At 42.2% G+C, this 144,179-nt stretch overlaps 1 protein-coding gene across 4 annotated transcripts; it reads right to left on the bottom strand.

The window, feature by feature from the left end:
- Window positions 1-34,374: 34,374 nt before the first annotated feature.
- LOC140476621 (RNA-binding protein 25-like) lies at window positions 34,375-127,797 on the bottom strand. Of its 4 annotated transcripts, none has more exons than XM_072569507.1 (19): window positions 127,659-127,797; window positions 96,741-96,861; window positions 96,080-96,129; window positions 92,093-92,140; window positions 85,556-85,738; window positions 84,979-85,036; window positions 71,615-71,775; window positions 66,835-67,011; window positions 61,669-61,752; window positions 58,760-59,106; window positions 58,076-58,190; window positions 55,302-55,391; window positions 49,854-49,927; window positions 49,616-49,766; window positions 47,605-47,923; window positions 46,761-47,035; window positions 43,839-43,937; window positions 41,485-41,532; window positions 34,375-35,247 (listed from the first exon to the last, which is right to left on the bottom strand). In XM_072569507.1, the coding sequence occupies exons 2-19, from the start codon at window positions 96,844-96,846 to the stop codon at window positions 35,155-35,157; spliced, it is 2,478 nt and encodes an 825-aa protein (XP_072425608.1). In that variant the 5' UTR covers window positions 96,847-96,861; window positions 127,659-127,797; the 3' UTR covers window positions 34,375-35,154. The 4 variants fall into 4 exon arrangements, with proteins under 4 accessions (XP_072425608.1, XP_072425606.1, XP_072425607.1 ...); XM_072569505.1 differs by lacking the exon at window positions 127,659-127,797 and adding an exon at window positions 127,402-127,590; XM_072569506.1 differs by lacking the exon at window positions 127,659-127,797 and adding an exon at window positions 127,402-127,590 and having other exon boundaries at window positions 85,556-85,726.
- Window positions 127,798-144,179: the final 16,382 nt, after the last annotated feature.

Raw genomic sequence — 144,179 nt, 5'->3', positions numbered from 1 at the left:
TTCCAAAGTGAATCACCTCACACTTTTCTGCATTAAACTCTATTTGCCATCTGTCAGCCCAGCTCTGCAGTTTATCTATGTCCCTCTGTAACATGCAACATCCTTCAGCACTATCCGCTACTCCACTGACCTCAGTGTCATCTACCAATTTACTAACCCATCCTTCTACACCCTCATCCAAGTAATTTATAAAAATGACAAACAGCAGTGGCCCCAAAACAGATCCTTACGGTACACCACTAGTAACTGAACTCCAGGATGAACATTTCCCCCCAACCAGCAAGCCAATTTCTGATCCAAACCACAAAATCACCCTCAATCCCATGCCTCCGTATTTTGTGCAATAGCCTACCATTGGAATCTTATCAAGTGCCTCACTGAAATCAGTATACACCACATCAACCGCTTTACCCCATCCACCTGTTTTGGTCACCATCGCACAGAACTCAATAAGGTTTGGGAGGCACAACGTACCCTTAGGTAGGTGGGAGGATGTGAAACTGGAAAAGCACAGCAGATCAAACAGCATCAGAGGAGCAGAAAAGCCTATGTTTCGGGCTGAAACGTATTGTCAGGACTAGGGATTGGGGGTAGGGAGCCCAGCGTGGGTGGTGGTGGGATGGGGCTGGGGAATGTGAAGGTGGGTTGGTGATGCAGGTGGCAGTTAGGGGAGAGTTATTGCGATTGGTTAGTGGGAAGAGTGGAGTGGATAGAAGAGATGGAAGATGGACATGTTCAGCACCTTTCTCATTGACCAATCATAATAAACACCCACCTGCATCACCTATGACCATCTCACCGACCTTTCCCCCTGCCCTAACTCCCTCCCTCTGCATACCTCTGGGCTCACTCCCCGTCCCCAGGGCTGACAAAGGGTTTCAGTCTGAAACATTGACTTTCCTGCTCCTCAAATGCTGTCTGACCTGCTGTGCTTTTCCAGCCGTACGTCTATCGATATGGTATCCAGGTTTGTTAATGAGCACCAAGAGATGGGAAAGGGAGTTGTCAAGATGAACTAGTGAAGGGATATAGTCAGATTAAATGAGTGGGCAGATGGAAGAGTGTGCGGTAGGAAAAATAGGAAAGTGGCTTAAATGAACAGCTTCATAAATCACACAAAGTCAGAATGCAGCTATGGACAGTAATTAGGAAGGATAATGCAATGTTGCTGACTGCAGGCAGGGTGGAATATAAACGTAGGGAAGCTTTACTCCAGCTGCACATGCTCTTGGTTTGGCCACATCTGGAGGACTGCCTACACAGGATTTGGGCAGGATATAATTGAGTCCAAAGCAATTCAGAGAAAGTCCATTTAACTCTTCCTGGGGTGATTGGCTAATGAAGAAAAAGTTGAAAAGGTGAGACTAGGTTTAGGAAAATGAAATTTGATCTTATTGCAAAGTATATGATCGCCATGAAACTTAACAGGGTAGACCCTGGAGGATGTTTACTCTTAGAGGGAAACTAAAACTAAGTGACACTGTTTAAGAATAATTGTCCCTTTTAAGTCAGAGATGAGGGTGGTTAGAGAGTTCTATTTCTCAGAGTTTAGTGAAGGATGGTGTGTGTATAATAGGTTTATGAGAGAAAAGGATGTTGGGCATCATGGGGTTGTGTGGGTGGGAGGATGATTTAACAAAGTGAAGATGAGACCACAATTAGATCAAACATGATCCTATTAAATGGAGGATCAGGCTGGAAAGACTACAGGCCTACTCCTGCTCCTGGCCTGTGTATTGCTGTGTGTTTGACTCTGAGTTGGTGTACTTGGCAAGCCACTCGATTCAAAGGCAATTAAAGATGGGCAATCAGTAATGTCAGGCTTATCCCCAAAACGACGACAGTACAGCACAGGAATGGGCCATTCAGCCCACGATGTTGTGCTGAACAAGTCACCAAATGAAACCACTCCCTTCTGCCTTGGTCCATATTCCTTGCATATTCATTTGCTTATCTAAAAAGCTCTTAAATACCCTTATTGTATCTGTCTCCACCACCAGCCCTGTACCACTCTGTGTTAAAAGACTTGTCCCTCATGTCTCCTTTGAGTTTTCTCCTCTCACCTTAAATGTGTGCCCCCTAGTATTAGACATTTAAACTCTCAAAAAGGTGTTGACTGTCAACCTAATCAATGCATCTCGTAATTTTGTTGACTTCTATCAAGCCTCCTCTTAGCCTCACTGCTCAAGAACAAACAATACAAGTTTTTCTGGCTTTGCTTTATATGTTCATACCCTCTAATCTAGGCAGCATTCTGGAAAATCTCTGCACCCTCTCCAAAGCCTCCACATCCTTCCTGTAACATGGTGACCAGAATTGAACATAATACTCGACTTGTGACCTAACCAAAGACTTATAAAACTGTAACATGGCATCCTGATTGTTGTACCCTGACCAATAAAAACAAGCTTGCCATTTGCCTTGTTTACCACCCTATCTACTTGTTTGGCCACTTTCAGGGAGCTATGGACTTGAATCCAAGATCCTTCTGTATATCAGTGCTGTTCAGAATCCTGCCATTAACTGTATGCTCTTCCTTAAAATTTGATCTCCCACAGTGCAGCATCTCACACTTACCCTGATTAAGCTCCATCTGCCATTTCTCCACCCTTATCTGCAACTGGTCTATATCCCCCTGCATCCTTTGACAACACTATCCACAACTCCAAAGATCTTTGTACCGTCTGCAAACTTACTAACCTACTCATCTACATAATCAACTAAGTAATTTATATATCTAAAACTTCAGAGATTCCAATACGAATCCCTGTGGTACATCACTATTAACAGACCTCCTGCCCAAAAAACACCCTTCCACCACTACTCTCTGTCTTCTATGGTCAAGCCAAATCTGAATCCATGCGGCCAGGTTACCATGGATCCCATGCTTCTTAATCTTCTGAATGAGCCTACCATGATGGTCCTTGCGGAAAGCCTTACTAAAATCCATGTAGACTGCATCCCTGCTCTACCCTCATTAATCATCTTCATCACCTTCTGGAAAAATTCAATCAAAATGGTAGGACATGACCTGCCCTATACAAAGCCATGCCGACTGTCTCTAACTAGGCCATGTTTTTTCCAAATATGTGTAAATCCTATCCCTAAAATTCTCTCCAATCACTTCCCAGCCACCACCTTGAGACTCACTGGTCTACAGTTTCCTTGATTATCCCTAGTCCCTTCTTGAACAGAGGAACAACGTTAGCTACTTGCTCTGGGATCTCTCCAGTGATGGGTGAGGATACAAAGATCTTGTTCAAGGCCCCAGCAATTTCCTCTCTTGCCTATCTCTTTTAGGATCTCCCCAAATCCCCTGCCTTCAAACACAAGTTCCCTCTTTTATCCTTGAGTGATCCTATCTTGTCCCTAGTATGCTCTTGTTTTTAATGTATTTATAGAGTATTTTGGGATTGTCTTTAACCCTTCTTGCCAAGGTCATTTCATGGTCCCTTCTTACTCTCCTCATTCTCTGCTTGAGTACTTTCCTGCTTTCCTTATATTCCTGATGGGGCCCTGTTCGATTTTAACCTCCTAAACATTTCATATGCTTCTTTTTTCCTTTTGACTAAATTCGCAACCTTACTCGTTATCCAAAGGTCCCTTACCTTGCCACCTTGTCCTTCCTCCTTACTGGAACATATCAGTCTTGAACTCTCATTAGCATGTCAAATCTAACAACTCCTCCCAATTAACACTTCCTAGCTCCTACCTAATACTGACATACTTTGCCCTCCCCCAATTTAATACCTTCACCCATGGTCCTAACATATCCTTCTTCATAGCCATCTTAAAGCTCCGAGTTGTGATCACTGTTCCCAAAATGCTCTCCCAGTTGCCTGGCCCAGCTCATTAGCTGATACAAACCAGTATGGATCCTTAACTAGTTGGATTATAAGGTAAATGAGACTTGGGACAGATGTTATTGGCACGGTGTAAGTAACTCAACTGTTCCAATATATTTGGACAACTAAATAGTTTAACTAGTCCTGTGGAGGCCTGTGACCAGCAGTGTACCACAAGAATCGGTGCTGGGTCCACTGCCTTTTGTCATGTATGTAAATGATTTGGATGTGAACATAGTAAATTTGCAGGTGACACAAAAATTGGAGACTGGTGGACAGCAAAGAAGGTAACCTCAGATTACAATAGGATCTTGATCAGATGGGCTAATGGGCTGAGAAGTGGCAAATGGTGTTTAATTCAGCTAACTGTAAGATGCTGCATTTTGGAAAGGCAACTCAGGGCAGAACTTTTACACTTAATGATAAGGTCCTGCGGATTGTTGCTGAACAGAGAGATCTTTGAGGTTCGGAGTTCCTTGAATGTGGAGTCACAGGTAGATAGGATAGTGAAAAAGGTGTTTGGTATGCATTTCCTTTATTGGTCAGAGTATTGAGTACAGGAGTTGGGAGGTCATGTTGCGGCTGTACAGACATTGGTTAGACCACTATTGGAAAATTGTGTGCTATTCTGGTCTCCCTCCTATAGGAAAGATGCTGTGAAACTTGAAAGGGTTCAAAAAAGATTGACAAGGTTGTTGCCAGGGTTGGAGGGTTTAAACTACTGGGCGAGGCTGAATAGGCTGGGACTATTTTCCCTGGAGTGTTAAAGACTGAGGTGTGACCATGGGAGATTAACATGGACAGGGTAGACAAAGACTTTTCCCCAAGTGGAGGGAGTCCAAAACTAGAGGGCATGCATTTACGTTGAGAGGGGAAAGTTGTAAATGGGACCTAATTTTCACTCAGAGGGTGGTGCATGTATGGAATGAGCTGCAAGAGGAAGTGGTGGAGGCTGGTACAATTACAGCATTTAAAAGGCATCTGGATAGATATATGAATAGGAAGAGTTGAGAGGGATATGGGCTAAATATCTGGTTGGTATGGACGGGTTGGGCCGAAGGGTCTGTTTCTCTGCTATATGTTTCTATGATTTTGTAACCCAGTGCCAATCATCTGCCTTTCCCCGCTGTCTCTGCACACCATTTCTATCACAATAACAATCCAATACCCTCTTCAATGAACCCAATTGAACAATCCAACATACTTCCAGGCATTTCACTCATTTATATGGCAAGATGGGCAGGCTGGACCAGTATCCACTGGAGTTTAATGAGAGATGATCTGCTTGAAACACAATGGACTTTAGTAAAGCCTCTGACAAAGTTCTACATGACAGACTAATTAGTAAAGTTAGATCACATGGGATTCAAGGAGAGCTTGTCATTAGGATCCACATTTGGCTTGCTGGTTGGAGACAGAGGGTGATGATAGAGAGTTGTTTCTTTCCGACTAGAGGCTTATGACCAGTGGTATCCCACAGGGATCAGTGCTGGATCCGCAGTTGTCATTTCTTTAAATAATTTGGATGAGAATGTAGGAGACCTTGTTCGTCAGTTTGCAGATGACGCCAAAGTTCGTGATGTAGTAGGCAGTAATGAAGGCTATCTAAGATAACAAAGGGATCTTGATCAATTGGGCCACCAGACTGAGAAGTGGCAGATGAAGGTTAATTTGGATAAATGAAGTATTGCATTTTGGTAAAACAAACAAGGACAGGACTTACACAGTTAATGGTCGAGCCCTGGATTGTACCGAGGAGTTCCGCTACATAATTCTTTAAAAGTTGCATCACAGGTAGGCAAGGTATTTAAGAAGGCATTTAGCATGTTTGCCTTCATTGGTCAGAACATTGAGTATAGGAGTTGGTCATTGTATTGAGGTTGTACAGGAGGTTGGTGGAGCCACTTTTGGAGTCTGTGTACAGTTCTGGGCACCCTACTTTGTAAGGATATTATTAAATTGGAGAGGGTTCATAAACGATTTACAGGATGTTGACGGGATTGGAAGGTTTGAGTTAGAAGAATAAATAGGCTGGATAGGCAGGTACATTTTTCACTGGAGCATAGGAGATTGAGAGGTGACCTAGAGTTTTATAGAATCATGAGAGGTATAGATAAGGTGAATAGTTAAGGTCTTTTCCCTCAGAAAAGTGAGTTCAAAATGAGGGGCCTTATTTTTAAGGTGAGAGGAGAAAGGTTATACAAGGGACCTCAGGGGCAACTTTTTCACACTGAGGGTGGTTCCTCTGTGCAGTAAACTGCCAGAGGAGGTTATAGATCCAACTACATTTAAAAGACATTTGGATAAGTTTAGAGGGATATGGTCCAAACACAGGCAAGTAGGACTAGTTTAATTTGGGAAACTTGGTTGGCATGGACAAATAAGACCAAAGGTCTGTTTTGGTGCTGTATGACCGTGACATAAGATCCAGTTTGACAGGGTGAATTCTGAGAGGATGTTTTCCCTCATGGAAGTGAGAGTAGAATAAAGGAACATCATTTTAAGATCTTCCATTCAAAAGGCTTCTAAAATTCTCTTAAAGGGTCATGAGTGTGTGGAATTCTCTTTGACAGAGTGTTTTAGAGTCTGGGTCATGAGTACTTGCAGGACTGAGATTGACCAGGTAGTCAAGGGCTACAGTCGATTTGAGTGGGGGGAAGGTGTGGAAGGAGGGTGAGGTGGGGAAAATGCAGGAAAGTGGGTGTTGAGGTTGAGATCAGCCAGGATCTTCAAGGAGAAAGTGAGGACTGCAGATGCTGGAGATCAGAGCTGAAAATGTGTTGCTCCCCCAAGTCCCTCCTCTCTACCTTTTATCTTAGCCTGCTGGACACACTTTCCTCATTCCTGAAGAAGGGCTGATGTCCAAAACGTCGATTCTCCTGTTCCTTGGATGCTACCTGACCTGCTGCGCTTTTCCAGCAACACATTTTCAGCATCAGCCAGGATCTTGTCAAATGGGAAGAGGTCTTGTGTAACAAGTGTGGTTATCCTTGGAGAGATTGTAGGACTTCAGGCACTCATAGTTTCAAATGAAGGCTCTACTTTTTTCAAAGGAATTAGGAATTTGAAGTAGAATCCCTACAGTATGGAAACAAGCCCTTTGGCCTAACAAGTCCACCCTGACCCTCCAAAGAATAATCCATTCCCCTACATTTACCCCTGACTAATGTAACTAACCTGCACACTATGGGAAATTTAGCATGGCCAATTCACCTGACCTGCACATCTTTGGCCTGTGGGAGGAAACCGGAGCACCCAGAGAAAACCCATGCAGACACAGGGAGAATGTGCAAACTTCACACAGATAGTTGCCTGAGGCTGGAATCGAATCCAGGTCCCTGGCACTATGAGGCAGCAGTGCTAACCACTGGCACTACAGAAACATCAGGCTGTTTTACTTATATAAAGAGAGGGCAATAATTGATGTTTCACAGGAACAATCATAAGAAATCTGTGATCTGTGACCCAACACTGTTACAGCTTTATGGGGTGGTTGTCTTTTAGGTTGGTTTCATTTGGTTCTTTCCAAAAAGGGCAAACCTCATTCTGTGACATTCTGTCCTACTTCTGACCAGTCCTTGGGGAGGGGGGGGGCTCTCCATTGGGGGTGTCACCTACAGCAGTCCCATGCTTCATGGCTTTTGTGGGAGATGGGGAAACCATTTTGTTTACACACCATTTTGCTTACAGAAGCCAGTATGTCTCTAGCTAAAAGAGGGCCTTCCCAGAATGCCATTGATAGCTCACATTAACTATACCCAAGAACTGACTGCGAACGAGACATTACCTAATTGGAGGAAACACATTATCTAAACGTCCCACTAATGGGATTCTTTCCCTCACATTGACACAGCACCTCCAGAAGCCCCAAAGGCTCTCTCTGCCTCTCTGGGAGACCAGCCAACACAATACCCCCACAGACAAAATGTCATCAAAGTAATCAATATGGATGGTCTCAGCCTTATGTGCCACTATAGACAGGAAGGCACCAATTAGTCAATGAATGTTCTCGATTAGTTAACCTCCAGCTGCCATTGTTTAATTGATTAATACTGTTTAAACATTGTTAGCCCTCTTTCAATACTATTAATCTATCAGCTGTAATTAAAACTGTATTGTCTTATAATCAGCTATCAAGTGTCCTGGTGCATGAATCACAGGTTAGTATGCAGGTGCAGCAAGTTATTGGGAAAACTCATAGAATGCTGTGGGCAGTGTTGTAGACCTGAGAGCCAGGGTTTGAGTATATTCTTTTTTGATGTTTGCATCACATATATGTAGTTAGGAAGATGTTTAGCATGCTTGCCTTCATTGCTGAGACATTTGAGAATAGGAGTTGAGACGATACTTTGAGGTTGTATAGGACGTTGGTGAGGTTTCCTCTAGAGTGCTGTGTCCAATTCTGGTTGTCCAGTTATTAGAAGGATATTATTAAGGTGGAGAGGGTTCAGAAGAGATTTACCAGGATGTTGCTGAAAATGGAAGGTTTGAGTTGTATGGAGAACTGAGATATTTTTCATTGCAGTGTAGGAGGTTGAGAGGTGGCCTATAGACAAAATCAAGGGGTATAAACAAAGTGAATTGCTCTCTTTAGGGCCCTAGAGTGGAGGATCTCAGGACTAGATGGCATATTTTTAACATGAGAGGAGGAAAATTTTAAAAAGACATGAGGAGCATTTTGTTTACAGCGGTTCGTGTGTGTGTAATAAACTTCCAGCAAAAGTGATGGATGTATACATGAATAAGAAATGTTTGGAGGAAATTGGGCTAAGCACAGGCAGTTGGGATTAGTTTAGTTTGGTTGGCATGGGCTGGTTGGCCAGAAGAGTTTGTTTCCACGCTGTATAACGCTTTGACTCTAGTGTCTTAATGTGAGAGGAATTAAATACAAGAGTAGGGAGGTTATTCTTCAGTTATACAGGGCATTGGTAAGATGACATCTGGTGCACTTTGTACAGTTCTGAACATTGTATGTAGAAAAGGATGTTAATACATTGGAAATAGTTTAGAGAGTGTTTACTAGACTAATACCTGGAATGGATGGGTTGTGTTATAAGGAAAGGCCAGACAGGCTCGGCTGTATCCTCTGGAGTTTTGGAGAGTCAGAGTAGATTTGATTGAAACCTAGACTGGGTAGATGAGGGAAGAATGTTTCCCTTCGTGGGAGAATCTAGAACGAGGTTACCCATTTAAGACAGAGTTGAGAAGACATTTTTGTTTCTCGCACAGGGTTGACAGAAAGGCAGTGGCTGCATAATCTTTAATATTTTGAAAACAGAGGTCAATATATTATTGGTTACCAAAAGGGATGAAAGATTATGGGGGATACGTAGGAATGTAGAGTTAATATTAAAATTAAATCAGCCGCAATCATATTAAAAGGCAGGGCAGTCTCAATAGGCCTTGTTTCTCTGTTTGTAATCCATGGAAATATGAGGCTGTGCAAGGTTGCAGTTTCCCTAAATGGGGAAAGATTTAACAAAGGACCTGGGGGTAACTTTCACAACATTTAAAGGCATCTGAATAGGTGTATGAATAGGAAGGATTTAGAGGGATATGGGCCAAATGCTGACAAATGGGCCTAGATTAATTTAGGAGACAAAAAAACTGGGTTCTGAGAAAGAGTCATTCGCCATGGAATGTTAACTCTGATTTCTCTGCACAGGCCAGAGCGGCTGAGCTTTTCCAGAAGTTTCTATTTTTTGTCTCTGATTTACAGCATGCAAAATTATTTCGGTTTTTTGATTAACTTAGGATATCTGTTCAGCATGGGTGAGTTGGACTGAAAGTTCTGTTTTCTTGTTATGTATCTCTGTGACTCTATTACTCTATGATGCCTTTATAAGAGGCTGTCAATTTGTTGGGTTAATTTTTTTTAGTTTACTCAAAAAACGTGTAAGAAGATGCTGACTAAAGCTGTAGTGTGGTTGGGTTAGGAGTTCTGTGCTTGTAATATTTCACACTGTAAATAAATGTAAGACTGAGTAAATATTAACACCAGTATTCGCCTTCACCAGCTGTCTCTCTGAAACATGTCGTAGGCTGGGGCTTTTCTGTTTAGGTGGTGTCCAATACAAACCTCGCTCCTCTCAAATATTTGCATATAACTCAGCACATTGGCAGGTATCCTGGCCGATCAGGATGTGAAGTAGCCAGGAGCTGCTGATGTCAGTTGAGGCCTACCCCAGTGAAATCCAATGCTGAGAAGATGATTTGCTTGTATCTATCACATCAGGGCTGTGGGTACAGGGGAGTCATTAGCAAGCAGGGTTTACAACTGCAGTGCTGGGTAGAAAGACGTCAAAATTCTCCAGGGAATCTCACCTAATGATTAGCCCTTCTTGCCACCTATCTAGCCAATAGTAAAGACCACTATTGGTGGGCAAGAACAGCCAACTAAAGTTGAAAGTTGCAAAACAAAAATGTTGCTGGGAGCTTACTGAGAGGCAGAAAGTGCATGTTTTCAGCACAGTCTGAGTGAGCACTGAAAGAACCAACTGGAACACATGCTGGCTCCTAACAGGAAACAAGGTTTGGACTCAGTTTGGTCACTTTCTGTCAAAAGAGTGAGAATTTGGAGAGAAATCCTTGGAAAGAAAATAAGAGCTAGGAACAGGCTTGAGCTAGGCCATCCAGCCCTGATTATGATCAGGGCTGATCTCATCTTGGCCTCAACACCAATTTCCTGCCTGCTCCCCAAAACTCTTCAACACATTACTGATTAAATATCTGCCTGTCTCCTCCTAAAAATTACTCGAATTCCCAGTATCCATCATATTCAATTCTAGTGAATTCCACAGATTCCTGACCTTCCGATAGAAATAATTTCTCCCCATCTCTGTTTAAAACCCCTTATTCTAAAATGATGACCTCTTGTTCCAGATTGCCCACATGAGGAAGCATCCTCTCTACATCTACTTTGTCAATCCTCTTTAGCATCTTATCACCTCAATTATATCTTCCCTCATCCTTCTAAATTCCAAAAAGTTTTAGGCCTAAACCTCTTTTCATAAAACAAACCCCTCATCTCTGGAATCAATCTCGTCAACTTCCTCTGAACTGCCTCCAATACAACTATATCCCTCCTCAAGTAAGGGGACCAAAACTGTACACAGTACTCCAGGTGTGGTCACACTGATACTTGTACAGTTGCAGCCAGACTGTCCTACGTTTATACTCTACTCCTGTAGCAATAAATGCTAAAATTCCATTTGCCTTCCTGAGGGTCTTACAAACCTGTCCAACGGGCTTCTCTCTCTGGGTGACAGGACAAAACAGGTGCTTTTGAGCTGCTTACATCCTCGCCTAGACAGCGATGCAGTTCTGGAGGACGTTGGCCACTTCCCCAGGCTTCCTCACCCTCAAATCACCCAGGTGGGTTGGGAAAGTATGCCATTGACAGTGCCAGCCTCTTATCTAGGCCATGCCTGCAGCACCTCTTATGGAGTGGGTGTTGTCCCTGAGCTGGACCAGGCTGTTTGAAGGACAGTGTGTTTAGTGGGAGAGGATCCTGGGGGGAGCAGTATGTTTAGTGTGTGTAGTCTCAGGTGGTGGGGTATGTGGCAGTGTATTCAGTGTAAGGGACTCTTGAGGGGCAGTGTTTTCATTGTGGGGAGCTCACTGGAAGGGGCAGTGTGTTCAGTGTGGGGGGGGGGGGGGCTCACGGGAGGGTCAGTGTGTTCAGTGTGGTGTGATTCTCAGGAGGGGTCAGTTATCACTCCTTCACTAAAAGATTGCTGGCCGAGAGCTCTCTGTTTTTACCTTAACTCTTTTTTCAAAACTGGGGTCTCATTTGCTGGCAACAGCCCCACTGAGACAGTTGTAGAATCCTGGAGTTCAAGGAATCAATGCTCATCTGCTGAACTTTAACACATTTTAACTCAAAAGTCTTAGTCCACCTTCTCCACACCACTTGATTTAATCTCGCTCATTACTTCCCAACTACACTCTCCATTCACGTGCACACGTACTCATGCGCACACGTCATTCTAAGGGGGTGGGGGAGTTTGTGATGATTTGACTCTGACGATTGTGTGCTCTGATATTCACTGTTAATTCTAGGTCCAGAATGGAGACCTGAAGCAGTACATGGATGACTGCAGGTAATGGACATGAACAACATTAAGGTTCGGCAACGGTTGCTCATACTCCAAACTGCTCAGTTTGTGCAAGTGGAAATTTTATTTTGAAAGGTAACTTTGTTTGATTACTTCATGGGATGGGGGAATGTTTTCTGCCTGTCCCAAGTTCCCACTGCAGTCCATGTGCTGTAGTTTTTTTTATTCATTCATGGGATGAGGATGTCACTGGTTAGACCAGCATTTATTGCTCATCCCTAATTACCCAGAGGGCAGTTAAGAGTCAACCACATTGCTGTGGGTCTGGAGTCACATATATGTTGTCTGTCTCTATTGTTGTCTCACTGTCCATCTCTATTTCCAGTTCAGTGTGTTGTCTCTCTGTCTCTTTCTAATCCTAGGCGAAAGTGAAATTAGTGATTGCTGGAAATTAGAGTCGAGAGTGTGGTGCTGGAAAACTTTAGCAGGTCAGGCAGCATCCAAGGAACAGGAGAATCGACCTGAAGGGCTTTTGCCCGAAATGTCAATTCTTCTGCTCCTCGATGCTGCCTGACCTGCTGTGCCTTTCCTGCACCACTCCTTCTAATCCTAGTTCATTGTGTTGTCCCTCTGTCTCACTCTATTCTCAGTTCAATGTGTTGTCACACCCTCTGCTTGCCTCTTCCCAGTTCAGTGTGTTGTCATTCTGACTCTGTCTGGTTTCCAGTTCAGTGTGTTGTCACTCTATCTCTCTATTGCCAATTCAGTGTTGTCTCATGTTCTATCTCTATTCCTACTTCACTGTCTCTCTCTCTCTATTCCCAGTTAACTATGTTATCTGTCTATTGGTGTCTCACTGTGTCTCTGTTCCCAGTTCAGTGTGTTGTCACTGTCTCTCGTTATTCCCAGTTTAGTGTGCTGCCACTCTGTTTCCCTTTCCATTCCCAGTTCAGTGTGTTGTCTGTATGTCTCTCTATTCCTTGTTCAGTGTTGGATTGCTCTGTTTCTCCCTATTCCCATTCAGTGTGTTGTCTTTTTGTCTCTCTTCCCTGTTCTATGAGTTGTCACTCTCTCTCTTTCATCCAAGTTCAGTGCATTGTCTGACTGTGTCAATTCCCAATTAACTATGTTGTCTGTCTCTATTCCCAGTTTAGTGTGTTGTTGCGTGTACTGTCTCTATTCCCATTTGTGTCCTGTCTCACTGTTTCCAGTTCAGTGCATTGTCACCCAATTTCTTTCTTTACTCAGTTGCGTGTGTTAACACAATCTTTCTCTGCTCCCGGTACAATGTGTTTCTCTATTCCCAGTTCAGATTGTTTTCTCACTGTCTCACCCTTTTCCCAGCTGTGTGTTGTCACTCCATCTGTTTATTCCCAGTTCAGTGCATTGTCTCACTGTCTCTATACCCAATTCAATATCTTGTCCCTTTGTCTCTGTTACCAGTTCAATGTGTCATTACCGTGTCTCTTTCTGAACCAGTTCAATGCTGAATGCATTTCCTTTTGATTGTGCTGCCACGCTATTTGCAGTTGAATGTGTTGTTACTCTACCTATTTGTCTTCCAAACTGTGTTGTCATCACTTTGAATCTCTATTCCTAGTTCATTGTGTTGTTACTCTGACTCTTTCCCTGTTCCCCAGAGTCTTTGTCTCCCTGTCTCTCTCTCTTTCTGTTCCAAGCTCAGTGTGTTGTCTCTCTCTGTCCTCAATTCAATGTGTAGTCTCTCTATTTCAGTTTGTCTGTTATCTCACTGTTTGTCTCTATTTCCAGTTCACAGTGTGGTCAGTCTGTCTCTTTCTATTCCCAGTTGACTGTATTGTCTCTGTCTCTCTCCATTCTCAGTTCAGCGTATTGTCACTCTGTCTCTCCCAATTCCCAGTTCAGTGTTTTGTCACACTCGGTCCCAATTCCCAGCTCAGTATGTTCTCATACATCCTCTGCCTATTCCCATTTCAGTGACCTGTTACTCTATCTCTCTCTGTGTCCGGGTCAGTGTGTTGTCACTCTGTATTCCCAGTTGAGGGTGTTATTAGTCTATGGCTCTCTCTCCCTTTTATTCCCATTTCAGTGTGTTGTTTTACTGTCAGCTTATGGTGTTGTCTATCTGACTTCCTCAGCCCTGAATTCAATGCATTACCACTCTGTCTCTCCCAATTCCACATTCACTCTGTTGTCTCACTGTCTGTCTTTATTTCCATTTCGGAGTGTTGTCACACCATCTCTTTCTGCTCCCAGTTGAATGTGTTGTCTCTCTTTAGCTCTCCATTTCCAGTTCAGTATGTTGTCACTCTCACCCTTCCTCTTCCCAGCTGTGTTGTTACTCCATCTCCCCCTGTCCTTACTTCAGTGTATCTTCTCAGTGTCTGTCTCTGTTTATCTCTATTCCCAGTTCCAAGTCTCACTCTTCCCCTTCCCACTTCATTGTCTTGTCCATCTGTCGCAATTCTTAGTTGCGTGTGTTGTCACTCTGTCCCAATTCCCAGCTAAGTGGCAACCGTCTCTTTCTCTCTCTCTCTCTCTGTTCCCAGGACAGTGTGATATCAAACTCACTCACTCTCTCTCTATTAGACTAAGTTTTCAATCTGTCGCCGTCCATCCCCAGTAGAGTGGGTTGTTAAAACAGTCTATTTGTATTCCATTTTGTCTGAGTTTTCAGGCTATTGCCCTTCAGTCCCAGTACACTCACTTTCTCTTTGTTGTGTTGGACAAGGGTGGACAAAGTCAAAAATCACATGACACCTAGTTATAGTCCAACAGGTTTATTTGAAATAGTAAGTTTTCGGAGCCCCAGCTCCTTCCTCAGGCAGAGCATGGGCTCCAAAAGCTTGAACCTGTTGGACTATTACTTTTCTCTTTTGTTCCCAGCTCAGTATGTTGTTATCACTCTGTCTCTCCAGGTTTCCCTTTTAGTCTGTTGTCAAACTGTCTGTCTCAATTGCCAATTCAGTGTGCTTTCACTCCCTATTTCCAGTTAAATGTGTTGCCCCTCTCTTTCACTCCCAATTCAGCATGCTATTTTATGGTCTCTCTCTCTCTCTCTGCCCCTGTTCCTGAAGTGTGTTGTCGCTCTCTCTTTATTCCCAGACCAGTGTGTTTTCTCTCTGCCTCTCCATTTTGTTGGGAGTTGTCACTCTATCTCTCTGCAATTCAATCTGTTGTCTCTGTCTCTATTTCCATTTCAGAGTGTTGTCTCACTGTTACTCTCCATTCCCTGTTCAGAATGTTGTCACTCTCTTCCAGTTCCCAGTTTAATGTGTTGTCTGTTTCGCTTCTCAATTTAGGGTGCTGCATCACTATCTATCAGTATTCCCAGTTCAGTGTTGTCATTTCCACACTTCCTCTCCAAATGTCATTGTGTATCAAATAGATTCTTCCACCTATCTCTCCCAATTACCACTTTATTGTGTTGTCTCTCTACTTATCACAGTTGAGTGTGTTGTAACTTTTTCTCTCTGCTCCCCGTAGTGTTGTCAATCTGTTTTTTCTCTCTCTCTATTCCCTGTGAAGAGAGTTGCCTACCTGCCTTTTCGCAGTTCAGTGTGTTGTCTATTTCTCTCTATTCCCAGTTCAGTAAACTAGGAATAGGGAGAGACAATGTGTTGTCGCTCTATCTCTCCCTATTCCCAGTTGATTTGTCTTCTCATGCTGTCTCTCCAGTTCCCAGCTCAGTGCGTTCTCACACTTCCTCTGCCTCTTCCTAGCTATCACTAGTTATCACTGTCTTTCCTTGGTCCCTGTCTTCCTTTTCTCAGTTCAATGCATTCATAGAATCCCTACAGTATGAAAACAGGCCATTTGGCCCAACAAGTCTACACTGACTTTCCAAAGAGTAACCCATGCAGACCCATTTCTCTACACTATTACTCTACATTTACCCCTTACTAATGCATCTAAACTACACATCCCTGAACGCTATGGACAATTTAGCATGGTAAATTCACCTAACCTGCACATCTTTGGATTGTGGGAGGAAACCGGAGCACCCAGAGGAAACCCACATAGGCAATCACCTGAGGCTGGCACTGTGAGGTAGCAGTAATAAGCACAGTAGTAAGTAGTGCCACCCCCTTTAAATAGCAGAGGATGTTGTCACCCTTTCTCTCTCACTTTCCAGGTTTTGTTTCGCTGTCTGTGCTTGAAACGTCGACTCTCCTGTTCCTCGGATGCTGCCTGCCCAGCTGTGCTTTTCCAGCACCACACTTTTTGACTCAATATGTTGTCACTCTTATTCTTTCTATTCCAACTTTATTGTGTTATCCATCTGTTTCTCTTGATTCCCAGTTCAGGGTGTTGTCACTATGCCTATCTCTATACCCAGTTCATTTTATTGTTACTCTCTCTCTCTCTGTCCTCACTTCAGTGTGTGGTCTCACTGTCTTTGTTCCCTGCTCAAGTGTTGTTTCACAGCCTGTCTCAATTCCAAGTTCAGGGTGTTGCCACTCTCACTCATGCTATTCCCAATATAGTTAGCTGCCACATTCCCTTTCTCTTTATTTCCCAGCTCAGGGTGTTGCCATTCTGTGTCTCACTATTTCCAATTCAGTTCATTGTCATAGTCTCTCTCTGTTCTCAGTTGTCTGTTGTTACTGAATCCTTCTCTATTCCCAGTCACTCTGTCCTCACCAGTGTATTCCGTGTCACTCTTTCCAGTTGTGTATTGTCTTGCTACCTGCTTCCATTCTCAGTTCAGTCTGTTATCACAGTCTCTCTCCAATCCCAAGTCAATGTGTTCTCGCTTTGACTCTGTTCCCAGCACAGTGTGGTGTCGCTCCATCGCTGGCTCTTCCCTGCAGACTATGTTGTCAGTCAGTATCTCTCTATTCCCAGTACAGTTGATTGTCACATTCAGTTTCACTTTGTTCTCAGCTCAGTGTGTCAATAGTCTCTCTGTATTCTGAAATCAGTATTTTGTCTCTTTCGATTCTACTTTCATTGTGTTGCTCCATAGTTACAGCCCACTGTGTTATCAACATCTCCCCCTTATCCCTAGCTTAGTGTGTTGTCACTCTACTTCTACTTATTCCCAGGAGGCTTGAAGAACACAGCAAGTGCAGGCAACATCAGGAGGTGGAGAAGTCGACATTTTGGGTGTAACCCCTCTTCAGGCAGATGCAGTTTGTTGTGGTGATAGTGGGGCTGGCTGCAATGCTCGGTGAACTGTTCCCATTCGGTCTCCCTCCTGTAAAGAAGACCATAGTACAGTTCATTGTGATGTCACGCTATCAGTCTCTAGTCCAGGTTTAGTTGTCTCCCTCTCTCTCGCTCTCTCCCCCTCCCTCCCTCCCTCAACTCCAGGTTTAGTTGTCTCTCTCTCTTTCTTCACAGTTCAGGGTATTGTCCCTCTTTTTTTCTTTTTATCCAGTTCAGTAAATGCTAGGCTTGCTGCTCCTACATTTCACAATGAAGGGAGTATAGAGTCATACAGCACAGAACAGACCCTTCACTCCAACCAGTTCATGCCGATCATAAGCCCAAGCTAAACTAGCCCCATAAACCTTCATGTACTTATCCAAATGTCTTTATTCACATCCACTTCCTCTGGAAGTTCATTTCCCCCACAAATGACTGTGCAAAAAAAAAATTTGCCCTTCATGTATTTTCAAAAGCTTTCTCTTCACACCTCTGAGGCTGAGGGGCAACTGTATAGAACATCAAGTGAAGCATTTCTCATCAGTGTGAACATGTTGATACGACATAAGATCCTTGACACATTTCAAGCACTTCTCACAGCCTGGACATTTTAAAGGTCTCTCCGTGGTGTGAACCCACTCAGTTCCTAGCAGGCTGAATCTCTGACTGAATCCCTTTCCAAATAGCAGGTATTTGATTATATGAACCCAGCTCCACAGTAAGAGTACGTAAATGGTTTTTGTCAGGGCGAGTGCGTTGATGAAAGATGAAGAGGAGATGGACAAGCGATGTTGTTGGGCCTTTGTAACCAGTGTGTCCACATGAAGAATCCAAGGTATTGTTGATGACCACTCCTAGGAGCTTGACACTCTCCATTCGTTCCACCTTTGTACTGTTAATGTGTGATGAGACCATTATTGACTTTTGGCAACATATTACTCATGAGTTACTTGGTTTTGCTGGCATTGAGAGCTAGGTTGTTCTCAGTACACCATTTTTCTAAGTCTTCCACCTCCCCTCTGTAGTCTATTTTGTCGCCATCTTAGATTAGACCGACTATGGTGGTGTCATCAGCCTGTATTTGGCAATGCAGTCATGGGTATACAATAAGTACAGTTGGGAGCTGAGGACACATGCCTGGGGGGGGCTCCAGTGTTGAATGTTAGTAACAAAGAAATGTTGTCCCCAATCTTCATTGTGGCCTGTGGGTCAGGAAACTGAGGATCCAGTTGCAGAGAGCGGGGCTTAGGCAGAGATCACCAAGTTTAGTAATCAGTCTCGAGGGGATAATAGCGTGGAAGGCTGAACTGTAGTGAGTGGCGTCAAGATATTCTAGAGAGGAGTGAATGGCAAGTTTTAGGGCATCTGATGTGGATCTGTTGGTCCGATAGGCAAATTGGAGTGAGTCAAGAGTTGTGGGGAGGCTGGAGTAGATTAATGTTGAGTGTGTGTTACTGGTAAAGCACAGCGGGTCAGGCAGCATCTGAGAAGCAGGAAAAATGATGTTTTGGGCCGGAGCCCTTTGCCATGACCACTGAATTTAGGGCCACTGGGTAGTCTTTGAGGCATGCTGCATGAGCTTTCTTAGGCACAGGGATGATGTTGGCCCTCTTGAAAGAGGCAGGACAGCAGCGAGAGGTTGAAGATGTCCGAGAAGACCTCTGTCAGTTGATCTATGCATGCTCCAAGTGCACTGCCTGGTACTCCGTCCGGTCCCATCGCTTTCCTTGGATTCACATGAAGGAAAACTGATCTGATGCAGCGACTGTTGGGATAGGTTCGTCAAAACCGGTGTTACCTCTCCACCAAAATTCTGCTCAAATTGAGCATTGAAGATGTTGAGATGATCTGGGAGGGATATGTCATCGTTTGCTACCTTGTACTGTCTCATTTTAGAACCTGTGATGTCATTCAGTCCTTGTCATAGTAGCTGGGTCTCTAGTTTGAATCGGTATTGGTCCTTGGCTATGTATGGTTCTCTGAAGGTCATACTTGGATTCCTTATATTTGAGGCCTCATGCCTGGTTTTTAGCAGGTTCTGTATGGCCTGATTCATCCTTGGTTTCCTATTGGGGAACACCTGGATTGACTTTCTCTGATGCAGTCCTCCACACACGTGCTGATAAAGCCTGCGATGGTGGTGGCGTGCTTGGCCAAGGTACCTGCAGACTGTTTGAACCTGGCCCCAGCAGCCAATTCCAGACAGCACCAGAGTTGATCCTCTGCCTCTCCGACCAGCACTGGACCTGTATCCGTGAGGAGGTCGCCTGCTTGAGCTTTTGCTTGTGAGCCAGGAGATGAAACACGGCATTGGGGTCGGAGTTCCTGAAATGAGGGCGAGGGATGGAGTGGTACGCATTCTTCACAGTGGTTGAGGGGTTTATAAAATAATGAAGCCTCAAGTACAAAGAAAATTATAGCACAGAATAGGCCCTTTGGCACTCTACACCTGTGCCAATCCAGATCCTCTATCTAAACCTGTTGCCTATTTTCTCTTTGCTCCCTACCCATTCATGTATCTGTCCAGATAAATCTTAAATGACGCTATCGTGCCCACCTCTATCACCTCTACTGGCAATGCATTCCAGACCCCCCACCACCCTCTACGGAAAGAACTTCTCACCTTATCGCCTCTAAACTTTTCCCCTCTTACTTTGAACTTGTAATTGAGACCCCCACTTTGGGAAAGTTCCTTGCGATCTACCCTGTCTATATCACTCATGATTTTATAGACCTCAATCAGGTTGCCCCTCAACCTCAGTCTTTCTAATGAAAGAAATCTGAATCTACTCAACCTCTCTTCATAGCTAGTGCTCTCCATACCAGGCAACATCCTGGTGAACCTCCTCTGCACCCTCTCCAAAGCATTCACATCCATTTGGTAATGTGGTGACCAGAATTGTACACAGTATTCCAAATGTGGCTGAACTGAAAGTCTTATACAACTGTAACATGACCTGCCAACTCTTGTACTCATTACCCTGTCCGAAGGAAAGCATGCCACATGCCTTCTTGACCACTCTATTAACCTGCATTGCCACCTTCAGGGAACAATGGACTTGAACACCCAGATCTCTGTACAATTTTCCCCACAACTTTTCCATTTATTATATAGTTCGCTCTTGAATGGGATCTTCCAGAATGCATCACCTTGCATCTGCCTGGATTGAACTCCATCTGCCATTTCTCTGCCCGACTCTCCAATCTATCTAGATTCTGCTGTATTCTCTGACAGTCCCATTCACTAACTGCTACTCCACCAATGTTAGTGTCATCTGCAAACTTACTAAGCAGACCACCTATACCTTCCTCCAAATCATTTTGTATATCACAAACAACAGTAGCCCCAACAGGGACCCCGGTCACAGTTCTCCATTTTGAGAAACTCCCTTCCACTAATACATTATATCTCCTGCTGCCCAGCCAGTTCTCTATCCATCTAGGTAGTACACCCTGGACACCATGCGAATTCATCTTCTCCATCAGCCTACCATGGGGAATCTTATCAAGCAGCTCACTGAAGTCCAGAGGCTAGAAGAACACAGCAAATCTGGCAGCATCAGAAAGCACAGAATTCAACTTTTAGGTTATAACCCTTCTTCAGGACCTGTCTATCTGACCATCTACCTGTTTCTTCACTGCCTAGACAATGGCCATCCATTCCCTTCTTTCTCCCAGTCCCTTGAGCACTGGTGTAGTCACCTCTCTAATCATGCTATCCACATACATTGCAATCTCATGGATGCACCAGAGAGCCTCCAGCCACAGCTTGAGCCTCAAAATCCAGAACAAAAGTTCATGCAGTTGGAAGCACTTCCCACACAGTCATGTGGGATGCTGGTAGTGTCCATGACTTCCCACAAATGACAGGTCGCATTCCACTTGGCATACTTGTGTTGCCATGACTTAATTTTGCTAACTTGTCTAACTAATCTTAAAAATACACTTCTTTAAAACTAAATTTAAGCTAAGGAAACAAAGAAGCACAGCACAGGAACAGGCCCTCAAAGCCTGCACAGATCATCATGCCCTAACTAAACCTAAAAAACAAACTTTCTGCCCTTATTTCAGACTGCATCCCTCTAATCTCTCCCTGTGTAACCATGAGATGACTTCTCTCTGCAAGAAAATCTTCCTTAAACTTGCCCCTCCTCACCTTGACCTTGTGCTCCCCTGTAATTGAAACTTCAACCCTGGGAAAAAACCTTCTATCCACCTCAATCAGGTCTCCTCTCAGCTGCTGTTTTTCCAATGAAATGAGTCTTTTTAATCTTTCCTCATAGACAATGCCCTTGAGACCATGCAACATCTTTGTGAATCTTCTCTGCACTCTGTCCAAAGCTTCCACATCTTTCTGGTAGTTTGGCAATTAAAACTGCACACAACAGTCCAAATGCAGCCCAATAAGGGCTTTATATAGCTGCAACATGGTTTGCTGACTCTTGTACTCCACACCTTGGCTGATGAAGGCAAGCATACCATATGCTTTCTTAATCAACTTGGCCACCTGAGTTGCCACTTTTAGGAGACTGTGGATCTGCACACTCAGATCAATCTGTTTGTTAATGTCCTGAAGGGTTCCGCCATTTACAGTATAATTCATAACCAAATTTGATCCTCCAAAATACATCGCCTCTCATTTGTCTGGATTAAATTCCATCTGCCATTTCTGTGCCCAATCTATATCCTGTTGTATCCCTTCACAACCGTCATCACTATCTGCAACCCCATCAACCTCCAGATCATCTGCAAACTTGCTAGTCAGACCACCCACATTTTCCTCCAAACGCAAAGGACTGAAGAGGAAGCATATGTCAGGTATAGACGGGATAGATCGAGTGAATCCTTAGAAGAGTATAAAGGAAGTAAGAGTATACTTGAGAGAAATCAGGAGGGCAAAAAGGGGACATGAGATAGCTTTGGCAAATAGAGTTAAGGAGAATCCAAAGGGTTTTTACAAAATATTAAAGACAAAAGGGTAACTAGGGAGAGAATAGGGCCCTTCAAAGTTCAGCAAGGTGGTCTTTGTGCGGAGCCACAGAAAATGGGGAAGATACTAAATGAATATTTTGCATCAGTATTTACTGTAGAAAAAGATATGGAAGATATAGACTGTAGGGAAATAGATGGTGACATCTTGCAAAATGTCCAGATTACAGAGGAGGAAGTGCTGGATCTCTTGAAACGGTTAAAAGTGGATAAATCCCCAGGACCTGATCAGGTGTATCCGAGAATTCTGTGGGAAGCTAGAGAAGTGATTGCTGGGCCTCTTGCTGAGATATTGGTATCATCGATAGTCACAGGTGAGGTGCCGGAAGACTGGAGGTTGGCAAATGTGGTGCCACTGTTTAAGAAGGGCGGTAAAGACAAGCCAGGAGACTATAGACCGGTGAGCCTGACCTCGGTGGTGGGCAAGTTGTTGGAGGGAACAACTGAGGTTGTTCCTGAGGGACAGGATGTACATGTATTTGGAAAGGCAAGGACTGAGTCGGGATAGACAACATGACATTGTGCGTGGGAAATCATGTCTCACAAACTTCATCTGAGTTTTTTGAAGTAGTAATAAAGAAGACTGATGAGGGCAGAGCAGTAAATGTGATCCATATGGACTTCAGTAAGGCATTCGACAAGGTTCCCAATGGGAGATTGATTAGCAAGGTTAGATCTCATGGAATACAGGGAGAACTAGCCATTTGGATACAGAACTGGCTCAAAGGTAGAAGACAGAGGGTAGTGATGGAGGGTTTTTCTCAGAATGGAGACATGTGACCAATGGAGTGCCACAAGGATCGGTGCTGGGTCCTCTACTTTTTGTCATTTACATAAATAATTTGGATGCGAGCATAAGAGGTACACAGTTAGTAAGTTTGCAGATGACACCAAAATTGGAGGTGTAGTGGACAGCAAAGAGGGTTACCTCAGATTACAACAGGATTTGGACCAGATGGGTCCAGAGAAGTGGCAAATTGAGTTTAATTCAGATAAATGCGAGGTGCTGCATTTTGGGAAAGCAAATCTTAGCAAGACTTATACCCTTAATGGTAAGGTCCTAGGGAATGTTGCTGAACAAAGAGACCTTGGTGTGCAGGTTCATAGCTCCTTGAAAACAAAGTCGCAGGTAGATAGGATAGTGAAGAAGGCGTTTGGTATGCTTTATTGGTTGAGTATTGAGTACAGGAGTTGGGAGGTCATGTTGTAGCTGTACAGGACATTGGTTCAGCCACTGTTGAAATATTGCATGCAATTCTGGTCTCCTTCCTATCGGAATGATAGTGAAACTTGAAGGGGCCCAGAAAAGATTTACAAGGATATTGCCAGGGTTGGAGGATTTGAGCTACAGGGAGAGGCTGAACAGGCTGGGGCTGTTTTCCCTGGAGCGTCGGAGGCTGAGGGGGGACCTTATAGAGGTTTACAAAATTATGAGGAGCATGGATACGATAAATAGACAAAGGCTTTTCCCTGAGTTCAGGGAGTCCAGAAGTAGAGGGCATAGGTTTAGGGTGAGAGGGGAAAGATATAAAAGAGACCTAAGGGGCAACTTTCTCACGCTACATGTTTGGGATGAGCTGCCAGAGGATGTGGTGGAGGCTGGTACAATTGCAACATTTAAGAGGCACTTGGATGGGTATATGAATAGGAAGGGTTTGGAGGGATATGGGCCGGGTGCTGGCAGGTAGGACTAGATTGGGTTGGGATATCTGGTCGGCATGGACAGGTTGGACCGAAGTTTCTGTTTCCATGCAGTACACTTCTATGACTCTATGACTGATCCCTGTGGAATACCACTACTTACCAGTCTCCATTCTGAAAAACACTCTTCCACCGCTACCCTCTGTCTTCTATGACCAAGCCAGTTCTGCATCCATCTAGCCAGCCAACCCGGAATCCTATGATTTTATTTTTTGTACTAATCTGCCATGTGAGACTTTATCAAATGCTTACTAAAATAAAAAAAACTACATCCACAACCCTTTTCTAATCAATAATCTTCTAACAAAAGATTCAAAAAATTCAATCAGGTTGGTGAGGCATGACCTTCACGACAGAAAACCAGTCTGCCTCTCCCTAGCTAGTCCATTTTCTTCCAAATGTGCATACATCTTGTCCCTCAGTATCTTCTCCAAGAGGTTCCCTACAGCAGACATCAGGGTCACTGACCTATAATTTTCCTGGATTAACCTTGCTCCCTTTCCTCATTCTCTGAATTTTACTTACCTCTTCTTAGTCAATCCCTTAAAGATCTCCCAGTCTTTGGGGGGTATGAGCTCCTGACCTCTCTGAATTTTGAAGCAGCCGCTCCACAAAAAGTTTATTAAATACTCTGCCTCAGCTGTTTCAGAAACTGGCTTAAACCAGATTAAGCATTAAGCACAATTATTGAATCCTTGACGACAAGATTTCTTTTTTTTTTGCTCCCAGAATTCAGCTTTTTGTTGATGAAACGATTACGAATGGCCAAATTTTTGATAGTCAGTGAAATGTTTTGAATTTTATACTGAGTTCAGGAGGTTCGGTGATCAATTACTTTTTTGCATATTGAAGGTTTGACAATTTTTAGGGCTTAAATGAGTTTTGATTGATGACGTAAGCATTTCTTCAATTGAATTTGTTCTTCCATTCGTGCTACTTATGAACAAGGGCTTTACTGGCTGGCAAGGATTTATTGCCTATCCCTAGCTGCCCTTGAGAAGGTGGTGACAACAGAAAATTGCAAACAAAGTGACACCCAAGAGTGAGGAACATGGGTTAAGAATGAACATAAAGACACGATGGTGCCAAAAAGAAACCAAAGCCCAGAGTGAGAATTGAAGTCAACAGACAAATCTCAATGACCAAAATATCTCTCATACTTTGGACAGCTTGTCACAAACTGAAAAATGGTGAAATCTAAAGCAAATTAAAAGCAGCTTTGGCAGTCAACATATGTTGACATCATATGTTTTCATATGTCAACATCAAATGAAACTGTATTAGATTTGCTTGAATATGGGCAATGTGTTATTTGTAGCACATATGCAAATCGGGAATCAATCTCTTGTTCTTTGAACAGGTCAGAGCTGATCAGGTTATGGCCTCAACTTTACTTTCCTGCCGACAATGAATGCCCTTTCCACCCCATTTTCAATTGAGAATCTACTTAACTCAGTCTTAAAAATACTTCATCACCCAGTCTCCTTTGCTGTCTGGGTAAGACAGCTCCACAACCACCCTCAGAGGAATGTTCACTTCACCTCCATCTTAAAGACATGAACAACAAAGACACCATTGACAACCTTATTACATTCAAGATGCAGACAGAGTCATACAAGCATGGAAACAGACCCTTCAGTCCAACTTGGCAAAAGTGAGGACTGCAGATGCTGGAAGCCAGACTTTAGATTAGAGTGGTGCTGGAAAAGCACAGCAGGTCAGGCAGTATCCGAGGAGAAGGAAAATAGACATTTCAGACAAAAGCCCTTGCCAAAAGTCGATTTTCCTGCTCCTTCAGTCCAACTTGTCCATGCCCACCAGGCCTCCCAAATTAAGTAGCCCCCACTTGCCTGCATTTGGGGCATATTCATTTCAACCATTACTATTCACGTACCTGCCCAAGTGTCTTTTAAATGTTGTAACTGTACCTGCATCTACCACTTTCTCTGGCAGTCACTACCATATATGCACCATGTGAGAAAACTTTACCCCTCGGGTCCCTTTTAAATCTTTCTCCTATCTTAAAATCTATGCCTTCTAGTTTTGGACTCCTCTACCGAAGGGGAAAAGACCTTTACTATTCACCTTATCTATCCCCCTCATGATTTTGTAAACCTCAACCTTATACACTCCAAGGAACAGTAGTCCCAGCCTATGCAGTCTCTCCATGTAACTCAAACCTGCTAGCCTTGGTAACTTCTTTTGTAAATCTTTTCTGCACCTGTTCAAATTTAATACTATCCTTCCTATAGAAGGGCCACCAAACTGGATGCACTTCAAAACTGGTCGCACCATTGTCCTGTACAACCATAACATCACATCCAAACTCCTATGCTCAATGTTTCAGCCAATTGCAATGGCTGGCTCTATAGGTCCCACTCAGAATGTTATAGCACAAAGTAGGCCCTTTGGCCCTCAATGTTGCATCAACCTATGAAGCCAATCTGAAGACCATCTATTCGACACTATTCCATTCAATGACCGTTTAAAATCTCTTAAAAAGTTAGCGAGTCTACTACTGTTGCAGGCAGGGCAGTCCACATCCCTATTACTCTGAGTAAAGAAAGTGCATCTTAACTTCTGTCCTGTATCTACCACCCCTCAACTTAAAGCTATGTCCCCTCATGCTAGCCATCACCATCAAGAGGAAAACACTGTCCACCCGATCTAACCCTCTGATTATCTTACATGTCTCAATTAAATCACCTCTCAATCATCTTCTCTCTAACGAAAACAGCCTCAAGTCATAGACTAAGAGATGTACAGCACAGAAACAGACGCTTCGGTCCAACTCGTTCATGCCAACCAGATATCCCAACCCAATCTAGTCCTACCTGCCAGCACCCAGCCCATACTCTGCCAAACCCTTCCTATTCATATACCCATCCTGATGCCTCTTAAATGTTGCAATCGTACCAGCCTCCACCACATCCTCTGGCAGCTCATTCCATTTACATACCTCTGCGTGATAAAGTTGCCCCTTAGGTCTCTTTTATATCTTTCCCCTCTCACCCTAAGCCTATGCCCTTTAGATCTGGACTCCCCGACCCCAGGGAAAAGACTTTGTCTATTTATCCTATCCATGCCCCTCATAATTTTGTAAACCTCTATAAGGTCACCCCCTCAACCTCTCCCTATAGCACAAATCCTCCAACCCTGGCAACATCCTTGTAAGTCTTTTCTGAACCCTTTCAAGCTTCACAACATCCTTCCAATAGGAAGACCAGAATTGCATACAGTATTCCAAAAGTAGCCGAACCAATTTCCTGTACAGCTGCAACATGACCTCCCAACTCCTGTACTCAATACTCTGACCTATAAAGGAAAGCATACCAAATACCGCCTTCACTATTCTATCTACCTGATTCCACTTTCGAGAAGCTATAAACCTGCACTCCAAGGTCTCCTTGTTCAGCAGCACTAAGACTTTACCATTAAGTGTACAAGTCCTGCTAAGATTTCGTTTCCCAAAATGCAGCACCTCACATTTATCCAAATTAAACTCCATCTGCCACTCCTCAGCCCACTGGTCCATCAAGATCCCATTGTAATCTCAGGTAACCTTCTTCACTGTCCACTACACCTTCAATTTTGGTGTCATCTGCAAACTTATAACTATACCTCTTATGCTCACAACCAAATTATCTTCCATGTCCTTTTCCACAGTAAACACTGATACAAAATACTTGTTTAGTATTTTCCCCAACTCTTGTGGCTCCACAGAGGCTGCCTTGCTGATCTTTGAGGGGCCCTATTCTCTACCTAGTCACCCTTATGTCCTGAATATATTTGTAAAAACCCTTTGGATTCTCCTTAATTCTATTTGCCAAAGCTATGTCCCCTTTTTGCCCTCCTGATTTCCCTCTTAAGTATACTCTATGGATTCATTCGATCTATCCTGTCTGTACCTGACATATGCTTCCTTCTTTTTCTGAACCAAACCGCAATTTCTTCAATGATCTATGTTGCTTACACCTACCGGCTTTTCCTTCCACCCTAACAGGAATATACCTTCTCTGGACTCTTCATTATCTGATTTCTGAAGGCTTTCCATTTTCCAGCCGTCCCTTTACCTGCAAACATCTGCCCACAATCAGCTTTTGAGAGTTCTTGCCTAATACCATCAAAATTAGCCTTCCTCCAATTTAGAACTTCAACTGTTAGATCTGGTCTATCCTTTTTCATCACTATTTTAAAACTAATAAAATTGTGGTCGCGGGAGTCGGTCAAGTTTTGCACCTTCTCTTGAAGGTACATCACATACTGAATCAGAAACATTTCTTGTACATCCTTAAAATTCCTTTCCATCTAAATCCTTAATGCTATGGCAGCCCCAGTCTATGTTTGGAAAGTTAAAATCCCCCACCATAACCACCCTATTAATCTTACAGATAACAGACCTTCTGATAAATTTGTTTCTCAAACTCCTGCTGACTATTAGGGAGTCTATAATACAAACCCAGTAAGGTGATTATCCCTTTCTTATTTCGCAGTTCCACCCAAATAACTTCACTGGATGTATTTCTGGGAATATCTTCCCTCAGTACAGGTATAATGCTATCCCTTATCAAAAATGCCTCCTCTCTTGCCTCCCTTTCTGTCCTTCCTGCAGCATTTGTATCCTGGAACAATAAGCTGCCAGTCCTGAGCCACGTTCTGTAATTGCTATGATATCCTGGATCCATGTTCCTAACCATGCCCTGAGTTCATCTGCCTTCCCTGTTAGGCCCCTTCCATTGAAATAAATGCAGTTTAATTTATCAGACTTAGCTTGTTCTCTGCTTTGTCCCTGCCTCAACTGTACCAGTCTTAGATTGGTTTCTTTCCTCACTATCTCCCTGGGTCCCATCCCCTTTCCTTCCCCCCCACCCCCCACCCTACTATGTTAAAATCTTCCTGAGCAGCTCGAGAAAATCTCCCTGCCAGTATATTAGTCCCCTTCCAATTCAGGTGCAATTAGTCCTTCTTGTACAGGTCATTTCTACCCCAGAAGGAATTCCAACGATCTAAATAAAAATCCTTCTCCCATATACCAGCTCCTCAGCCATGCATTCACCTGCGGTATCCTCCTATTTCTACCCTCACTAGCTCGTAGCACTAGGAGTAATCCAGATATTACTATTCACAAGAACTTCCTTTTTAAATGCCTACCTCTCCAATCTCCTTTCAGAATTTCAACCTTTTCCCTTCCTATCTTGTCGGTTCCAATGTGTACAATGATCCCCTGCTGGCCCCTCTCTCCCGTGAGAGCATTCTGCACCCTCTTTGAGGCATCATTGATCCTGGCACCAGGGAAGCAATACACCATTCTGATTTTTCGCTGCTGGCCACAGAAACGTGTCTGTACCTCGGACTAGAAAGTCCTCTCACACAATTGATTGCTTGGAACCTGACATATCTCTCATTACATTAGAGCCAATCTTAACAACCAGAAACTTGGCTGTTCATACTACATTCCTCTGAGAATCCATCACCCCCTACATTTTCCAAAACAGCTGTTTGAAATAGGGACATCCTCAGAAGACTCCTGCAGTACCTGCCTACTTCTCTTACCTCTGCTGGAGTTAACCCATCTACGTGACTGTATATGCGACCTTTCTCCCTTCCTATATATAACTGCCTCCATCACATCCCCTTGCTCTTGTAAATTCCTCATTGCCTCTGACTGTCACTCCAATCGATCCATCCAATCTGATAGGATTCACACCCAATGGCATTTATTGCAGATATAATCCTCAGTAACACGTGAGCACTCCCTAAACTCCCACATCCGAGAAGAGGAGCATATCACTCTACTAAGGGCCATTTTTGCTTCTTCTAATCTCCAGACCGAGAAAACAGCACCGTCTTATTCTTCTACAAAACACTGCTCCAGGCTAACTTAATACTGATGGCTTATATTTTTAAGAGACATATCTCAATAAAACATATAATCAAGAAAGAACCCACTCTACTCACTACTGCTACAGCAAGGCCACACTTAAAAACTATTCACTTACCTGTTTCTGTGCTGTGATCTCTCTCAAACAGGTTCCTCCAAGATCAGTTGGAAATTTCACTGTTTGTTAATTTTCCTAGATGCACTCCAACGTCCAGTGATTCATAAATTCAACAGCAAAGACAGTAACTGTGCAGGTTCACTGCTGTGTCAGCAGTGTGGATTCCCTCAGCCTTTCCTCATATGACCTTCCCTCCATACTAGGCAACATCTTACTAAATCTCTTCACCCTTTCAAAAGCTTCCACATCCTTTCTATAATGCGGTGACCAGAACTGTATGCAATACCCCAAGTGCAGCCGCACCAGAGCTTTGTACAGCTGCAGCATGATCTTGTAGCTCCGAAACTCAACTCTCTTCCAGTAAAAACTAACACACCATGTGCCTCCTTAACAACCCTACCAACCTGGGTGGCAACTTTCAGGGATCTATACACATTGACACAGAGAGCTCTCTGCTCATCTACACTGCCAAGAATCTTAACATTTGCCCTGCACTCTTCATTCCTGTTGCTCCATCGAAAGTGAATCACCTCATACTTTTCTGCACTAAACTCCACTGGCACCTCTCAGCCCAGCTCTGAAGCTTATCTATGTCCTTCTGTAAGCTGCAACATATTTCCACACTATCCACAACTCCACCGACCTTAGTGTCATCCACAAATATACTAACCCATCCTTCTACGCCCTCATCCAGGTCATTTATAAAAATGCCAAACAGCAGTAACTCCAAAGCAGATCCTTGCAGTACACCACTAGCAACTGAATTTTAGGATGAACATTTCCCATCAACCACCACCCTCAGTCTTCTCCGGTACCTCTGATTATTTTTGCACAGTTTAACAATGAACCTTGTCATTTTAGTTTATGTAAGGCCTCAGAGCTGGATCCTGTTGTCATCTGAGATCCCACAATTACACAATGAGCAGGGGTCTCTGTCCATTTGAGCAGTAATAGGAGCCTTGACTAACTTTCCTCTCCTAGGTCTCCCAAGAACTAAAATAGAAAAGTGCAATTCTGAAGGACTGTCATACTGGACATGAAACTTCAACACATGCTATATAGATGCAATAGTCTTCTCCAGCACTTGTTATTTTTTTAAATTTCAGAAATCCAGTGTTACACCCAGACCTTGAGTAAGGGTTCCAATTTTGTTACTGTTCCAGGTGAGATACTCCACAGTTCCTGAGAAGAGGAGAACTGCATCCCTTTCTTTATTCACCCAGCCCCTTGGCTGATAGCAACAAAGATTAATCTACCTTTGCTTTCTCTCAGACCCAAATGAACTTATGCTTTAAAAGGAATCAATCTAAACAGGCTTTCTTGAGTTAACAAAGAGTGAATTTACCAATGACTACATGTGAAAAGTATGTGCAATGCAGAGCGTGCGCAGACCAAAGACAAGAGGTGATATAGAAAAGCCATCCTACATTTGCAAAAAAAATGAAGAGAGTCTTTGCAGAGAACCATAAAACAGTTATAGTAATTTGGTAAAACTGAATTTGAACATTGCGGATTAAAAGACATTTTGTCAAAGCGCTTCATCTTGCGCAGATTGGACAATTTGTAAGAAATATCAAAGTAAAGGAAAAATGTGTACCTGATGAGAGGTGAATGCTGATTGGTAAAAGTAATACCATAGAGAATATGCCAGTTAATGATGACTGACAGTTAACAAACAGGTTTAGTTTCAATTTTAATCTGTGCATTATCTATATGGTATAAATGCCTTCTCTTTATTTTGGTTTTTCTTGCAAACTATACTGATGACAGTAAGATGTTAAAAGTTCAACAAAATTCATATTTTTCAGTTACACAATATTTTGGTCACAACATCAGAGTGAAAGGTAGCTCAAGACAGTTACTAAAAGGGAAAGTCAATGCAAATGTGCAGGAGAGGGAATCAGCAGCAAGAATTCATGATGATAGTTGGACTAAATACAGTTAAGTTAACCGAAACCTTCAAGGGCATCAGTATTGGAAATCCATGACAGCACACCTTCCAGAACAAAGAAATCAACAAACAAATGTATCAAGTGGATATCTAAATTGCAGCATGCCACAAGCTGCTTTATAAATGGACAGGTGTCCATGGAGAGTACACGTGTAACAGGTACTTCTTTATAGGGCTGCTGTTTAAATGCTGGGTGTGCAACCAGGATATTTGAAGAGGTGGTGTGCTTCTATTTAAAAGGATGGACACGTGAAGGATAAGTGTATAAATAGAGGGTGTGCAGATGTTAAATGAGCAGTTGTGAAACAGGTTGATGGGGAGGCTATGGTGAAGTGGTCATGTCACTGGACTAGTAATCTAGACCTCGGGCAAGGTCTGGGGAATAAGCTCAAAACCTTATTATTACAAAAAGGTGAAATTTGAATTCAGAAAACTCTGGAATATAAAAAAAACAGCCTAGTGCTGTTGTGGTTCTAGTGGTTATAGCCGGAGGAAACATCACAGAAGCGCTTCACAGGAGGCTCCCAAGCACTGAGGATGTCACCTAGACAGGGGACGAAATGTCTGCAACACAAATTCCCAGCTCGGCGAACAGAACCACAACAACGAGCACCCAAGCTACAAATCTTTTCACAAACTTTGAATCGCCTAGTGCTGACTAGGATGTTGGTTATCAGAAATAAAAAAAAATCTTTACTCGTCTGACCTGCAGGTGACTTGAGGCCCACAGCAATGTGGTTGACTCTTAACTCTCCGCTGGGCAATTAGGGATGCCTACATCCCATAAATGAATTGGTACGTAACAAACCTAGTATTGTAAGAAAGATGAGTAACAGACAATTGTATACCAAACGGTCCAAAAATGCATGTAACTATGACTTAAATGACTGAAGCACTGTCTTAAAAGACAGGCTTCAACTGTGACAAAACAACTACTGGTCAGAGAAACCACTCATGCTACACAACTGACTGGTCTTAGCCCATTCTCATCCTGTTCTGGTGAAATCAGATGCAGCCACTGAAATAGTTATTTTTAAAACATCTTTAAAATTTAACTTCCTCTTTGAATTTGTGGTTAACTAAACTTAGCTGCATTCAAATATATGAAACTCTATTGACTGTGCTTTTATCACTCATTAACATTACTGTGAAACCTATTCAGAAATTCTTGTTGCTCCAAGTGGACATTGGTCCTAAGAATAAAAGGACTTAATTCAGGATAATTCCTCCTAATATAGGAGCTTCCTATTCAGGAAAAAGAAAATCACAAAACAGTTTTTTATTCTGATCCTGAAAGGCATGAGAATAGGACTGACTCAATTTGAGATTACTTATTCAGCTTTCATTGCTAAAAGCAGGAGCAATGGCATAAATAATAACCTGGAGTGATTTAATGGTACCAACTGGAGTCTCGGAAAGGATCATTTTTAATACACTATGAGACTTGGAGATTTGTGAAGTGAAATTGTTTGTTGTCGTTTTCTGGCTTGGTACCATAATTCTGGCAACAGATAGTAAACACTGGGCATCATCACCAACAGTAACAGTACAGTGCAGTATTTCCATTGCACTTCGACCTGCTTCCTTCTCAGTCTTCCAAGAGTCAGGACTCATTACTTTCACCCTGAAACACACTGCTTTGTTTACATATATCCATATTACATGGATTTCACATGAATGTAACCCAGGAAATTTCTCTCTGCATAGTATTAGTAGGTAGAATACTGTAAAAGTCAGAGAAATTTCTACAAACATTGATAAAAATAATCCCAAAAATGCTACTTTGAGAAAAAGAAACATTATTTTTATGTAACCTTTGTAAAGAGTGAAAATGCAGATTGCCAAGCCAGTTGAACACAGATAAAAGCTGACTTAAACCAATCTGTTATTAATATTTCAATTCTGTGGCTTGTTGTGAAAGCAATTAACAATAAATCTCTCAAAAGTCAACCAAAGCTGTCCTTCCCTTCCACGTCCTTAACCTGCACCTGACAATTTCCAACTGTGTTAACTCTGCTCCTGACACAGCACTGTAGTTCAACAATGCAGTTCATCCTTCAATGCAATTAGGAATGGGCAGAAAATGCGGGCCATTGACATTTACATCCCTTGAAATAACGAAAAACAGCTAATAGTCCGGAAGAAATATAGATTTTAACAGCAAAATTCTATTGTTAACATTCTTTACAGTACTAATTCCTGTTTGTAATGCTCAACTGGGATTAGAAAAATTAACTTCACACTCTCTATTGAAAAGGTTAGTATTCATCTATATATGCAAATAGTAGTTATATTTCTTGCAATCTGAATTGTTCTCTTTTCTGTGACTTAGTGTCTGCAACACTGTCAAGCCAAGAATTTCAAACTTATTTTTTTAAAAAAAATACTGGAGGGGAAAACCAAATTTCATCACAGCATGTCAGGACTCCATAGAACACTTTTGATTTTGTGATAAATAATTGCAGCAGACAGATTTTGGAGTCCTCCACACTGCCCAAGTAGGCTGCTCAACATCTTGTTTTGAAGACTTTCTAAAATAAAAGCCTCCAAACCATTCCACAGCAAAATAAACTGCCTTGGGATAAAACTCAAGATAAAAAAAGACCATTAAAGAGGTAGCATTCCTTTTAATGGACCAAATAGATTGTATTTCTAAGCTAACCATGAAGCCATCATATTATAGCTCAAAACACATTACACCCTTTACAAACAAAGGTCATTTAGTTTATTAAAACTTCACCCCAAAGTAATTGTACGAGGCTGACAAAACAATAGCTTGCTCCTTGTATTCTCATCACAGACGATTTTGGCTACATAAAAAAAGGTAAATGTAAAACTTTATGAAGGTTTGATTTCAAAACACATTTTAAATTAAACCTATGTTGGCAACTAAAGGGGATACAGATCTCTTTAAAAAGTCAACTAAGACATTGGCAAACCTGTTTATTTATTTCAAAGCCATTTAAACCCTATTCTGTCGCCTGTTGGAAAATGCAAACATTTTAAATGCAACATTTAAAATATTTTCAAGAGTGTTGATGAGAAAACCATTTCTGCATCTTTCAAAGTATTTTTCTCTCATGAATTACTAGTTTCCAAACAATAAATGTATAAACATCTTAATTCTAACCTGCTCCTCCAATATCACAGGAACAACCTGGATATCAAGTGCAAATTTCTTGCATCAATACAGCACAACCTTCTATAAATGTAACACCGAGAGAACAGAAATCAGTGTGTTGGTGATGAAAATACGCAGAAGCATTCAATTTATAAAAAATAACCAGTCATTTATCTCAGTGAAACAAAGAGGGATGATTTAGGGATATGACAAACCAAAGGAAAGAGACAGGACTTCACATTATCTCTAAAGTAAAAAATACAAGCTTCACAAGTGCCTCTGAAAACAGATGAAAGTTACAATTTTGAAGAATGGAAGAAATGTTTCCAAAAGACATATTCCTATGCATAAGAATTACAATCTATTTAACAAGTCCTATCTTTTTAGCCTCCGTTTCATATATTAATAACCTCCACATCTTCACTATGAAGACTTCTGCTTCTTCATCCAGTACCTGTAGGAAGAAATAATATTTAGCACAAGATAATGTAAAGTAGATTGACACTGAACATCAAGTTTGCTCTCTGAGCTGATGCTGACTCATCCTGTGTTCCATGACCAATCCCAACTCTCTGGCACTTTCTTGTAATTAGCTCATTGAAAGATTTAGATATTGAGTATTATGACATAGAACATAGCAGCACAGGAGAGGACAGGCTCTCGATGTTGTGCTGACCTCTGGAACCAATCTGAAGCCTATTTATCCTACACTATTCCATTTTCATGCATATGTTTATCCAATGATCATTTAAATGCTCTTAAAGTTGGCATGTCTACTACAGTTGCAGGCAGGGGGTTCCACACTCCTACTACTCGGAGTAAAGAAACTACCTCTGATATCTGTCCTATATCTATCGCCCCTCAATTTAAAGCTATGTCCACTCGTGCTAATCATCACCTTCCGAGGAAAAAGGCTTTCACTGTCCACCCTATCTAACCTCTGATTATCTTCTTTGCCTCAATTAAATCACCTCTCAACCTTCCCTCTACGTTCAGAGATATTTCAAATTACAGCTGTATCTAGTCCAGATTTACACATGGCCAGATCATAACAATGAGCAAGAATCCTGGCTGAAGTTAACAAGGGGTTCACTGCCACTGAAAAGACCACTCTTGCGATACTCGAATATCAACACATCAGAATTGTTTCTCAAACCATGTCTGGATGAGTTGCAACTCAAGTTGCTAATTGAAGTGGATAGGATATAGGAAAAGAGGGGGAATTTGTTTTAAAGTTTCCCTCTGCATATGACATGTTGATATACGTTTCATTAGCCAGGGATTGAGTTCAAAGCCTTATGATTGAGGTTAAGCTGCAGCTCTATAAAACCCTAGGTAGACCAAACTTGGAATACTGTGTTCAGTTCTGATCGTCTCGCTATAGGAAAGATGAGGAAGTTTTTGAGAGGGTGCAGAGTAGATTTACCAGGATGTTGCTTGAACTGGAGGGCATATCTTATGAAGAAAGGTTGAGGGAGCTAGGGCTTTTCTCACTGGAGAAAATGAGGATGAGGGGTGTACAAGATGTTGAGAGGCATAGATAGAGTGGGCAGCCAAGAGACGACTTCTCACGGCAGAAATGGCGACCATGAGGGGGTGCAATTTTAAGATAATTGGAGGAGGATTTAGGGTAGATTTCAGTGGTGGGTGCGTGAAATGCACCGTCAGCAGTGGTAGCAGAGCCATACACATTAGAGACATTTAAGCGACTCTTGGATAGGCACATGGAAGTTAGTACAATGAAGGATATTAGGTTAGACTGATCTTAGAGTAGGATAAAAGGCTGGCACAACATCAAGGGCTATACTGTTGTATGTTCTGGATTGTAACGGAAACGTCAAACGACTGCATTAGCTAAAGTAACATGCTTATTCAAGAAAGGGTTTAACGACTGTCCTTGTAACTACAGGCCCATTAGCCTAACATTATTGCAAGCAAAGTCTTTGAATCCATACCAAGGGAAAGAAAAATAAACATGAATAGCTTTTTGGAGCTGTTTGATTAATGAAGAACCGCCACAGATTTAATTGAAAAATGTAGTTACGTTTGTCAAGTATCAGGTTAAAAAAATCACACAACACCATGTTATAGTCTAACAGGTTTATTTGGAAGGAGCAGTGCTCCGAAAGCTAGTGCTTCCAAATAAACCTGTTGGGCTATAACCTGGTGTTCTGTGATTTTTAACTTTGTACACGCCAGTCCAACACTGGCACCTCCAAGTTAAGTATCAGAGTAGACTGAATAAGGGAATGCAATGGAACACATACACGACTGATTTACAAAATGAAGGCATTTGAAATTGGAGGGTATGTCACAATCAGATAAAGAAAATGATTTAAGAAAGTAGGTAGCAAGTTGTGGTGGTTGGTTGTATCACCAACTGGTGGATTGGAGTCAGTTGCGTTCCCCTAGCGTTACCACTCCATCAATGATTTTTTTTTTGCAACTTGGACCTTAAAGTAAATTTGATGCAATCAAATGTATATAGGTTAGCAGAATGGGCAGACAAGTGACAGTTCTCAACACTGAGAAGGGTGGCAGGATATATTCAGAAAGCAATCACTCAAGTATTTGGGATCTTGGGCTTAAATAGAGCCATAGAGTGCAAAAACAGTGATGTTAAGCTGTGGTTAGGCCACAACTAAAGTATTCCATTTAAATTTGTCTCGCCACAGTTCAGACAAGATGTGAAGGTCCTAAAGAGCGTACAGAGGAGATATACCAGAATCATTCCAGGTGTGCATTCAGTCAGGTTAGCTTGGAAAGGGTGCAGCTGTTTCACTTGACACAAAGATTTAATAGAACCAAAGTGCGTAATACCAGCTTCAGTAAGGCAGACAAGAAAAAATTAATTAGCAGCTAGCTGTACTAGAATTAAGGATATACTTTTCAGATTTCGGGCAAGACTTGACCTAGTCAATGAAGGTGGAGAATGCAAAAGACAAGACTTTGAAAGGATATGGGATAGTCACTTGAAGGAAATAACCTTGCATGTAGGTGTGGGGGTCAGGATGGAGCGAGACTGATTGGATTGCCTTGTGGAGAACTGTTATGGACACAATGAACCAAATGGCCTCTTTCAGTGTCTGAAGTAACTCTGACTCTCAGGGGCGGCACGGTGGCTCAGTGGTTAACATTGTTGCCCTCACAGCACCAGGGACCCACGTTCGATTCCTGCCTCGGCAACTGTCTGCGCGGAGTTTGGCACATTGCCCCCGTGCTCGGGTTTCCTCCAACAGTCCAAACATGTGCAGGTCAAGTGAATTGCAATGCTAAATTGCCCATAGTGTTATCTGCATTAGTCAGAGGGAAATGGATCTGCATGGGTTACTCTTTGGAGGGTCGGTGTGGACTTATTGGGTCAAAGGGCCTGTTTCCACACCGTAGGGAATCTAATCTAATCTAACAACTCCATGACCTTACATTCCAATCATGCCTGGTAACAAACTTTCTTATTTCCATACTGCATTTATTACTAATGAAGAAAACATTTGACATGCAAATAGAAGTTGGGAATAAAATTCTTAGCGTGCCCAAGTTCTAATAGGCCTAAGCAAAAATGCAGGGATCTTGAGTGATCATCACAGGTGCCCTGCCAAACTTTGTCTCTGCCAAAGTTCAGCCAAGTCAAATGGCTGAATCGCCTTCTTACTCAATGATCAGAAACCAGGGTGCAACTGAGAAAAACAATAAACATGGAATAGAAAACAACCTAGCAATGCAGAATAACTCTACCAGTGATCAAAATGCTAGCATCAAATATCATTTCAGGAAGAAAGGAAAAAAGCCAAAGGTGAGGTTGCACTCTGAATAAGGGACAAGATCAGTACATTAATAACATGAGATCTTACATTGAAGGATCAAGACATAGCTGGAGCTAAGCTGCAGCAACAGACTGCAAGCATTAATGGAGCTTTTGTATATTACCAAAAAGTAGCAAAATGGGGAAACCTAATCAACACTAATACTGTGGAGTACAATATGCATTTCTCAAGCTATGTTGAAGAAACAACTAGGGATGAGGTTATTTTAGATTTAGTACTAAACAACGAGAAAGGGCTAAAACCTTGCTGCAAAGGAAGCCTTTGAAAATGGAGACTACAATACCTAGAGTACTACGTGCAGTTTTGGTCTCCTAGTCGGAGGAAAGACATTCCTGCTATTGAGGGAGTCCAGTGAAGTTTCACCAGATTGATTCTTAGGATGGCAGGACTGATGTATGAAGAAAGACTGGATTCGACTGGGCTTGCACCCACTGGAATTTAGACCAATGAGGGAGGAATCACTTGGAACATAGAAAATTCTGATGGACAGGCTAGATGTAAAAAGAATGCTCCCGATGTCGAGGAAGTCCAGAACTAGGAGTTAGAGTCGAAGAATAGGAAGTAAATCATTCAGGACTCAGAGGAGGAAGAATTTCTTTACTCCGTTGTAAACCTGTGGCACCCTCTACCACAGAAAGCTGTCAGGGCCAGTTTAGATTAGATTAGATTACTTACAGTGTGGAAACAGGCCCTTCGGCCCAACAAGCCCACATCGCCCCGCTGAAGCGCAACCCACCCATACCCCTACATTTACCCCTTACCTAACACTAGAGGCCATTTAGGATGGCCAATTCACCTAACCTGCACATTTTTGGACTGTGGGAGGAAACCCACATAGACACAGGGAGAACGTGCAAACTCCACACAGACAGTCACCTGAGGCGGGAATTGAACCCAGGTCTCTGGCGCTGTGAGGCAGCAATGCTAACTGCTGTGCCACCGTGCCGCCCATGATATATTTAAGATATATGTTAGATATATTTAAGAGGAAGTTGGATGTCACCCTTAAAGAGGTCAAGAGGTTCAGAGAGAAAATGAGAATAGGATACTGAGATTGCATGATCAGCCATGATGGTGCAGACTTGAAGGGCCAAATGGCCTACTCCTGCATATATTTTCTATGTTTCTATGAATTTTACATGAAATTTGACGATGACATACTTCATTCTGAAACTAGCATCTTAAATCTGAGCAAAGGACACTATGCAAATTAGGAACCAGTTGACTATGGTGGCTTGAGAAAATACATAAAGGTTTGACAATAGACAGGCAATGACAAATATTTAAAACTCTAACAATTATACACTCCTTGAGGGCACAAAAAGCCAAGGGAAAGGTGAATCAACTATGACTAAAAAACAAGGGCTAGACTGCATTGCTTAGAAGGATGTGAGAAAACTGAGCCTGAGCAATTAAGGACCCAGAAAAGGATGACAAAGAAACTGCTAGAAAGAGATCATAAGAATGCTAGCTAGTGAGAATCAAAGGTTGCTTGTAAAAGTTTTTTCACGTGTTAATAAGGGCAAATGTGAACCTGTTACTGCCAGACACAGTGCAGAACAGGGAAACAGCACATAAACTAAGCAAATACATTCAATCTATTTTCACTGAAGATGATACAGAAAATTGCCAAGAAATATGAGCTAACCAAGGAATTTGTAAAGTGGACAGCATGGTGCTGGAAAAGCATAGCCGGTCAGACAGCATTCAAGGAACAGGAGAATCGAAGTTTCGGGCAAATGTGCCCTTCCTGAAGGGCTTTTGCCCGAAACGTTGATTCTCCTGCTCCTCGGATGCTGCCTGACCTGCTGTGCTTTATCAGCACCATTCTCTTGACTGTAATCTCCAGCATCTACATTCCTGACTTTCACCTAAGGAACTTGTGAAGGTGAGTAAAAAAGTGCTTGTAAAGCCAATTGGATTGAAGGGCTCACAGAATTCTGAAGCAGGTGGCTAGAGATAGTTGATTGGTGTTTATTTCTCTCACACACCAGCAACCTTGCTCGCTCTCAAACCTGCACCAGTGCCCCTGCTTGCAACACACACACACACACAGTCTTCTCATCCTCATCCTGACTCAAGACTTCCTTTTCTCATTCTGCCCTGAAAACAATCCACGAGTGTCTTTGCCACCAGCGTCACCACTCACTGTGCAAGCCTTCTTGTTACCACAATGCTGAACAAGCCTAGAGTTGATGGCGTGATAAATCATTTCAACAGGTGCAGACAGATCGAGACAACAACAATCACCATCTGGTCGTGATCTGAAACAATGCCTTAAATGGGAGAAGTAGCAATAACTTGCCATGGCAATAGCACTCTTAAAAATGGCCCAATCCTGCAGGGCAAATAGAATGTCACTGGGTTGCTTCGTTCAACTGACAAAGCCACAATGGGCAATATGATCACCACTTGTTTCCATGAAAGGCGCATACGGATTTGGGAAGTAACCCATTCAAGGGTTTGACAGGACAAACAGGATTGGAATGCGACTGAGAGATTAGGGTGGAATACTTGAGCAAATTAAGTTTTTAAAAAACAGGGTAGACAGTAACTTTGGATAGAATATCAGCTAGCACCTGGTCAGAGGAGGAATTCTGCAAGCCAGTCAGTCAGTCATTCAAGTGACAATGCAGTGAAGGAAGAGCAAGCAGGAAAGCATAACTTGGAAGGGGAAAAGGAAGACCCGAAATAGTTAAGAGCCACATTAAGGGGGAAGGCTATTCCATCTTCAGAAAACTCAAATCAGAGACCATTAAAACGATGGTAAGTTGGAATTTTGCTTCTGGGAATATTTGTCGAAGAAATAGTACAAATGAGTGGAATATAGATTCTCAGAAAAAAAACAATAGAGAAAAATAGCTTACCATGGCTACATCATCTAAAATGCTCTGTGGTGAACTGTGTGCCATGACCTGTGAAAATACATCAGTTCAGTCATAAGAGATCAAGCTAAATTCAATTCAAATTTTTAACAATATATTTCTGGAAAACACATTCACTGTTTAGTTAATATTCCAAGGACTCATACTGCCAACAGTTTTCACTGCAGCCTGGATGCAGAATTCATAAAATCAGGCAAAATGTGCATGCTGATAAGGTTTCAGAATTCCTTTTCACTGTAGCTATCAGACTTTTCCTATACAAATTCTTTGCTTCTGTTTTTTTTAAAAACTTACTTGCCCTCCAATTTCCATACTCAGTCATAGAACATAGAAAAATACAGAGCAGTACAGACCCTTTGGCCCTCGATGTTGCGCCGATCAAAGCCCACCTAACCTACACTAGCCCACTATCCTCCATATACCTATCCAATGCCCGTTTAAATGCCCATAAAGAGGGAGAGTCCACCACTGCTACTGGCAGGGCATTCCATGAACTCACGACTCGCTGAGTAAAGAATCTACCCCTAACATCTGTCCTATACCTACCACCCCTTAATTTAAAGCTATGCCCCCTCGTAATAGCTGACTCCATACGCGGAAAAAGGTTCTCATGGCCAACCCTATCTAAACCCCTACTCATCTTGTACACCTCTATCAAGTCACCCATAAACCTTTTCTCCAATGAAAACAGCCCCAAGTGCCTCAGCCTTTCCTCATACAATCTTCCTACCATACCAGGCAACATCCTGGTAAACCTCCTCTGCACCCTCTCCAGTGCCTCCACATCCTTCCTATAGTATGGCGACCAAAACTGCACACAATACTCCAGATGCTGCCGCACCAGAGTCTTATACAACTGCAACAGTCTAGTTCTTAATTCTAATATCAAGCTGATATCTGAGATTCATACCATTTGGTTGCTTTAATGTTCTCTCTTACCATCCAGAGAACTTTGTTTACCACGCCATCCCCCCAATAAAATCTTTGAGACTACAGCTTACTGTCATTAAACTCTTTCCTCATTGAAGATATCCGATTGTTCAGTTTCAGATTTGCTGACCAAACTTTGAATCCAAATCCTGGGATAGACTCCATTGAAGTTGGCCCTCCGCAATTAAGTATTTCATACTTATAAAGCTAACAAACACTGATACAATGATCATTTTTGCCTAAGTGTCTGTCCACTGACACATTGATCTGCCTCATTCTGTAGAAGCAAATGTATCCTCCTCTTTGGGATAGGATAATACAGATCAGTCATTTTTCCTGTGAAATTCCTCATTATAACTATTCCATAATTTTTGTACTGCTCCACAATTTCCTTGTAATCTGCACCTCTGCATCCTCCCACTAGTGGAGATCTGCAGGATACACTATTCTGGTATATTTCTTAATTCTGATTCAATATCTTCTGTCTGCAGCCCCTCAAGGGCATCTCTCTCTCTAGAGCTGTAACGTTATCCATAGTACTGTGCCTCCTCCACTCCATCTTTCCTAAACACCTTCCATATATTTAATCACAGGCCCCTGCCTGTATTGAGACAGGTCTGCATCATCACTGCAAACATCCTATGCCCATGTGGTAATCTGTACCTGCAGTCTTACTTACCAAGCATTGTGTCTTTATATACATATATTGCAAATCCAACTTCGATCTCATTGAATTTGTTCCTACTCTAACCTCAGTAAATACCTATTTTCTCTTCTATGCTGTTAGTTTCTTTCAATCCTTTGCTACCCTGGTTCTGTCCTCCAATTGCTACATTCCGGTCCTCTCTATTTCCACCAATCTTCCCCCGGTTACTTAAAATAATTCCCCAACACTAACAAAGTTCTACTAAAGCTGAAATGCTGTGAGACCCACTTTCCCCAGAACAAGTCCCAATGTTAGTGAGTTTTGAGAAGTTTTGTACCTCAGGTTGAGGTTCGGGATGTACCAGCGAGCAAACTTACACACAAGTCCCAACGTTCCAGGAATCTAAGGCTCTCCCTCCTAAACTAATTACATCCATCATGCATTTATAAGTTGCCTTCCTATAACTTCACATACTAATACATGAAATCAGAGATAAGCTTGAAAGCTCCTTCCATTCAGTTGATTTCCTAACCAGATCAATAACTTGTCTGCAAATCAGAGCTTCAATGTGAGCTAACAGTTTCATAAGAATATCAAATGCCCTCTAGAGGCCCATTCAACTAATCTACTTAGACATTCACCCGTCCACTATTCTTGGCACCCATTCAGAACTTTCAGCCAATTTAATCAGGTACATAACTAATAAGGACTGGCTTTAATTTACACAAACATATTTGTTAAAAATCTTGAAATCACCAACCTTTGAACAAACAAAGTCAACTAGTGTTGCTTCTTCTTCACCAATGTATTCTATTATTTTTTTATTGATCCATGGTCTAATGCGTCGGTCCATTAAGTTCTGTGGTAAAAAAAACAACCCAAATAGTACTATTCAATGGCAATCCAGAATCAGTACAATTGCAATCAACATTAAACAGTACATCCAGATACAATCGAGTGCTGAAGTGTACCCACAACTCTATTAAGCAGTGAGTTTATTTTGAGAACGAGTGAGTGTTAAGGAGTTACCAGTAACATTAACTGCTGCAGTTTAATTTCCTGCAGTTACTTAATATAACTGCAGGGTTTATGAAGCCAACACAACCACTAACAAAACTGATTTTACTTCAGAATAAATAATCAACAGGACAGGCCTCCTGAACAATATGATTTTCAATAAAAAGTTAGTTGTCTTTGACTGATGTGGACACAGTTGGTCAAAAGAACCTTCTCCCGTGTTGCAGATCTCTATGACTCTAAGAATCAGCTGGGCAGAACTATATAAAACGCACAGCAACAGGCCAAAAAAGCAGAGCACCCAGATGTGTTCAGCATTAACTCCTCTCACCTAACTCATCTTAACCTCCTATTCCCTTTTCCACCAAAGAAATGGTTGCCCTAAAATGAAACTGATGAATCAAAACAAGAAAGTGGAGAAATTCAGGACTAGCATAACCTGTGACGAAAGAAACAGGATTAACGTTTTGAGTCCAATGAATCTTCTTCAGAACTGGACTTGAAATATTAGCTCCTTCAGCAATTTTTGTTTCAGATTCCCAACATTGCAGTTTTGTTTCATTTTACTGATTCAATTATGTTTGCCACAGTTCAGTTTCTCCTGGATTCTTCATTGAATTTATGAGATAACATACCTTCAGCTCCACTTCTCTTCCCCCTCTGATACAAGTGTTATCAGACCAACTTGCACCACAGATTGAGGTGTAGTTTTCTCAAGTGAAACGCTGGGAAAATCAGAGCCATCTGTACTTCAGGCCCTACCATATACTCCAGATGCTCACCAGTGTTTCCACCGTTTCTCACCAGCCATTGTTTCAGGTTGGAATAGATTTAAGGATCGGCGACTTTGGTGTCCTAATGAACACCAGATTGCAAGGATCACCCACTCACCCCTCCATCACAACCTCCGCTGAAATCCATTTTCCAGTGTGACAGCTGTTTCTCTGCCATCTCACATTATGAGAAACCGCTATAGAAATCGCACTGTAGAAGACTGCGCTATGGAAAATCCGCTATACCCGTTCAGCAGAAAGTTTGCATTATGCAAACACTGCCTAAGCCAATTTGTACATTGTAGAAGAACTACCTGCACGTCACTGTCTTCGGGTTGGACTATCCCAATGCTCAACTTGTTGAGTTTTCGTCTTTCACAAACTGCATGCCAGCAAAAATGTTGTGCCTGTACGCAAGTCCCAGCGATCACTTCTGTGATAACTGGCATACACAGCTTCCACTTGCCCAATTCCTAAAGTATCTAGTTCTTTTTTTTGTGTATGTTTAATACTCTTCAAGCCCTTATGCTCTCATTCCTGCTTACTTCTCTTGCCCCTCAACTGCCCAAGAGCTCTGTACCACTAATACGAACAGACCACAATCAGGAGTCATGCCCCATGATATCAAAGTCCCAGGTTCTGCTCCTGATAAATTGTTGCCTCTTCAACTTCCTCACCTGCTTAAAAAACTTTTAATCATCACTCCAATATTAACTTTTATTTTTGCCCAATTTGACTTCAAAGAGCCACCTCAAAATGTCCAGTTGAATATTCTAGAAGATATTTGACTGAAAATGTAGTTTAGCTTATTTAATACTCATTCAGTTTCAAGCCGGGAAGCTTCATTTTAACTCAGTGCAATCAGTGCACAAATCTTTTTAAAAAGTTCCAGGACGCAGATCCACATTTTCACTCAGCAGTTAAATTAGCCAAGACCTGCATGCCAGGTTTTGTTGATACGCCTCCATTAGTTTCTGAAATATATTGTTATCAGACAGTTGCGGAAGTAATAAAAGCCACACTAACAGCCAGAGGTGGAAACCTTAAATCAATATACTTCTACCCAAACAAGAGATACAATGCTAGTCGGAATCCCACTACTGCCACCTCAGCAGGGATAAGCTACTCAGACAGGCCAAGGCTGCATTTTGGAATTTTCTGTCAGTATGGATAAATTCATCAAGCTAAGCATTCCCAGGTAATACGGTAAACTGGCTGAGCAGAAATTCAGTTTTGGAGCCATGGTTTCCAATTCAACAACCTTCCAATAAGATACCTGACTCATTTGTTCACGTTCAAGATCTCAACCTGATTCATTGACTTATTATTTACATAACAGTGGGTTTGTTCCTTTCATAGATCATAGAATCCCTACACAGTGGAAACAAGCCCTTCTGTCCAACATGTCCACACCGACCCTCCAAAAGAGTAACCCACCCAGATCTATTCCCCTGTCCTGTTACTCTAATTTACCCCTGACTAATGCACTTAACCTACATATCCCTGAACACAATGGGCAATTTAGCGTGGCCAGTGCACCTAAGCTGTACATTTTTGGATTGTGGGAGGAAACCGGAGTGCACGGAGGAAACCCACGCAGACACAGAGATTGTGCAAACTCCACACAGTCACCCAAGGCTGGAATCGAACCTGGGTCACTGGCACGGAGGCAGCAGTGCTAATCACTGAGCTACCCTGTCACCCAAGAATTCCTTTAATCGGTCTGGCAGAAAGAGCAGGCATTAAATGAACAAGGACTCTACTTATACATCAATGACAAAACAGTGCAATGTACATTTCTCCTGACAAGCAACCCCAGTATGCTGGAAAATAGACAGGTTACTAAAATGCATATCAGCTACAAGCCTTCACAAAAAAAAACAGAAGTTTACCGTGTCCACAATCGACCAGTCAAGAGGATACGCAAAGAGCTCTGGTTTAGCTGTTGGGATTTTCTCAATCAGATTTTTTATATGTTTCCGTTTTTCTTCTGTATTTACATTTCCTTTAGAAGCACCTTTCTCATCCTCTGAATAATCCAATGGGACAAGTTTCCGCTTACGAGGAACTTCATCACTGTCTTCATCATCAAACTTATTGAAAACACTATCTACTGGAAGTTTCTTTCTTTTGACTGAAATTGTCTGACTTGGACTACTGGAGCCACCTGAGCAGAAAATTGGAAAGAAGTTTCAGTTTCACACATCAATTTACTGCTGACCGGGATCATATGAAGGATCATATTTACCATTAATCAAAGACTGAGTGTCAAATTGTGTGTTGAACATTAATTAGTCTGCCAACTGCTTGGTGACCTGTAACTTGTGTGCACACCTTCCTGCTCATCAAGCTTTCGGATACCTGAAAATTAAACAGTTTTTACTCTAAAGGTTTGGAGTCAGCCATCACGTCCTCATTCCTCAGCATAAGCATAATGCAATGCTAAGTCTCCTCCACACTTGGACTGTATCTGAGCAGGATCTTCGGTGCACACATTCTTATGTATCATAACAAACATTGTTGTAGCCTTTTTAGCTAACAAAGTGAGCTCATGGCCAACAGTAACCATCCAAAAGATTGCCATCTCGTTTGCTTGTGCTCAAGTCAAATTTGGGTTGCGACAGTGAAAAAAAGTGCATGTTGCTAAACATGTTTTGAATGAGAATGTCAATTTCATGACAAAGTAACCCATTACCAACAGCATTAGTTCTATAGTGTTAATTTATAACGCCTAACCTAATTTGAGACTCAGGCCTATTTTAGGCCGCTGCTCCTCTTGCTGTTGGTCTGGAGAGTTCTCATGTGGAATGATAATGCCACAGGGAGACTCGTCTGCTGGTGTATTGGGTGTAGCATTACCACTTGCTGATGAAACAGAAGGGACAGAACAAATTGGACGCAACGTGGGCTTAAGGCAGGGTTTCTGTTCTGGCTCTTCCTCCTCCTCTTCTCGTCGTTCCTCTTTCTCCGGCTTCTCCTCCTCCTCCTCCTCCTCTTCTGATTCTGGCTCCTGCTTGATTGGTTGCTGCCGCCGCCGTTCTGCTTCCTGCTCCATCTATTCACAACAAGATAATAACATGAAACAAGACTGAGTTATTGGCCAGTAAGCCAATCGCCCTCTTCCCTACCAACTAAAAAAAAAGTCAGGAAATGAGAAACTAAGAAAAATCACATTCACCAGCAATGTGGCACTGAATAAACTGCTGGAGATGCGAAGGGAATGGATCCTGACAAACTTCATTCTAGCATGTTACTAGATGTGGCTAGTGATATACATTGATTTTAACACTCCCAAATTCCCTTGATTTTGGGAAGGTAACACTAGATTGGAAGATAGCATATGCTGACTTCTCCAAGGCAACATATTTAAAAAAAAAGTCACAATATTGCTCACAATATTCTAAATGCGCTCTGACGACATCCCAATATACAGCCTCAGCAGTATGCTTGCCCACATACTCAAGCCCTCTTGAAATAATGCTAACATTGCATTTGCCTTCCTAACTACCAACTGTACCTGTATGTCCACATTAAAAAAAATCTTCAACTTCAGATTTCCAAGTCCCTTTGTGTTTCAGATTTCTAAAGCCTTCCACCATTAAGAAAATAGTCTACGCTTCTATTCTTTCTACTGAAGTGCATAGCCTCTCACTTTCCCATGTGGCAACCCTTCTACCACTTAAAAATCTGCCTTTCAGGGAGGAGAGCGCGGCGTGCTGTAGAGATCAGTGCTTGTACCTCAACTTTTAATGTAACTTATGGTAACCAAATTTGATGTCATTACGAAAGTACTGGAATGGAAAGTTCAGGAAAAAAGACAAGTTATGAGTGGGTAAAGGTGGCAAATAAGAGTATAATAACGATAAAATGTAAAATTGCCCATATTGGCAGGAAGAATAGTATCTAAATGGTGAGAGATTGCAAGCTAAAATTTTTAGAGGAACCTGCGTATTCTCTTGCATAAAGCCAAAAAGATTAGCATGCACATACAGCAAGCAATTAGCAAAACTAATGAAATGAAACAATTTGACAGTGAAATAGAGTACAGAAGTGAAGAGATTATGCTTCAGTTATACTACACAGAGACCACAACAAGAGCATTGGTCTCCTTATTTAAAGGACCTGCAAGTGAGTTGAAGATAGTTCAGAGAAGATTTATGGGACAAATACTTGGAAACAGCAGGTTGGATTAGAAAGGCTATGCTTGTAACTGTTAGAGTTGACTAAATGCTGACTTGATTGAAGCATACAACATCCTGAGGGACCTTCACAGAACACATGTGATGATGTTCTGGGAGAATCTAGAACTAGAGGCTGTTGTTTTAAAATCAGTGGCTACCCAGTTAAAACAAATTAAAAGAATTCTCCATCTCAGAAGGTCATAAGTCTTGGAATTTTTCCTGAGAAGTGGTGGAAGTAAAGTTCGCAATAAAAAAAGAAAGAGGCAAACAGATTCGTTAACCAAAAGGGCGAAAGATTATCCAGGAGAGGCAGGAACGTGGATTTCAAGGTTATAATCAGATTAGCCATGACCTCGTTCAATGGTGGAGCAAGCGTGAGGGAGTGAATGGCATATACTTTCTTTGTGTGCTTTCAAATCAATATTCCAAACAATGCAAGACTACTAGAGATTTACTGTTTTACACCTTCATTAAAATGACATGTCCGCAGTCATGTGCAATTATTACTGACAATTACACTTCAAGAATATACGAGATCAAGCAGTGACTGATATGCAATGACCTACCCTCTGAAGCTCTGCATCTGGGTCAGGATGCCCTTCTGCCAGCAAACGCTGCCGAATCTCCTCGTGCTCCTCCTTCTCTCGTTTGCGGTCCCTTTCGTCAGCTTCTATTTCTTTTTCTCGATCTCTCAGACGCTTCTGCAAAGCGCTCCCTCTAAAGTTAAACAAGAAGATCATTTCATAGAACACAGGCATATGACAATAAACTGTAAACAGGTATTGCAGAAAGACCTCAAATTACCTGTAATACTTTGGATCATCTCTGTCATCATCATAATCTTCCAAAAACTCTTTCAGTCTTTTTGCTTCTTTTGCCTATGCAGTGAAAGTCAATTATTAGCAAGACTTTTATGGTTCTTAATGTTTAACAAGTAAAATCGAACCTCTAACTTTAAAAACAGTGTTATTTCCTTCCTCCATTCCAGCACTGCACTTCAGTATTATGAACAACAGCACTCTGACAGTCTGGTCCCTCGTCTGCAGTACTTGCATCGGAGTCAAAAAGTGTGGTGCTGGAAAAGCACACTAGTCAGGCAACATCCAAGCAGCAGGAGAGTTCATCGGGTAGAGCTTTTGCTCGAAATGTTGACTCTCCTGCTCCTTGGATACTGCCTGACCAGCTGCTTTTTGAGCACCACATTTTTTGACTCTCATCTCCAGCATCTGCAGTCCTCAATTTCTCCTAGTGCTAGCATCGGAAGCCAGTAGAAGACAGAAGCCATAGAAGAATGCCTGAGATTGATCTCTCCTAGCCTTTCAGTCTCACTATCTCCAACTCAGCATGATGGCTGAGCAAAGGGACCGCCTTGAGGAATGCATTAATCACTATCACTGCTGGGTGAGTAAGCTCAACACAAAAGTGAAATCAAAAACTTCCTTTCTACAGTTAAAAATCAACACAAGGTAATAGTCCAACAGGTTTATTTTGAAGCGCTGCTTCTTCATCAGGTGGTTGTGGAGCAGAATCATACGACCCAATTTATAGCAACAGGATTGCAGTGCCATTGAAATGAAATGTGAAACAAATTTAGGTGGTCTTTCATCTTTTACAGTGATCATGTTAGTTTTGGTTTCTTTGTACGTAAATCTCAGAACTTTTTAAAAGTTACATTCTCAAGGTAGCTTTTAACAATAGGCGCCATCTCAGCTCAGATAACCGATTGAAGGTGAGAAGTTAATGTTAGGTCAGACTGATTCAGTGTGACTTACAGAATTTTACATGGATTTATACAGTTTTGGAGCAAAATAAAATGTAATTCTGCAAGTACAAATTCACCTCACAAACATACACGCATGCATGCATGCAGGGGAGACCAAGTGTGTGCATGTGCAGGGGTGAGTGTCTGTGAGAGGGTGAGTGTGTGTGAGGGGGCGTACGTGTGAGCGTATGAGAGAAAGGTTGTGTATGAGGGAGGGTAATGTGGATGTGTAGGAGTGTGTGCACGCACGTGGCCACACACAGGCTTGTGTGAGAGAGCGTATAGTGCAGTGGGGTCACCTGTAGTGAACCTGACATGAACCCAAGGCCCCAGTTGAGGCCATCCCCACAGGTATCAAACTTGGCTATCAGCCTCTGCTCGACCACTGTGTTGTTGCCTATCCCAAAGTCCACCTTGGAGGATGGTCAATCAGAGGTCAGAGGCTGAATGTTCCGGATTGCTGATGTGTTCCCCAACTGGGAGGCGTGGGGAAGGTGCACCTCACTCCACCGCAAACCCACGGATAACCTCACAATGCTATGCTTCTCTAGTTTCCACCCTAAACATATTAAAACAGCCATTCCCTACAAACAAGTGCTACGTATACACAGGATCTGGTCAGATGAGGAAAAATGCGATGGACACTTGGAAGTAGTCAAGGATGCCCTCATTGAAATGGGGTAGGATGCTCACTTCATTGACCGTCAGTTCCGACGTGCTACCTTAACCGGTATCTTAGATTCTCGTTGCACAACAGGTGACCCCGCTGCACTATACACACTCACACAACAGCTCTCTCGCATAAGCTCACACATGCATCCCACACACTCACACCCACCCTTTTACAGGCTTATATCACATTACACACCCACATATTCACTCGGTCTCCCCTGCACGCACACGTACAAGTTTTTGGGGTGAATTTGTATTTGCAGAAGTACATTTTATTTTGCTCCAAAACTGTATAAATCCATGTAAAATTCTCTAAGTTACACTTTAGAAATAGAATCAGTCGGACCTAACAGTGGAATACGGACAGACTTTAACTTCACACTTTCAATGCATTATCTGAGCTGAGATGGCATCTATTGTCAAAAGCTACCTTGAGAATCTAACTTTAAAAAAGTTTGGGATTTACACATGAAGGAACCAAAACTAACATGATCATTCAAAGATGGAAGACTCAAGCTAAATTTGTTTAACATTACATTCCATGACACTACAATCCTGTTGCTATAAATTCTGTATCATATGATTCCACTCTACAACCACCTGAAGCAGCAGCAGTGCTCGGAAAGCTAGTACCTCCAAATAAATCTGTCGGACTATAACCTCCAACATCAGTACCTCTAAATACTTTCTTTCTAAATGGCTCAATGTCATATAAGTAAGCAAACTATAAATCATCTCATCAATGGTTTTTGTTAGAACCTTGGTTGATTGTTCATTATTTTTGATTCATATTTTTCTCAAGTTTATTTTGAAGCTGAGAATTGAGAGCTGAAAATGACCTTTGGACTGTGAGTAGCAAAAAACAAACAAGCTGTTGCAGATTCTTTGACACCAGGGAAAAGCAGTATGATTAACCGGACAGATCTTTGACCATTGACAATGTCTGTATCTGGGAGTTGGTAATAAAAGCCTGGAAAGGAAGATGATGGTCAAACAGACAGGGTCGGAGGAGCTGGCTTTTTGAACTGGGGCTTTGGACTGTGCTTCAGGGAAGAGGGGTTTGGTTGTTGATGCTACAGAATGAAAATTTGGACAAACTCCCTGCCTAACCACGTACTAGCAGCTACTGTAAGTTCAATGAAAAAAAAACTAAATCTTAGGTGTCTAGAATTACAGATTCTGGGATTGATTATTCAACAAGTCTGGTTAGGAAGCATGGGGGTCAATTTTGAGGGTCCTTGAAGTTTTATTGATACTGTATTACAAATACAAGATATTTTTATTCAACCTGTTCAAGTGGGACTTGAAAATGGGTCTCCTGGCTTAGAGGCAGGGATACTCCCATCACACCACAAGAGCTCTCTGTGCTGCAAATATGAAGGTAGAAAAGCTGATTCAGCTGTCTGCATCCATGTCATAATACTTGTACAGCTCAAAAATAGCTGCAAATAGTTGAATTTGTCTATTCTTTTTGCACAAAGGCTCCAACTAACAGCATTGGAAGTGTAACACTATAAGCAGTTCTAAGATTGCAAACACTTAATATTAGTAGTCACTTGATAGACAGGAAGTGAGTTACGGATGAAAAAAGTTACATCAAACCTTTCACTTTGCACTCAGCAGAACAAAATCACAAGAATAGCAAATCTCAAAGGGAATACCAACATATACTGCATGAGAAGAGGTGCCTTATTGGTTGGCAAGTGAGCTCTGATCAGCAGCAGCATTGCTGGAGATAATGCGCCAGGAAATGACCCCCCCACTTCGAACATTCTGTCCCAAACCCTCCTTTCACCCTCCATCCACAAATGCATCGCCGTTCAAAATCACACTTCAAGTCATCGAGATGTACAGCACGGAAACAGATCCTTCGGTCCAAATTGTCCATGCCGCTCAGATATCCTAACCTAATCTGGTCTCATTTGCCTGTACTTGACCCATATCCTCAAAACACTTCCTATTCATGTACCCATCCAGATGACTTTTAAATGTTGCAATAGTACCAACCCCCACCACTTCCTCTGGCTCCTCATTCCATACAAATACCATCCTCTGTGTGAAAAAGCTGCCCCTTAGGTCCCTTTGATATCTTTCCCTTCCGACCCTAAATAGCAAATCTCAAAGTACTGGACACTCTCTCTCCCCCCACCACCAGGGAAAAGACTTTGCCTATTTATCCTATCCACGCCCTTCATGATTCTGTAAACCTCTATGAAGTCACCCCTCAGCCTCCAACGCTCCAGGGAAAACAGCCCCAGCCTATTCAGCCTCTCCCTTTTGCTCAAATCCTCCAAACCTGGCAACATCCTTGAAAATCTTTTCTGAACCCTTTCAAGTTTCACAACATCCTTCCAACAGGAAGGAGACCAGGATTTCACTCAACATCCCAACAGTGGCCTAACCAACACCCTGTACAGCCGCAACATGACCTCCCAACTCCTGTACTCAATACTCTGACCAATAAAGGAAAGCATACCAAACGCCTTCTTCACCATCCTGCGACTCTACTTTCAAGGAACTATGTACCTGCACTCCAAGGTCTCTTCGCTCAGCAACACTCCCTAGGACCTTACTATTCAGTGTATAAGTCCTCCCAAGATTGCCTTTTCCAATCACATGTATCTAAAGTAAACTCCATCTGACACTCCTCAGTCCCTCTGATCAAGATCCCGTTGTAATGAGGTAATAGTCTTTGCTGTCCACTATACTCCAATTTTGGTGTCACCTGCAAGCTTACTAACTTCTCAATAAAATTGCAGTGTAGTCTTCACATATGATGTCTCAAATCAAGTGCATGCTTGTTTCTGGCTTAGCATGCACTGTCTAACCAAAAATTGCTCACTATTGTTATGCTCCACACAACAAGGATTGAATGCTGGGGGGTGGGGTGATAACAACCATTCACTGGTCTTTCTCGCAATCTCTCAGATTTGCTGCTGATTTTTGCTTCACTCAACTTGTGACCTGCACTTCACTTAATTTTTGTCTGCATCCTGCAGCACGGTCGCACAGTGGTTAGCACTGCTGCCTCGCACTGCCAGGGACCCTGGTTTGATTCTGGTCTCAGGCAACTGCATGTGTGAAGTATGCACATTTTCCCCACATCCTCTGGGTGCTCCGGTTTCCCCTCTCAGTCCAAAGATGTGCAGTCTACGTGAACTGGTTATGCTAAATTGCCCACAGTGTTCAGGGATGTGGAGGTTAGGTGCATTAGTCAGGGGTTAATGTACAGTAAGACAGTAGAGGAATGGGTCAGTGTGGACTTGTTGGGTCCACATGGCCTGTTTGCACATGGCAGAAATTCTATGATTTCCCTTTCATTTTGGGAAGGACAACTTGCAGCATGATCTGTCAGGAAGATATTCAGTATTAAAACCTGGATTTCTTTTATGTGAAGGCCTAACAATCACTCTACCTTTGCTCATTATTACTGTACTACATGCACTCCCAATCCTAACAACCACGTTTCCAGATATTTCCCTCATCGCCCTGTAATCCTTTAAAACACATTACAATTGCTTTGTCATCTGCTGCCCAATTCCAGCACATTTTTTTGACTCCTTGCTTGTTGTACTCACCAAAAGGTAGTCAGTGTCCACCTATCACCTGCTCACATCACTTTTTTATTCTCCATTAACTTGAAGACTGCTGCCCCATCTGGTCCAGTTTGGCATCATTTGCACAATATTTCTAAACTAGTGGTGGGGCTCTTTCACAGGGACTGAGCGCCAAATCAAGGACAGAAATAGAATCATTTTTGGGCAGCGAAGTGAGGTCATATGATGTCAATAACCTGATCCCTTTCACATCACACTTACCATTTCTCGCCTTCTTTCTTCCTCCCGTTCAGCTTCTTTCTCATAGTCTCTTGCTTTCTTCCGTTCCCTTATTTCCCAATTTTTAAGACGCTGAATCAAAAAGCCAAAAAGTAATCAAAATAGTTTGAAATAGTGAAGTTCAGAATTCATACTGTAAAACAATCAAGTCAGAGGAGGGAGTGCAGCTGAATTAATTTTCAAGGGAGCAATGCAAGACTGGATAGTCTTGACTTTAATGCCAGGAATATCACAGGTAAAATGGCTGAGTTAAGGGTGATGACTGGTGCATGGAAGTGAGATATAGTAGCAACAGAGATGTGGTTGAAGGAGGGGCTAGATTGGCAACTGAACATTCCAGGGTATAGAATCTACAACCAAGACAAAAGAGGTGGGGAAAAAAGGGGAGGGGACATTGTATTATTGTATTATTAGTTAAGGAGATAGTTAGTGTAGTAAAGAAGGACAACACCTTGGAGGGAGCATCAAAAAGTGCCCAACGTGTTTCAGCTAGGGTGACAGAAAGGAGTAACAAGCCAGCGCACCATGGATAACCAGAGATATTCAGATGTAATGAGAAAAATAAATCAGGCTTTTTGCAGGTATAAGGGGAACACATGAGTACAGGCAGTACAGAAAACTGCCTGTGGAGCTTAAGAAAGCAATTAGACAAGCAAAGAAGGGATAAGAGAAAGTTCAGACTGGTAAAAACAGGGAACACCCAAGATATTCTACAAGTATATCAATAGGAAAAGAACTAGGGAAAGAGTAGGACCTATTAGCGACCAATTATGGGTAATGCCTAGGAACACTGGTAGAGTATTGAACTAATACTTCACTAGAGAATAGGTGTTTAGGTATGGAACCCAAGGAGATGCTGGAGAAAACTCATTCAGGGTATGGCAAAGTATTGAAGGTGTTAGCAGGCTTAAAACTGAGCATATCTCCTTGTCTGGATGAAATGTGTCCCAGACTGTTGTGGGAGGGAAGTTGGGAAATAGCAGGGGTACGGAACCCAAATTTATAATGCCTGTCTAGCCATGGGAGAGGTGCCAGAGGACTGGGGTTTATTTGGTTCCAATATTTGAGAAGGGTTTAGAGATAGACTAACAACAATGGTAGGGGAAATTTTAGGAAAAAATTCTCAAGGTGAGCATTTATTTTCACTTGGAGGGGTTCGGCTTGATCACAGCTTTGTCAGAGCTAACAAATTTGATTGGATTTTTTGAGGTGAACAGGCATGTAGATGAGGATAGTGCAGTTGATGTAGTTTATATAGAGTTCAGCTAGGTCTCACACAGGAAACTTTTCAAAAAGGCAAATTCACATGAAATACAGGGTGACTTGATCAAGTGGATTCAAAATTGGCTCAGTGGTAGGAAACAGAGAGGATGATGACAGAAGGCTGTTTTTGTGACTGAAAGCCAGTAGCATACCACAGGGTTCTGTGCTGGGTTACCTGTTACTAATTAACATAATATCTGGTCAGCATGTATGAGTTAGACCGAAGGGTCTATTTCCGTGCTGTACATCTCTATGAGTGGGGTTGGTTGGGGGAAGGGGTTGGTGTTGCCAGAGTATGCTTGCAGACAGAGATAGTTCAGATACTTAAGTGAGGTTGAGTGTCTTCAATTAACAGCCATGACAACAGGAAATACTGTAGAACAAAGGGACCTTGACTTGTTTGTCCATAGATCTGAAGGTGGAAGGGCATGTTAGTAGGGTGGTGAAAAAGGCATATGGGATACTTGCCTCCTTCAATCGAGGCACAGATCACAAAATCCAGGAAGTCATGTTGGAGTCGCATCAAACTTTGGCGAGACCACAACAGGAGTACTATATGCAATCCTGGTCACCAATTACAGGAAAAATGTGATTGCACAGGAGACGAAAAATGGAATAGACTTGGGTTGTTTTCATTTGAGCAGAGCAGATTAAGGGGCAATCTGATGTGTACAAGATTATGAGGGGCATGGACAGAGTGGATAAGGAGCAGCTGTTTCCCTTAGTTGAAGGGTCAGTCAAGAGGGTTCAAGGTGAGGGGTGAAACTTTAGTGGGCAGATAGAAGGGATAATCTTTTTACCCAGAAGGTAGCGACAGTCTGAAATGCGCTGCCTGGAAGGATGATAGAGGCAAGTTGCCTCATATCTCTTAAAAAGGTATTTGGATGAGCAATTGGTACATCGTAACACTCAGTTATGAGCCAGTATGGTAAATGGGATGAGATTGAAGGTTAAGTGCTAATATGTCGATGCAGACTCCATAGGCCAAAGGGTTTCTTTTACGCTATGTGACTATGAAATTAATTTGTATAAGGCAAGTGCGCTCGAGCATGCTGTACATATCCTTAACTGACTCAGCCATGCTTTGGCAGAAACAAACCATGAATGCAAAATTGAAGAAAAGGGTGGGCATTGTGTGTCAACTTTTGTTCTGTTCTGGAACGAAGGATGACTCCAAGAAAACGAACTATTTCCAAGATCCAATACAGCACAACCAAACAACGCGAACCCAACACTCAAACGAAGGAAAAATACTATGTATACTGAAAATCTGAAACAAACATAATGCTGGAGAAGCCCAGCAGGTCAGCAGCCTATGTGGTGGGAGAAACAGATTTGAAGATTGAGGAGTCATTACAGATTTGGAACTCGCTCAGTTTCTCCCTCCAGCTTTCTGATTATTCCTACAATTTCGCCTAAAATCTAAATTTTTACTACACTAAGGCCAATTTGTAATTTTCACAAAAGACTTCCTTTGGCCTTTCAAAAGTTACCTCTTGGTAAGCGTTCTCCTTCTCACGAAGCTTCCGCTCAAGTTTCCGACGTTCATACATTTCTTCCTCATCTTCTTCTCGGTCCCTTTTCTTCTCCTTTTCTCGACTTTTCTCTCTGCAAACATCAATGAAACAGTTTTGGCTGTACAGACTCGACAGGTGAAATTGCTCTACTGTATTCTACGAAACAATGATTCTAATATAAGCAACTGATTTTAACAGGTTCTCCTTTAAAATACTATGATAATAAAACAGAGTTCTTTTGACAGCCCTCATGGTCAAAAAACCTGAAACATTCATTACAGGAGATGACAAACAGCATCAAATTATAAACAGCAGGAAGGAAAACTCAACTAAGTCCAGACAAGCTTCTTGTTTCCCCTTCATTCCCCCTGAGGTTTTATTGGTATATCTAATGATACAGCTTGTCTGCACAACATGAACTTGCTCCCAAATTACTTACACGAAAATCTGGTAAACTTTACAGCTATTATACAGAGAAAGTAGTGGATGATGACGGGTGCCCATGGCATCATATCTTAATCAGAAACATAAAAATAAAACAAGCAGGGCAGGAGTCGGCCAACAATTACATCAGAGATAAGGGTAAGCAAAATAATTACAAGAACTGGAAAAGAAAATTTCTATATAGTTAACTAATTTCCCAAAATCATCAGTACAAACCTAGATCTACTACGATCCTTGCTTCTTTCCCGATCCCGGCTTCTTTCTCTTTCTTTATCCCGTTCTCGCTCTCTTTCGCGGTCTCGCTCCCGTTCCTTGTCCTTAGTTCTTTCACGATCACGGTCACGGTCACGGTCTCTATCTCGTTCCCGCTCTCTTTCCCGTTCACGCTCTCTCTCTCTTTCACGTTCACGCTCACGTTCTCGCTCCCTCTCCTTTTCTTTCTCACGTTCTTTCTCTCTCTCGCGCCTTTCTCTTTCGCGTTCACGTTCTTTTTCTCGGTCTCTTCTTTCTTTTTCAACTTCTTGTCTTTCTTTTTCCCTTCTTCCCTTTTCTTCTTCTAGCTTCTAAAAATTAACAAAACAATTCTTACCCATTAGAGGGAATATTTAAAATATGAATTACAATGCTTTAAAGAAGAGTACATAAATCACAAAATCATACTTATTGTACACACAAAATGCAAGTTGATAGAACCTGCTAACTTTAGGAAGGCATGGTACAGTTTAGATGATCAATTACAATACTGATAAAACATTTATATTTTAACTAAAACTTTACAGTCCAGAATTCCTACAAGTAAATGGAAACATCAACAGACTACAATCCATCCTTGGAAGTGAATTGACTTACAGTGGTCTGCTAGGACTTGAACCGTCAAGACTGGATTAACATTGCCTATAAGCTATGTGTCTGGGAAGAGCAAGTAAATTGTTCACAAGTAATAGAACGACCAAGCTGTCAGCACCAGCAGATGCCAATGCTTTAAAAGAATCAACTTTAACAAATTTTGTTACATACAATATATCATTTCTCTCGCATTATTAAACATGACAAACTTTTAAAAATGTCAATATCCAACAATTCAAAAGTATTAAATAATTGTAAACACAAATTCTTACCTCAAGGCTCTTGCTGTTGATCGGTCACCAATGACTCGCAAATCAGCAGACAATCGTGAAAAGAAAGCTTTTACGATACATCAATTTATCCAACCACCACTGGGCAGTGCCAAAGCACTTCAATAAAATCACCACTACCCATTGCTGAATATACTGATGTAACCGCCATAATTAATGTTGAAAGCGATGCAAAAATATGTTTAACAAAGACTAAAAATTAATTAAGTGTAGAAGGACAATCTAGCCTATGCTAAATTATGAAGATGCAAAGGATTAGGGCAAATATTGATGCTGTTAACTTTCAACTCGAATTATTCTAAATTGTTAATGCAACTAATGTGTTAAATTAAACAATATCACCCATATAGAAAGCACAAACATGCAGGAATATTGTGATAAAAGCAACACAAAATTACAAGGGGCTATTCCTAGATGTGATGGGCAATTAATTCAAGTGTAACAAAATATTCCGATTTATATGAACTTACCTCTGCATTTTACTAAATGCTAATATTTTGGTATCAAGTAACAATATATTCTGCTACATACTTACAAAACTCTGATATCCCTCTTAGCTGAGTAGGTTATACTAGGATAAAGAAATATAAAAAGGCGGGCTTCAAGCTCTAGCTCTCCATACCTTTGAATATTTTGTTAAATTCCTCGGGTTTTCAATGCATGTAATAATCCTTCAATTTTCATTTAAACTAGTAAAAGAAATTACGATTAACTTAACTAATTGAGCATTTTTGTTTTATACTACAAAAGATCAAAGTTGCTTCAACATTAATGTGGCCTCTTATGAGAAATTATTGTAGTTGTAAAGGAAGCAGTTTAAATGTAAACATTTAAAACATCTATGATTTTGACACAGCAAATGCAAAATAATGGCAAAGGAAAGGGTAAAGGGCAAAGATAAGCTGGTTGGGTCTTACCTCATATTCTTCAGACTCATCAGTGCTCTAAATGGACACCCCCTGTTAAACTGAACATCTGACAGCAACAGTCTAAAAGACTGCAGCAAATACATTACAATATAAAAGAATCAAAACATGCAAAGGTTGACTGTGCAAGTATTAAAACATCCCAATATTCAAAATGATTGCATTAAACTGCAAGCACTGAAATAAAGAGTTTTTTCAAGATGATTGTAATTAGCTAGACTTTAAGGAATGACCAGTTACACCTTTGCATATTTCTAAGGGGGCATCCATGAATTTTATAAAAAAGAAACTGAAGCTCATACTTACATCCTATCCATGCATTTTCACAAGTTCTGAGTTCATCTTGCTTTAGTCACCATATGATCTCTATCATAATGGTGGGGGTCAATGAATAGATTAGCTTTAAGGGCATGTACATTATTCCATGCATGTTATATGGTACCTGTTTTGGATTTCCCCTTGCCCTAGCTGCTGCTTCAATATTCAAATATATGCCTACAATTCAAAAGTACTACATAACACCACTAACTTTTCCACTAGCCAACTTTTGGGCAGGACTCTATACTTTACTCTCCCTTCCCAAATTTTCTTTAACTTAACAATTTCTAGATTTGACTCTTGTAGTATGAAGTTTGGTTACTAAATGCACTAGAAGCAATAGTAAACTCAATGTATTAAAAGACACAATTAACCACTAGTCTATCAAGTGATACTCAAACTAACACTGACTAAATAAAACATAAGAAATTTAGCACCCACCCACTTCCCCACCCCCCAAAGAACTGATTTCTAGTATTTCTGAAAGAAAAAAAATCAGATTATACGTGCAAGTATTGATCATGGTTTAATTTATTGTCTACTGCCTTGTAATTCAAACTTAAAGTGGGCCAAATGTAACATCCATCCAAAAAAAATAAGGTTGCAAAGGTAAAATTCTGATTGCTTCAATTAAACTAAGAAAAGCTACTTTCAGCAACTAATGAACTATCAGCTTTCTAAAAAAAGTGCAAGTATGTGTAGTTTTTGTGCTCACATTTGTAGAAATAGTGAATTATGGTACTACCTTGTGAGTATCTCTGAATTTGCTAATTTCTCGAGAAATTAGGTCTCTTTTGTCCTCTTCCATCTCCATTGCACTTATGTCATCCTGAAGAATAAAACATGGCTGTCACCAAAATATATTGTTCTCTTTATTATGCCAGTGATACATTTGAAATTAAAAAAAATGCAGGACACTAACAACATGACATCCATAAGGATAAAGATTCAGTGCAAGTTTGGGGGAGGGATCCTTCACCGGATATGGAAAGAACAGTCAATCAAGCAAATTTTCTGGATCAAGAAAATGAAGATACACTTCAAATTATATAGTATCTTTCAAGACCTTCAGATGTGATCAAATGCTTGACAATTAATGATGTCCGTCTGAAGTTTGCTTAGAAAGTAGGGACAACGGAGGTATCAAAGCAAGGTCACACAAAAAGCAGGAGAAAATGAGGACTGCAGATGCTGAAAAATGTGTTGCTGGAAAAGCGCAGCAGGTCAGGCAGCATCCAAGGAGCAGGAGAATCGACGTTTCGGGCATAAGTCCTTCTTCAGGAATGAGGAGGGTGTGCCAAGCAGGCGAAGATAAAAGGTAGGGAGGAGGGACTTGGGGGAGGGGCGTTGGGAATGCGATAGGTGGAAGAAGGTTAAGGTGAGGGTGATAACATGGAGAAGGGGTGGAGGCGGAGAGGTCGGGAAGAAGATTGCAGGTCAAGAAGGCGGTGCTGAGTCCGAGGGTTGGGACTGAGATAAGGTGGGGGGGGGGGGGGGGGAAAGAGGGGAAATGAGGAAGCTGGACAAAACTGCATTGCATTAGTCAGGGGTAAATATAGGGTAGGGGAACGGGTCTGGGTGGATTACTCTTCAGAAGTTCAGTGAAGACTTGTTGGGCTGAAGGGCCTCGACTCGACTCGACTCGACTCGACTCATCCCTGAACACTCATGGGAAATTTTGCAGGTGTTTGAAGAATAAACAGGGGAGCATTTTGCTTGCAAGACCTCATGAAGGAGGTAGCTTGAGAAATTGTGGATGCGTTGATGATTATTTTCCAGAGTGCAATAGATTCGGGATCAGTTCCTGCGGATTGGAGGGTGGCTAATGTTGTACCACTTTTTAAGAAAGGCGGGAGAGAGAAAGCAGGAAATTATAGACCAGTTAGTCTGACCTCAGTGATGGGAAAGATGCTGCAGTCTATCATAAAGGATGAAATTACAACACATCTGGATAGTAGTAACAGGATAGGTCAGAGTCAGCATGGATTTATGAAGGGGAAATCATGCTTGACTAATCTTCTGGAATTTTTTGAGGATGTAACTCTGAAGATGGACGAGGGAGATCCAGTAGATGTAATGTACCTGGACTTTCAGAAAGCTTTTGATAAAGTCTAACATAGGAGGTTAGTGAGCAAAATTAGGGTGCATGGTATTGGGGGAAAAGGTACAAACTTGGACTGAAAGTTGGTTGGTTGATAGGAAACAAAGTAGTGATAAACGGCTCCATTTCGGAATGGCAGGCATTGACCAGTGGGGTACCGCAGGGATCAGTGCTGGGACCACAGCTTTTTACAATATATGTTAATGATATACAAGATGGTATTAGTAATAACATTAGCAAATTTGCTGATGATACTAAGCTGGGTGGCAGGGCGAAATGTGAGGAGAATGTTAGGAGATTACAGAGTGACCTGGACAGGTTAGGTGAGTGGTCAGATGCATGGCAGATGCAGTTTAATGTGGATAAATGTATGGTTATCCACTTTGGTGGCAAGAACAGGAAGGCAGATTACTACCTAAATGGAATCAATTTAGGTTAAGGGGCAGTACAAAGAGATCTGGGTGTTCTTGTACACCAGTCAATGAAGGTAAGCATGCAGGTACAGCAGGTAGTGAAGGCGGCTAATAGCATGCTGGCCTTCATAACAAGAGGGATTGAGTATAGAAGCAAAGAGGTTCTTCTGCAGCTGTACAGGTCCCTGGTGAGACCACACCTGGAGTACTGTGCGCAGTTCTGGTCTCCAAATTTGAAAAAGACATTCTGGCTATTGAGGAAATGCAGCGTAGGTTCACGAGGTCAATTCCTGGAATGGCAGGACTACCTTAACGCTGAAAGACTGGAGCGACTGGGCTTGTATACCCTTGAGTTTAGAAGACTGAGAGGGGATCTGATTGAGACATAAGATTATGAAAGGATTGGACACTCTGCAGGCAGGAAACATGTTTCCGCTGATGGGCGAGTGCCAAACCAGAGGACACAGCTTAAAAATACGGGGTAGACCATTTAGGACAGAGATGAGGAGAAACTTCTTCAACCAGAGAGTGGTGGCTGTGTGGAATGCTCTGCCCCAGAGGGCAGTGGAGGCCCAGTCTCTGGATTCATTTAAGAAAGAGAGTTAGATAGAGCTCTCAAGGATAGTGGAATCAAGGGTTATGGAGATAAGGCAGGAACAGGATACTGATTAAGGATGATCAGCCATGGTGGTGCAGGCTCGAAGGGCAGAATGGCCTACTCCTGAACCTATTGTCTATCCTTTTTTCTACCTAAGCTGTCAGTACCAATATGTATGGCAATGTCTTATATGTTTGCTCTCCCCCTTCAGAATACCTTCCAGAGACATCCCTGACCTTGGGGCAGCAGGCAGGCAACATACCATCCCAGAATCTCTTCTGCAGGCAGAGATAACTGTTTTCCTTACACATGAATCCCCTACCACTACAACCTTGCCATTCATCATCCTCCCCTCCTGTGCAGCAGATCCATGCATAGTGCCATGAGGTTGGCTACCACAGCTTTCACTTGCACACAGTCATCTCTCCTAATAATATCCAAAACAGTAAGTCTGTCAGAAAGGAGGTTGACCACAGGTGAGTCCTCCACTACCTACTTTCCTCTATTCTGCCTGGTAGCCAACAATGCCCTTTCTGCCTGCTCAATTTGCACCTGTGGGATGATTATGTCACTGACTGTAGTATCCACAACACGGATGTTCCACAGTGAACTCACCAGAAGTTCCAGCTCTGAAATGTGATTTGCCAGTAGCAGCAACTAGACACACCTCCTGCACGTGTGCTCATCAGGAACAACTGGAGCTGGCTTTGCAGGATATCACAGGTGTGAACTCTGCTGCCGTGGCCTTCCTTTAAGCCCTTTACTCAGCTTTTTAAGAACAGTTATGCTTATGTAAGAATACTATTAACATACTTTCATTTCCCTGCTTGGCTTATGTTTATTATATTAGCACTGCAATTACTTATTTCTGTTGTTTCTTAGTTAATACCTTCTACCAAATAAACACTTACGAAAATCATGCACCAATCAACACACCAATTTTCTGTGATGTCACTGTTTCCACTTGTTTTCTCCAATCAGTAGACACCTGAAGCTGCAGATTTTAAACCATGACTCCCCTCCCTCTGCTTAGTTAAAGCTGAAGAATACAGCCTTACAAAGCATGAACCACACAAAGTGAAAAGCATCTCTTCCCCTCTGCATTCCCACAGAGCTCCAAATTCCCAAACACACAGATGCACTTGGGTTATGTCTCACTTATGATGTGTTCCCTCTCAACTGTTTGTACGAAGCTACCTTTTTTCTTCACATGATGAGACCGTGACAGGGAAGGTTAGCATTTGCATTCCATTCAAAACTGTTCTGTTAAACTTAACCCAAGTAGCTTGGTCAGTCCGCTCAGAGGCCAATTAAGAATCAAAAGACATCACTGTCTGTCTGGAGTCACATTCAAAGCCAATCCAGAAATCAACGCCAGATTCACTTCCACAAAGGACAATGGATAGTTAAGGTGGTAAAGATGAAAAGTTGATGCTTCCCTTCACTGAGCATGGCACTGAACACAAAAGCAGGTACATTTGGTCTCAGACATTCGATATACACAGTTCTGATAACCGCATCAGAGGAAGTGCAGAATTGCTTGAGAGAATGCAGAGGAGATTTACAAGAATGCTGCCTACCAGCATGAAGAAAAGTCACATAGGCTCAGATTGTTCTGTGAAAGACAAAGGAGGTGGAGTGATGACTTACTGAGGTGTACAAAATAATTCAGGGCTTGGATACAAAAGACACGGAAGTTTATTTCCTCTTACAGAGAGGTTTAATACTTGGGGCACAAATTTAAGGTTATTAGTAGAGTTAGATGGAACGTGAGGAAAGACTTTTTCACCAAGAGGATCGAGGGTATCTAGAATTCATTGTCTAGTTTAGTAGTCGAGGTAGAGAGCCTCAAATCATTTCAGAGGACTGTCCCTGAAACATTATAACCTACAAGGCAACAGACCAATTATTATAAGGAGGTACTAGAATTTTCTGCTGTTCCAAGAACGTGATCAGACTAGTTTGGGTACAAAGACTATGAGGAAAAAAAATTGAACAGGATATCATTGATTACTTAGGAACAGGAGAACTTTAATGGTGGGGGTGGAAAGAAGAGAGAGAGAGAGAGGGAGGAGGTGGAAGGGGAGTGTGGCGGGACACAGTAAACGAGCGAGGGCATAGTGCAGAGACAGAAGAGTAGCAAAGCATAGCGTGGAATAGAATCCGTACAGTGTGGAAACAGGCTGTCCACTCCACAATAACACATTCCCCTACCCTCTCCTCCTATATTTACCCCTGACTAATGCACCTAACCTACACGTCCCTGATCACTATGGGCAATTTAGCATGGCCAATTCACCTAATGTGCATATTTTTGGATTGTGGGAGGAAAGCAGAGCACTCAAAGGAAACCTACGCAGACATAGGGAGAATGTGCAAACTCCACACAGTCATCTGAGGTTGGAACTGAACCCAGGTCTGAGAGACAGCATTGCTCACCACTGAGCCACCATGCCCTGGCAATTATGTGGAGTCTGAGATAGTGGTGCCAGAAGGATCTAATTACTATCGTAGAGAGGTTAATTGCATCAAGAGTTCAACCATAGAAGGAAAATTGGGAAGCAATGTTTGCACCCAGAAGGCATTGGGTCCTGGAACTCAGCCTGAAAGGGTCAGAGACACAGAAGCCTCATCACATTTCAAAAGCACTTAGACATAAACTTGAAATGGAATTACCTACAAAGCTGTGAACCTCCTGTTAGCAAGTGAGAATTCCAGAAAAATCATCTTTCTGCCCAAAAGAGTTAAGATGGAATGAATTAATTAAACATTCATCATTTATGTAACACAAATAAATACCTCCTCTTTCTTTTCCTTTTTCTTCTTTTTGGGATGTGCATCTTGATCTTGAGAAGGTGCATTTAATTCACTGGAGTACTCTCTTATTAGTCCTTCAATTGCTCCTTTCACAATCTGATCTCTTCTCTTGGTATCCTCATCTACAACATCATCTGTTGAATCTTCCGTTTTTGTATCCTTCAGGGTGTAATCAGATTAAAATGAGACATCAAGGGCTGTTCAAAAACACCAAACAGCTTGTAGCTGAGTAACTCCCAGCTGAAACAAACGTCACTTCACCGACGTTTCAGCGATATTAAGACTTGCCAGCACACAATTACAATTCAACAGGCAAAATTTTGTCCTTCTGTTATGATCAACAATGTGATCCAGAAGATTTTTAATTGAGGTTGACCCATTTTGCTCTCAAGATCCATCAAACTAATTGGAAAGCTCATATATATGCAACGTATTTATTCTTTCAGTAAATTTGTTGATCTCTAAAACAACCCGATTTTGAATTTCTTTCACAGGATGTAGTCTGATGGCCGTTGGGATGAAGCAGCGTGGTCTGAAACCTTGTCAAAGAGGCCACTGATCCAGTGAAAAAGTCATTTAAAATACAGGAAAAGTAACCTATTCAACAATAAAAACCACGACAGCACAAATCGGATGTTGGAAACCAAAACACATTGAATGCTGCAGAATAATAAATTCAAATTTGTCCCTGCTCTGTCCCACTGGGATATCAAAGTAGAGTCACAGATATACACCATGGAAACAGACCCTTCGCTCCAATTCATTCATGCTGACCAGATATCCTAAATTAATCAAGTCCCATTTGCCAGCACCTAGCCTACATCCCTTCCTATTACACATCAAAATGCCTTTTAAATGCTGTAATTGTCCCAACTTCCACCACTTCCTCATTCCATACACACACCCACCCTCTGCATGAAAAAGTTCTCCCTTAGGTCTCTTATATCTTTCCCCTCTCACTCTAAACCTACACCCTCTAGTTTTGCATTCCTTTACCCTGGGGAAAATACCTAGTCTATTTACTCTACCCATACCCCTGACGATTTTATAAACCTCCATAAGGTGACAACTCAGCCTGCAACGCTCCAGGGAAAAGTCAGCTCCAGCCTATTCAGCCTTCCACTATAGCTCAAACCCCGCAGCCCTGGCAACATTCTTTTCTGAACCCTTTAAAGTTTCATAACAGAATTCCTATAGTAGATAGGCCAAAATTGCATTGAGCATTCCAAAGGTTGCCTACCCAATGTCCTGTATAGCCGCAGCACGACTGCCCAACTCCTATATTCAATGCACTGAACAAACATTTTCTTCACTATCCTACTGCAAACCCACTTTCAAGGAACTTTCAACCCGCACTCCAAGGTTTCTTTATTTAGCAACACTCCCCAGGACCTTACTAATAAGAGCACAAGTCCTGCCCTGATTTTCCTTGCCAAAATGCAGCACCTCATATTTAATTTGATTAGATCGATTTATTGACATATATACAAAAGTACAGTGAAAAGCTTTGTGTACGAGACGTACACACGATCATAGTTAAAAATCACACAACACCAGGTTATAGTCCAACACGTTTAATTGAAAGCACTAGCTTTTGTAGCACTGCTCCTTCATCAGGTGGTTGCGGCTCCGAAAGCTAGTGCTTCCTATTAAACCTGTTGGACTATAACCTGGTGTTGTGTGATTTTTAACTTTGTACACCCAGTCCAACACCAGCATCTCCAAATCATGACACAGGTTATAGTAAGCAGGGATGCACAGATCGCGAAAGACTTAGACAAACATTACATTGCACAGGGCATGTGCTAGGTGAGATCAACACGAGCAAGATCAGCATGATGGGAGGCTGGCTCGACCATGCATCAATCTAATAATGGCAGGGAAAAAGCAGTTCCTGACCCTACTAGTGTCCTCAGGCTTCTGCATTTTCTGCCTAATGGAAGAGGTTGTAGATCATTATCAGCATGTGATGGGTCTTTGATGTTGGCAACCTTCCCAGGACAGCCAGCCATGCAAATGGAGTCCCTGAATGGAGGGCTGACTTCCATGATGTTCTGGGGCTATGCACCCCACGTTCTGCAGTTTTGTATAGGCCTGGCCAGAGCAGTTGCCATACCAGACAATTAAGCATCCAGACAGCAAACTTTCAATAGTTCATCTGTCAAAGTCAGGGAGGGTTCTTGTTGACATGCCAAATTTGCTGAACCACCTGAGGAACAGACTGTGTTGTCGTGCCTTCTTGACTGCCACATCTATATCAGAAGTTCTGGATAGGTTGTCAATTATCTTCACTGCAAGGTACCAGACGCTCTCCATCCTCTCAACCATTGTTCTGTTGATGTGGATAGGGGCATGTTCTCCTCCTTTCTTATTGAAGTCAATGATCAGTTCTTTAGTTTAGCCAATATTGAGAGAGGTTGTTCTCATTGCACCGCATTACCAAGCCCTCTATTTCTCTTCTCTATTTTGATGTGTCGATAGATATCTGTCCTACTATGGTGATGTCATCAAACTTGTAGATAGCATTCGTTTGGAACTTGGCAACACAGTCGTAGTACAGGGAGTGCAGATTGAGGACACGCCCTTGCGTGGCTCCAGTGTGGAGTGTTATTGTAGAGGAGGTGTAGTTACCTATCCTCTCTGATTGCGGTCGATGGGTAAAAGGCTGATGTTTTAGTTGCAGAGGGCGGAGCCAAGACCAAGGTCAGAGAGTTTTGAGCTCAGTCTGGAAGGAATAATGGTGTTCAAGATGCAGCTGTAGCTGTAGTCAATGAGCAGGAGTCTGATGCCCTTGTTGCCCAGGATGTTCCAGGGAAAAGTGTACGGCTAGGATATGACAACCAGTGAGAACCTGTTGTTATGTAGGTAGGAAAACTGTAGGGGATTGAGGCAGGCAGGGAGACTAGGGTTGATCTGGGCCACGTGGAACCTCTTGAAGCAGTACACAATTTTGAGGTCAGAGCTGTTGGACAGTAGTCATTAAAGCACACGGCATGTACTTTCTTCAGTATGAGGAGGATGGTGGTCTTCTTGAAGCAGCTGGGGACTTGGGCTTGTAAGAGGGAAAAAGTTTGAAGATGTCGGTGAATACCTCCACCAGTTGGTCGACACAGGATCTGAGTGCTCAGCTGGGGACACTATCTGGGCCTGTCTGTTTCCTTGGGTTGACTCAGAGGAAGACCGATCTGACATTTGCAGTGACCAAGGGGAATGGTGTATCTGGGGTTGTCGGACAGGCATTACTGCATCACTGGCATTCTGGTCAAACCAAGCACAGACAGCATTGAGTGCGTCAGGCAGTGATGTGTCTTTGTCCGTCATCTTGCTCTGCTTCATCTATCTAAAATAAAAACATTTGCCACTCCTTGGCCCATCTCAAATTCCCATTTTACTCTGACATTAAATTCTTTGCTCTTTATGACATCAATTTTGGTTTCATCTGCAAACTTACTAACCATACCTCTCATGTTCACATCAAAATCATTTATATAAACAACACAAAGCAGTGGACCTGCACTAATCCTTGTGACACACCGCTGGTCACAGACCTCCAGTTTAAAAAGCAATCCTCCACCATCACTGTCTCCTATCTTTGAGCTAATTCTGTAAGCAAATGGCTAGTTCTCCCTGTACTCCATGTGATCTAACCTTACTAAGCAGTTGACCAGTAGGAACCTTGTTGAACACCTTACTGAAGTCCACGTGGATTACATCCACCGCTTTCATCAACCTTCTTCATATTTCTTCAAAAACCTCAAGTTCGAGAGAGCATAGTCAGCCTCTCCCTAATTTTCCATACACAAAACCATGCAGACAATCAATCCTTGCATTTACAAATACATGCAACTCCTTTCCCTCATGGTGCCCTCCAAAGGCTTGCCCACCACTGATGCCTGGTGCATTGGTCTATAGTTCCCTGGCTTTTCTTTATCACCTTTGTTAAGCAATGGCACCACGTTAGCCAACCTCTAACCTTCCGGCACCTCACCTGTAGCTATCAAAAACACAAATATCTTAGTAAGGGTCCCAGAAATCTCTTCCCTCGTTTCCAACAAATTTCTGGGGTATACTTGATCAGGTGCCAGGAATTTATCCACATTTATGCATTTAAGAAATCCAAGACCAACACCTCTAATATGGACACTTCAAGATATCGCTGTTTATTTCCCTAAGTTGTCGAACTTCGTAGCACCAGGAGTAATCCTAATATCACTACAAAGGACCTACATTTTAATTTCCTGCCTAACTTCCTATATTTTTGCCTCAGAACCTCCTCCTTTTCTCTGCCTATGTCACAAAACTAATTTTTTTAAAACAAACGACCTCTTGGAAGTCATAAGTCTACACAGCTGGGTAATATTCTTCCTCCCTTGCGAACTCCACCCCAAGTAAAATGTTCTTCAGTATTAATTCGTGGAGTAAAGGATTTGAGTTCCAACCTCAAAACAGGTCCATTTTGTAATGACCCATTTCTTTCATTTGGTAAGTAATGTTCAATTTACCTTCTCTCAAGCTTCCAAATTTCTTTCCTTCGTAAGAGCTTATTTGCTTTTACTGGCTAAAAGACACTGATTTATTATGGCTAACCAATAGCAGCAAAAAGTCGGACTCAATTCATTGAAAACAAGTTCTTATTCTTTCAATGCCAATTAAACATTAACTGACAACTGCAAGTCAGTGGTTATATTTTACTTGAAATGTAGATAGTATTTCGAATTTGCAACAATAAAACTGTTCAGATATTTATCTGAATGTAACATACCCCATTGACTCCCTTTTTTTTGGCCTTCCACTCATCCAGTTGGGCTTTGGTCTTCGCATCCACCTTTACAAGTAGTTTCTTGTCTCCCACTTGAAGCTCATGCAATAACCTTAAAGCACGTAGTGTGGATTCGGGTTCTTTGTATTCGCAAAAACCAAATGCTACCAAAGTAATGACATGTTTACAAAAATGACATATGACAACATTGGATTTTAAAACGGTTAAAATTAATAAATTTTTGTGCTTGATTATTTGCCTGCTTTACGAGTCTATGAAGAACAGCCAGTAGTTAGCACTGCTGTCTTACAGCATCAGTGCTAGCTGGAATCTCCAAGTCAATTTCAGCATTGGGGACTGTATGGAGCTTGCATGTTCTCCCTGTCTGAATGGGTTCTCACTGGATGCTCCAGTTTCCTCCCACAGTACAAAGATGTGCAGGTTAAGTGGAGTGGCCACGTTAAAAATTGCCTAGTAGGCTCCAGGGACATGTAGGTTAATCATGGTTAAAAACCCAGTTATGAGGATAGGATAGGGAAGTGCGTGCACGCTCATGTTCTTCAGAGGGTCGCTGCAGACCTGGTGGGCCTATTGGCCTCTTTCTGCACTGTAGGGATTCTATGATTCTGAGGATAAAAAAGTAAACTTGACATTTTTGCAAAGAACAATATTCCTAAAAGGCAAACGAAAAAATACACTTCATGTTAACTATCCAACATTGCTGTATTTGGATGCTAAACAGATAAACTTCATCTCTTAAGAAATATAAAGTACGGTATGAACCTTCAAAATACATCATTTTAATCCCTTCTTTTTCAGCACCATTTAAGTGGTTCTGGTTTGACCTGATCTTTTTCCAATTACCCCATAATCATTCTTTTAAAATCCCCTGGACTCGTTTTCATCTCTTCTAATATTGCCAGGGTCTGAAGAAAGAGGAAGGGGAATAAATCTTGCTGAGCCGAACACGAGAAACTCTTCTTTACTCATCTCTTCCTATATCCTCAAGATGCTCAAGCCACTTTATAACAAACCTTTACTAATCCCTGCCGTCCCCAAACATCATCTACATAAATACCGCAGATGCAAGAATTACAGAAAAGAGCTAATGAGTCACTTCTATCATCCAAATGTAGAGAGAGTTAGTTAGGAAAAACAGGGGAGATCTTAAGGGAATAACAGGTCCACAGTTAATATTAAGCATATCCAAAATGGATTTCATAAACAGAGTAAAATCAAGACTAGGCGGACAAATTAAGATGACGTGGCTTGGGTATCCAATGAGTACTAGGACAAGTTTTTATGACAGAACACTGCCAATGTCACAGAAAGGACAAGGTACTTTGAGAACATGCTAAGTCATAGAAACCAAAAGCAGGTGCTAGTTAAACAGTAAGTTGCAGTCAAAAGTAGCAAGTCACCTGTGGTTACTGAGGCAAAAATGGATTGTGATTGCATAAACTCTGCCAGTAATCTTTCACTCCTGCTTTGACATGAATGCAGTACGAGAACATCAGAGCATTGCAAATGCTAAAATAAAACAAAAAATGAAGGTACTGGAGATCTGAAACAAATACAGAAACTGCTGCAAAACCTCAGTCGGTCCAACAGCATTTGTGGAGAGAAAACAGAATTAGTGTTTTGAATCCAGTGAGCCTTTGTCAGAACTGGATATAGCTAAAAAATAAAATGGAAATAAGAGGGTGGTTTCAGCAAGCAGATAGGTGAAGACCAGAACACAAGTGAGAGAAGACAGGAGCAAAGCCAAGAGTGAGAGAAGACAGAAGCAAACAAAGGGACAGCAAGCCAGTGAAGAGATGCTAGCTATGTTAAAACAGGGACTATGAGCAAGTGAAAATGACTTGCTGAAAACAATCCATTTCAGGACAGGACCTGTGGTTGCCAGGATAGGTAACAAACATGGAGGACAGTGTCAACGTTCTGAAACTATCAACTTGATGTAAAAAGCCGATGGTTGAATGGAAAGATGAGGTGACATTCAACATGCAGCTTACTTTCAACCTCACTGGGTCTAGGCCCGACTCAGAAATCTCAGCACATCGTGGTGTATTGAAATGGCAAGCAATACAAATCTCAGTGTCATTTTTTTTACAGGAAGAACGTGAATGTTTTGCTAAGTGGTAAAACAGTCTGTTTGTCTCCTCAAAATAAGAGTATAGGAGAGGATTAGGAAATGGCATTCCGGTAGCAAAACAGTAGATAAGGTTGAACAAAGTGCAGGTGAATCACTGCCACACCTGGAAGGTGTAACAGTGGCCTTGGATAGTAATGATGGTGCTGAAACCAGCAAGTATTGTACCTGCTGTAGTTGTGGGGGGGTACGTGCGTGGAGGAGTGAAGCAGGATGTCCTGGAAGGAACTGTCCCTGCAGAATGCTGACAAGGGAGGGGAAAGTGTGCATCATGGTAGCACTGCTGGAGTGGAGTGACAGAGAACAAGAGGGATTGTATGTGTGCATGCAAGAAAGAGAGGTGGGGGGAGGTGTGGAACGAGGGAACAAGTGTAGGAAATAAGTCAGACACAGTATTGGGCTTTTCATCCATAATGGTAAGGAATCCTTGGTTCAGAGAAAAGATGGACCCTGAAGACCCCCATGAGAATGTGAAACGATCAGAACAGATGTGACGGAGACAGAAAAACTGGTGAATGGAATGGAGGAAGGGCGGTGTGAAAAATATTTAAATCAAGGTAATTATGGGTATTGTGGAATGTTGTACAGGACCTGCTTTAAAAATGGAGAGAGCAATAAAGTTGGTAACAAACAAAGTCAGCCTAAAGTCAATGCTGGGCAAAGTCACAGATATTAAATCTGGGCCAAAATTATTTACGTTTGGACAAGTATTGTGTTTGAGTGACTCAATCAAGTTCTTTGATCAAGCAAGAAAGGCTTGTTGAGGGTAGAGAAGTTGAGTTTCTGTCTTACAAAAGGTATTTGACAAAGTAGTTAACAGGAAGTTTGTTAGAACCAAACAAGTTTTTTTTAGTTAAAACCAATGAGATTTAAGGAATAGTATCAGGAAAACTACCAATATCAAAGCAAAATTCTGCATTTCTTCAAGATATGAAATAAAACCAAGGTGCTGGAAAAACACATCAGGTTTAGAAGCACCTGTGGAGAAAAACACAGAGTTAACATTTCAATTCTGATATAGCTTTTCCTATGACTGTAGAAGGGTGGAAAAGTAATGGGTTTCTGTTGTTAGAAAAAGGAGAAGGTTAGTGAAACAGAAGGGAAGGTTTAGGAAAAATGAGTAGAGGGAGATAAAGATCAAAGGTACCATCCAACAAAATGCAAAGGAACTAGTAATGGTTGTAATGAAAAAGCAAAGCCTTGGCCAAACTAAAACGTTAGCAGTAGAATAAAGGTTAGCTATTACTGAAAGCAAAAATACTGAAAGGGATATTGGTGTAAAACATATAAAAATGAAGATAAGAGCACATGGTTTGAAGTAATTGATCTCAAAGTTGAGTCTGAGAGACTAAGTATTTAATCAGAAAAAAAAATGGTATTATTCCAGCTTGTGTGAACTTAGTTAGAACATCACAGCAGGCCTGGGACCAAAACGTAAGCATGTGAGCACAATGGTGCATTGAAAAAGGCAAGAAAGCAAAAGAACAGGAGATTTGTTCCACAAAGCAGTCACCAAGACTACTTTTGGTCTCCATAATGTACTTGAACACTTGAAATATCGTAACATTCAAGGCTGTGGGCCTTGTGCTGGGAAGTACAGATTTGGCGGTGCAGACTTTAACATAGAATAGCACAGTACAAGAGCAGGCCCTTTGGCTCACAATGTTGTTCTGAACACGATGCCAACTTAAACTAATCCCTTCCACCTGCCCTTGGTCCATATCCCTTCATACCTTGCATATTCACATGCTTACCTAAAAGACCCTTAAATGCCACTATTGTATCAGCATCACCATCCCTGGCAATGCATTGCAGTCTCCTATGACTAAAAAAAACTTATCCCTCCCCTCCTTTGAACTTATCCCCTCACATTCAATGCATGGCCCCTAGCATTATTTCAACTCAAATTTTACAGACTTCTATCAAGACCCCAGACCATCCATCCTCCCACCCCCACCCCACCCCAGGGGAAACAACCTGAGTCTTTCTACCTTCTCCTTACAGCTCATACCCTCTCATATAGCAGCAGCCTGGTAAACCTCTGCACCCTCTCCAAATCCTCCACATTCTTCCAAAAATGTGATGACCAGAATTGAATGCAATGCTCTTCAGTACAAACTAGCTAAAGTCTTATAAAGCTGCAACATTACAACCTGACTCTTGTACCTAAGTGCTCAGACTAATAAAGGCCATATGCCTTCTTTACCACCCCATCTACTTGTGGGGTCACTTTCAGGAAGCTATGGACTTGAACCCCACGGTGGCACAGTGGTTAGCACTGCTGCCTCACAGCGCCTAGCACTGCTGCCTCACAGCGCCAGAGACCCGGGTTCAATTCCCGCCTCAGGTGACTGACTGTGTGGAGTTTGCACGTTCTCCCCGTGTCTGCGTGGGTTTCCTCCGGGTGCTCCGGTTTCCTCCCACAGTCCAAAGATGTGCAGGTCAGGTGAATTGGTCATGCTAAATTGCCCATAGTGTTAGGTAAGGGGTAGATGTAGATGTAGGGGCATGGGTGGGTTGCGCTTCGGCGGGGTGGTGTGGACTTGTTGGGCCGAAGGGCCTGTTTCCACACTGTAAGTAATCTAATCTAAAGTAATCTAATCAAATCTAATCAAGATCCCTCTAAATCAATGCTGTTCAGGGTCCTGCCATAACTGTATTCATTTCCTTAAAATTTAAAATCTCCTGAAGTGCAGCAATTCACATTTACCTGGATGAAACTCCATCTGCCAATTCTCTGCCCATGTCTGCAACTGTGTCCTTTGACAACCTTCGGCACTATCCATAACCCCACCAGTCTTTGTATCACCTCCAAACTTACTAACCCACCAATCTATGTTTTCATCCAAGTCATTTTTATATATATATCACAAATATCAGAGGTCCCAGTAAGGATCCCTGCAGAACACTACTTGTCATGGACCTTCCGCCTGAAAAACACTACCCTCTATCTTTTACAAGCAAGCTAATTCTGAATCTAAGCAGCCAAGTCACTGCAGATCCCATGAATCTTAATCTTCTGAAATGAGCCTACCATGAAGGACACTTGTTGAAAGCCTTATTCAAAATCCATGGTGACAACATCCACTGCTCTATCCTCATCGATCACCTGTGTCACCTGCCCAGTACAAAGCCAAGCTGACTGTCCTTAATTAGGCCATGCTTTTCCAAATGTGTGCAAATCCTATTCCTAAGAATTCTCTCCAATAGCTTCCTAACCACTGATGTGAGAGTCAGTGGTCCAAGGTTTTCTGGATTATTCCTATTTCTCTTCTTGAACAGGGGAGCAACATTAGCTACTCGGCAGTCCTTTAGGACTTCTCTAGTGGCTAGCAAGGATACAAAGATCTTGGTCAGCAATCTGCTCTTGTCTCTCTCAATAACCTGAGGCAAATACCACCTGGCCCTGGGGACATATCCATCTGTTGTTCAAGATATCCAACACCACTCCTTTCTTGATTGCAAAATGCCCAGGCATTTTCGCATGCACCACATTAATCTCCACAGCCTCTCCATCTTTCTCCTGGGTGAATACTGATGCAAATTACTCATTTAGGATATTGTCCACATCTTCTGCAGCCATGCATAAGATCCCTGCTTTGTCCCAGAGTGGTCCTAGCTTCTTCCTATTTATCCTCTTGTTTTTAATTTGGATTGCCTTTAACCAAACTAGCAAGAGTCCTATCATGGCCTCCTCTTTGCTGTCTTAATTAGCTACAAAAGTTCTTTCCCACTTTCTTTACACTACCCACAGGTTGAGTCCAATTTTAGCTTCCTAAACCTTACACATGCTTCTTTCTTTTCGTCTAACAAAATTCTCAACCCGCCTCATTTTCCATGGATCCCTTAACTTGTCACTCCATCCTTACCTAGGCATGCCGGTCCTGATAAGTAGGTCCTTAAACCTTTTTTTCGGGGGGGGGGGGGGGGGGAAGATAGAAGGGGGGCAGTGCCTCAGTGGTTAGCACAGCTTCCTCACAGCGCTAGAGACCTGGGTTCAATTCCAGCCTCCGGCGACTGTCTGTATGGGGTTTGCACGTTCCCCCAGGGTCTGCGTGGGTTTCCTCAGAGTGCTCTGGTCTCCTCCCATAATTCAAAGATGTGGGGGTTAAGTGAATTGGCCATGCTAAATTGCCCAGGTGCATTAGTAAATATAGGTGGAGGAATGGGTCTGGGTGGGTTACTCTTCGTAGAGTCGGTGTGGACTTGTTGGGCCAAAGGGCCTGTTTCCATACTGTAGGGAATCTAATCTACTCTACTCTAATCTAAACAACTGTGTCAAATGTGGAGTTGCCAATAACAGTTGTTCCCAATTAACACTCCCTCGATCCTGCCTAATAGTTGTAATTAGCTCTCCCTAATTTATTACCTTCCTGCAAGGTCCTGACTTATCTTAAAACCTAAGGAGTTGTGATCACTGTTTCCAAAACACTCGCCCACTGAAAGGTCGGTCACCCAGCCAGGCTCATTAGCCAATACAAGGCCCATTACGATCCTTACTCTACTTCGACTATCCACATATTGTCACATAGAAAGCCCTCTTGGATGCACTTGACAAATTCTACACCATCTAAGCCTGTGGCTCGAAGGAAATCCCAGTCAATGTTGGTATGACAACCCTGCTATTATTGCATCTTTCCATAATCTGTCTACGTATTTGTTCTTCAATGACTCAGGGTTATACTGTGGGCCCTCCAACAGCCACCAGAGTGACTGCACCCATCTTATTTTTGTACTCTATCCACATAGGACATAGTGGAGGAGCCCTCCACGATGTCCTAAGTGCAAATGGAACATTCTCCCTGATTAGTAACAAATCCTCTACTTCTTTCACCTCCACATTTCATCCAAGACAACACTGAGCAGTCTCCCTCTCAACCAAGTTTCTGTCATGGTCACATTATAGGCCCACGTACTGATCCAGGTGCTAAGCTCATCTGCCTCACCCATAATACTCCTTGAAACAAATCACTTCAGTCCATCAGTCCCAGCATGATCATTTATCTGTTTCTGCCTGTCCTTCCTTTCAGGATTTTTGGCCCTAACATCCACTTCCCCCTCAATTCCTTCAAGTGCTGACCTGCTGCTCTAGTTCCCAGCCCCCTGCTACTCTAGTTTAAACCTTTCCAAGTAACACTAGTCAAGACAGGAAGAAATGAATTCAGTGGAACATGAAAAATCTGAAACAATGGGTCTACCAAGGCAGTCCTGCTTTTCAATTTAAATGAGGAGGCAGAAGTGAGTTGTTTGGGATTAGGGAACAGTAAGGTGGAGATCAGTGAATGAAAGATCTCCAGAGGAGATACAGTCAGTGACAGTCACAAAAACAATGCTTAACATGGAGGCTGCTGTCTAGGGATGATAGGAATTATGTCTCAGAATAATACCAACACGTTAAGTGACATCAGCATATCTAGTCAATAAGTTTGACGAGAAAGTCAGATTAGACTAGAGAGAAAAGTGCACTCAAGTTAGAGTGAGGGAGGGGAACACAGAAAGCCAATGTCACATTGACAGTTCCCACTGGACAGGTCAAGATTAGGTCAAGGACCACAGAGAGAGGTCTAGATGGAGGGTGAAAGGGCCTGGTGAACAGGGTCAGGATTTCTTCCCAAGGAAACTGGCATGAAGGCAAATGTGACAGTAAGTTTAGATCACATGGGTTCCGGGGGAGCTAGCCAGTTGGATACAAAATTGGCTCGAGGGTAGCAAGTTGCAAGAGAATGGTTGCTTTTCTGTCTGGAGGCTTGGGACCAGCAGTGTGCCACAAGGATTGGTGCTGGGTCCACTGCTTTTCACCATTTACAAAAATGATTTGGATGTGAATATGAGGGGCATGGTTATTAAAGTTTGGAGGTGACACCAAAATTGGTGGTGTAGTGGACAGGTAAGGTGGTTACCTCAGTCCAAAAGGATCAGCTGAGCCGGCGAGCTGAGGAGTGGCAGAGAGTTTCATTGGGATAAATGGGAGGTGTTGCATTTTGGGAATGCTACCTGACGCAGGACCAACAGTTAACAGTCGGGCACTGCAGTGCGCTGCAGAACAGAGACCTAGGGGTTAAGATACATAGTGCCTTGAAATTGGAGTTGCACGTCGACAGGGTAGCGAAGGCGGCGTGTGGCATGCTTGCCTTTATTAGTGAGAACTAGGTAAAAACAATGACTGCCGATGCTGGAAACCAGATTCTGGATTAATGGTGCTGGAAGAGCACAGCAGTTCAGGCAGCATCCAAGGACCAGTAAAATCGACGTTTCGGGCAAAAGCCCTTCATCAGGAAGAACATTGAGCACAGGAGTCATAATGTCATGTTGTGGATAAACAGAACACTGATGAGGCAAATTTTGGAATACCATGTACAACACTAGGTCTCCTTGCTAGAGGAAAGATGTTGTGAAACCTGAGAGAGTTCGGAAAAGATTTACAAGGATGCTGCCAGGATTGGAAGGTTTGAGTTGTAGGGAGAGGCTGAATAGGCTAGGGCTATATTCCCTCAGAGGCTGAAGCGTAACCTTATCATAGAATTATAGAAACCCTACAGTGTGGAAACAGTCCATTTGGCCCAACAAGTTCACACCAACCCTCTGAAGATCAACCCACCCAGACCCATTCCCCTGGGCTACTGTTCCAGTTTTACTCCCTGCTAACGCACCTACCCTACACATCCCTGAACACTATGGGCAATTTAGTATGGCCAATTCACCTAACCTGTAACCTACACGATTAGATTAGATTCCCAAAAGTGTGGAAACAGGCCCTTTGGCCCAACAACTCCACAGTGACCCTCTGAACAGTAACCTACCCAGAGCTATTTGCCTCTGGACTAATTAATGCACCTCACACTATGGGCAATTTACCTGACTTGCACATCTCTGGACTGTGGGAGGAAACCAGAGCACCCGGAGGAAACCCACGCAGACATGGGGAGAATGTGCAAATTCCACACAGACAGAGTCACCTGAGGGCGGAATCGAACCTGATTTCCTGGTGCAGAGGGGCAACAGTGCTAACCACTGAGCCACTGTGCTGCCCAAATAGATTTATGGTCATCGTTCCAGATGTTTCTCGAATTCAAATTATACCATCTCCCATGGCTGGATTCAAACCCAGGTTCCCAGAACATTACCTAGGTCCTTGTATTAATAGTCCAGCGATAATACCGCTCAGCCATAGCCTCCCTAGCCTTTGGATTGTGAGAAGATTCTGAAACACCCAGGGGAAACCCTGGGGAGAATGTGGAAACTCCACACAGATGGTTGCCAGAGGCTGGAATCGAACCCAGGTCCCTGGCACTGAGGCAGCAGTGGTAACCACTGAGCCAAGCTGCCGGCCCTTACAAGGGTCTATAAAATAATGAGGGGCATGGATAGGGTAAATAAGGTATTTTGCCCAGGGTGGGGTGGTCCAAAACTAGAGGGCATATGTTTAAGGTAATGTGGAAAAGATTTAAAAAGAACCTAAAGGGTACCTTTTTCATAGAAGGTGTATAATGAGTTGCCAAAAGGTAGTGGTGTACGGTAGGCATCTGGAAGAGTTTAAAAGGCATCTGGAAGAGTATATGAATAGGAAGGGCTTGGGGAAATGGACTAAATGCTAGTCAAAGGGATTGCAATTTTGGTCAGCACAGAAGAGTGGACCAAATGGTCTGTTTCAGTGAGATATGACTCAATGCCATTTTCCACCCACAATTTACTGAAGTGGAGGCATATGGGATAAAACTGAGTCCTTTGATAAGTACCATTTGTTTGGAAAGTCAGAGGGGATAGTGAATACTCTAGTGGCCCACGTACTATATGCATTTCTGGAGTTAGGCTGTCTACTAATATCCATCTTAGGGCTATTGCTCCCACCATGACTTGGGCCGCCATACTTACTCACCATACTTCCTGCATCAACTTTCACTGGAAAGATGGCAGCTGAGAGAGGTCTACAAAATTATGAGATGCACAGATAAGGTGGATTTTCAGAGGGTTTTTCCAGGGTTGAAATTACAATTACAAGGGGGCACAGGTTCAAGGTGATAGGGGAAACTTTTAGAGAGATGTACAAGGGAAGATTTTCATGCAGAGTGTGGTAGGAGTCTGGTATGCACTGATGAGAGAGGTGGTGACATTTAAGATGCATCTGGATAGTTACATGAATAGGGAATGAATAGAGAGATATGGACCAAATAAGGCCAGGTTTGGTTTTTAGTTTAGGTAGGGCATGATGATCAGCATAGTCACCATGTTGGTTTTTTTTAAGAAAGGTTACTATGTCCTTGAGTTTATTTCCCCCGGAGTAATTGGCCTGGCTCCAACAAGGCTCAGTTTGAAAGTTTTATTGGGGGCCCATTTTGTTTACCCATAATAGATAATGTTTCCAGACTAAGACTTTCATGTCTTAAAAAACTGGTATAATTAAAGGGCAGTGGCCAGCTAGCTGTGTAGCTAGCCTTCATTTAGATCAGAGTTAGTTGCAACAGGGAATGTGTGAAAAAAAAACTGCTGAACTCTCTGCTCTGTCTTGAAACCTGTAAGCCTTTGTTTAATTTTACCTTTTGTGCTAAGGGGTCTGTTTATGGGGATTAGATTAGATTAGATTACCGACAGTATGGAAACACGTCCTTCGGCCCAACAAGTCCACACTGACCCTCCGCAGAGTAGCCCACCCAGACCCATTCCCCTACCCTTTATTTACTCCTGTTGCAAGTATCTTTGGAAGAGCATCATTAAGTCAGCATAGTCTGTCAGGTTTGGATAGGAAGTTATCTGGTATTCTATTTTCTGTTCTTAATGTTTCATTCTGTAATTTTGTAACTAAATTCTGTTTGTTTAAAAAACTCAGCAGTTGGTCCAGCTAATTGAATCCAGGAATATCTACTATATACTTACCTAAAACAAATAGCAAAATTACAACCTGAGCTACCTGCTTAAAAATGTTTTGAGGGGTCGGGCCTGTTCCTGTGTTGTCCTTTCACTTTTGGTTTTCGTTGACTCCTTTCCTTTCTCCCAGTTTCTGAAGTATATTTTCTGATGTTAGTTTCCTCATCATTCTTCCAACATTGCTTCCTTTTTCTGCGCATCCCCCCCCCCCACCCCACACCCCCCACCACCACCCAAACTCAGGATCCCTATCCTTTTGTGGCAAACAAGACCTTCAATCATGTTCAACCCATTTCCTGTATTTCTGCTTTCTGCCCTGTCTGACTTTCCCTTTTGTTTCACTTATCCACTCCTCCCCATACTTAACAAGAAGTTGGTTAACAGCTTAAAGGTAAACAGTTGTTTATTTTCAGATTGAAGGGACATTACAATGTTGTAACTCAAGGCTATTGCAATCACTGTTCTTTTTGATGTGTTCTTGTCACTTGGACTTGAGTATTTGGTATAAAATCAAAGTTTGCAAACAACATTATGTCTTTCAAGGATCCTAACAGTTTTGGAATTCATCAAAGAAGCAAACAGATGACAGAGAAGATTTAACAAAGGCAAGTGTGTAGTGAAATAAAAACAGGTAGTGTTGGAGAAACTCAGCAGAACTTGCAGCATCTGTGGAGACAAAGAGTCCACTATGACTCATTTAGAATTGATGGGGGCTGGAAACGTGGCTTTTGTTTTAAACTGCAGAAAGCAGAGGCCAAACGGTAGCAGAATAATGATACAGAAAAAAGAAATGTTAACTGTAAGTATCAGTAGCAGAAAATAGATCGGCTCTACTAGGAACAAACGCATGCAAGCAAAGCTTTTGGAAAAGTACTTCTGTTTAGGGAGGGGAGAAGTTTCACATTGGTGGTAATGCATTTTGATAGGAAGGGGTAAAGAAAAAGATTTAGATAAAGGAATAAAGTATATAAGCAAATAAGATATGCCACATTCTGGACAGCATTCTTTAGGAAGGATATGAAATGGTTCAAGGGATTTACTACAATAATACCTGGGATAAAGGAGTTAACTGGACACTCAGCATATTCAAATAATGAAAAATTGAAACAGTTCATACGAAACTGTTTCCAGCGTCAGTAAGGTCAATAAGCAGAGAATGCAGATTTTTGCTTGACAAAAATGGACACTTGGTTTATCCCGAATGCTCTTCCTGAAAGGACAATGGAATCAGTTTCAAAGTAACATGGAAGAGGAAATAAATAAGGCAAAATGTGAAAGGGAATGGGATTCATTAGTTCAGCAAACAGCCAGCATAGACACAATGGCTCTAATGCTGTCTTTTGCCCTATCATCCTCAAATGAAAACCAAATGATCTGTGGATGCTGGAAATCAGAAACAAAAAACAGAAAATGCTGGAAAAGTTCAGCAGATCTGACAGCATCTATGGAGAGAAATCAGGGTTGGCGTTTCAGGTCAAGTGACCATTCCTCAGAACTCAATTCTCTCCACAGATGCTGCCTGACCTGCTGAGATTTTTCAGCAGCTTCAATTTTTGATCCTATGATTCTAATAGGTCCCACAAAACTAGTGAACAAAGTAGTGCAATGAGATAACAACATTTGGGTTTTATAATTAACTTTGCATCAATTCCCTGCTGACAGTGGCAAACAGAGGAGCCTCAATTATCTGAAGGACACTGGCAGGGAATATTTTGTTCAGATAATCGAATGCCGGATAACACAGTTTAGCCAAGTGTCGCGATCTTGTACGGATATTCTGAAATTTCGATAATCGACGCCAGATTAACAGGTTCCTCTGTACTCTCTGTCCAAAGAATAGCGCATTCCATTTACCTCACGAATTTGAGGGGAAAATTTCTGCCTACCTTCTCTGGGTAAAGGTAGTACCTCATGAGAAAATCCCTCCATTTATCTGAAAAGTGCCAGGTCAACATTTATATGTCAGTTTGATGTCAGTAATAAATCACAATCCCAGCAATATGATGAACTACCAGTCACTTAGGGTCTTAGTTTAACTTTTGGGTGAAAGGTTAATCAACCTAATCATTTGGGAGTCACCACAATAATCTGAAAGGAGTTGCTCTTGACAGGCACCCTATATATGCTCAATAGCTTCCAACACCATGGCCCACCACTCAATGTGGTATTTTGGAATAAGTTTTTGTTAAACATCAAACCAGCCCAACCAGTTACCCACATACCACAAACAAATGAAACAAAAGATTCAAATGGATAATGTACAAGTAATATACTTACAAACAGTCTAAAGTAGGCTAAAGACTCACTTGGTGAATTCCAACTCATTATATAACTCAGTACAAACTATACATACCTTGCAACTTTCCTGAAGCCCCTTGCACTCTCTTCCAGCTTAAAACCAAGCCGCATTTCTGAAAATTGGAGATCATTATTACCATGTTGTTTACCAATTGAATGTCAGCTTTTATAACAACACTGTAAAACACATTACGAGGAACCATTTTGTGAAGTCCACACATGAGCTGTAATCCACAACAAAGAGCAATTCACCACAGTTTATTTTCTAACAATGCGAAACAGGCATTTCAATTTGTGCTTTAGCAATCTGGGATGGGAGGCACAAACATGAATACAGCATCATCTCTACTTGAAAATGAAAATGAAACTGAGGCATTGGAGCCAGGACTTGGTGCAGGAAGACAGGATAGATATTTGTTTGAAGAAAGGGTAGAATTCATTTCTACTGACTTATCTCAATGGTTAGGTAGCCCGAGAGCAAAGATCTGTGTTCTTAAATGTGCCATTACCATCTAGGCACAGCGGCCACACACAGCACCATAACTCAGCCTAAGTCAATTACGCATTAGGGAGACAACTGCATCACTAACTTTAATGATGTTCGCCATATGACATTGCAAAAGGAAACTTACTGCAAGCAACTGCCTGATTAGCATATCTGAAGCTTTCTCAGAGATATTGCCAACGAACACCGTTGTAGTTGGACCACTGTTTTCATCACTATCACGGCTCCTCTGACTAGAATGGTCTTTCCTTGGTCCAATATGCTTTCCAACCATGGGTACAGAGGTTGGTACCAGAACCTGTGTAAAACACTGCAATGTTTGAATCTATTATTCAAGAAATAGAAACATCGAAGACAATCCTTTGTTCAATGTGGTAATACTGGTTCAAGATCATATCAAGGAATTAAGGACGCCAACTTTCTGAACTTATTGATACCACAGTCCAATGTTCCTGTACAAATTTCATCACTTTAAATAGAAACAATTTGCTCAGACATAAGTTTAGAGATCATAGTAAACTATGCAAAATACTGCAAATCGTGAACATTAGAGGAAGTGGATCTAAAGTTGCAGGAGAATGGCAATTTGACATCCTTGTGTAGTTCAGTTTTTGTTACAAGAATCATAGTGGATAGATTTCATACTCTTAATTGGTCAAAACAGAGTTATGAAGTGGTTACTCTGATAGATTCTCAGGCAATCAATTTTTCCTGATAGAATGAGATATAATACTCCTTTCTGAACCAACCTGTGTGTGGAGGCTGCAAAGAATGAAGGAAAGGAAAGACTACAGAGGAACAAAGAAAAGCACTAATGTTAAAAACCGTAAAAGAGGAGAGAGAAAATGGACAGTGACAAAAGTGGGAGAGGATTCTGGGTAATCCAAGATGGAGGACAGGAAAACCTTCTGGCTATAAGAGCTGCTCTTTTTTTGAGGTATTTTAGATGTTGGAGGTGATGTTCTCTAATTCCAGCAGCAGCAATTACTGTTTTATATGCTGTTGCATTATTTTGGAACTTCGGGAAAAAAGTCAAAACAACAGCAGTTTAAAAGGGAGAAGAGCAGACAAAGGAAGTACATGGTGAGGACAGTGCGGGAGGGAGGGAGACAGAGACAGCAACAACGACAGCACCTAAGTTGGAAGGGGACTAATATACTGCCAGGGAAATGTGCTAGAATTGCTTGGGAGGATTTAAACTAGTAAAGGGCGGGGGAGGGGGGGGACTCAGGGAGATAGTGAGGAAAGAGATAGATCTGAGACAGGTACAGCTGAGAACAGAAGTGAGTCAAACGGTCAGGGCGGCCAGGACTAATAAATTGAACTGCATTTATTTCAATGCAAGAGGCCCAATAGGGAAGGTAGATGAACTCAGGGCATGGTTAGGAACATGGGACCGGGATATCATAGCAATTATGGAAACACGGCTCAGGGATGGGCAGGACTGGCAGCTTAATGTTCCAGGATATAAATGCTACAGGAAGGATAGAAAGGGAGGCAAGAGAGGAGGGGAGTGGCATTTTTGATAAGGGATAGCATTACAGCTGTGCTGAGGGAGGATATTCCCGGAAATACATCCAGGGAAGTTATTTGGGTAGAACTGAGAAATAAGAAAGGGATGATCACCTAATTGGGATTGTATTATAGACCCCCTAATAGTCAGAGGGAAATTGAGAAACAAACTTGCAAGGAGAGCTCAGCTATCTGTAAGAATAATGGGGTAGTTATGGGAGGGGATTTTAAATTGCCAAACATCGACTGGGACTGCCATAGTGTTAAAGGCTTAGATGGAGAGGAATTTCTTAAGTGTGTACAAGATAATTTTCTGATTCAGTTTGTGGATGTACCTACTGGAGAAGGTGCAAAACTTGACCTACTCTTGGGAAATAAGGCAGGGCAGGTGATTGGGGTATCAGTGGGGGAGCACTTTGGGGCCAGCGAAAATAATTCTATTAGATTGAAAATAGGGATGGAAAAAGATAAACCAGATGTAAAAATTGAAGTTCTAAAATTGGAGAAAGACCAATTTTGACGACATTAGGCAAGAACTTTCGAAAGCTGATTGGAGGCAGATGTTCGCAGTTAAAGGGACGTCTGGAAAATGGGAAGCCTTCGGAAATTAGATAAGAATCCAGAGAAAGTATATTCCTGTCAGGGTGAAAGGGAAGGCTGGTAAGTAAAAGGAAGGCTGGCAGGTATAGGGAATGCTGGATGACTAAAGAAATTGAGGAGTTGGTTAAGAAAAAGGAGGAAGCATATGTCAGGTATAGACAGATAGATCGAGTGAATCCTTAGAAAAGTATAAAGGAAGTAGGAGTATACTTAAGAGGGAAATCAGGAGGGCAAAAAGGGGACATGAGATAGCTTTGGCAAATAGAATTAAGGAGAATCCAAAGGGTTTTTCCAAATATATTAAGGACAAAAGGGTAACTAGGGAGAGAATAGGGCCCCTCAAAGATCAGCAAGGCGGCCTTTGTGTGGAGGCACAGAAAATGGGGAAGATACTAAATGAATATTTTGCATCAGTATTTACTGTGGAAAGGATATGGAAGATATAGACTGTAGGGAAATAGATGGTGACATCTTGCAAAATGTCCAGATTACAGAGGAGGAAGTGCTGGATGTCTTGAAACAGTCAAAGGTGGATAAATCCCCAGGACCTGATCAGGTGTACCCGAGAACTGTGGGCAGCTAGAGAAGTGATTGCTGGGCCTCTTGCTGAGATATTGGTATCATCGATAGTCACAGATGAGGTGCCGGAAGACTGGAGGTTGGCAAACGTGGTGCCACTGTTTAAGAAGGGCAGTAAAGACAAGCCAGGGAACTATAGACCAGTGAGCCTGACCTCTGTGGTGGGAATCCTGAGGGACAGGATGTACATGTATTTGGAAAGGCAAGGACCGATTTGGGATCGTCAACATGGCTTTGTGCATGGGAAATCATGTCTCTCAAATTTCATTGAGTTTTTTGAAGTAACAAAGAAGATTGATGAGGGCAGAGCAGTAGATGTGATCCATATGGACTTCAGTCAGGCGTTTGACAAGGTTCCCCATGGGAGACTGATTAGCAAGGTTAGATCTCATGGAATACAGGGAGAACTAGCCATTTGGATACAGAACTGGCTCAAAGATAAAAGACAGAGGGTGGTAGTGGAGGGTTGTTTTTCAGACTGGAGTCCTGTGACCAGTGGAGTGCCACAAGGAACGGTGCTTGGCCCAAGGCTTTTTGTCATTTACATAAACGAGCATAAGAGGTACAGTTAGTATGTTTGCAGATGACACTCAAATTGGAGATGCAGTGGACAGCGAAGAGGGTTACCTCAGATTACAACAGGATCTGGACCAGATGGGCCAATGGGCTGAGAGGTGACAGATGGAATTTAATTCAGATAAATGTGAGGTGCTGCATTTTGGGAAAGTAAATCTTAGCAGACTTATACACTTAATGGTAAGGTCCTAGGGAGTGTTGCTGAACAAAGACCTTGGAGTGCAGGTTCATAGCTCCTTCAAAGTGAAGTCGTAGGCAGATAGGATAGTGAAGGTGGCATTTGGTATGCTTTCCTTTATTGGTCAGAGTATTGAGTACAGGAGTTGGGAGGTCATATTGTGGCTGTACAGGACATTGGTTAGGCCGCTGTTGGAATATTGCGTGCAATTCTGGTCTACTTCCTATCGGAAAGATGTTGTGATACTTGAAAGGGTTCAGAAAAGATTTACAAGGATGTTGCCAGGGTTGGAGGATCTGAGCTACAGGGAGAGGCTGAACAGGCTGAGGCTGTTTTCCCTGGAGTGTTGAAGGCTGAGGGGTGACCTTATAGAGGTCTACAAAATTATGAGGGGCATGGATAGGATAAATAGGCAAAGTCCTTTCCCTGGCGTCGAGGAGTCCAGAACTAAAGGGCATAGGTTTAGGGTGAGAGGGGAAAGATATAAAAGAGACATAAGGGGCAACTTTCTCACACAAAGGGTGGTATGTGTATGGAATGAGCTGCCAGACGAAGTGGTGGAGGTTGTTACAACTGCAACATTTAAGAGGCATTTGGATGGGTATATGAATAGGAAGGGTTTGGAGGGATATGGGCCAGCTTCTGGCAGGTGGGACTAGATTGGGTTGGGCTATCTGGTCGGCTTGGACAGGTAGGACCGAAGGGTCCGTTTCCATGCTCTATGACTCTAAGAGTGTGAAGTGTATACAGTCGAAAATAAAAGTGAAAGACTGAAATAAATACAGGGAGACAAAAAGCAAAAGCAATGGTGAGCACAAACAGATGTAAAGGAATAGAGATTGACTGAGGCACTGCTCATTGTCAAGGAGAAGAATAGATGGAACGAACAACGCTTACAAGGAACTGACAAAGGAGACAGTCAGAACACAGACAAAAAGCAGAGATACGTAGCACAAAAAAAGATGAAAAGAAGTTTTCCATTTGTATGGTTGAGAACACCACAAATCTAAAATGCATCCCAGAATGCAAAATGCAATTTGTTTATTTAAGTTTCAGAAGGCTAATCAAAGGTTCTGCTTCTAAAATTGCCAATAAAACTTTAAAATTTAACAAGTTCAGGATAGAATACAGTGCTGCATATGAAGGTAAAGTATGGAGAAGCATCAATTGTAGGTATTTTGCTGGATTTGTGGAATAGTGTTCAATAAAAAAAGTGGGACAGCACAGTGGCTCAGTGGTTAGCACTGCTGTAGAATGGGATGTTCTTCAAAGGGTCGCTGCAACCTCAATGGACCCAATGGCCTGCTTCCACACACTATGAATTCTATGAAAAAAGCATACAGTCTCAAAGCCAGAGATAGAACTAAATGGATTCCACCCTGTCAATGTTATAACATGGTGAGGCTTTTGAACATGTTTACATCTTTCAGCGTTTTGTAAGCCTAAAAATTAAACAATTCTGGTGAGGTTATGCTAAGACTATAAAATGGATGGATCAACTGGATCAAATGGAACAGAGTACATAGTTTGTCATTCCAAAAATTGGGAGCTAGAAATGTTGAAAATGCCACAATGAAAAACAAGAAAATTAAAATGAGAAGCAGCTGAGCTGCAAAGTTAGTTTAATTCCTATAAAATATCTTATCCATAATTTCTACATTTAGCGGTCTCACCATGGCTAATCCACAATTATCTCCACAGTTCGTCTGAATAATATCATAGCCCAAATTATGTCTCAACGTTTCCATCATTTAAGATTAGAATATTTATCAATGCACCATTGTCCTTTAACAAAAACTGAACGACTTGTCAAAGAACAAGCATCTGCAATATATATTAAGAACATCGACTCTTGATTGCCACAAAGTAACTTACACAATTACCATAAATTAGCCATTTGCACACAGTAACAGAATCCACTTAGCCAAGTTTTACAATGCAGTTTCAACGTAATTACGGAACACTAAATTCTAACTTAGAGAAAATACATCATGTTGGGTCTATGTAGAAATTAACAAGATACTGTTTTGTGGCATTGATCATAGTCAACAGGGAAGTTTTCCTGATGTTTCAGCAGGGAGGAGGCTGGAAGGTTGCAACTGAGATCTAACAGGACTGGAAGCTTTGTCCATTTCTTCAATCAACCAAAATCTGTTGGCAACACTTGTTCCTGGAAGAATTCTATTCTCCCAGTTTCTCTATTTCTGCCACTTGTTCTAACTTTCCATAATAGTGCTTCCAATTAATCTTCATGTTTCAACAAGTGAAGGATCTCCCCTAATGCTGGTTGACGGCACTCAGCCATGTCCATTAGTGTTCTCAGACTTCTGCTTTCAACTTGAGAAAAACAGCTCTCTTGCTCTTCTTCTCACAAAACAATGGCCTCTGCACTCTTCAAATCAGCCCTGTCATTTCTGCCACCTTCAAGATGCCATGATCAAACCATCGTCTCCTCCCCTCTCAGTACTCCAAAGGGCCATGCCCACCTCAGCAACTGTTGCACTCCTCAATCTCACTCGAACAGCCCTTCCCCACAGCACGTATTTGAGCAAACTACACCTGCTCTTTTGCCTCCTCCCTAGGTCCGAACATTTCTTCCAGATGAAAGTAACATATGAATACTTTCCAATTTAGGAGATCATATTCGCTGCTCACAATGTGCTCATCTCTGCACTGGGCAGACCAAACACATGTCATACCAGCTGCCCAGACCTCCATACAGTCACAACAAGTGTGACCTCAAGTTTCTGATTGTGTTATTTTAATTCACCTTAAAAATATGGCACTTTGAGCATCATACTTGAAACACAGAATTACACTGAAATTATAGCACAGAAACAGGACATTTGGCCTAATTCTGTTTTGGTATTACCTCTTGCCCTGTTGCCATATTTGTTAATTTCCATTTTTCTACCAGTAGTTCTCTTAAATTATGTCATGTTCTCAACTGTATATGACTAATTCCAAGAATTAATTCTGATTACATACAAGATGCCCTTCTCTTTTTGCTGTTTAAATAAAATGTTTGGTGTGAGGAATTAGTGTCCATAATTCTACACATGGAATCTCCAAGTTCAGCAAGGGTGCCTGGAGATTTCACTGAGGAATTAAAAAAAGGTGTTCAGGGAAGTAGGAGAAAAGGGCAAAAGGAACTGATTTCATACAATGATTAATGTTCAGTTATAAACTGCCAATGGCAGCGGTCCCAGAACAGGTTACCTGTTTGCCCTCTGTTGGGCAACGGTTCATGGTGTACAGCATGGAGACCTGAAAAGGGGGAGGGAGACAACAACAGTATAAATACAACATATCTTACAGAACATGGGAATAAGTTTTTGTCACACATGGAAGACAGTTTTACAAATGGCACTTCCTATTCTAAACTGATCCCAGTCTGTTGTTAATCTATTTGCATGCACTAATAAATGAAGGTACCAAAACTTCCACATAAACCACTCTGAATATGGAATGACTTTTCAATGGATGTAACTGAAAATTAAGAAGTTTTAAAAAGGTGGTTTTTCCAAGGATGTTCACTTCAAACAGAGCTCAAATTACAACTCAATCATCAAATATGGTCGTGCTCAACTTAACTTTTTTTTTCTCTCCGAACTGCAAAAATGCCTACTTTGAGTTTACATTTTCACCCATTTCAATTTATACTGCCAGATTCTACTGAAAACTGTTAAGAACATTTATAAACAAAAGCTCTCATCTACACTGTGATTCACAAGACCATTGCTAATTGTCACCTCTGCACTTTTTCGACCTACCCCATATCTTTTGATTCTCTGTGTTAAAGACACAGTCATTAATTTTGAAATAAAAAAAACAACTGAGCACCCACAACTCTTGGTGTAGAGCATTCAAAGGATCTCTACTCTTAATGTTGAAACTATTCATCTGAATCCTTAATTAGTTGACTGCTAATTCTGAAACTATGAACAATAGTTTCCAGACTCTTCAGGCAAGGAAAATAGGCTGCCAGCTCATTGAGGAATTTTACATTAATAAGATCAAATCAATTTTCCTAACTTTCAGATAAAACAGGCCCATTTTGCTCATCTCTGACCTCATCATTACACCCCTATTTCCTATGTTCCTATTAGGCAGCCCTCTCATTTCAGAAAGATGTATTTACCTCAAGATTAAGCAGAGTGTGTAATTTCCCAAGAAAAGTCTTAGATTGGTTCAGAAACCATAAGATAATTCATGAAAGAGATGCAAGAATTTTCATTTTTACTTATTAATGGATCACTTCAATTTAGTTACTTATATTCACACAGTGGCATTAATATTTCATTTAGTGTGAGGCATAGAATATTAAATCAGTCTAATTTCCTTTTCTTTCTTAATGGGATTATTCAAATCATTTATCTTCAGGGATTGCACAAGCTTTCAGCTTTTAATAAACTAAAGTAGTTTGTTTCGAATCAGGAGATAGGTTTTTCCCTCACTCTACGCGAATGGGTCACACTCAGAACAGTAATAGGATTATTACTTCAGCACTCTGGGTTCAAAGACCAAAGTTTCCAGGTCCCTGTTGTAATTGGACGCGAGCACTTCTTAATGGCATAAATTGAGTTGTAGCCAGAGGGTCCCTGACACATTAATACTGGTCTGGGCAGCATTGAATAATACTGCAGAAAAGATTGAATGCTTACAGAAGCAAGAAAGTGATTACAAAAAATAAACCAATTGTTATGAGCATTCAAAAATGGGAAATAACATTTCTTTTACATTTGGACTGTTCATTTCATTTCTACATTTCAAATAAACCAGTCCTCAACACAAATTTGGTTCTAATCCTCAAAATCAAAACATTTTGAAATAGAAAAATAAACGACTGGAAACATTCAAGAGGTCTGACAGCATCTGAGGAGAAAGAGTGGATGTAATGTTCAGAACTGTGACCTCTCGTCAGTACTCAAGGTCATACGTCTGGCACAAAACTGGCTCTTCTTCCAAGGTTACTATATCCTTGAGAACTTTTTCCCAATTAATTTTTATCCCCCCCAGAGAGGGGACTCCAACTAGGCTGGGTTTGAAAGTTTTATTGGGGCCCTTTTGTTTACCTGAACAGTTTATATCTCCAACCTAAGACTTTGATGTCTGAATAAAAAATGGTCTAACCAAAAGGATAGTGGCCAGCTAGCTATGTAGCTCGCCTTCATTTACATTGGAGTTTTTTTTAAATTCAGTTCAGAACTTTAGTGGGTTCAGTGGCAGCTGAGTGGGGAAAAGGTTGCAGGATCTTTTCTCTCTCTTTCTGCCCTTCTGACTTCACAAACTGCAAGCTGGCTGTGTCATTTTTAGTCATTGTGCTAAGGGACGTGTGTAATGGGACTGTTGGAAGTATTTTCAGAACAGCATCATGACATTGGGTTTGGAGAAGTTATCTGGTATTCTATTTTCTGTTTGCTACAGTTCATTCTGTAATTTTTTAAATAAATTGTTTGCTTAAAACTTGGCAGCCAAACCAGCTACTCTAGAAATATCCACTATACGCTTAGCTCAAACAACCAGCAAAGTTACACTCTGGGCTACTTGCTTAAAAGTGTTTTGAGGGGTCTGGCCGAGTCCATAACACCTCTGAAATTTTAACTGTTTCTCCCTCCAACACTGCCACACCTATTGGGTATTTCCAGCATTTTGTGATATCAGTTCAGATTTCCAGCATTGCTTTTGAGGTAAGGTAGAACTTGCTACCAGAGGTCAGTGGTAAATAGCATACATGTGCTCAAGGGGAATACTGGACAAGCAAAACAGAATCAAAGTTTGCAATGATAAATTGAAATGAAGAAACATTGGAGAAGGGTCAAGAGAAACATGACAATGGCACGGACTGGTTCGTGTGAATGGCCTGTTTCTGTGTTATATATCCTTTGCAATCCTATGTAATAGTAAAGCATTTTGCCCTGTTGTTCAATAGCATTAACATTTAAATTGAGCATCCAGACAGCCGTACACTAAAATACTTTCCCCGATGTCTTTTTTCTGTAACAGCACACTGTCATTTGAACTATCACTTTTCAATCTGAACCTTTATGCTTTATGAACCAACCATTAACTAATTCACAGCAACTGCTTAGTCTATTAACAGAAGGCCTTCTGCACTTTCAAATATGATAAATTCTATTTTTTCACGTTTGAAACTATTAAGTTTCTGTCCGACACCAAACATATTTTGTGCTGGAAATCATAACAACGGGGCTGGGAAAATTTAAAGGTTAATGGATGTGATGGAATGTTGGCCTTTACCTCAAGAGAGCTGAAAAGCAAAGGATTACTTCACCAATACTCTGGTTAGACCTCATCTGAAGTGCTGCATTAGTTCTGAGCTTTCCACCTTTACTGCCTTGTCGAGAACACTTTGCTGATTGATCAAAACAATACCAGGAAGAAGACAGTTAATTTTTAAAGGCATGGTTGCATGGACAAAGCTTGCACTCCTCCTTTGAATACAGGTTATTGAGACTGTCCTAATTGAGGTATTTAAAATGACATGGGGAGTCAACAGGGTAAGTATAGTGAAATCAGAACAATTTGGCTGAACTTTAAGATTACACTTCCATCCCCCATGATGTCAAGAAGCACTTCATAAAGTAGTGGAAACAAGGAAGCATTACCCATAACTCCAACAAAAAAAACTGTTTAAAGTGGGGGGGGGGGGGGGGAAATCAACCATTTCAAGACCAAGATTGAAAGCTTTTGGTTAGATAAGGGCATGAAGAAGGGTGACTGGACCAAAGCATGTAGACAGTGTTAAAATATTGATCAAATAAACGAATTGAATTGTGAAACCAGGGCCAAGGAGCTAAATGGAGCATTCTTATTTCAGGCAACATCAGGCAAAGTATCGAATTTCAAAGGATCACTAATTGTAGGGGAAAAATCTCTTCTTTACTACCTGTCAGAACTAGGAAGACAAAATAATTAAAGAATTAAACTTGTGCAAAGAACTAGATACTCTAGTGTTAAATGTTAAAAAAGATTAGCAGGTCCAAGAGTTTTGCTTTAACCATTTATTCCACCTGCATTATATAAAACATCAAGTTAGTCATGGATAAGGGAGCAGATTTTAATTAAAATATCATTCAAACATAATCACAGGCTAACTTCACTTGTATCTCCAATTTGGTTCCAGGCACCATTACAAGCTATCAACATTTTTGGACAATAACACCCAAGCTTGGTAATACTTACAGTTGTGGCAGGTGTCATTATTCCCATTGGTACAGGAATTACAGGTGCCCCTAAAAATAGTAAACATAATGTTGAAAATGTCAAACAGATCTTGGTTCCAATTTAGCAGCTCATGCTACTCTATCCAGGTAGAGATCCACCAGAGCACACATTAAGGCTAGAACTTTTTATATGCCTATATCTCTATACTTTGGGAGAGATAGTGGACTATTACTCCAGAAACCCTGTTCAACTCCCATCACAGTAGGTGGAACTTAAATCAACCTAAAAATTTGGAAAATAAAGCTAATTTTAGCAAGTGACAACAATAATTATCATGAATTTCCCTAAAAGCACATGTGATACACTGATATGTTTTAGGGAAAGAAATCTGTTATTCTTACCCAGTCTGGCCTACACGTGACGCCTTATGCATTGCAATGCGGCTGACACTTAACTGTCCTGAAATGGCCTAAAGATGTCTCTTAGTTCAAGGACAATAATAGATGTGCAACTTATGCTAGCAGTATCCACATTTCATGTAAGAATAAACAAACTACATGTACTCACCAAACTATAAGAATACCTGCACATAAATGATAGCAAAAGACAGACTGCTGAGAAGACACATTTCAGTTTAATTTTTACTGCTTAATGAAAATAACTTATTCAATTTACATACCAGGTGGCACAGAAGGAGGAAATCCTGCAAATTGTGGAGGAGGAATACCCGGTGGTAGTGGAGGTATTCCCAAAGGAGGGCGATTCATGTGTGGTGGAAACGACATTTCTTCAGCACCAACCTACAAGAAACAATAGTTACAAGATTCAAAATTTTCTAACTTTGCTGCAATAAGGCAGATTTGTCAGAAAGTTTACACAAGAAATTAAGACACTTAATTATAATGATTATAACAAAGGCTTTCAGACATCTGCCGTGCCAACAAACATCACAGGCCCACTCAAACTCACCACTTGCCCAAGTTAAACAACATTCAGGGCTCTCTGGGCCATGATGTTTGACTGAATTGATTGAATGCATCCAGTGCTGTTTTGTCATTATCGCCTCTTGACAGTCACCAGCTTGAAGGAGAGAACCTTGTGATCCCACAATCCAGTTTCTCAGTCCAGAAAACAAACAGTACCCTAGCCCGGAAGAACCCAAGAGGAAATAGCTTCCAATTCCATGAACACTCAAATATTATCTTTGTATTTTGGATCTAATTTGCTAGCTCCCATCTAAATTCTGACCAGCATGCCATATTGGGTATTTTCAGACGTCAGGCCACAGCCACTACATCATCCTCACCAACCCTACTGTCACTTGCTTGCAGCAAAAATGATGAGAAAATACAGTGAAGCATAAAAATAGTGAATGCTCTTAATAATTTAAGTTGGCAAAGTGATGTCAGCAAACAGAGGACTTTGGTTCAAAATAACTTAACAAAAGAAATCAAAGACATTAACAACACCCGGGGGGTGGGGAGAAAGCAGTTGGCCTGATCACAAATTCACTAACGATGAAAGGTGACGGAAACAGATTCAAAAAAGCATTGAAAAATAACGATGAGGAAAGAGTGAGTAAATGAGCCCAGACAGCTTTTTCAAAAGGTTAGGCACAGCGCAATGGATTGAGTTAAGGGATAGCTCTTTCAAGGGTTCATCATAGTACAATGGATTGTTCAGCCTCTTCATCCAAGGCAATGCTGCACAAGCTTGGAAAAGCATTTTTAGAACAACATGATTCAATCTTTACTGAAGCGTGATTACGTCAATTTATAAAGTATTTTGACAGACAATTTAGAACAAGTGACATAGAACCTCCTCCTTTCCTCGTCCTGAGGACAGAACACAGCAAATTAGGCAGGAAATTAAAAAGTAGGTCCTCTAGGGTAGTAAAATCTGGATTACTTAGGGTGCCAAAAGCTAGTGAGAGTAGGAATAGGAGGATAGAGCAGATGTGCAATGCGGTTTAGAAACTGGTCCAAGGGAGAAGGATGCACATTTTTGCATCTGAGGAATCTCTTCTGGGGTAGAAGTGACCTGAATAAGAAGAACAGATTGCACCGGAGTTGGAAGGAGTCTAATTTACTGGTGGGGAGATTTGCCAGAGGAGCTCAGGAGAATTTAAACTATTAAGGAGAAGACCCAAGGAAAAAGGGAAAAGAGAGATCAGTTTTAGATTGGTGCAGTTTGACACAATCAAGCAGTCACGGCAGGTAGGAACAAAGCAGAGAACAAGGTAGGGCTGATACAATAAACTAGAAGAAAGTGAGGACTGCATTAAAAGTGGGGATACATTAAACTACATTTATACCAATGCAAGAGGAATGCGACATGCTGACAGATAAGGCAGATGAGCTCAGGATATGGTTGGGAACATGGGACTGGGATATCACAGATATTACAGAAATGTGTCTCAGGGATGGGTAGGATTGGCAGGGTATAGATGCTAAAAGTATAGAAAATGGGACAAGATGTTATGGCTATACTTGGAGGATATTCATGGGAGTAGGTCAAGGGAAATTATTTGGGTGGACCTGAGAAGAGATGATCACCTTTTTGGGATTGTACTGCAGACAACCGCTCCCCTCAAAACAAAGGTCAGCTAGAAATTGAGCAGCAAATTTTAAGGTGATCTCCATTATCTGAGAGAATAATATAGGGGCTAATGGTAGGGGATTTTAACTTTCCAAACAAGGACTGTGACGACCATAGTGTTAAGGGCTTGGATGGAATGGAATTTGTTAAGTGTGCACAAGAAAACTTTGAGATTCAGTATGTAGGTGTACCTACTGGAGAAGGAGCAAAACTTGATCTTCTCTTGGAAAAATAAGACAGGGCAGGTGACAGAGGTGTCCATGGGGAAGTACTCTGGGACCAGTGACCATAATTCTCTTAGCTTCAAAATTGTGATAGAAAAGTATATACCAGATCTAAAAGTTAAAGATTAAATTGGAGGGAGGTCAATTTTGACGGTACAAGGCAACGCGATGGCGCAGTGGTTAGCATTGCTGCCTCACAGCACCAGGGTCCCAGGTTTGATTCCAGCCTCAGGCGACTGTGTGGAGTCGGCACATTCTCCCAGTGTCTGCGTGGGTTTCCTCTGGGTGCTCCAGTTTCCTTCCACAGTCCAAAGATGTGCAGGTTAGGTGATTTGGCCATGCTAAATTGCCCACAGTGCTAGGTGCATTAGTCAGAGGGAAATGGGTCTGGGTGGGTTACTCTTCGGAGGGTGGGTGTGGACTGGTTGGGCCGAAGGGCCTGTTTCCACACTGTAGGGAATCTAATCAAGAACTTTCAAAAGTAGATTGGGGGTGGATAGTCACAGGTAAAGGGGCAGCTGGAAAATGGGAAGCCTTCAAAAAAGTGACAATGAAAGACCGTATATGTCTCTGTTAAGGTGAACGGCAAGGCTGGTAGGCGTCGGTAATGCTTGATGACTACTGAAATTGAGGTTCTGGTGAAGAAAAAGATGGAAGCACATGTCAGGTATAGACAGAAGGCATGGAGTGAATCCCTAGAATAAGAGCAGTTGAGAGGGAGATCAGGAGAGCAAAAAGGGGACACGAGACAGCTTTGGCAAACAGCATTATGTAGAATCCCTTGGGATTCTCCTAATATATGCAGAACAAAAGGGTAACTAGGGAGAGAATAGGGCCCATAAAAATCCGCAAGGCTGCACAATTGTGGAACCGCAGGAAATAGGAATGATACCAAATGGGTAGATGTACCCTAGAACTTTGTGGAAAGCTAGGGAAGAGGGCCCCTTGCTTAGTTATTTGTATTGATAGCCACAGAGGAGGTGCTGGAAGACTACAGGTTGCCTAACACGATACCACTATTTAAGAAAGGTGGTAAAGAGCTATAGACTGGTGAGCCTGATATCAGTGGTGGGCAAGTTGTTGGAGGTGATCCTAAGGGAAAGGATTTACATGTATGTGGAAAGGTAAGCACTGCTTAGAGAGAGTCAACATCCCTTTGCGCATGGGAAATCGTGTCTCACTAACTTGAGTTTTTTTTAAAAGAAACAATGAAGAGAATTGAAGGCGGCAGAACAGTGGACGTGATCGACATGGACTTCAGTAAGGTATTTGACAAGGTGCCACAAGGTAGACTGGTTAGTGAGGTTAGATCACGTGGAATGCAGGTAGAACTAGCCATATGGATACAGATTTGGCTCGAAGGTAGAAGACAGAGGGCGGTGGTGGAGGCTCTCTTTTCAGACTGGAGGCCTGAGACCAGCAGTGTACCACAAGGATCAGTGCTAGGTCGACTGCCTTTTGTCATTGATATCAATGATTTGGATGGGAACACAGGAGGTACATTAAGCAAGTCTGCAGATGACACCAAAATGGGTGGAGTAGTGGACAGACAAGTAGGCCAAGAAAGTAGCAGATGGAGTTTTAACTTAGATCACTGCATAGATAGATGGGAAGATTGAAGGAGGTGTTTGGTATGCTTGCATTTATTGGTCAATGCATACGAATTAGGAGGTCACATTGCGGCTGTACACGAAATTGGTTACACCACTTTTGGAATACAGTTTGCAATTCTGGTCTTCCTGCTATAGGAAGGATGGTGTGAAACTTCAAAGTATTCAGAAAAGATTTACAAGGATGTTGCCAGTTTGGACGGTTTCAACCAAAAAACGTGATGCTGGAAAAGCACAGCCAGTCAGTCAGCAGCTGAGGAGCAGCAGAGTCGATATTTCAAGCACAAGTTCTCCATCACATTCCTAACAAAGGAGTTATGCTTGAAACGTAGACTTTCATGCTCCTCGAATGCTGCCTGACCGGCTGTGCTTTTCCAGCACCCCACCTTTTGACTCTGATCTCCTGCATCTGCAGGCCTCACTTTCTCTTGGAGAGTTTGAGTTATTGGGAGAGGCTGAATAGGCTGAGGGCTTTCGTCAAGAGAATCAGAGGTCCAGTGGTTATCTTATACAAGTTTATAAAATCATGAGGGGATTAGATAAGGTGAATAGCCAAGATCCCTTCCCCAGAGAGGCAGTGTCCAAAACTAGAGGGCAGAAGTTTAAGGTGAAAAGAGAAAGTTTCAAAAGGAACCTAAAGGGCAACTTTTTCACATAGAGGTTGGTGCGTGTATTGAATGAGTTTCCAGACGAAGGGGAGTCTGGTACAACCACAACATTTAAAAGGCATCTGGAGGGGTATATGAATAGGAATGGTTTAGATGGATATGGGCCCTATGTTGGCAAATGGAATTAGATTAGTTCAGGATATGCAGTCGGCATCGGTGAGTCAAATTGAAGTTATAACCATGCCGTACAGCCCTATGCTGTACTATGAAGACTTGGAGTCAATAATAAAGCAGTAAAGGATAACATTTTACAAAGACTGAACAGGCAAGAGGTTCTAGCTGCTCAAGATCTTAAATTATGAAGGGGTTTTATATAGTTGACACTGATGAGATCCACAAGTAAAATCTAAATTACAGGCTGTAAAAAGACAGCTGATGATAAATCCAATGAAGAATTGAAGAGAAACCTCAGGTGGAATGCACTGCCATGTTGAATGGTCAAAGCAAGTAGCAGTAGGGCTCTTGTGGCACAGAGGTAGGGTCCCTACATCTGAGCTTGGAGGCTGGCGTTCAAGTGTCACCTGTTTCAGAGGTGTCTGAACATCTAAAAACAAAAAAAACAAAGCACAGAGCATTTAGGGGAAAAACTAAAGAAGAATGGGATAAGCAATTGAAAACAAAAGTATGATAAAGCTGCAAACTATGTAACTTTGTGGAGAAAGTGTTGAAGTAGTGACCTTTCAGAGAACCAACAAAAGCCTGAAGGGTCACAAACTTATAAAATTCAACAACATTATGGAAACACACCCTAAGGTATGCATTAACTTGACAATGTAATAAAATCAAATAGACAGGAATTGGCAGAAGTGCTCAAAACATTAACCAAAACACACTTCAGCTTAGGAATCTCCCTTTATTTGAACCAAATTCAAGCCACTCGTATAAGAGTTTTGAAGCAATCCCTTAGAATTCACAAAAAGATGCAATAATTTACATTTCTATCAGGCTTTTTGGACTGCAACATCTCAGCACTTCAAAGGAATACAAATAGAAAGCAGACAAACTAAAGAATGAAAGAATAGGATAGCTGATTAAAAACAAGACAGAGGAGTCCAAATTAAGGAGTATTTACAGAAGAGAATAGTTGTGAAACAAAAAAAATTTGAAGAAAGGAGTTGCAGACCTGAGGCTGAGACAGCTGGGAGCTGGTTAGAGTGTGGGGAATGCAAAAGATTACAGAATTAATGGAATCTAGCAATCTCAAATTGCTATGTGGTTACAGAGTTCAGGAGGGCAAAGAACATGGTTGGGTTTGAACACAAGGATGAGAATTTTATATTTGAGACATTGGTGGTACAGAAATCTTTATGGTTCATCAAGCAAATGGTTCAGTATGACATAGCATGTGCAAGGGATACAGGCAACACATTTTGAATGAACTCATTTACACAGGGTGGAACTGCAAGCACTAACCAGAACAGGATTGGAAATGTCCAATACAATAGTAACCAAACCATTGAAGGTTTCAGCAGCAGATTGTCTGAAACGGATGAGATGATACAGATGACAGTCGGGTGCCCTGCCTAGCTCAGTCTGCTTAGATTCAGAAAATCACATCAGTCAAAAATAATGGCCCAGGTGGTGAGATGGCTTCAAGAGTACAGACTCCATTTATGGCACGTTCCTACTATATTCAATCTTCCCACGATAACTTGAAGAACCCTTTTCTCACCCTTTGCAAGATGTCACACAAGCAATGTGATAGCCAAGTTAACAGAGATGATAGCTAGTCAGTCAGCTACAAGAGTCACAAAATGATTTATGATCAATATACAACTAAGCTACCAACACAGCGTCTTATCTGTTTTACTGTTTTTGTTTCTGTCACGTAGAAGAAATGTTAGATGTGTTTGACAAAAAATATAATTAAGGATATTATTCCCTCTATTAAATATTGAACAAATCACAAGTTATCAGTCACATGCCACTGATAACCTTGGGCCTTTATCAGATTGACTTCTTATTTGAAACTAGATCAGTCTCCCATCTCTCCTACTTTTCAATATTTCCTTAAGCCTCGGACTGAATTAGTTATACAGATGGCTTTTACATCAACTAAGCCTGCATGACTGTTTTCCATCATGCTTCCATCTCAGTAGAGACCAAAAACTTTATTTTGTGGAAATTGAAAATCTGTGAATTTATGAAAAAAGAATGGAGTCACAAAGTTTACAATTCACGCAAAAGTATTGTACAAAAGCAAGGTACATGAATACATATAACGAATCTAGCTAAATAATTTAAAGATGCTCAAACTACAAAAACATGGTTACTCAATCTAAACTAAATTTCTCACTTCAAGTCCCCAAGTAAAATATTTATTAAACTGCTCAAGATTAACCACTTAACCTGGGAACTGTTCCAGAGATTTGTAGGAAGAATTAAGCTTTCTTAAACCTTCTGTTTATTTTTAGCAAGTTTGTTACTGCAAATTTCATCCAACTGTCTCACAGTTGTAAGCAGAGTAAAGCCAGCACACAGAGTAAGGGAAGGTAACAGTATTCTTATATAAGCATAAATAATTATTCAAGAGAGTTGCTCAGGGGCTTGAAGGAAGTCATGGCAGTATTGCCTGCACCTGTGATATGTTCCTCCTGTGCAACGTGGCAGATCATGGAAATTTCAGTTGTCCCTGGTGAACCCATTTGTGGGAGGTTTAGCCAACTGCAGCATTTCTGGGAGATTGCAAATTATTTTAGGGGCAGTGCAACCTGCACAAGGCAGACAAATTGCACCTGAACCAGAATGAGACCAGCATGCTAGTGGATAAAAGTTAAAGCCAAAAAGTAGCAATCAAATTGCTGGGAAGGTACCACAGGGCTCCTTAAGAAACTGAACAGTAACATTTTGGAAAACTTAAAATGTGTGTAAAATTAATAGTGATAGTCAGGGACATCAACTTCAATACAACTGGGGTCAAAGAGATGTACAGCACGGAAACAGACACGTTGGTCCAACTTGCCCATGCCAACCAGATATCCCAACCCAATCTAGTCCCACCTGCCAGCACCCGGCCCATATCCCTCCAAACCCTTCCTATCCATATACTCATCCAAATGCCTCTTAAAATGCTGCAATTGTACTAACCTCCACCACTTCCTCAGGCAGCTCATTCCATACACTCTGTGTGAAAAAGTTGCCCCGTAGGTTTCTTTTATATTTTTCCCTTCTCACCCTAAACCTATGCCCTCTAGTTCTGGACTCCCCAACCCCAGGGAAAAGAGCTTGCCTAATTACCCTATCCATGCCCCTCAATTTTGTAAACCTCTATAAGGTCACCCCATAGCCTCTGACTCTCCAGGGAAAACAGCCCCAGCCTGTTCAGCCTCTCCCTATAGCTCAAATCCCCTAGTCCTGGCAACATCCTTGTAAATCTTTTCTGAACCCTTTCAAGTTTTACGACATCTTTCCGATAGGAAGGAGACCAGAATTGCATCCAATATTACAACAGTGGCCTAACCAACGTCACAACATGACCTCCCAACTCCTGTACTCAATACTCTGACCAATAAAGGAAAGCATACCAAACGCCTTCTTCACTATCCTACCTACCTGCGACTCCACTTTCAAGGAGCTATGAACCTACACTCCAAGGTCTCCTTGTTTAGCAACACTCTCTAGGACCTTACCATTAAGTGTATAAGTCCTGCTAAGATTTGTTTAACCAATATGCAATACCTCACATTTATATGAATTAAACTCCATTTGCTACTTCTCAGCCCATTGGCCCATTTGGTCAAGATCCCATTGCAATCTGAAATAATCTATGCTGTCCACTACACCTCCAATTTTGGTGCCATCTGCAAACTTACTAACTATAACTCTTATAATCACATCCAAATCATTTATAAGAATAATGAAAAGTAGAGGACCCAGCACCAATCCTTTGGCACTCCACTGGTCACAGGCCTCCAGTCTGAAAAACAACCCTCCACCACCAGGTGAATTGGCCATGCTAAATTGCCCATAGTGTTAGTTAAGGGGTAGATGTAGATGTCGGGGTATGGGTGGGTTACGCTTCTGCGGGGCGGTGTGGACTTGTTGGGCCGAAGGGCCTGTTTCCACACTGTAAGTAATCTAATCTAATCTAATCACCACCCTCGGTCTTCCATCTTTGAGCCAGTTCTGTATATAAATGGCTAGTTCTTCCTGCTAACCAGTATCAAAAGCCTTACTGAAGTCCATATAGATCATATCTACTGCTCTGCCCTCATCAATCCTCTTTGTTACTTCTTCAAAAAACCTAATCAAGTTTGTGAGACATGATTTCCCATGCACAAAGCCATGTTGACTTTCCCGAATCAGTCCTTGCCTTTCCAAATAAATGTACATCCTGTCCCTTGGGATTCCCTCCAACAACTTGCCCACCACAGAGGTCAGGCTCACTGGTCTATAGTTCCCTGGCTTGTCCTTACCACGTTTCTTAAACAGTGGCACCACCTTAGCCAACATCCAGTCTTCTGGCACCTCACTTGCAACTATCGATGAAACAAATATCTCAGTATGAGGCCCAGCAATCATTTCTCTAGCTTCCCACAGAGTTCGAGGGTACACCTGATCATGTCCTGGGGATTTATTCACCTTTAAGCATTTCAAGACATCCAGAACTTCCTCCTCTGTAATATGGACAGTTTTCAAGATGTCACCATTTATTCCCCTACATTCTATATCTTCCATATTTTCCACAGTAAATACAGATGCAAATACTAGTTTAGTATCTCCCTCATTTTCTGCAGCTCCACACAAAGGCTGCCTTGCTGATCTTTGAGGGGCCCTATTCTCTCCCTAGTTACCCTTTTGTCCTTAATGTATTTGTAGAAACCCTTTGGATTCTCCGTAACCCTATTTGCCAAAGCTATCTCACGTGCCCTTTTTGCCCTCCTGATTTCCCTCTTAAGTATACTCCTACTTCCTTTATACTCGAAGGATTCACTCGATCTATCCTGTCTATTCAGATATGTACTTCCTTCTTTTTCTTAACCAAACCCTCAATGTCAACCAGCATTCCCTATACCTACCAGCCTTCCCTTTCACCCTAGCAGGAATATAGTTTCTCTTTTCTCTCGTTATCTCATTTCTGAATGCTCCTCATTTTCCAGTCGTTCCTTTACCTGCGAACATTTGCCCCCAATCAGCTTTCCAAAGTTCTTGCTTAATATCATCAAAATTGGCCTTCCTCCAATTTAGAACTTCAACTTTTAGATCTGGTCTACCCTCTTCCATCACTATTTTAAAACTAATAGAATTATAGTTGCTGGCCCCAAAGTGCTCCCCACTGACATCTCAGTCACCTGCCCTGCCTTATTTCCCAAGAGTAGGTCAGGTTTGCCACCTTCTCTAGTAATACAATCCCAATAAGGTTATCATCCCTTATTTCTCTGTTCCACTCAAATAACTTCCCTGGATGTATTTCGAGGAATATCCTCCCTCAGCACAGCTGTAATGCTTTCTCTCATCAAAAATGCCACTCCCCCTCCTCTCTTGCCTCCCTTTCTATCCTTCCTGTAGCATTTGTATCGTGGAACATTAAGCTGCCAGTCCTGCCCATCCCTGAGCCATGTTTCTGTAATTGCTATGATATCCTGGACCCATGTTCCTAACCATGCCCTGAGTTCCCTGTTGGGCCCCTTGCACTGAAATAAATGCAGTTTAATTTATCAGACTTTGCTTGTTCTCTACTTTGTCCCTGCCTGCCCTGACTGTTTGACTTGCTTCTGTTCTCAACTGTACCAGTCTCATATTGATCTCTTTCCTCACTATCTCCCTGGGTCCAAACCCCTCCCCACCCACCTTACTAGTTTAAATCCTCTCGAGCAAATCTCCCTGCCAGTATATTAATCCCATCCCAATTCAGGTGCAATCCGTCCTTCTTGTAGAGGTCACGTCTACCCCAAAAGAGAGTCCAATGATCCAAAAATGTGAATCCTTCACCCAAACACCAGCTCCTCAGTCATGCATTCATCTGCTCTGTCCTCCTATTCCTGGCCTCACTAGCACATAGCACAGGAGTAATCCAGATATTATGACCCTCTAGGACCTCCTTTTAAAATTCCTGCCTAAACTCTCTAATCTCCCATCAGAATCTCAACCATTTTCCTTCCTATGTCATTGGTTCCAATGCTGGTCCCTCTCCCCCTTGAGAACATTCTGCACCCACTCAGACATTCTTGATCCTGGCACCAGGGAAGCAACACACCATTCTGATTTTTTGCTGCTGGCCACAGAAACATCTGCCTGTACCTCGGACTAGGGAGTCCCCTATCACAACTGATCTCTTGAAGTGCAATGTACCCCTCATTGCATTACAGCCAGTCTCAATACCAGAAACTTGGCTGCTTGTGCTACGTTCCCCTGAGAATCCATCACCCCCTACATTTTCCAAAACAGCATACCTGTGTGAAATGGGATTAGCTACAGAAGACTCCTGCACTACCTGCCTACTTCTCATTCCTTTCCTGGAATTAACCCATCTATGTGACTGTATCTGTGACTATAACTGCCATCCATCACATCCTCTTGCTCTTGTAGATTCCTCATTGCCTCTGTCTCTCCAACTGATCCATTCGATCCGATATGATTCGCAACCAACAGCATCCAATGCAGATACGATCCTCAGTCACCCATAAACTCTCCCTAAACGCCCACGTCCAACCATTTTGCTCCTTCACAATCTACAGACCCAGACAGCACTGTCTTATTCCTCTACAATACGCTGCTGCAGATTAATAGTTATGGCTTATATTTTAAGTTTAATCAAGAGACATATCTCACTAAAACATATAATCAAGAAAGAACCGACACTAATTGGCGGCACGGTGGCTCAGTGGTTAGCACTGCTGGCTCACAGGACCAGGGTCCCAGGTTTGATTCCAGTCTTGGGTGACTGTGCAAACTCCACACAGACATTCTCTCCCAGTGTCTGCCTGGGTTTCCTCCGGGCGCTCCGGTTTCCTCCCACAGTCCAAAGATGTGCAAGTCAGATAAATTAGCCATACTAAATTGCCCATTAGATGCATTAGTCAGAGGGGAAATGGGTCTGCGTGGGTTACTCTTTGGAGGGTCGGTGTGGACTGGTTGGGCCGAAGGGCACATTTCCTCACTGCTGCAGACTTACTGTAAGGCCATGCTTAAAATATTAACTTCTGCTTCTGTGCTGTGACCTCTCCGAAACAGGTTCCTCCAAGATTAGTAGTGAATTTCACTGTTTGTTAATTTTCCCAGATGCACTCCGATGTCCAGGAATACATGAATTCGAACAGCAAAGGCAGTAACTGTGCAGGTTCATTGCTCTGTCAGTTTCTTTCTCTCTCTCGCTCTCTCTCCTGCACTGACCTCACTGTGTGCTTCTTTTGTCTGTTTTTCTCCATGTTAAAACTACTGTTGTTTTGACTTTTTTTTTCCCTCCAAAGTTCCAAAACAATGCAACAGCATATAAAACAGTAATTGCTGTTCCTGGAATTCGAGGAAAGCACCTCCAAAACCTAAAATACCTCAAAAGAAAAGGAGCAGCCTGATACAGCCAGAAAGTTTTCCCCCCCAAGCTCCATCTTGGATTACCCAGAATCCTGCAGTCACAGAGTGCATGGCTTCGCTGTAGTGGAATTCTTAAAATGCTTCCAAACACTACCTTAAAAAGCTATTTTTGAACACCGCACAAGAGAGGGCAATCCAAGATTTAATTTTAGGGAACAAAGCTGGGAAAGTGTCTTAATTATCAGTAGGGGAGCATTTTACAGTCAGCGATTATAACTGATAGATTCACGATTGTTATGGAAGAGGATAAAAATGGGCCTGAAATAAAATTTCTCAATTGCGGAAAGCTGATTTCAATTAGATCAGATATGATTTGGCCAGGATGTGCTGGGAACACGTCCTTGCAGATGAATCTAAGAATCTCAGAACAGTGGACACATTCAAGGAGGAAACATGGAGAGTACAGGCCAACATGTTCCAATAAAGAGAGACAGTGGGGCTGTCAAATCCTGTGAACAATGGATACCAACAGATTTATATAACATTGAACATCAAACAACTCTAACCCTCTATGCCCTGACTGTTCACGTGCCTAAATGCCTCTTAATGTATCTGCTTAAAACTTTGTTAATGTAAATTGGGCTCTTTGATTTATTTTAATACTGAAAGCATCATTTTGGATAGCTTTTAAACTGAAAGTTATCCACAGTCATCGAATGAACCCATAGGGGTCAGTGTTGGGGCCTTTACTGTCTGTGATAGATTTAGACTTGAAGGTTGACCAGTAAACTTGCAGATCTCAAAAAAGTTAGCGTGATTGTACATAGCAAAGAGGATTTAGTCAGGCTGTTGAGTTGGGCTGATCAGTGGCAAATGGAATTAAATTCAGATAAATGGGAGGTGATGTACATGGACAGGTCAAACAAAACAAGGAAATACATGATGAATGACAAGACCCTTGAAGGATCGGGGGACCTTGGCATGCACATACATCGGCTCTTTAAGGTATCAGAACAGATGTATAATGATAAAGGCAGCACATGGGATACAGCCAACTGTGTTTTAACTGACACCATTGATAAACAGGCAAAAACTATATACAGCAAATACTGGAAGTTTACTCTATTATTTCTGTGATGTCAGAATCATCAGTTGAGGGTGCGAGTTAAGAGGCTCTCTGCATTATTATTTAAGTGATTTCTGCTGTAATTGGTGATAGGTAGACCCCTGCCTCATATTTCAATTTGTCTGTATTGTTACATTGGTAGAATATTCTGGTTGATCAATCAGTACATGCCTGGTCCCACAGGTGCCAGTGAATGAAAGGCTTGTGTACTTGCCTTTATTAATCAAGATTAGTTTAAAAAACAGGGAAGTGATATTGGAACTTCTAAAACTTTAATTAGGCCTCAGCTAGAGTATTGTGTGCAGTGCTGGAATCCACATAATAGGAGGAATGTGATTACACTGGAGACAGTACACAGGAAATCTACCAGGATGCTGCCGAGGATGGAGAGTTTTCATTATGGAGAGATTAGACAGACTGGGGTCCTTAGAGCAGAGAAATTGAGAGGGGTTATGTCTGAGATGTATAATATAGCTAGGGTAGACAGGAAAAAAACATTTTCTTTGATGGAAGGACCAATGGCAACACTGCACAAATTTAAAGTAAAGGACATTAGATTTAGAGGAAATGTAAAGAAAAGGCTTTTCACCCTGAATGTGATGCAAATCTGCAACTTACTGCTTATAAGGGTAGAAAAGGAACATCACAACATTTAAGTGGTAAGTCGATGTGTACCTGCAATGCCAAGACACACATGGCTATGAGCCAAATGCTGGATGATAACACTAGGACAGACAGGTTTTCAACCAGTGCAGACACAATGGACCTCCATGACTATGACTCCTCAATTAACACAGGCATGCCTGATGTCCTAAGCATTGCCACCTTGGAGCAGAACTGTGCTGATTTCATTTGGAGCCCTATATTTAAAATATTCCCTTCTCCGCTTGACTAAAACTACAAGACCAACTCACCGTTGAGAGTTCTTCAACTGATGAGATTTAAAACTCTAATGCCCAAACACTGAAGTGGACCTCAATATTGATTATGCAGCTACCCGAAATCCTTGGGGCCAGTTGTTTTTTGGATTGCAGAATAAATGACATTTTCATAGTGAAATGAACAAAAGTTCCGAACAGCAGCCCACGTGTGAATAGTATGAGCGCTGAGACACAACTGATGCCTTCCAGCGTTGGGCCATGCCACAGCGGCACATCTAAATGACGTGGGTCAAGTGGCTGTGGAGTTGGGTCACCCATTCACATGTCAAACAACCTTGTAATACAGAAAAAAAACTTCACAAAAAGAAACTTCGGATTTCGGATAAAGGATGGTGTACCTATACTAGACGTTTCCTACATTTGCTTCTAAAATTAAAAACCTAGACCCTCCTACTCAAAACCAGAGCAGTACCCATAATCAACCCAACGCTATTAACATTTTGTTGATCCTTTTTTCCTATTTCCACCTTCAAGAAAATTTTTTAATTCCTCTCTGGCCACAGGGGAAGCATGAGGAGACTGCAGAATGGTTAATATGGTCCCACTCTTTTTTTTTTAAGAAGAGTGGTAGAAGTGAACAAGGAAATTACAGGTCGGTGAGTCTCACATTCATGGTGGGAAACTATTGTATTGAAGGAGTGAATTAATACTCACTTGGAAAGGTATGGGTTAATTAGGGGTAGTCAGGATGGCTTTATCAGAGGGAAGGTATGCTTACCAAATCAGTTAGAATGTTTTGAAAATGTGATGAAGTGTGTGGTTGAGTGAAGTTCAGTTAATGGCGTTTATGTGGACTTCTGACAAAGTCCTACATGGGTGACCGACTGATCAGGTGAGAACACAAGGAAACTTGGAAAGAAGGATCAGAACTGGCTGAGTAACAAGATAGAGGTATAAGGTCAGAGAGACTGGAGGAAGGTGCCCAGCAGTACACGACAAGGCTCAGTATTGAGACCCTTGTTGCTTGTTATATACATCAAATATATAGATAAAAATGTGGGAGGAATGTTAAGTGAATTTGCATATGACATCAAGATGGGTACAGTAGTTAATAGTGAAGACTGCAGGTTACAAAGATATAGATAGGTTGGTCAAGAGAGCAGATTGTATTTAACCCTGTTCAGTGCAGGGCAATGCACTTTGGAAGAAACAACAAAGCAAGGGAATATTCAATGAATGGCAGGACACTGGATAGCTTAGAGGAACAAAGGAATCTTAGGGTAATTAATCATAGATCCCTGAAGTCAGCAGGCTACCTGAGTAGCATAGTTAATTCTGCATACTGGACACTTGTCTTTCATCAGTGGTTGCATAAGGAAATAATGTTGGAGTTCTACAGTGTGTTAGTCAGGCCAGAACAGGAGAGAGGAACCTCAATTATCCAAATGAGATGGACGGGCACCATTTCATTCTGATAAATGATTATTCAGATAATCACTTTTAGCTTAAATGGGGGAAGCCATACCGATCTAATGCTGTGCTTTACTGGGGAATTTATTTAAATCTATAATTTTCATGAGTCTACCATTTAAACAAACTAATCTTTGCAATCTGCAAATTACAGGTTAAAACAAGAACTAAAGTCTTACCATGACATCCCAGCATTAAACAAGGTCCCAAACAGTTTTTACAATCGCAAGACCATTTACAGTATCAATTTCCAGGAACTCAGTCTTGGAAGAGAAAGACAGAAGCCATGCCTCGCACATGCATTTACGCTCTGTGTTTTTAAAAAATGAACAGCTTGGTAAAGTGGTGGGAATACTGTAAAATACATTTTTGCAAAGGGCTATGTAACAACACTTAAGCTAAAAAATATCCAGTCGCTGATGCTTGAGCTGCTTGCGTTTCTTTGTTTTTGCCAGCACTTTCACATCTTCTTCAGTACAGGTAACTTGATGTAACTTTTTTTAGATTAGATTACTTACAGTGTGGAAACAGGCCCTTCGGCCCAACAAGTCCACACCGACCCGCCGAAGAGCAACCCACCCAGAGCCATTCTCCAACATTTACCAGTTCACTAACACTATGAGCAATTTAGCAGGCCAATTTACCTAACCTCCACATTTTTGGACTGTGGGAGGAAACCAGAGCACCCGGAGGAAACTCACGCAGACACAGGGAGAATGTGCAAACTCCACACAGACAGTCGCCTGAGGCGGGAATTGAACCGGGGTCTCTGGCGCTGTGAGGCAGCAGGGCTAACCACTGCGGGACCTTGAAATCTTCTTCGGATAATCAAAGTTCCTTTGTCCTGTGTAGTTCTGGTCACCCTACTAAGGAAGCATGCGATAGCAGGGTGCACCAGGATGCAGCCTGGGATGAAGAAACTGAGCTATAGATTGAAGGGGGACTTGATTGAGGTGTGTAAGATTACGGGGAATATAGGCAGTTTGAAGACCGTGCAGCTGCTCCCCTCGGTTGAGGGGTCAACTACCAGAAGGTAGTTTTAGTTTTAGGCTAAGGCGCAGGAGATTCAGAGGGAATTTGGAAAAAGCTTTTTCGTACAGCGGGTGATGGAAATCTGCAATGCATTGCCTGGAAAGGTAGTGGAGGCCGGAAAGCTTACTACCTTTAAGAAATATTTGAATGAGTACTTCAAAATGTCATAATATTCAAGGATACGGGACAGTAAATTGGGACTAGTTGGTGCAAGGGCCTTTCAGCTCTGTACAAATCAAGTCGCTAGAACAAAGCACGTTCTCAGAAGCTGTAGAGAAACCATTTATTCATCACCTGAACATAAATTTGAGAAAAGCATATCATTGAATCACTACAGTGTGGAAGCAGGCCATTCAATCTATCAAGCACACAGCGACCCTCTGAAGAGCATCGGTCCCAGAATCCACCCGCCTCACTGTATCCGTCCCTGCATTTTCCCATGGATATTCTGCCTAACCTGCACATCCCTGGACAGTATGGACAATCCATATCTTTGGACCCTAGTAGTAAACTAGAGCATCTGGGGAAAACACACACAGACTTGTGTCTGCGTGGTGTTTGCACAGAGGATGGAATTGAAGCCGGATCCATGACACTGAGGCAGCAGTGCTCGCTACTGAACTACCATGCTGCATCCCAGTTATCAATTAGACCATCTGTTTCATTGACCAATAATAATTCAACCTCCTGAACTGACAGCAGTCAAGTTCAACAGAGAATTGACACCTGGAACCTTTTGGCCTGAATATCTTTTTACTAGAGGTAGCACTTTTTTTCATGAGGCCAGCAGTTGATAACACAGTTCAAGCAACAGAGTTGAATGACTTGACTTGGATTCGGGTGAACCAAGGAGGGGGCCTCTTTCACAGCACCTCCACAGGGCAGGCCAGCAGACAACTCCATTCTTAAGCAAAAGGTTAAGTGTAGCGTGCCCATCAAACACTCCCATTACAATTATTACACTGGATACATATAGAGTAAGCTTTGTCTATTCTTTCAAAAATGAAAACAAAAAATATACCTCAACATTGTTTGTTTGATGGGGACAATCTCAGGACAAGTACAGCACATGGCTTGTATCAAATTAAAACTCCACCTATACTGTCCCCCATCGGTGAAGTACAGGCACACCATTAGATATAGATTAGATCTCCCTCTACGCATCACCAAACACTTCCAGGTCAGGGACTGCAGAGAGATGGACACCGAGTAATACTGCCTCTATTTTTTTCAAACCGAAATTAAAGCTCTAACAACACTGTACCGTCAAACAGACTCTGGACAGACACAGCCAGAGTGTTACAGACTAACGGTCCACCTCAAAGCTCAATTGCTTCAGCTATCACCCAAGAACTACAATAATTTCAGCACAACTACAACTCTCCTGTCTCAACAACTCAGCCTTTTGACTGCTTGCTAATAGCTGCATCAGTTACCTTCAGGCATCTCGTTTTCAATCTTCAATCCCTGTTAAAGCACCTTCAGCTCATTCATATCCGCCTTTAAACTAATCAGTTGAACCTACAGCTGTCTGAACCTACAGCTATGTTGATTCAAATTACACGTTTTGTTTTCTGCAAACAATCAGAATTGGAAGCGGCCACTCAGTCCATAATAATGCTCCATGGAGAAAAATTGTTATTATTAGATATCCACTGGAAGTTTATTTTCATGACATGCTGATCAAAGTTCCTTGTGCAGTCACTCATCTCTGCTGCCATCTCCCTGTTATGAAGACGCGGCCGTACTATACCTTTAAGAAAGTAAAAGCTAGCAGTGACAGCACCAAGTGTTCTCAATAAGACACAATGTAATATGTGCTCCAGCTACTGGGAGCTGGTTCCCTGGAAACGACAAAACAGATTCGAATTAGGCCAATCAGTTTAAATTATACAACAAAAAAATACCAAATTCCATTCAAGTCTGAACTGAGTATATTGACGTTCTTAAAAACCAATGACACACTCCAATGCTTTGGGATATAAGACAGAGGAAAACTAAACAGTCGGGGGAGAACTGCCACCAACCCAACAGCTATAGTCTGCAAGTGAGAACTCAGAGGTACCTGCACAGAGAAAAACCCTCAACTGACCTGGAGAGACAATCTACTGACAAAGACTAAGAGAAGATTCGACTGCTTGCTGGTTTTAACATTTGAATTTTTCTGTAAATCTTAATGGCAGTTTTGTCAAACTAATACTATAGAAGAGAAGGTAAAAAGATAGGTTAGAAGAAGGAATTGTAAACAGCTGTTAATTATTCTCTGTTATTCTTTTAAGAAATAAAGTTGTTAATTTTTACTTTAAATAGTTCTTGGACACTACTTTTTATAGATTACTGCGCGGGATACATCTTTTCTGAGTCGCTGATTTTAAATTAAGCAGGAGGGTTTACTCCATGTCATAACATCCCTCATAGGCAGCAAGTTCCAGTCACACTCACTCGCTAAGAAAAGGCTCTTTTTCACCATCTCTTTTTCTAGCCCAAAACCTGAATCGGCTGTACTATAGCTCTGGTACCTAAAAAAAAGGAAGGTCTTTCCTTTGTTCACTTTATTGAAACATGTTATAATCTTGTATACAAGATAACATTGAATGACAACCTGCTCTAGCTGTTTGTTGAAATTTGAAACTTAATTCTGGACAATGAAACAAAGTTAGATCTGATCTACAGATAACTGGCCTAATATTATCACAACAGACGGCTCTAGCAGTTTCTTCTTTGCTATAACTGACATTAGTTTAATATATAAAGACTTTTATTAGCAACTTATAAGTCTAACCCTGGTTCACCTGAGAACGTGTATAGGGTATAAGCAGGCAGGGAAAAAGTTCTGAGTTTTATGAAACAAGAAGTTCCGCTGAGCACGACTCAGATCAGATAAGAACTTGCAGTAAACAATGAGGTGCTGGAGGTAAGGGTAATGGCTTAACAAGGTGGAAAAGCATTCATTATGTGGAGCCATTTAACAAGATGAGGTAGCATTCAGCAACTGAGGTCAGTTTAACAAGGTGAAAAGTATTCATTACGTGAAGCCAGTTATTCATTGCGTAACAGCAGATGGTTTAATATTTAATGTTACCAGTCTCTGATCGTAATGGTAACCCAATTTATATGTATGTTGCCTTATCTGGATGCTCCTCCCTGTAAGATGGCTATATAGTTCATTGAGAAACTGCTCTTCCAGAGAAGACAGTGAACTCATGCCCCTGCGTACATGGGCAATCGTTCTCTCTCCCTCCAGGGCTCAGAATAAAGATGAAAGAAGTAAAACTATGCAGTGTCTGAGCATTTTCCTTCAGCTAAAGGGGGAACGGAACAACACACCTATACAAAGTACAGCCATTGTCAGCAATGATAAACATGTTGCTTACCAAAGCAAAGTTGAGTTAAGCTGGTATTTTTTCAATCAATTTGAGAATACTATTTAAAAACATTTGTGCTTCTTGCACACATTGTCGTTTTGGTCGAATCAACGTTCTCAAAGAAATGTAACTTTGACTTGTTACCAGCTCAAAATGTTTTGCAAATGAAGTGGTTCCTTTGATGCCTTTATAACTTTAACCATAAACAGCTCAGCTACAACTTAGATAATTTCCACACTTACATCATCTCAATCATTATGATAGCAGAAACCATGTCAGAAACAAGCAATTTCCTAACATTCTCTATTCCTGAGAGTTAATTAATTGGATATTTTTAAAAAGTTCTCCCAGTGACTCCACAGTCAGAATTTGGCAGTTCAGAGCTGATCCAATCTACCAACATGACACTGTTTCTCAGTAAAATATCACCAATCCAAGATATTTCACAACTTCCATAGGATACAAGATCCAACAACATATTTCTGGTAAGGAACAGCTCCTTAGTGCTGTGGTAGTGCCTGTACCTCTAACACAAAAGGCCCATCTGCCCCAAAGGTATGTTATAAGATGGTCAAATCGGTTCATTAGCAACAACTGGTTGATCGGAGGATATAATTCTCGTTTTAGTGCTCTTACAGCAAACAGGTAGTGTCTCTACTCTAGATCAGGAATCCTGGTAGGGGCATGGGAACAAGTCCAACTTTGTACTCAAGTCAGGCCGGTGTGCTCACCAGTCCATTAACATTGGAACTCCGTGCAGAATAGAACTGCAAGTGTACTTGCACCGCATCTGGTGCCATGGTACATGTTAGCTGCTCACAACCTTTTCAAGGCTAATTAGGAATGGACAATCATTTGGACAGTCAAGCCCATTTCACCATTCAAAAAAATTGAGACGAATCATTTTACTTCAAACTTCCACCTAACCAACAAAATCCTTCTTGCTCATCAAGAATATTCCAAGATTCTGCACCCACTGCTAAGATTTCCAAAGATTCCCAATCGTCAGGGGGAAAAAAAGCTATCTTTGGTATGTTTTTGATTCATTCATGGAAGAAAGGCCGGTATTATTGCCCATTCCTAGTTGCCCTTGAGGTAGCTGCCTCTTGAACCACTGTAGTCCATTTGGTTTTGGAAGATCAACAAAGCCACGAAAGAGGAAGTTCCACAATTCTGGTCTAGCGACTCAGCAGGAACGGTGATATATTTCCAAGTCAGGTGGTCAGTGGCTTGGACAGCAATTTGCAAGTAACATTTCCATGTATTCCTAACCTGGATCAGGAATCAGGCTATTTTCAAACTTGTAATGAGGTAAAGTTAGTAAATGATATCACTGTAAAAGATCCCTTAAGGAACAGCAACTATAACACGGAACAATTTATTCCGCAGTTTGAGAGGGAGGAATATGGGTCATAAACAAACGTGCTAAGCTTAAGTGGGAGGAATTTCAGTGAAATGAGGGCAATGCTAACCAAAGTGGACTGGGAAACTGGTTGAACAGTAAAAACAGTTGAGAAAAGATATAAGAAATTATTTCATGGAAATATATATCCCAGTGAGATAGGAGGATTCTAGGAGTTAAATAAGCCAACCACAGTTAACCTAGGAAGATAAGGACGTTAGATTCAAAGAAATAACATAAAACATGGCAAAGACTAGGAGTAAGACAGCAGATTGTGAAGATTTTAAGTAGTAAAAGACAACCTAAAATAGAACGAGAGATAAACTTGGCATGTAAACTTGGAAGTAATATCAAGAAAGAAATTCTTTAAATATAGAAAAATTAAGAAAAAGGCTTAAGTGAGAGAACAAAGCTGTGGAAATAATAATAAAAAATAACCAGGAAATGGAAGAGGCAATAATAAATACTTTGCAGTTTTTGGAGCAGTAGTACTATGCTAAAATAACATTGCAACGTTACTAAATGAAGCAGCAGCAAAAGAAAAAAAGAGGAAATAAACACCAAAAACATCATTAGAAAAAAAAAGTGTTTGAGAAATGAATGGGGCTAAAAACCTCAAGTCCCCTGGACACAGTCAGAGTTATAGAAATTTACACGCAGAAATTTATCATTTAGTGCAACTCATCCAGATATCCTCAATTAATCTTGTCCCATTTGCCAGCACTCGGCCCATATTCATCAAAACCCTTCCTGTTCACATACCCATCCAGATGACTTTTAAAAGTGTTGTCCCACCAGACTCCACTACTTCCTCTGGCAGCTCATTCCACACATGCACCACCTCCGCAGGGAAAAAAGTTGCCCCTTAGATCTCTTTTAAGTCTTTCCACCTCACCCTAAACCTATGCCCTACAGTTCTGGACACCCCGCCCCTAAACCACTTCAAGGAAAATACCTTGTTTTGAGAATTTATATAGTGTATGAGCAGGTAGGGAAAGAGTTGCGCTTTGAGTCTTGTGAAACAAGAGGTTCAGCTAAGCATGACTCACATCAAATAAGAACTTGCGGTTAACAATGGGGTGCTGGAGGCAAGGGCAATGGGTTAACAAGGTTGAAAAACAATCACTATATAAAGCCATTTAATAGTATTGCAACCATTCAGTATGCAAGGTCAGCTAACAAGGGGAAAAGCATCCATTGTATGAATCCAGTTAATAAGTTTAAGAACGTTCATTGGATAACAGTAAAAGACTTGATCTCTGCTATTGATACTCATTGATTGTAACAGTCACCCAATTAATATGTATGTTGCCATATCTGGATGCTCCTCCCTGTAAATAATTATATAGTTCATTGAGAAACTGCTGGTCCAGAGAAGACCGTGAACTCATGTCTCTGTGCACGAGTGATCGTTCTCTCTCCCTCCACAGCCCAGAATAAAGACAGAGGTAAAGCTACACTGTGTCTGAGCGTTTTGCTTTGACTGAAAACGGGACAACACACATATTCTAATATTCAAATTAGACACTGCTTCTACTTAGCAGAGACTCAAACAAACTCTGCCAACCATCCAACCCAAACTTTGGGTCCGCTATGTGGATGACACCGTTGTCATCACTAAACAAAAACAAATAAGAGGAAACCTTCTAAACCATTATTACTACCCTTATTGGCATAAAATTCACTAAGAAGATGAAAACAACAAACCCTGCCATTCCTAGATGTCACAGTAGAGCCAACAGCCAATGGGGAACTTCAAACCAGTGTCTACAGGAAAACAACACATACAGAGCAAACATTGAACTACAGAAGCAATCACCCCAACATCCACAAATGCTGCTGCATCAGAACATTATTCCAACGAGCCACCACACACTGCAGCATAGAAGAACAGAGCAGCAGAAAATCACCTATACTGTGTATTCAAAAGGAATGGGTACCCTTGATTGAAACCTCAGGAAAAGAATCTAACAAACTGACCAAGGAATCCAAATTCGCTCAATAGTTTCCAATTTGGGGATAGAAACTAATGTTTATGGATAACTTTATGGATAGCTGTTATTCAGATCAATGAGTTTAAACAGAGGTGTTAAAATTTGTATGGTTTGATAGAAAGGGTGATTTGAAATTAGTTCCAATGACCAGTATGAACAGGATGATAAAGTTAAAACAATCACCAACAAAAAAATGGAAAGGGTTCAAAGATTACTCTCCTTCAGATAGTGAATGCGACACGAAAATACCCTTACAATCAGATTTTCCAATAATTAAAATGCTGTGGATAATTATTTCAAAGACAGAGTGAGCAATAAGGAAAGAATATTAACATTTTGAAAATACACCCATTTTCATCCTTCAGTCCAAAATGAATTCTCACTTATACACGCAAACTTCCAACTGTCTTTTGTAACTGGTTCCTTAGTAACATTCTGTTCCCAACTTCACACGATGTAATGCCTCTCTTAACAAGTTAAAAATCACACAACACCAGGTTATAGTCCAACAGGTATAATCTGGCATTGTGTGATTTTTAACTTTATCCATCTCAGTCCAACACTGGTTCTTCCACATCTCCTAACAAGGTATTACTTGCAAACTTGGATATACAATTCCTGCATCCTTTTACCCAAGTTGTTGAACAGGTAAAATGTTCCTCACACCCCTCATTCTCCATTCTGTATTTGATTTCACCAAGCAATTTCTACCCCAATCAAAAAATGACAAAGGTGAAGTCATCAAAATTAAACTGAAGACAGACAAAAATAAAAGTATTACTGAGAAGGCAATCTAGTAGAATCTTTTGAACTGGAAATCAATTGAGGGCCTAATCAAAACAAATTAAGTGCCAATGGGTATGCAAACAAAAAAGAAAATGAAAACATCTACAAGGAAAGTACTTGCTCATCAGTTAGAGACTGAATCTCACGCGAAACCTTACCAACTGTCTTTTGGAAATTAATACAATAATTAATACAGTAATTCCAAAGACATTCCATGTTAATGTTATTAGTGATTCCAGTTTTAACAGGGTCCACTAAACAAGACTCGTTTAGCAAAGTCATACTACCAACTGCTCAATCACTGTACCTTTAATGACCGTTTCTACCAGCTTTCCCACAAATAACGCAGAACTGGCATGTATGCATCAGCAATTTTCTAGTCTAAGTGACAATTTCTGAACAGAAATAGAGATGATAACCAACTCGCCTGTAATTTCAACCTTCTTTAAGCACCCTGGTATGGACATGAAGTCGTGAAGATTTAATTATACAAAGTTCTATGTGTCTCCCACTATTAGTACTTCGTTAATGAACCCAATGAATTTTTCATTCCCTTTCTCAACTTTATTCTCAGCTTCCCTTCCATTTCAGGTATCTTACCATTTTCCTTCACTGTGAACATTTCAGAAACTTATCTATAACTTTAAATCTATGGCCATACCCAACCATGAACAGGTGTCAATTTTACTTAGAGATATTTATGAAAATATTTGTATCAATGCCATGCTTTCTGATCGTTCTTTCTGTAATCTTAATATTTTCTTTGTGACTTTGTTTTCTAAGCTTCATGCAGTCTCGTGGACTACTACTTTCCTGCTATTTATCGAAGTTACTTGCTTTAGCTTTGCATGGAATTTTACTTGACATGTTGACCATGATTGTTTGACTGTATAAGTGAATTTTTTGGCCTTTTGGGAGGTATTGTATGAAATCCCTCCAATTGTTTTTAAGTTTAGAGGCATTTGACCCAACTCATGACATTATAGTGTACTTTATTCCATTCAAAGATTAAAGCATGTATTAACGATTGGATCTTTATCATAGAACCCAGAGTGCGGAAAGAGGCTATTCAGCCCAAGGATTCTGCACCGACTCTCCAGTCAGCAATTCACCAGATCCAAGCCCCTACCCAATTCTCATGTCTACCTCATCTAGCCCGCATATTCCCGGACAATTTAGCATGGTCAATCCACCTAACCTACACATCTCCAGACAGTGGGAGAAAACGGAGCACCTCAAGAAAATGCATGCAGACACAGGGAGAATGTTCAAACCTCTCAGTCACTCAAGTATGGGATCAAACCTACATCCCTAGTGCTGTGAGGCAACAGAGCTAACCACTGAGCCATGCCATCCAAAATGGGCAGCACAATGACTGTGGCTTGCACTGCAGCCTCACAGTGCCAGGGTTCGATTCCCGCCTCTAACGACTGTCTTTGTGGAGTTTGCAAATTCTCCCAGTGTCTGGTGGATTTCCTCCGGGTGCTCCGGTTTCCTCCCACAATCCAAAAAAAGGGTGAATTGGCCATGCTCAAATGCCAGGTCGGGGTAAACACAGGGTAGGGGAATGGGTCTGGGTGGGTTACTCTTCAAAGGGTCGGCGTGGACTTCTTGGGCTGAAGGACCTGTTTTCATACTGTAGGGAATTTAATCTAAAACCCATTCTTCCCAAACTTTCACAAATTCAGTATTGTATGATTCTATTTGCAAACCAGGCAGATTAAACCTGAAGTAAAATCTTGAAAGTAAAACATCCCTGGTAGGAAGAGAAAGTCAGAAAGATTGACAATATGCTGACCATCATGACATGTGAAGCCTTTTTGATGCCAGCAGGTCCAGCTACAAACCAAAGGCCAAAATCCTCTCAACTCACAGGATACTCTCAACTTCAACAACCCCTCAACCTTGAATCCACAGCAGTAGTTGATATTCTCAGAGGTCTTGCAATACATGTATGGACAACTGTCAATGCAACAGGCAATCAAACATAAAAACTAAAACCTGTGACCCCAATGTTGGTCCAGCTGAGGGTTTCAAAGATGTTCGGTTTTTTTTCCCTCACTTCAACACTTTGTAGGAAAAAGAACTTGCTATCCCCAAACTCAAATGTGACGAGTAATTACCTTCAAGGACGGAAATAAGTGACTAAAACTTCTGAAGTATTCCTCATCATGACTACAGTAGAAAAACTTCTAACATTTTTCACCGACATCCCATAGCTACCGAAATCCTCTCAAACACTTGTGGCTTCACCCCTTCCAGAAAAATGCCTGATGCAGCCCTACATACTTGGCAAATCCAAGAAAAATGCCAAAGACATCAGGAACTCTTCATGGCATTCATTCATTTGATCAATGCATGTGACTCAATACGTCAAAAAATTCTGATGTTTGTCTTCAAAAGATATTATATTCAAAAAACTTTTTCAATAATATCTCAAATAGAATCTTCAAATCTACACCAGTGCTAAGTGAGGCTTGCGACAAACACCATGTTATTTGAAATCTGATAGTGCTATTCTTTTGTGCCAGTATTAAATACTGATGGAAACTCTAATCACAGTCACCTCCATAACAAGATGAAACTGACAATCATACACATATGATCTACGTCTGTGGTTCCTGATGAAGGGATTATGCCCAAAACGTTGATTCTACTGCTCCTCAGATGCTGACTGACCTGCTGTGCTTTCCCAGCAGCACATTCTCAACTACTTCTGGGGGTGACTGGTATGCCATTGCCCATTCTGTATAGGAATTGCAAGTTACTGTCAATTTCTTCCATTCCGCATAAAAACTTGCCCCAACGAAAGACGTACCAATTCGCACCTAGAAAACCAAATATTTCACCTTGAATATAGATTGAAGGAAAGACTCAGCATATGTTTCCCATAGGTTGGCAGCCACCTCTCTCAAAAAGTCACCAATGACTAGGAGTCGCAACACCTCATCAGGTACAACAACTCAGCCTTCTGCAAACTACTGCAGATAAACAAAGACCTCCACAAGTTGAAGAGTGTAGTGCTAGAAAAGCACAGCCAGTCAGGCAGCATCCAAACAACAGGAGAATCGACATTTTGGGCTTAAGCCCTTCATCAGGAATTCCTGATGAAGGGCTTATGTCCAAAATGTTGATCCTCCTGCTCCTTGGATGCTACCTGAACTGCTGTGCTTTTCCAGCATCACACTCAGAGTCAGAGATGTACAGCATGGAAACAGACCCTTTAGTCCAAACCATCCGTGCCGACCAGATATCCCAACCCAATCTAGTCCCACCTGCCATGACCCGGCCTATATCCCTCCAAACCCTTCCTATTCATATACCCATCCAAAGGCCACTCACATGTTGCAATTGTACCAGCCACGGCCACATCCTCTGGCAGCTCATTCCATACACATACCACCCTCTGTGTGAAAAAGCTGCCCCTTATGTCTCTTTTATATCTTTCCCTTCTCACCCTAAACCTATGCCCCCTCGTTCTGGACTCCCCGACCCCAGGGAAAAGACTTTGCCTATTTATCCTATCCATGCCCCTCATAATTTTGTAAACCTCTATAACGTCACCCCTCAGCCTCTGACACTCCAGGGAAAACAGCTTCAGACTGTTCAGCCTCTCCCCGTAGCTCAGATCCTCCAACCCTGGCAACATCTATGTAAATCTTTTCTGAACCCTTTCAAGTTTCACAACATCTTTCCAATAGGAAGGAAACCAGAATTGCATGCAATATTACAACAGTGGCCTAACTAATGTCCTGTACAGCCACAACATGACCTCCCAACTCCTGTACTCAATACTCTGACCAATAAAGGACAGCATACCAAACGCCTTCTTCACTATCCTATCTACCTGTTACTCCACTTTCAAGGAGCTATGAACCTGCATTCCAAGGTCTCTTTGTTCAGCACACTCCCTAGGACCTCACCATTAAGTGTATAAGTCCTGCTCAGGTTTGCTTTCCCAAAATGCAGAACTTCGCATTTATCTGAATTAAACTCCATATGCCACTTCTTAGCCCATTGGCCCATGTGGTCAAGATCCTGTTGCAATCTGAGGTAACCCTCTTTGCTGTCCACTACACCTTCAATTTTGGTGTCATCTGCAAACTTACTACCTGTACCTCTTATGCAAATGACAAAAAGTAGAGGACCCAGCACCGATCCTTGTGGCACTCCACTGGTCACAGTCCTCCAGTCTGAAAAAACAACTCTCCACCACCACCCTCTGTCTTCTACCTTTGAGCCAGTTCTGTATCCAAATGGCTAGTTCTCCCTGTATTCCATGAGATCTAACCTTGCTAATCAGTCTCCCATGGGGAACCTTGTCAAATGCCTGACTGAGGTCCATACAGATCACATCTACTGCTCTGCCCTCATCAATCTTTTTTGTTACTTCATCAAAAAACCTCAATCAAGTTTGTGAGACATGATTTCCCATGCACAAAGCCATATTGACTATCCCGAATCAGTCCTTGCCTTTCCAAATACATGTACATCCTGTCCTTCAGGATTCCCTCCAACAACTTGCCCACCACCGACATCAGGCTCACTGGTCTATAGTTCCCTGGCTTGTCCTTACCACCCTTCTTAAACAGTGGCACCACATTTGCCAACCTCCAGTCTTCCAGCACCTCACCTGTGACTATCGATGATACAAGTATCTCAGCAAGAGGCCCAGCAATCACTTCTCTAGCTTCCCACCGAGTTCTCGGGTACACCTGATCAGGTCCTGGGGATTTATCCACCTTTAACCGTTTCAAGACATCTAGCACTTCCTCCTCTGTAGTCTGGACATTTTGCAAGATGTCACCATCTATTTCCCTACAGTCTATATCTTCCATATCCTTTTCCATAGTGACTCCGACTCTGATCTCTGGCATCTGCAGTCCTCACCTTCGCCAAAGGACTCCACAAATCAAGTCCTCATGTAGAAAGCAGCTGCCAGTACCATACTGCAGTGACATTTGGACTATGCATCAGTGACACAAAACACCACTGGAAAAATCCTCCAGACTAAATGGGAGGATTAAGGCCAGCTCCAACAACCTCCTACAAAATCAATTTCAATGAACTGGAAATGATGCTTGTGGCAAAAAGCATTTGCATAACCAGGTTCACACTTTTCTCAATCTTCAAATGGGCCAGAGTTCAAACGAGACCAAAGAAAGTGATTCAAAATGCATTCTGAAGTTCTGCTTAAAATGTGACAGCATTGACCAGGACAAACTTGCTACTATTCCACATAAATGACAACAACTTAGTCATCATGCTGCTTCAAGGCTTTAGTCACAATGCCCGAATGATTACCACAGTAGTAGCGAAAAATAAACAAATCTTATACACTGGAACCTTGTATTCCATGGTGACATCCTGCCTCATACAGCCAAACTTCTGTGGGATTGAGAATCAGCCTATTTAGTCACACAAAGGCATATCGCAGTAAGTCAGAACCTCAAACTGAGGGATAAGATGAAGACAGGTTTGAAATTGGTTGGAGCTCCCCAGGTAAACATCAAACAGACTGCACATGCAGAAGACCTGAAACACACAAAAACAGTAACAACTGGAGAAACTTAACAGGGCTGGCAGTGTTGTGGAGAGAAAACAGAACTAACATTCAGGCTCGTAACCCTCAGAACTTCAGAAAAACGGCTCATTAGACTTGAAACATGAACTATTTTCTCTCCACAATGGTACCACACTTGCTAAGTTTTGCCAGCAATTTCTGTTTTCCAATAAATATCATATCCCCAGCAAGAAATGAAAATCTTCAGTAATAAGTGTGCAATAGTGAACAATTCAACACAAGTCGAAACAGGTGGTCCTTTGAACCAGGAGTTTATGAAGTATCAATACCAGAATTACTTAAATAATCCTAACCTTCTACCTGTACAAAAAACAATTAGTTACTTACCTGTGGTGGAAAATTAGCCTTGTTAAAAATATACACACTTTATTCTAAAAAAAACAATAGCACTTTGCATCTCAGTGTAACAATTTACACATCAAACCTGGCTCCTCCGTACTCTTAATATAATCTTAATTTATCCAGAGCTAATTATTACCTTTCCACTTATGTCACAATCCTTTTATCAGATTTATACTCAATGCTTTAGTGGCTTAAAACTGCGATCCCGATGCAAAACTGTGGCAGAGGGAGAAGCCGCAGGAAACTGGATAAGACGAAGAGTGCAGTGGTTTCTGCTGAGAATCCCTGACTCAAGGTGGCAAAAAGGTAAAGGCCACGGGAAAGGAGGAGAGACGAGGACTGGCATATTCAGCAGGCCGGCTCTGCGGCCTAAGGAAAGGCCACCATTTTGTGGCAAAGTTTTATTGTGGCAACTGTACCATTTAAACAGGAATGTTGTTGGTGGTGGACTGAGGAGGAGACACGAACGTGCCACCCACCCCCCCACTGAAGGCTGGCAGAAAGCACCGACAACTCTCTGCTCTCCTCCCTCCCCCCCCCCGCCAAACCACCCCCGGAGGGGTGGGGAACACAGAAAAAAGGGGGCGAGTTAAGGACACTACCCTCTGGAAATACCAGAACACTGCAATTTGATTTGAATTGGGGGGGGGGGGGGCAGGGGGAGAGGGGGAAGGGCTCAGCTCAAGCCCGGGGACCTCCACAAAATGGCGAGAGAAGTCAGGGCCCTCCGACGCTCACAGCCCGGCGGCCTCTTGCCCCCCGCGCCACGCCGGCTATTTCCTCACCCGCGGCGTGAAGTAAGGCAGAGGGGCCCGGGCCGGTGCCCGCGGCCTTCCGGAAGGTGCTGGAGCCCGCCATGATCCAGGCCCCCACTCCCTGGACAAGCAGCGCCAGCGCTCGGCCCCCGGAGCTCCATTCGCAGGCAAGGCCTGAGCTTTCCAGCCCCCACCCCCCCACATCGGGGCTGACAAAAGGCCGATCTCGCCGGACGGACACCGCGCGATCGGTCACCCGGCCGTTTCCGGGCCCCGCGAATACTCACCAGCGCGGGCTGCACGCTGGGAGCCCGGGCAAAGAGGTCTCGGCACTCGCTGTCCGCGGACTGGGCAGCAAAAAAAAAATCCTCAGGCACTCGGCCTCCTCGCTCCCGGAACAACAGCCCGTAGGCCCTGCGTCACTGCGTGCGCGCCTCCCAGAAAACGTCATGACGAACGCGCAACCCCGCCACCGGTCTTGGCAGCGCCCGCGGCCCACGGGCTTTGCGCGGTCACGTGGACGAGCCCGCCACCGACCTCCCCATCCGAAATAATACCTTCCTCAATGTTTGCAGCATCTTTCAATAAAAATCGTCGCCTTCTATAACCCCCTACAACCTGAGCTCACAATACTTCCCCCGCCCCCGTCAACATGCCCATAAATAATTTCTACCCCCAAAGAGACTCCATGCCCCCACACTGCCCTGTAAACACCCTTCATACCTCTACCCTTCTGTAAACATCGTCAATACCACGCCACAAACATCCTCCACATCCCCACACTGCTCCATTTCTCCCCCCAGGAAACACCTTACATACCCCCAAAGATCCTCCATAGGCCCATAAACATCCTCCATATCCCCACCCATGCCCATAAACATCTTCCATACTCCCAAAGATCCTTCATACCCTCACACAGCCCTGTAAACATCATCCATACCTCCACGTTCCCCACCCCATAAACATTCTCCATACCTCCACCCCATCAGAAAACAATGTCCATACATCCACCCCCCGACTCCGTAAATATACTCTATACCCACCCCTGCAAACATTCTCCATATTCTCTCATAAACACCCCTCACCCTGTAAACCTCCTTCCCCCCCATAAAGACTTCCAGTCGTGGAGATGGACAGGAAACAGTCCCTTCGGTCCAACTTGTCCACGCCGACCAGATATCCTAACCTAATCTAGTTCCATTTACTAGCACTTGGCCCACATCCCTCTAAACCCTTATTGTTCATATACTCATCCAGATGTCTTTTAAATGGTTTGATTGTACTAGCCTGCACCACTTCGTCTGGCAGCTCATTCCATACACACACACCGCCCTCTGTGTGAAAAAGTTGCTCCTTAGGTTCCTTTTATATATTTCCCCTCTCACCCTAACCTATGCCCTCTGGTTCTGGACTCCCCCACATCAGGGAAAAGACTTTGTCTATTTATCCTATCCATGCCCTCATTTTTTATAAAACTTGATAAGGACCCCCCTGAGCCTCTGACACTCCAAGGAAAACATCCCCAGCCTATTCAGCCTCTCCCTATAGTTCAAACCTTCCAACCCTAGCAACATATTTGTAAATCTTTTCTGATCCCTTTCAAGTTTTACAATATCGTTCCTATAGGAAGGAGACCAGAATTGCACGCAATATGCCAAAAGTGACCCAAACAATGTCCTGTAAAGTCGCAATATGATCTCCCAACTCCTATACTCAATATTCTGACCAATAAAGGAAAGCATACCAAATACCTTCTTCACTACCCTATCTACCTGTGACTCTACTTTCAAGGAACTATGAACCTGTACTCCAAGGTCTCTTTGTTCAGCAACAGTCCCCACGACCCTACTTTAAGTGTGTAAGTCCTACTCTGATTTGCTTTTCCAAAATGCAGCACCTCGCATTTATCTAAATTGAACTCTATGTGCAACTCCTCAGCCCATTGGCCCATCTAATCAAGATCCTATTGTACTCTGAAATAACCTTCTTTACTGTCAAGTACACTCCAATTTTGGTGTCATCTGCAAACTTACTTACTATACCTCCAGTGTTCAATTCCAAATTATTTACATAAATGAAAAAGTAGTGGACCCAGCACCGATCCTTGTGGCACACCACTTGTCATAGGCCTCCTGTCTGAAAAGCAACCCTCAACCACCGCCCTCTGTCTTCTCCCTTTGAGCCAGCTCTATATCCAAATGGCTCGTTCTCCCTGTATTCCATGAGATCTAACCTTGCTAACCAGTCTCCCATGAGGATCCTTGTCAAACGCCTTGCTAAAGTCCGTATAGATCATGTCTACCATACTGCCCTCATCAATCCTCCCTGTTGCTCCTTTAAAAACATTATTCAATTTTGTGAGAATGATTTCCCACGCACAAAGCCATGCTGACTATCCCTAATCAGTCCTTGCCTTTCCAAATACATGTAAATCCTATCCTTCAGGATTCCCTCCAACAACTTGCCCACCACCAACATCACCGGACTTTTCCTTATCATCTTCCTTAAATGCTGGATCTTGTTGACTATGAAATCTTTGTTTGGGATTGTTAACCTGGGCCAAACAGGAAAATCCTGGTTAAGCCAATATAACCAGGGAATGGCATAACTGGCCATAAACAGATCCAGGCAACAATCCGTGGAGGGGGTCATTAGGGCCGACTGCCTGCCCCTCTTCCGCGGTTACGTTAGAGCCCGGGTGTGCTTGGAGAAGGAGCACGCGGTGTCCACCAACACCCTGGAGTCGTTCAGGGAGAGGTGGGCGCCGCAGGGAGTGGAGTGCATCATTTCTCCCTCCAACTTTATTTTGATTTAGTCCCTACCCTCCCCTTCACTGTTTTGATCACACAGCATTGCCCTTTGATGTGAAGGGCAGTGCTTGTCACTAGCCACTCAGGTGTTTTTCCTATCTTCCTGGTGGTGGAAATTGATAAAGATTCGTGCACTTTGTGTCTTTCACTGTGTCTCAAAAAAGGAGAAAAAAAAGATTTTTTAAAAATTAACAGAGGAGTCACACCTGCACACACACACACCAAAAAAATATATAACCAGGGAATGGCATAACTGGCCATAAACAGATCCAGGCAACAATCCGTGGAGGGGGTCATTAGGGCCGACTGTCTGCCCCTCTTCCGCGGTTACGTTAGAACCCGGGTGTCCTTGGAGAAGGAGCACGCGGTGTCCACCAACACCCTGGAGTTGTTCAGGGAGAGGTGGGCGCTGCAGGGAGTGGAGTGCATTATTTCCCCCTCCAACTCTATTTTGATTTAATCACTTCACTGTTTGATCATGCAGCATTGCCCTTTAATGAGAAGAACACTGCTTGTCACTGGCCACTTGGGTGGAAATTGAATAAAGGTTTGTACACCTTGTGTCTTTCATTGTGTCTCACACCTAAACACACACAACGCGGGTGCTGGGGAAAAATAAGCACTATCACAGTTAGTCGTAGTGTGGGGGTAATAAGATAAAAAAAAACAGGGGATGGCCAAACTGGCCATAAACAGGTCCAGGCAGCAGGCCATGTAGGGAGTCTTTAGGGCCGACTGCCTGTCCCTCTTCTACGGTTACGTTAGAGCACAGGTGTCTCTGGAGAAGGAGCACACGGTGTCCACCAGCACCTTTGATTTGTTCAGGAGGAGGTGGGCACCGCAGGGAGTGGAATGTATTATTTCCCCGTCCAACAATATTTTGATTTAATCTCTACCCTCCCCTTCCCTGTTTGACCATGCAGCATTGCCCATTGATGAGGAGGGCACGGCTTGGCACTGGCCACTTGGGTGTTTTCTTCCTGATTTTGGAAATTGAATAAAGATTTGTACACCTTGTGTCTTTCACTGTGTCTCACACCTGCGCACATACAACATGGGTGCTGGGGAAAAATAAGCACTACTGCAGTTAGGTGGTAGTATAGGGGAGAAAAGAAAACAATATATAACCAGGGGATTGGAAGCTCCTCAGTTCAGGGAAATGATTCCATGCTGGCTGGCTACCCACAGAGAGTGCACTTGTGCACAAGTAAATAAAGGGGGAAAAACTTAGCAATGGGATACTAGTCTCTGTAAAATTATTTCAGTGGTAATGGGACAAAACAGGACTTGCCTGAAATAATTTGCTTGCAACAGCCATCTTGGAGTTGGGGAAAGTATTTCTGGCATCTTGCCTTTATTTGGGAAGCATGACACATTTGATCCTGCTGTTGAAGACTGGGCCCTGCATGTGGAAAGAATGCAATATTTTTTTCTGGGCAATTGACATTAAGACAGATAAAAAGCAACAAGTAATCATTTTGGCTGCTTGCAGACCTGCAGTATTTTCAGGTATAAGGGGCTTATCTTTCCCAGAGGTACTAGACATTAACTCCTTCCAAGAGTTGATGGAGTTAGTTCATGAATATTAGGGGCCCAAACCTCCTAATTCCAGAATGCTATTGGTTTTACTTGTCTGTTCAACAACTGGGAGAATTTGTATCGGGATTTTTGATGAGGTTAAGTTGACTGGCAGAGGCATGTGATTTTGGGTTGACCCTGAATGAGGTGCTGAGAGACAGTTTGGTATGTGGGATTAATGAGAAAATCATGCAGCAGTGCCTACTAGCTGAAGCCCAACTGGACTTCAAACAGGTACTGCAACCATATATTGAAATCATTCGGATGATTGCAATGTTTGAGCTGAAGAAGAAGCCACTGTGAATATACTGAAATTCCTTAATTCAACAAAATGAAATCCACCAGTGAAGCAACAAAAATAGTGGAAGATATCACCAATCGCAATGGATCCGCACTCTGGATATTGCAGAGGGCAAAGGATACTAGTAGCATTTATAGAACTTCAGTGTCAAGGTACATTATATGTATGTCACTGTCTGTATTATATAATTTTTATATCTCCTCCTTCATTACAGAAAGTATAGATCTTATATTCCATTATAAATTGTGTACATTATGTTACATTCCAGAGCTATGCATCATAATTCAATATAGAACTTTTCTTTTGCATTTCCAGTTTTGGTCATACCTGTCAAAATCTACATTATACAAGTAGGTTTCATTTCAGAACATGAATGTCACAAGTTGATATAGCACATGCATACTACTAGAATCTCTATTCTAGAAGATGTGTAATCAATCTCCATTACAGAGAGTGTACACTGCCATCTTCATTTTAGTCCTTTGTGTTTGCCAATGATCACCTCACGGATCACAGGGCAGAATACCCAAGTAGAAGTCTCTTGCAGTCTGATCATTTGCCTGCTGCTAGAAGCGTTGCAACACACATTGGTCAGTACATTGGAGTTAGGAAAGTCAGGTTGCAGTTGGGCAGGACATTGGTTTGGCCATATTGGAATATTGTGTGCAATTCTGGCTTCCCTCCTATCAGAAGGATGTTGTGAAACTTGAAAGGGTTCAGAAAAGATTTACAAGGATGTTGCCAGGGTTGGAGGGTTCGAGCTATCGGGATTGGCTAAATAGATTCGATTCAATTCCATATCATGTAGAAAAAGGCCCTTCGGCCCAACAAGTCCACACCAACCCTCCAAACAATAACCCACCCAGACCCATTTCCCTCTGACTAACACACCTAACACTATGGGCAATTTAGCATGGCCGATTCACCTGACCTGCACATCTTTGGATTAAGGGAGGAAACCTTCACAGACAAAGGGAGAATGTGCAAACTCCATTATATCCCGAGGCTGGAATCAAACCTGGGTCCCTGGCGCTGTGAGGCAGCAGAGCTAACCACCGAGCCACTGTGCCATCCCTGGGTCTATTTTCCCTGGAGTGTTAGAGACTTAGGGTAACCTTATAGAGGTTTATCAAATTGCAAGGGGCATGGATAGGATAAATAGACAAGATCTTTTCCCATGGCTTTTTTTCCCAAAAACCAGAGGACATAGGTTTAAGGGGAAAGATTTAAAAGGGACTAAAGGGACAACTTAAGGGGAGGCGATGGCCTGGTAGTATTATCGCTTGACTATTAATCCAGAAACCAAGAAAAATGTTTTGGGGCCCTGAGTTCAAATCTCGCCTCGGCAGATGGTGGAATTTGAATTCAATAAAAGAAATCTGGAATTAAGAGTCGACTGATGACTATGAAACTGTTGTCAATTGTCAGAAAAACCTGTCTGGATCAGTAATGTCCTTTAAGGAAGGAAGTCTATCATCCTTATTTGGTCTACATGTGACTCCGGAACCACAGCAGTGTGGTTGAGTCTCAACTGCTCTCTGAAATGGTCCAGTAAGCCACTCAGTTGTAACAATCGCTAGAAAGTCATAACAAAGAAATGAAACCAGAGGGACCACATTGCATTGACCTTGGAACTGGAAAAGACAACGGCAAGCAGGGCAGCGGTAGATGTCTGGTTCATGGCCACTGCCATCCAACGCCCTAAAATGGTGGTGCTCAGACCCGACGTAGTGCACCAGTTGGGAGGATGTTCAGGTGTGCGGTGGAATCCCATCTGCGCTCACCCCTGCCCAGATGGAATTTCACATTGGTCCCAAGGTCCCGTACTTCCTCTGGGAACCTGTCCCCCACAACCTGAGCTGCCTCCGGAATTTTAGTTTTATCCCTTTTAAGGACGCAAAAAGGCGGGCTCCATGATGCTGCACAACATCCACCTCTTCTCCCTCACCCACCGCCTGGACATGCCTTGGCATGCCCATTTGCCACCAGGCGGTGGCGATCCCCAGTGGAGGGCTCTCTCCGTGGGAGTCCTCCCCCTTTCTCTCGGGGATGTGGGGTGGAGGGTGCTGCACGCAGCGGTCCCATGCAACCGCATTTTGCGGTGGTTCACAGACTCTCAGCCCAACTGTTTGTTCTATAGTGTCCGTGGACCATGTATATATTGGGTGTGGGTGTTTGCACTCCCTTTTTGGTTTTCTTAGAAACCTCCTTCTCTGTTTTTCGGTGCACTTCAGTCCCATGCTCCTGATCTTCGGGCACCCGGTACAGAGGGGGGAGGGCAGGTCTGAGGACCTCGTCATGGGTCTGCTCCTGGGCTGGCCAAACTGGCCATCAACAGGTCCAGGCAGCTGGCTATGGAGAGGGTCATTAGGGCCAATTGTCTGCCCCTCTTCCACGGTTACATTAGAGCCTGGGTGTCTCTGGAAAAGGAGCACGGGGTGTCCACCAACACCCTGGAGTTGTTCAGGGAGAGGTGGGCGCCGCAGGGAGCGGAGTGCATTATTTTCCCCTCCAACTTTATTTTGATTTAATCCCTGCCCTCCCCTTCACTGTTTGATCACACAGCATTGCCCTTCGATGTGAAGGGCATGGCTTGTCACTGGCCACTCGGGTGTTTCCTTTCTTCCTGGTGTTGGAAATTGAATTCGTGTACCTTGTGTCTTTCACTGTGTCTCACACCTACACACACACAGCATGGGTGCGGGGGGGAAATAAAAAGAAAAAAGAAGGAACAGGAGTAAAAAAAAAAGGAGTGTTGGCCAAATTGATTAAAAAAAGAAAAAAAAACAAAGAGTTGGAAACTCCTCCCTTCAGGGGACTGTCTTTGAGCTGGCTAGCTAAAGCCAGTGTTAACTGTTGGTTTCTTATTTTTGGGGAACCTGATTCCTGAACTGGCTGATCTATGCAGTCAGTTTGTTAACTGGTATTTTTTTTTCCACTGAGGACAGATTTCTCAACTAGCTGATCTACACAGTCAATGTGTTCCAGGTATATTTGAGTTCACATTAGGGAACTGTTGTCTCACTAGCTGGTTACAGCCTGTGTGTTATTCTTTTCCTGTGCTGATTTTGTGGCAGGGCTTAATGCTTGCACTTTTTTTTGCATGTGTTTCTACTTTTTCTTTTGGTGCTTGGACTGAGCCGATGTGGGATACTGCACCTTTCCAAATGAACGGTTCCTCTACGGGTAACAGTTCCCCTGTGGGGAGACTAGGCCTCTGTAAAGTCTGAACAGCTGTATGTGTGCTGGGAGGTGAGCATTTGCTGCCTGTTGGAGTGGACTATTCTGAGTTTAGATTAGAGTGATACTAGAAAAGCACAGGTCAGGCAGCATCAGAGGAGCAGGAAAATTGACGTTTCAGGCAAAAGCCCTTCATCAGGAATAGAGCAGAAGGGCTTTTGCCCGAAACGTCGATTTTCCTGCTCCTCAGATGCTGCCTGACCTGCTGTGCTTTTCCAGCACCACTCTAATCTAGACTCTGCTTTCCAGCATCTGCAGTCCTTGTTTTTACCAATTCTCTGAGTTAACTACATTTTTATAACTAACTGTATTCGAGAGTGGGCCTGGTCCTCTGAGGATGGACCAAGCCTCTATGGAGACTGAACACCTGTGTGTATGCTGTGTTGGGGGGGGGGAGGAGATGCATTTGCCACCTTCAGGAGTGGACTTTACCTTTGATTATGAACTCTGCTTCAAGCAATGGACTTTGTGTACCGGAGAGGGATTCTGTTCCTGGGAATGGACTTTGCATTCTGAAAAGAATGGTGATGGATTCTGTGTACCAGAAGGGACTGTATTTGTTGGTAATTGACTCTGTCTTGTTGTTTGTTGGGTTCATCTCCTGCACTGTCCGGCGTGTCCTTAGTCTGGCAGGCCTTACTGGGAGTTGGGAGGCTTGTAGATTGTCCTGAAAGATGTCACCCTGAGAGCCAGAGGGTGGGTAGGCTGTCCTGATTGCTGTCATCTGGGGTGAGGAAACAGGATGCTGTTCTAGAGGTGGCCGGAAGGGGCACAGAGTGGACCAAAAGCCAGAAGGTGGGTAGGAGTGGGCTGCCTTTGAGTGGCTGGAAGGTGGGAGGGAAGGGTAGCTTGCTGGTTTGGCAGAGATGTTTGTATTATTTGGCTTAGTGGACTGTTGGTAAATGATTGCATTTACTGTTTCATTTTTTGATCATATAAAGTGGGGTTTGAGATTCATTCTTGTTTCCCTGCGAACTGGTCGGACAGTGGGATTTGGGGTCTGGCCTTGCTGCACCTTTTTCCCTGTAAATTGTTTCTTGCACATGGCTGTTCATGTTCACTGTATTTTGTACTATTAATTAAAATTTAAATAAAAATTAGAAACTCAGTTCAGGGAACTGACTCCAATCTGGCTGGCTACCTACAGAGTGCACTTGTACACAAAGAGGGACTTAATGACAGCATGTAGGCCTCTACAGTTATTTTATTCATACTCAGTACCCCTGCCTTGCCCTCCCCATCCGTGTAAATACTCCATGCCCACTATAACACTTAACCTCAACCTCTCCCATAAATACCCTCCCCCTCTACATTCCACCCCCTCCCACCCCATATTTCCTCTAGAAGGACCCTCACCATATACAAATTTCCCCCCACTTCCTAAACACCTTCACCCGTGACAACACCCTGTAAACAGCCTCACTATGTATACACTCCTGTAAGTGCTCCCACCTTCTACACCTCACCGTCACTGATCATGTGCCATACCAGAATTTTGAGAGTCCAGGGCAGGGGAGAGTGCTGTGTCCATCATTTAAGTTGAAGGTGCTGGGGAAGCTGAAAAGGTCTGAAGGTGTTTTTTTAAAGCAGTGACCCACAAACTAGTAAACACCTTTCACCAGTTCCTCACAAAGGTTGAGGACATGACCTCCACAGCTGACAGGATGAACGTTATCTACAAGATAACCTGCAAAGACTGAAAAACACTACATAGGACACTACATGGAAAACTGTCTAGATTAGATTGGTGCAGGAAAAGCACAGCAGGTCAGGCAGCATCCGAGGATTTTCCTGCTCCTCGGATGCTGCCTGACCTGCTGTGCTTCTCCAGCACCACTCTAATCTAGACTCTGATCTCCAGCATCTGCAGTCCTTGTTTTTACCTAGGAGGAAAACTGACCATATGAGTGCACGAACATCAGCTCGCCACTGCCAGACACAATCAGAGCATTCTCATTTCCAACCACCCAGACAACAAAGGACACAAATTCAACTGGAATGATGTAACCATCCAGCACAGGCAAAACAGAGGACACAATGTACAAACCACTCATTCAGCGTCAAAAGTACCAAAAAACAGCTATAAATACTTTTTTTGGGGGGGGGGGGGGGGGGGGGGGGGGGAAGCCAGACAACCAACACCTTATCAAAGGGGCATTGATGATGTCACCTAGCAAGGCAATGAAACATTTGCAGAAAAACACTGGCTCAGTCAACAAATCCATAACTTCATTGAAGCAGGGTCTTGAAGATTTTGAAGCAGTAACAGGATTGATGAGGGAAAGGCTGTTGAAGTAGCATACATGGGCTTTTAAAAGGTGTTTGATACAATATCACTCAGCCTTGAGAAAATTGATAGGTAATGGAATAAAAGGGGCAGTCACCACATGTATTTAAAAATTTGGAAGGAAGTTTGAGTGGAAATCCCCAGGGTTGGTTTTGGGACTCTTTCTTTTTCTGATAGATATAAATGATCTTGATTGTGTTGTTCAGGGGACAATTTCAAGATTTGTGGATGGCACAAAAAATTGAAGAATTGGAAACTGAGGGGTACAGGACAACACTTTGAAAGAATATTGACAAATTAAATAGCGTGGGTACAAAGGTGTCAGATGAGGGTGAATATGGAGAAATGTGAGGTGGTCTACTTTGGTGCAAAGAACATGGAGAGACCGTATAAAGTAAAGGATGTGCAGGATAAATACGTGCATAAGTCATTAAACATGGGACAGAGGGACAGAGATATTAACCAGGCATACAGTATACTAGGCTTCATAAATACAGACAAACTACAAGAGCAGCGAGGTTATAATGAAATTACAGAAGACAGTGATCAGACCTCAGGTTGTATACAGTTCTGAGTGCCACACTATAGAAAGGATATGCATGCACTGGAGAGAGTGCAGAAGAGGTTTGGGGTAATGGCTACAAGGATGAGTCATTTCAGGTATTGAGTCAGAGTCATGGAGGACAGAAACAGGCACTTTGGCTCCAACTCATCCATGTTGACCAGGTTTCCTAAATTGACTAGTCCCACTTGCCTGTGTTTGGCCCATATCCCTCTAAGCCTTTCTGATCCATGTACCCATCCAAATGCATTTTAAATGCTGTAATTGTAGTTACCTACCACTTCCTCTGGCAGCTTATTCCATATAAGCAGCACCCACTGTGAGAAAGATTGCCCCTCCTGTCCCTTTCAAATGTTTCCCTTCTCACCTTAAAGATCTCTTCCTGGAGATTTGAACTCCTCTATTCTGAGGAAAAGACCGGCTATTCAGCTTTTTTTATGCAACTCAAGAGTTTATAAACCTCAAAAAGGACACCCCTAACCCTCTATGCTTCAGGGAAAATAATGTCCCATCCTAGTCAACCTCTCCTTGTGACTCAAATATTCAAATATTCAGTCTCAGTAACATTCTTGTCAATCTTTTTTGCACTCTTTTCAGTTTAGTAACATCTTTCTTCTCGCAGCAGAACCAAAATTGTACACAGCACTCCAAATGTGGCCTTACTAAGGTCTTGTACAGTTGTAAGATGATGCTCCAACTACTGTGCTCAATGTTCTGACCAATGAAGGCAAGTGTGGCAAATATCTTCAATCTGTCTACCAGTGACGCCATGTTCAAGGAAATACATACCTACACCCCATAGGTCTCTTTCAGTTTGAGAGCACTCCTCAGAACCTTATCATTGTGTACATCCTGTCTGGTTTGTCTTAACAAAACACAGCACCTTGCATGCATCTGAATTAAACTACATATGCTATTCCTAAATCCATTGGCCTCATTGAAGATCCCATTGTACTCTTAGATAACCTCCATTGTCCACTAAATGATTAATTTTGGTGTCATCTGCAAACTTACTAATCATGCCTCCTTTATTCTCATTCATAACTTTACATAAATGACAAACAGTGGAATCAGCACTGATCCTTGAGGAGCACCACTGGTCACAGGCCTCTCGGCTGAACAACAACCTTCTACCACCACTGACCTTCTCCTACCACGGTCACCTTTAAGCCAATTTTGTACTCAATTGGCTAGCTCTACCTGGATCCTATGTGGTGCAACCTTATTTCTTGGTCTACCTTGCAGAACTGTGTCTTCATGGACTTTAGCAACTCCTTCAACGATGTCTACTGATCTGCCTTCATCTATCTTCTTGGTCATCTCTTAATAAAAATGCGTTCAACTTAGTAAGACACGATTTCCCATGCACAAAGCCACGCCGACTATCCCTATTCAGTCCTTGCCTTTCCAAATGCATGTAGATCCTGTCTGAAAATCCTCTCCAATAACTTACCATCACTGATTAAAAACCAAAAGAACTGCAGATGCTGTAAAGCAGAAACAAAAACAGAAGTGGCTGGAAAAGCTCAGCAAATCTGACAGCATCTGAAAAGACATCAGAGTTAATGTTTCAGGTCTGATGACCCTGCCTCAGATGTTAGGATCACCATCTGTAGTACCCAGGCTTTCCTGTGCCATCTTTTTGAATTAATGGCACCATATTAGTTTCCCTCCAGTCTTCTAACGGCTCACAGTGCCTGTCGATGATACAAATATCTCCACTAGAGGCCCTGTAATCTCTTCCCCAGCTTCCCACAATGTCCTGATATAGACTTGATTAGGTCCTGGGAATTTATCTACCTTTTTTTGCACTTTGAGCACCTCCTCTTCTGTAATGTGAACACTTCTCAAGTCATGGGAGAAAATGAGGACTGCAGATGCTGGAGACCAGAGAAGAGTGTGGTGCAGGAAAAGCACAGCCAGTCAGGCAGCTTCCAAGGAGCAGGAGAATCAACGTTTCAAGCATAAACCAGACCCTGATGAAGAGCTTGTGCTCGAAATGTTGATTCTCCTGCTCCTCAGATGCTGCCCGACAGGCTGTGCTTTTCCAGCACCACACTCTTTGGCTCTGATCAAAGACATCACTATTTCTGTCAGAGTTCCCGAGTATTCATGTATTTCTCCACTGTAAATACTGACGTAAAATATTTGTTTTAAGATCTCACCCATCTCCTGTGGTTGCACATGTAGCCAGTATTGTTGAACTTTAAGGGGCATTATTCTCTCCCTAGTTACTCTTTTGCCTTTAATATGCTTGTAGATCTCTTGGATTCTCCTATCTGCCAAAGCTATTGCATATTCCTTTTCAGCCATTCTGATTTCCCTCTTAAGTCAACTCTGACACCCCTTATACTTCAAGGGATTCACTTGATTTCAGCTTTTTACACCTGAGATATACCTCCTCCCGACCAGAGGCTTAATCTCTAAGCATCAAGCATTCATTACTCCTACCAGCCTTACACTTTGCACGAACAGGATCGTGCTGGCCCTGAACTCCTGTTATCTCACTTTTTTGAAGTCTCCCACTCTCCCTTTACCTGGAAGCAGCCTCCTCCAATCAACTTTTAAACATTCCTACCTAATATCATCAAAATTGGTTTTGCCCCAATTTAGAACTTTAACTTGTGAACCAGGCCTATCCTTTTTTCATAACTATTTTAAAACTAATAGAATTATGGTCACCGGTCCCAATGTGCTCCCCCACTAATACCTCAGTCACTTGTCTGGTCATATTTCTCTAGAGATCAAGTTTTGCTCTTTCTCTAATAGAGATTGAGAGCTTTCTTGAACACACAAATTTTACCTGTCCAGGCCCTTAACACTATGACAGTTTTAGTCTGTGTCCAGAAAGTTAAACTCCCCTGGCTATTACAACACTTATTCTTAAAGTTATTTGTGGTCTCCTTACATATTTCCTGCTGAGTGTTTAGGGCACCCATCATAAAATGCCATTAAAGAGAGGATCCCCTTCTTATTTCTCAGTTCCATGCATATAGCATCACTGGATGGTCCCTCAGGAATAAATCCTCTAAAACTTAATCCCTAGCCCCATCAACTCCTCAGCCACTTATTGATCTGTCCTATTCTTCTGTTCCTATACCCACGAGCACCTGGTAGGGGGATATAATCAAGAGATTACCACCTTGAGGTCGTGCTTTTTAACCTCCTGCCTAGCTATCCCTATTATTACTCTGCAGGACCTCATCTATTTTCCTACCCACATTGTTGGTACCAATGTATATGAAGACCTGTGGCTGCTCAGGTCCCCCTTTTGAGCATTCGTTGCAACTGCTGCAGGACATCTTTTCACCCTGACACTAAGGAGGCAACATACCATTATGGAGTCTCACTCACGGTCATATCTGTGCCCCTGATGAGAGTCCTCTATCAGAATTGCTGACATGGATTTTTCCATGTCCTGCTTTACACCATTTGTGGTGCCAAGGATCTGGCTACTGCTGCTATTTTGCTCTGAGAGCTAGCCTCTTTAGCAGTATCCAAAATGGTTTGAGAGGGGTCTCAGCAAACTCCTGCACTACTTGCCTATGTCTCCTAATGGTCAGTCTACATGACTGAACCTGTGGTGTGACCACCTCCCTGAAGCCACTATCACACTTCCTATTTCCTGTAGGCTTCTCAGTGCATCCATTCTTTAGATCTGATCAGGAGCACCTAGACCACAAAGCAGCCCCTTGCAAAACTAGTTGAAACAAGACCACAACACCTCTCTCCCCCATTTGCCTAACCTCCCACACTTACCTCAACTTCCATCATTTTCACTCTCTTGCAGTTCACACTCAGTGCTGGGAGCACTTAAAATCACAGAATGTGGAAACAGGCCATTTGGCCCAAGAAGTTCACACCAACCATCTAAGAGCATCCCACCCAGACCTATTCCCCTCCTTTTATATTTACCCCTGAGTAATGCACCTAACCTACACATCCCTGAACACTACGGGAAATTTAGCATGGCCAATTCACCTAACCGACATATCTTTGGATTGTAGGAGGAAACCAGAGTACCCAGACAAAACCAGCACAGACACAGGGAGAACGTGCAGTCCTCACACAGACAGACAGTCACCAAAGGCTGGGATCAAGCCTGAATCCTCAGCACTGTGACTCAACAGTGCTAACCACTGAGCCATCCTCAGGGCCTTGGTTTTATATTAGAAGATCTGCCCTGCTACAAGAACCACATCTATTCTGTTTACTTAATTTAAGTTAATGAGCTTGATTAGCTATGGCAAGAGTAGAATTTGTTTAAACTTTCCTTAGGCCTGAAAGAAAAAAATACCCTTTAGTTTTTATCTTTTCCTTACCCAAAGTTTTATATTTTAAGAAGGCAAAAGATTAAGATTTATACTCTTAAACTCCCATACTTAGCTCAACTCCCAGCATTTTCATTCTCTTCCATTTGTGTTTTATAGCATTGGAAAGAAAGGTTTTTTATAAAGAGTGAAGAGGTGGGGACTGCATTCCTTGGAGAGAAAGTGAAAAGCAAGTTTGATTCAAGTTTTCAAAGTCATGAGGGATTGGGACAGAATAAACAAGGAGAAACTATTTCTTCTCAAATGCAGAAGAAGCAAATGAGAATGGAGAATTTTTTTTTTTTTACACATAGTAGTTAGGGTACGGAATGCGCTGTCTGGAATTGTAGCATATAGGATCCCTACAGCGTGGAAACAGGCCATTTGGCCCAACAGTTTCACACCGACCCTCTGAGGAGTAACCCACCCTGACCCATTCGCCACCCTATTACTCTACATTTACCCCTAATTAATGCACCTAACCTACACGTTGCTGAACACTATGGGCAATTTAGCATGGCTAATACACCTAACCTGCACATGTTTGGATTGTGGGAGGAAACCAAACACCCAAAGGAAACCCATGCAGGCATGGGGAGAAAGTGCAAACTCAATACAGACAGTTGAGAGAGGCTGGAATTAAACCCGCGTCCCTGGTGCTAGCTACTGAGCCACCGTGCTGCATTCAATTGATGCATTCAAGAGAGCGTTGAATAAATATTTAAATATAAATGATATGCACAGATACAGGGCAAAGACAGGAGAGTGGCACTGAGCCATGTTACCTTTTGGAGAACTAATGCAGACACAATGGGCACTGTAATTAGTAATTTTCTAAGTTAGGGTGGGAGTAAGATTCTCTGATTCTCACAAAGTAATTCCAGACCAATTTGTCTTAATATCTAAATCAATATATTTAAAAGCCTTCAAAAATCTGACTTCCACCTTTAAAATCTATACTGAACTTAGCATCATAGAGCTGTAAAACATGGAAACAGACTCTCCAGTCCAACTTGTTCATGTTGACTAGATATCCTAAAATAAATCTAGTCCCATTGTCAGCATTTGGCCCATATCCATTTAAACCCTACCTATGCATATACTGATCGAGATGCCTTTTAAATGTTATTGTACCAGCCTCCACCACCTCCTCTAGCAGCTCATTCCATACATGAACCAGCCTCTGTGTGAAAAAGTTGCCCCTTAGGTCCCTTTTTAAATCTTTCCCCTCTTACCCTAAACCTATGCCCTCTACTTTTGGATTCCCTTTTACTCCAGGGAAAAGATTTGTCTATTCACCCTATCTGTGCCCCTCATGATTTTATAAACCTCTATAAGGTCACCCCTCAGCTTCCAACACTCTGGTGAAAATAGCCCCAGCCTAGTAGGGAGATCCCAATTGCACACAGTATTCCAAAAGTGGCCTACCCATGTCCTGCACAGCTGCAACATAACTTCTCAACTCCAATATTCAATGTATTCACCAATAAAGGCAAGCAACACCTTTTTCACTATGCTATCTACCTTGGACTCCATTTTCAAAGAACAATGAATATACACGTCAAGGTCTCTTTGTTCAGCAACACTCCCCAGGATCTTACCATTAAGTATACAAGGCCTGCCCACATTTGCCTTTCCAGCCAAGGCAACACCCCCGCCACTACACACTGTCTTGTACCTTCGAGCTAATTCAGTATCCAAATGGCTAGTTCTCCCTGTA

The sequence above is a fragment of the Chiloscyllium punctatum genome, chromosome 4, assembly GCF_047496795.1.
Source record: "Chiloscyllium punctatum isolate Juve2018m chromosome 4, sChiPun1.3, whole genome shotgun sequence".
Taxonomy (NCBI): Eukaryota; Metazoa; Chordata; class Chondrichthyes; order Orectolobiformes; family Hemiscylliidae; genus Chiloscyllium; species Chiloscyllium punctatum.
Note: the sequence above shows the minus strand (reverse complement) of the source record. Positions and strands in the feature narration are given on the sequence as shown.

Bases quoted from the DNA above. Each gene is read 5' to 3' on its own strand.
- LOC140476621 (XM_072569505.1), bottom strand. From the start codon at position 127,575: ATGTGGGGGGGTGGGGGCTGGAAAGCTCAGGCCTTGCCTGCGAATGGA. The intron at 61,753-66,834 runs GTATTTATTTGT...TTTATTCTTCAG, and splicing joins AAAAGGAAAAGAAAGAGGAG to GATGACATAAGTGCAATGGA. The intron at 47,924-49,615 runs GTAGGTCATTGC...TGTTGTGAATAG, and splicing joins CAGATGCAGAGCTTCAGAGG to ATGGAGCAGGAAGCAGAACG.